This window comes from Balaenoptera musculus, chromosome 4, assembly GCF_009873245.2.
Source record: "Balaenoptera musculus isolate JJ_BM4_2016_0621 chromosome 4, mBalMus1.pri.v3, whole genome shotgun sequence".
Taxonomy (NCBI): domain Eukaryota; kingdom Metazoa; phylum Chordata; class Mammalia; order Artiodactyla; family Balaenopteridae; genus Balaenoptera; species Balaenoptera musculus.
The window spans coordinates 61,457,510-61,601,688 of NC_045788.1; the positions used below are offsets into that span (position 1 = coordinate 61,457,510).

At 43.1% G+C, this 144,179-nt stretch overlaps 3 protein-coding genes and 1 pseudogene across 11 annotated transcripts; 3 read left to right on the top strand and 1 right to left on the bottom strand.

The window, feature by feature from the left end:
* Positions 1-1,732: 1,732 nt before the first annotated feature.
* On the bottom strand, positions 1,733-93,710 carry ABCC5 (ATP binding cassette subfamily C member 5). 9 transcript variants are annotated; one of them, XM_036849958.1, is made up of 30 exons: positions 93,604-93,696; positions 90,161-90,341; positions 62,997-63,154; positions 62,656-62,811; positions 61,853-62,000; positions 56,792-57,025; positions 56,468-56,641; positions 55,709-55,856; positions 52,990-53,138; positions 52,472-52,579; positions 48,042-48,398; positions 43,421-43,492; positions 41,116-41,240; positions 40,924-40,996; positions 38,748-38,951; positions 37,726-37,869; positions 34,873-34,975; positions 31,860-32,044; positions 31,315-31,461; positions 30,885-31,014; positions 29,209-29,362; positions 28,989-29,117; positions 26,137-26,323; positions 24,341-24,430; positions 21,572-21,761; positions 18,889-19,048; positions 7,631-7,709; positions 6,130-6,243; positions 5,306-5,470; positions 1,733-3,195 (listed from the first exon to the last, which is right to left on the bottom strand). In XM_036849958.1, the coding sequence occupies exons 2-30, from the start codon at positions 90,284-90,286 to the stop codon at positions 3,094-3,096; spliced, it is 4,311 nt and encodes a 1,436-aa protein (XP_036705853.1). In that variant the 5' UTR covers positions 90,287-90,341; positions 93,604-93,696; the 3' UTR covers positions 1,733-3,093. The 9 variants fall into 9 exon arrangements, with proteins under 9 accessions (XP_036705853.1, XP_036705855.1, XP_036705854.1 ...); XM_036849960.1 differs by lacking the exon at positions 93,604-93,696 and adding an exon at positions 91,694-91,806; XM_036849959.1 differs by lacking the exon at positions 93,604-93,696 and adding an exon at positions 91,446-91,553.
* LOC118894460 lies at positions 34,393-34,747 on the top strand (annotated as a pseudogene).
* An 11,660-nt stretch (positions 93,711-105,370) lies between the features above and the next one.
* Positions 105,371-109,357, top strand: LOC118893983 (5-hydroxytryptamine receptor 3C-like). The gene is given in 11 exon segments (XM_036849661.1): positions 105,371-105,387; positions 105,630-105,852; positions 106,227-106,271; positions 106,737-106,846; positions 107,100-107,245; positions 107,429-107,470; positions 107,473-107,588; positions 108,385-108,414; positions 108,417-108,601; positions 108,771-108,994; positions 109,125-109,357. Coding segments are annotated over 11 exon segments (1,371 nt in total).
* Positions 109,358-130,998: 21,641 nt separating this feature from the next.
* Positions 130,999-136,726, top strand: HTR3C (5-hydroxytryptamine receptor 3C). Its single transcript, XM_036849662.1, is given in 11 exon segments — positions 130,999-131,065; positions 132,331-132,497; positions 132,917-132,961; positions 133,425-133,534; positions 133,807-133,976; positions 134,809-134,925; positions 134,928-134,965; positions 135,762-135,959; positions 135,961-135,970; positions 136,151-136,384; positions 136,497-136,726. Coding segments are annotated over 11 exon segments (1,386 nt in total).
* The last annotated feature ends 7,453 nt before the right edge of the window (positions 136,727-144,179 follow it).

Below are 144,179 nucleotides of genomic sequence, written 5' to 3' on the forward strand. Positions count from 1 at the left end.
AAAGAGAGAGGTCAAGCCCACAGTTGAAGGTTTGTGTTGGTGGGAGTGAAAGAATCCAAGCAAGGAGAGCAAAGGGAGAGGGCAAAAGGCAGGGAAATGCCTCCTTTTAAGGGGACAAAGCAGGTTACAGGGGTGGGAGGAGACCCAAGAGATGAAAGAACAAAACTGAAGGAGGGGAAGTTAGTGTCACGTGCAGCAGTGAGCTTGACTAGGACAACCACGTAGGGCTCCTTCTGCTGACCTTGTTACTTTTTTTTTTTTTTAATTTTTATTGGAGTATAATTGCTTTAGACTGTTGTGTTAATTTCTTGCTGTACAGCAAAGTGAATCAGTCATATGTGTGCTTATATTCACTCTTTTTTAGATTTTCTTCCCATTTAGGTTACCACAGAACATTGCGTAGAGTTCCCTGTGCTATACAGTAGGTTCTCATTAGTTATCTATTTTATACATAGTAGTGTATATATGTCAGTTCCAATCCCCCAATTCATCCCACCCACTTCTTCCCCCCTTGGTAACCGTAAGTTTGTTCTCTACATCTGTGACTCTATTTCTGCTTTGCAAGTAAGTTCATCTCTACCATCTTTCTAGATTCCACATATAAGCAGTATTATACGATATTTTTGTTACCCTTCTTGGAGGGTAAATCCAGTGCATCCAAAAAAGTGGTTGCTTACGTTGGTGCCGTCCAACAGAACTTTCCACAATGATGGGAATGTTCTATGTCTGCGCTGTCCAGTACAGTAGCCACAGGCCACATGTGGCTACAAGAGCACTTGAAATGTGACAACTGAGGAACTGAATTTTTTTTTAAAATTTATTTATTTATTTTTGGCTGCAGTGGGTCTTCATTGCTGCACCCAGTCTAGTTGCGGCTAGTGGGGGCTACTTTTCGTTGCGGTGCGCGGGCTTCTCATTGCGGTGGCTTCTCTTGTTGAGGAGCATGGGCTCTAGGCGCATGGGTTTCAGTAGTTGTGGCATGCAGGCTCAGTAGTTGTGGCTCACGGGCTCTAGAGCGCAGGCTCAGTAGTTGTGGCGCACGGGCTTAGTTGCTCCGCAGCATGTGGGATCTTCCGGGACCAGGGCTTGAACCCGTGTCCCCTGCACTGGCAAGCGGATTCTTAACCACTGCGCCACCAGGGAAGCCCTGAATTTTTAACTTAACAGCCAAACCCCTGAATTTTCAAGACACCGGTTTACAAAAAGGGCTGGGTTTACGATATGATTTCTGATGACTCAGCAGAACCAATACCAAATAGTTTAATGCCGCTTTCTTGGCTGCATTCAACATGAGATATTGAGAAACTCTAGAATGAGTACCCTTTCGAATGGGCACTTAATTCTCAATGAGTTAATCTGAATGAATTGGCTGAAAGGGCCATTATATTGTTTGAATTGCTGAGAACCCTCAACGAACTTCATTTAAAATGTATTTCACCACAACCATCCATCTTACCACATCCCTTCCCACTCCCCCCGCTCTTATTAGCAGCACAGGCGCTTGATTTGATGACCATGCCCAGGAACACAGGCTGGAGGGACTAAGGCCCGCCGCAGCAATTCCAGGCAAGTGGGGCTCCACGCCCCTTGCAACCAACCAGCTCTGCTACTGGTCCCTCCCATCTGTCACTCCACAGCTGGATATTCAGATCCCAGGCTCCGGGACTCCGAAGCCGTTCAAAGACAGCTTGTTCCCCTCCCAGAAAATTATTTTATACACCAAGAGTTTTAGAAAATCCAAAATAATTTTATTCACTTTTTCAGATTTTTGCCTCCACAAGGTGTTCAGCAAACATGCTAAGGCGACAGAATGTCTAGTTGGTCACGACATGCAACGCTGACCATTGGACGGATGACAGCAGCGACCACGCCCACCTGAGCTACTGGCCCCAGAGCACAAACGGGGTTTGCGGGGAACACACCGAACCACACGGCACTCAGAACCTGAGGTAGGTCTCTTTACAGTACAAAAAACTTCTACACCAGTGTGAGACACTGATGAGCAAGAGCTGCTTTAAGTCGCAGACTCTGGAGAGAGGAAGAGACTCTGCGGAGACCACAGGGAGAAAGGGGAACAGACCCACAAAATCCTGAACGCTGTCACTGAACTGTGGGCTCGTGGGGCAAATGAAGGCAAAGGAAGAAGTACCACCAGGAAAAGCAGCAGTGGGCTCCAGGGTTCGGAACCGACGGGTTGAGGGGCCAGAGAGCTCTGTGCAGTGGCCAGCGTTAGGAACCTGAGGCAGTGGGACACTGGGAACAGACTCGATGCTTGTTGTGAAACAGCAGCGAAAAAGAGGAAAGCAGGAAGGACACTCCCCCCTCACCGAGGAACGTCTCGGCGATTCTCATTTCCGACGGAGGGAGCGAAGAGGGGTCTGGGACTTCGCCCCACTGCTCTCCCGACAGAAACAGTGAAGTGACAACAGGACAGAAAGCAGGAGCCCTGAGAATTCACGGTGCTCTGCGTGGCCTCCAGTGGCCCCCGCTCCACCCCGCCCTGGAGTGGCTGCTGGGGAGGCGACAGGGGGGCCACTGGAGGGCCCGCTATTGCCACACGCCTTCCTTTTGGACACCCAGAAAACCCGGCACCATGAAACAACCAGCTGGGGAAGAACATATGCTACCCTTCCTATAGTCTAATAGTGAAACCAGATTCTAGTGCAGCAAACTGTACAAAAATGATAGAAAGGAATCTGCACTGTTCTTAGCACAGTGCTTATTTTAATATAAAATAAACGGCTTACATTTTCACTGGAAATATAGGCTATGTACAGAATTATATATAGATATAGCTACACGTATAAAGCTTCATTATAGGCCTCTGATACATATATAATAACGGTTCCCTGAACCTTTTAGAGTGCAATTAAGAACAAAAACTAAATTTTGTTTACATGAATATGGAATAAATACAATAATCAAAATATGACTCTCCCTAAAAGTGAAACACACAAGCCAATCCTGAATTGCTGTGCTAAAGATAAAATCGGGAAAGGCAAGGTTTCGGCAGGAGGACACGATGAGGGGCCCGCCCCAGGCAGGGAATGGCAATGCTCCAAAGAAAAGAGACTTGGGCGGCGGCGGGAGGAGTTAGCCCTTGACGGCGATCTTGTTCTCTGCAGCAGCGAACATGGCATAGAACCGGGAGCTGTCATTGGAAAGAAGGACCGATGGGGTGTCGAACTCCACCACCTGTAAAGGAAGGAGACGGTATCAGAATGTGACTCGGGGACACATGGGGTGATTTAGAGGATCCACTGCTCAGGAAGGGGGGCAAAGCCCAAAGACCCCTGAGGATGGAATCAAGGTGGCAATTCAACTAGCCCTGTCATGCCCAAATGGGTTCTTTTTTTTTTTTCAACTAACCAGGGTTTAGTTAAGAGAAAGGTTAGAGAGAAAAACCTCCAGACCTCCTTCACATACGTCTCAATTCTTTCAGCCTTGGGTATGAAGGAATCAATCAACAAGGTCCTATAAGCTGCAGGGGGAAAAAATTGCAGCTCAAGTCAAAGGCATACCAGGCAAATGTCATCTTGTTGTGCAAGCTGATCTGAACCTATGGATAGAAAAGGAACAGCTCAGGATGCCTAGTTGGCAGGGGAAAAAAAGGGAAGTGAGTATAAAGCCAGTATAATCAACTCAGACAATTATCCATTCCTGTGATGGACTTCTAGGCGGCCACTGGAAATCATATTTCAGTAGAAAATGAATGGTATGCTGGCAGAACCTGCCTCCCATGAGAGAGGACACATACTCTCCCAGCCTCCCCTGCTGCAGGGCAAAGGCATGGAATACAACTTTAGCCAAGGAGAGGAAGGGGACATCTCCTAGGGTGCTTCTAGGAAAGGTTGTCCTGCCCAAGAGACAGGCATAAGGACAAAGTGTTCTTCCTTAGGACTGGCTGTGTGAGGGTATGACGTTGGGTGCTAGAGCAGACATCCTGCACCATAAGGGGAAAGGTAGACACTGGCTCTATTGAGGGATAGGCAGATTATAAGCAGATCCATATGGGAGAGGGAACAAGAGGAAAGGGCATTTTAGGTAGATGGAACTGTATGAGTACGACACAGAGGCGAAAAAGCTTAGGGGATTCAAGATTGTTTATAGCCAACAGCACTGCAAGGAAATAGCAGGAAACGAAGAAGGCTGGGGGGCCAGATTGTGGGAAAGCTGGGACCAGCAAGAAGTTGGGCACCACTACATGACTGTAAAAAGCAGACATATAGGGACTTCCCTGGTGGTGCAGAGGTTAAGAATCCGCCTGCCAATGCAGGGGACACGGGTTCAAGCCCTGGTCCACGAAGATCCCATATGCCGCAGAGCAACGAAGCCCGTGCGCCACAACTGCTGAGCCTGTGCTCTAGAGCCGCGAGCCACAACTACTGAAGCCCATGTGCCACAACTACTGAAGCCCACGTGCCTAGAGCCTGTGCTCCGCAACAAGAGAAGCCACCGCAATCAGAAGCCCGCGTACTGCAGCAAAGAGTAGCCCCCACTCGACGCAACTAAAGAAAGCCCGCACGCAGCAACGAAGACCCAACGCAGCCAAAAATAAATAAATAAATTAATTAATTAAAAAACAAAAAAACATGGGGGCTTCCCTGGTGGCGCAGTGGTTGAGAATCTGCCTGCCAATGCAGGGGACACGGGTTCGAGCCCTGGTCTGGGAGGATCCCACATGCCACGGAGCAACTAGGCCCGTGAGCCACAACTACTGAGCCTGCACGTCTGGAGCCTGTGCTCCGCAACAAGAGAGGCCGTGATAGTGAGAGGCCCGCACACTGCGATGAAGAGTGGCCCCCGCTTGCCGCAACTAGAGAAAGCCCTCGCACAGAAACAAAGACCCAACACAGCCATAAATAAATAAATAAATAAATAAATAAAATAAAAATAAAGGAATTCCTTTAAAAAAAAAAACAAAAAAAAACAAAAAAAACAAAAAAACAACCAAAAAAAGCAGACATATAGTGGCTGGTCTCAATAGCTTTGGGAAATTCTTGTGCGTGTGAGTGAATTACTAAGTACACGTGCTCTCTGACCTAAGTCAAAATGTTACTGTTTACAAGCAACAAAAGAACAGGTAGTAAAGCAAAATGAGAACCCTATAAGAGTGCTCTCAGCTCAATCTCTTCACTGGGAGGGCTGCATCCCGCCCAAAAGGAGCCAGACTACAGTCATTATGGCTGCTTATCTGCATGCTCAGAACTACTCTAAGAGGGCCATCTGCCCAATCCTGCCAGGGGCCAGTTTTCCTCCCAGACAAGGCCACGTGCCAAGCCAAGGTCCCCTGGGGGCTCAGTACCTGTCCCTGGGCCAGCACCATAATCCTATCAGAGCCCAGGACTGTATGTAGGCGATGGGCAATCGTCAGCATGGTGCAGTCGGCAAATGCTTCTCGGATGGTCTCTTGGATCAGCAAGTCTGTCTCCGTGTCCATGGCAGCTGTGGCTTCATCTAGAATCAAAATCTGCCGGGGAAGAGAAGAAAAAGAGGGATCCGACCAATTCCTTAAGCATTCTGGTTAATCTGGGTTTCACTAAAATGTATTTTATGATTTGAATTTTACACCATATGTTGTTTTTTCTAAATAGGTACACGCATATGTAAAAATACTGTTTTGTTTAGAACTGATATAACTTCAAACCCCTATGTTTGCTGTGATTTCCATGAATGAAAGGATATATGTGAAATACTGATCTAACAAAAAACTAGCCCCACTTGCTCTGTAACTCTAAACACGTACAGTAATCTTTCTGGACCTCCCTTTTCCAGTTTTAAAATGAGGGGACTGGATTTGATGACCTGGATATGTCTTGCAGTTTAAAAATGTTTTAAATCCATGGTTTCCAGTACTACAACTACTCAGTGGCTAGAAACAAGTTGCCCTTGGAAACTGAAGGCTCAGGGAAGTTAAAAATAAAAACAAACAAGCAAACAAAATACCCATATACCCAAATCGTGTCAAGGTTAATTTAGAAACATCTCTGGGCATACTCTTTAAGAAGTGCCACTGGGCTCGGAGCCAGGAATGCCTTTGGACCTCGTGCCACAGGCAAAAGCTGTTCTCCCATCTTCCTGCGCTTCTCTGCTGATCCCCCTTCCCTGCCACCCACCAAACTGCCTTACCTTACAGTGACGGAGCAAGGCTCTAGCTATGCACAGGAGCTGCCGTTCCCCCACTGAGAAGTTATCCCCATTCTCCATCACTTCAGATTCAAGTTTCAGAGGTAGCTGAGCAATCTAGGGAGAAAGGAAGTAGAGATTAGAAGGGTAAAAAAAAAAAAAAGTAAAATTTGAAAGTGAAAAAAAAAAAAGAAACTAAATTTGGTCAAAAATCCAGTGGCGGGCTTCCCTGGTGGCGCAGTGGTTGAGAATCTGCCTGCTAATGCAGGGGACACAGGTTCGAGCCCTGGTCTGGGAAGATCCCACATGCCGCGGAGCAGCTGGGCCCGTGAGCCACAATTACTGAGCCTGCGCGTCTGGAGCCTGTGCTCCGCAATAAGAGAGGCCGCGATAGTGAGAGGCCCGCGCACCGCGATGAAGAGTGGCCCCCGCTTGCCACAACTAGAGAAAGCCCGCGCACCGCGATGAAGAGTGGCCCCCGCTTGCCACAACTAGAGAAAGCCCTCGCACAGAAACAAAGACCCAACACAGCCATAAAATAAATAAATAAACAAATACTTTAAAAAAAAAAAAATCCAGTGGCAAAAATAAATTATTCTGAAACAGATGAAAGAATTATTAGCCCAGAACCTAGCTCACCTAGAAAGAAGGTACAGGTGTGATGATCACGTAGTAGGACCACATTTTCTAGGCCATTCCATATTTCAGCTAAACTATTCTATTAGTCTCATATCATCAAAACGTCCCAGAAATTCCAATATTTTCTTCCCCAAAGCCTGTCATTTTTGCTTCTGAAAATATGGTCACGCAATGAGAAATGGGGTAAACGAAATTACTCTCTTTCTGAAGTCCAAAGCTGTAGGCCCATGGCTGTCAAACCTTTCTTTCCATAAACTATAGAACCTATTCTTCGAGTGAACTTGTTTGAGGAAGCCCAATATAAAGGTGATGAAGGCAGAGCGGATCTAGTTGAATTAGCGGAAGAGATCCTGGGCTTGTGTGCAGGAGCACAAGAGACCCTTCTCCAGGCCAGGGGTATCTGCAGATTGTGGCCCCTGGAGGGGTGCTGCTGAGTTACCCTAAGAGGTCTGTGAATCCATACACACACTTTCTCAATAAGTGATATATCTCTTACACATATATAGACGCTTCAAAAAGATGTTGTACTGTTACAGTTAGTAAGAATAGAACTTGATTTTAAAGCATTACTGAATCCTGAGTGGTTGTCATTAATATCTTCTCAATTAATGGATAGTAAAAAGGGCAATATGACCATGGGAGGGGGCTAAGGGGGGAGGTGAGAGTTGGGAGATAACAACCTTTATGCCCTTTCTGAAATGCCTGGGAAGCCCTGCTCTAAAGTGCTCCTCCACAGACGTCCTGGAGGTGGAGGGAAAGGCTGGGCTGGACAGCGGCAGACAGAGCAGGCTGGAGAGTGACCACAGCACCACTGTGTTTCCAGCCCTGAAGTGCCAGCAAAGCTCTCTGTCAGTTCTTTACTTACACATTCTTTCATGTGTGTCCTTTCTAGGGCATCCCAGATCTGGTCTTCAGTGTACTGGTTGAAGGGATCCAAATTTGACCTAGTGAGAAACATAACAGGAATTCTCAGGGATCCAACCTGTACGTGACCATGCTGCAAAGGCTAACTGTGGTAAAGGTCTAGACTTTGGGGCTCAAACCCCATCCAGCCACAGGGGGAGGCTGAGATGGGAGCGCTGCTGCCTGCCTGTCGCAGGAATGAGCCTCCCTTTCTTCTTTACAAAACTTTATTATTTTTATTATGTAAATGATACAAGTTAGTTATAGAAAAATTAGGAGATATAGACATACAAAGACAAAACAAAAACTAAGGTATGTTTAATGACTTCTTATCAGACTCTCAGAAACAAACACTGTTAGCACTTTGGCATAGATCCTTCTAGATTTTTTCTATGCATATACATGTTAAAATCTCTCTCTCAGAATGGACTTGAGGATATGGGGAGGGGGTGGGGTGAGATGTGACAGGGTAAGAGAGTGTCATGGACATATATACACTACCAAATGTAAAACAGATAACTAGTGGGAAGCAGCCGCATAGCACAGGGAGATCAGCTCGGTGCTTTGTGACCACCTAGAAGGGTGGGATGGGGAGGGTGGGAGGGAGGGAGATGCAAGAGGGAGGAGAAATGGGAACATATTGTATATGTATAACTGATTCACTTTGTTATGAAGCAGAAGCTAACACAGCATTGTAAGGCAATTATACTTCAATAAAGATGTTTAAAAAAAAATAAAAAATAAAAAATAAAAATAAAGAACAATTTGGAGAAACAGAAAAAAAAAAAAATCTCTCTCATATGTATAAACTGAGAAAAACTCCCTCTTTCTTCTTGCTGCGCCAGGGTGAGAGCCCGGCCACTGAGCAGGGGTCTCAACAGCTAGCTGACCAGGAAAGGAGCCAATCCAGCAGGAAGGCAGAGGAGAAAGCTGAGCATAATGGGGTCAAGAGGAAGGATTTTACTGGCACCGAAAACTAGTTTGGGGACTATTCTTGCTTACTGTACTAACAGTATCCACCTCAAGGACATCAAGATTGATACCAAAAGAACAGGTCTAGGTATTTCTGGAAGAGTTAAAGACAGGAGAAAAAGCTCTTTGTCATGGAGGATGAGGGTGAACAGGTGGTGATGAAACAGATATTGGGTGGAAAGTGGGCTGTTGCATTAATTTGGGGTGTCTTGTCTCGACCTAAACGTCACATTTGTGGGTCTAGTAATCTGAAAGGTATTAAGTATAATTTGCTTTGCTCATAAATTATGGTTGGCATATGGGAAATAGAAAAATCTTTGGGAGAACCTTATCCCTGATCCACACTCGCCTCTGTGTCTGGGGAGACTAATCCCAGGCGTGCAAACGCAAGCAGGTCATTATCGCAGAATTCTGCCCCAGAGGAGAGCGCAGGCAGGCACACGCCATCTCTGGACTCCTGGGCAACTCTCTAACCGGCCCTGCTCTCTTGTGCCCCTTTGCACATGTGCTTCCCCTGACTTAGAACATGCGACCTCTCCCCACCTTTTTACTTGAGAGGCACTGGTAAAACAAGGGCTCTGGAGCCAGACTGCCTGACTCCTTCACAGCTTCTATCAATGACAGCTGTGTGAACTTGGCCAAGTTAGCCTAACTACTCTATGCTTCAGTTCCCTCAACTGTAAGACAGGGGTAAAAGAGCACCTCCTCAAAAAGGTTTGTTTCGGGGACTACATTTCACATGTATAAAGCACTTACAGCAGTACCTGCGGCAGGACTGGCAGTGTGTACGTGAGAGCTACGATTACCGTGTTATTATCATCATTGTTCTTATTCCTTGGCTGTGATTCCTGCTTGTCCTTCAGCTCTCAGCTTAGATGGGGTCTTCAGGAAGTGTCTCCTGACCCTGCAAGCCTGGACTGGGGGTCCCCCTGCTCACCCCTATAATGGGCACTCGTCACTTTGTTCACTTGTCTCTCTCCTCCATTGGATTAGAATCCTTGTCTGGATCTTATTCACTGTTGTAGCCCATGTATACTGTCTAATATTTTTTGTAAGAAAGAAGAACTTATTCCTCCCATCCTCATTTGAATTCCTGATAACAGACATTAGTATGTCACAACTTAAGTATTTTCAGTAATAACAGAGGCAGAAAGCAGCATGGTGGAGGGCGGGTGTGTGCACACATGGGATCCGGGCAGACTGGCTTCGATCCCTGCTCTGCCTCTTACCATCTGCGTGACCTTGGACAAGTTAGTCCTCAGTCTCCTCATCTATAAAATGGGGAGATAGTGACACGACCTGGTAGGTTGCTGTGAACATTAGAGCTGTGTAGATACAGTGCCTGGAACACGGCAGACACTCGATAGCTGGTAGCTGTTAAACTGACAAGGGACGTGGTCACTTTAGATGCCTGGTTGCACTGCTTGGTGGCTTTGACTCTTATATTTGATGCATTTTTCAAGTGGACACAATAATCCCAGGATCCTGAATACCAGGATCTGAAATAGTTCTGATAAAGTCCTAGCCGTGAAAGGTCTAGATGGGGAAGACATTCTCTGCAGGCATGCCATCTAGGAAGAGCCCTCTCACTTAAAGAATGATGGTCTAAAACTGAAATGGCAAAGCATGGGCCTAAGTCTAAGGAGAAGCTCGCCTGCTTCTAATCAGAAAGAGATGCTGAAAGCCCCTGATCTTCCTTGTCCCTCTAACCCTCTGGAGTCTGCCTGAGCTTGCCTCAGGGTTGATGAGATCTGTGTCTACGGCTCTCTCTCCAGCTGCCTTGTACACTGATACACCAACAGATCAGGGTGAAACCTGTGTTCTCCATCCCAAGTCTGAGGGATAAAAGGTTAATCACGTTTTTTTTGGTTCAACACAGACTGGTGGGAATTCCCATGGGGCAAGATTAGCACAAACCCCCCCCCCCCCCAAAACAACAACAACAACAAAAAGATTAGCACAAGCCTCTGAGTGACATTTATCTAGACGGCAATGCAAGTTTTCACAATAAAATATTCTCTCTCCTTTTGTGTCTCATATCGACTTTCTCATATTTTACAGCAGGATTCCTGACCTTAGGGCTCACAACAGGTGTCTCACTTTTGAACCATAATGCTCAGAGCTCTTTTTTTTTCTTTCTTTCTTTTTTTTTTAAAAACAAGTTCCACGGAGCTCTTTACAAGAGTCTTTGGAAGTCCTCATCAAACCTAGACAGAAGGGGCACCCACCCAGTGGGAAATCACAACTGGTTCCATACAGGGGTCACGTCCTGCTTTGCCTGGTCTCTTGCTCCTCACCCTCCACCTTGGTCTCTGTACAGCTGCCCCACAGGACTGCACGCTGGAGAAGGGCCTCTGCCCATTACAGGGAGTCAACTCTGACCTCGGGCAGTAGGACCTGAAGTCGGTCCACATGTGGTTTAGTGCCGGGCTGCTCTGGATCTGCATCCTGCTCTGTGATTCCCACTTAGCGTCACGGGACCCTATTGAGCTAGAATCTCCCCCTGTCAGACAGTTCTGCTAGGTCAGTTCCTGTTGTGTCTCCATGTGCCCAGGTTCCTATCTTGACAGCCTGCTCAGGCTCCCAAGTTTCGGGGCCCCACCTTGCTCTGGTTTTATCCGTGAGCTCCCTGATTATAAATATCTGCCTTTTGGGGTCTCTGAACACTGCCCAGTTGCCACTGCTGTGGTCTATTTGCCAGAGGAAAATCCATATTACCTAAGGCTGGAATTCCCAGCACCAATAACTTGATAAATTGCCACCTATGGTTTGATACCTCACTTTCTGGATTTCTGGTTTAGCCCATCTCCTACCTCTTAAATCTTCCCTTTCTCTACCTCTTCCTGGAAGGAATGTGTAAGTCTAGGTTTTAGATTTTACCACTTGTTCAGATTCCTCCCACGTCTGCTGAGTTGAGTCCTTTGTACAGAGTTAAAGACCTCAACAAATATATGTTCAAGATTGAAGGGTCCATAATGTTGGTTTCCAGGAAAGGAATGTGTAGAGTTCCCCTAGACTTAGTCTAGGAAGTGTTCTTTAATACTGTACAGTGATGCCTAGTGTCATGGGTTGAAGAGTATCCCCCAAAAAGATAATGTTGAAATCTAACCCTCAGTACCTAAGAATGTGACCTTATCTGGAAATAGGGTCAGTGTAGATGGTATTGGTTAGGATGAGGTCATCCTGGAGTAATGAGGTAGGGTGGACCTTTAACCTAGTAGGACTGATGTCCTTATAAGAGAGCCACATAAAGACAGAGACACAGAATGAGAGGGCCCATGTGACAACAGAGGCAGAGACTGGGATGATGAATCTACAAGCCAAGGACACCAAAGACTGTTGGCAAACCACTAGAATGTACTAGAGGCAAGGAAGGATCCTACCGGTTTCAGAGGGAGCATAGCCCTGTTGACAACTTGATTTCATACTTCTAGCCTCCAGAACCGTGAGAGAATAAACTTCTGTGGTTTTGGGCCACCCAGTGTGTGGTACTTTGTTGCAGCATGCCAAGAATACAAATACATCTAGTAATTCATCAGATACCTCTTACCAGACAAAGAGTGAGTACACAAGAGTGCAGTCCCCTGCTCACTGAGCAGCTGCCCCATCAGACTCAGCAGACACACAGACGGGCTTGGCATTCAACCCCGCCCAGGCCCATCACACCAGCTGAAGGAGACTCCCAAGGCTAAGCAATGGGTTCCGGATATGTAAGGAATATACACGTACACCAGCAGGTGGTAAACATACACATTAAGGCAGACCAGATTGATCTCAACAGGGAACTCAATCAGGAATGAAAAAAAATATATATATATACCCTCATTAGAGGGACCAGATGGTCCTAGTCTGACCCACAGATACAAATGAAAGCAAAGTTATGCATCCACTGCATCAAGTACTCAGCTGGGTAGATGGAGAGTAAGAAAAGCATCTGAGCATGAAGGCACTTATTTTTAACAGTCAGAACTCCTGGAGTCCTATGTTGCTCAAAGTGCATTTTCATCTTTGGTTCTTTATATGTTATTTTTAGCAATATTCTAAGTTTACCTATTGACTACTACTGAATAAGGTCAAGAGTATCTCCCGGGGTGTTTGAGGATACAGCAATCCCCTCCGGGCACACAGAAGACACCATGCTGAACCACGTCGTCCTCTGTCGGTGGTGGGTGCCTCCCTGCAGCCTCAGCCTCAGGACAGGAGACTACGGGACCCTCAGACCTTTGTCTCTCAGGAAGTTAAAGGAAAACTCAAAATAGTTATTCAGAACCAAGGTCTGGCTTTTAGTTAAGAGTAGAGTACATGAAAAAGACTAAAGAGAACAGCAGAGGCTGTGTGAAAATTTTTTTCAAGAAGGGGTACAGAGGCTGTGCAAATCTGAAAGCAGATGAGATTTTGAAGATGTCGGAAAAAGAAAGGTAACTAATGGTCAAGACCCCTGCGGAAGCAGGCCCAACCCTAGTTTTTGGAGAAAGAGATTACCTCTCGAGGTAGTGATTAAGGGGGCTGTGGTGATAACTCAGAGACAATACAGTGAGTGAGTGAGTGAGGGAGAGCCCAGGCTCTCAGCCAGACAGCCCAGGTTCTTATCTTTGGGCAATTATTTAACCACTCTGGGTTTTAGCTTCTTCATCTATAAAATAGGCTTAATAATAGTGCCTACCTCATTGAGTTTGAGTATTGATGAATTAATACAATTTAAATGCTTAGGACAATTCACCGCATAATAAGTCCTCAATATGCTTAGCTACTACTATTGTTGTTGTTGTTCTTTAAAGCAGCAATATCTGGCACCAAAGGACCTTTTTCTTTCTTTTTTTTTAAAGACAATTTTTTAAGAGCAGTTTTAGGTTCACAGCAAAATTGAGAAGAAGGTACAGAGATTTCCCATATACCCCCAGCCAGAAGGACTTCCACAAAAGTTAGATAACATCTAGTGTTCTTCATATAGTGATCCTAGACTTAGCATTACTTTCTGACATTGAGATTAGAAGCTTTGGGGGATTCTCCGGTTCCACTAAGGGACTAAGACGTCAAAAAAAGTAAAAGGGGGTCCCTTAAACAACAGAATAATTCAAAGACAAAGGAAAGACCTTGAGATTCTAAGATTCTGCTTCAAATCTGGAGCAACTTCCATTCCCTCTAGAGCGCTAGGTGCTTCTGCTTGAAGGTGTCTGGGCCCAGAATGTACCAAAGCAGAGTGGGTCAGTTGTGGGCTCAGTTGTTTTTGTTGTGATTTTGAATTGAGAGCTTGAAATATTCCTCAAAAGCAGAAAAAAAAAAAAAAAGTTAATGGGCAGTTGGAAAAGGAAAGAGAGCATCTGAACAGGAAGAACTGAGAACACTGCCTCTCGCTAACGAAGGGATGCCAGGCAGAGATGCTCCAGGTGATGAGAAGTGCTCACCCCCCACAAGGAGACTGAGACTCAGAGACACACTAGAGCGACAGCTGAGGACAACTAGTCTCACTAAGGGGCAGATTAACCACCAGCCAAGGCAGGCTGCAGACAGTCCACAAGGATGGAAAGCATTTGAGCAGGAGCTGGTTAGGGCAGAGGCAAAGAGATAGGCTTTCTGAGACCAGGAAGCACGGGTCCTCTGGGGAAAGAAAAGTACTGCCAGGACCACGAAAGAAGGAAGGTCAACAAAAGTGTTAGGGCTGGATGAGAAGGGACCTCTCTTCCTGGAGCCAACCATCAGGGCAAAAGGCAGGGGAAAGGCACTGGCCACAGAAACACAGGCCCTACAATTCAAACCCAGACAGTTGGATGAGGGAGGGCTGGATGAGCTATTGGAATGGACTGAGGTTCTGGCTAACCTAGGGAGGACTGTGCCCCTAAATGATCCGGTCTATGATTTATTTATATTTGTATGCAGAACAATTCAGAAATGTTTAACTTGCAAAATTCTCTGAGTTCTGTTTGTTTGATTTTGGTTTTACCTTGACTTCCCTCTAAGAGCTCCTGATATGTTTTAACTGCATGTCGGTATCTCCAGGAGAGGTATGCACCCCCAATGCTGGTTAAAGGCAGTGGAGAGACAGTTTCCAAATTCAGAGTCTCCTGGAGGTAGCTGAGGAAGCAGCTGATCTACCCTGCCTTTGCCTTGGGAAACTCATTATAGGCCTTCTAATTTTCTAACAAAAGCAAAAGAACACCAAAAGCTGGATATTCTTTTAAACCTATGAGAAACCTGAGAGGATAAAGGGAAGACAGAAGGTCTGGGATTTAATTTGTCCTCACTACTGACTTAAAAAGTCAAAATTACAGCAGGCAGAAAGTGAAACTTATATGATTTCCTAGGTTTGCACAGCCGACTAACCAAACAGCACTCCGAGCTCAATTACTAAAAACTCAGTCAACAGCACACCAGCCACTGAGCTTGTCCATCAAGTGGCAACATATCTCTGGAGTTGATAACAAATGGCCCCATCTCCCACGAAGGCTGTGCTTCCACAGTGTTCTACAAACAGCAGCCAGCAGGTCAATTCTTAACCATTAACTCCAGAAGCCCGAGTTACAGACCCAAATGAAGTGCTGTAAAAATTTGAAATGAACGCTGATACTTCTTGGTGGCAGCATATTCAAGGGAAGTCTAACGTTTAACATGCCTTATTTCCTAGTTCTCTTCTTTTTTTAAAATTTGATTTTTTACATCTTTATTGGAGTATAATTGCTTTACAATGGTGTGTTAGTTTCTGCTGTATAACAAAGTGAATCAGCTATACGTATACATATATCCCCATATCCCCTCCTTCTTGCGTCTCCCTCCCACCCTCCCTATCCCACCCCTCTAGGTGGTCACAAAGCACTGAGCTGATCTCCCTGTGCTATGTAGCTTCTTCCCACTAGTTATCTATTTTACATTTGGTACTGTATATATGTCAATGCCACTCTCTCACTTTGTCCCAGCTTACCCTTCCCTGTCCCCGTGCCCTCAAGTCCATTCTCTACGTCTGTGTCTTTATTCCTGTACTGTCCCTTGGTTCATCAGAACCATTTTTTTTTTTAGGTTCCATATATATGTGTTAGCATACGGTATTTGTTTTTCTCTTTCTGACTTACTTCACTCTGTATGACAGACTAGGTCCATCTACCTCACTACAAATAACTCAATTTCGTTTCTTTTTATGGCTGAATAATATTCCACTGTATATATGTGCCACATCTTCTTTATCCATTCATCTGTCAATGGACACTTAGGTTGCTTCCATGTCCTGGCTATTGTAAATAGAGCTGCAGTGAACATTGTGGTACATGTCTCTTTTTGAATTATGGTTTTCTCAGGGTATATGCCCAGTAGTGGGATTGCTGGGTCATATGGTAATTCTATTTTTAGTTTTTAAAGGAACCTCCATACTGCTCTCCCTAGTGGCTGCATCAATTTACATTCCCACCAACAGTGCAAGAGGGTTCCCTTTTCTCCACACCCTCTCCAGCATTTATTGTTTGTAGATTTTTTGATGATGGCCATTCTGGCCGGTGTGAGGTGATACCTCACTGTAGTTTTGATTTGCATTTCTCTAATGATTAGTGATGAGCATCCTTTCATGTGTTTGTTGGCAATCTGTATATCTTCTTCGGAGAAATGTCTATTTAGGTCTTCTGCCCATTTTGGGTTGGGTTGTTGTTTTTTTGATATTAAGCTGCATGAGCTGCTTGTATATTTGGAGATTAATCCTTTGTCAGTGCTTCCTTTGCAAATATTTTCTCCCATTCTGAGGGTTCTCTTTTCGTCTTGTTATGGTTTCCTTGTTGTGCAAAAGCTTTTGAAGTTTCATTAGGTCCCATTTGTTTATTTTTGTTTTTATTTCCATTTCTCTAGGAGGTGGGTCAAAAAGGATCTTGTGGTGATTTATGTCAAAGAGTGTTTTTCCTATGTTTTCCTCTAAGAGTTTTATAGTGTCTGGCCTTACATTTAGGTCTTTAATCCATTTTGAGCTTATTTTTGTGTATGGTGTTAGGAAGTGTTCTAATTTCATTCTTTTACATGTAGCTGTCCAGTTTTCCCAGCACCAGTTATTGAAGAGGCTGTCTTTTCTCCATTGTATATTCTTGCCTCCTTTACCAAAGATAAGGTGACCATAGGTGCATGGGTTTATCTCTGGGCTTTCTATCCTGTTCCATTGATCTATATTTCTGTTTTTGTGCCAGTACCATATTGTCTTGATTACTGTAGCTTTGTAGTATAGTCTGAAGTCAGTGAGCCTGATTCCTCCAGCTCCGTTTTTCTTTCTCAAGATTGCTTTGGCTATTTGGGGTCTTTTGTGTTTCCATACAAAGTGTGAAATTTTTTGTTCTAGTTCTGTGAAAAATGCCATTGGTAGTTTGATAGGGATTGCATTGAATCTGTAGATTGCTTTGTATAGTATAGTCATTTTCACAATATTGATTCTTCCAATCCAAGAACATGGTATATCTCTCCATCTGTTTTTATCATCTTTAATTTCTTTCATCAGTGTCTTGTAGTTTTCTGCATACAGGTCTTTTGTCTCTTTAGGTAGGTTTATTCCTAGGTATTTTATTCTTTTTGTTGCAGTGGTAAATGGGAGTGTTTCCTTAATTTCTCTTTCAGATTTTCCATCATTGGTGTATAGGAATGCAAGAGATTTCTGTGCATTAATTTTGTATCCTGCTACTTTACCAAATTCATTGATTAGCTCTAGTAGTTTTCTGGTAGCATCTTTAGGATTCTCTATATATAGTATCATGTCATCTGCAAACAGTGACAGTTTTTCTTCTTCTCTTCCAGTTTGGATTCCTTTTATTTTTTTATTTTCTGAATGCTGTGGCTAAAACTTCCAAAACTATGCTGAATAACAGTGGTGAGAGTGGGCAACCTTGTCTTGTTCCTGATCTTAGAGGAAACAGTTTCAGTTTTTCACCACTGAGAATGATGCTGGCTGTGGGTTTGTCATATATCCTAGTTCTCTTCTAAATGATGATTTAAAAAATTAAGAAAAATGGTTATTTTTCCTGAGTCAAAATTATAAGTTTAATTTTATTCTCAAAGGTATTCCTGTGGCCTCTAAAAATAGAGAGATTTATGGGAAGGAAGAGCAGATTTGGCAACACCTCTCAATTTCTTAATTTTAGACCTGAGTCTTCAATAAGTTTTAATTCTCTTTAATGTTGCTTGTTTGACCTTGTTATCTCAGTACCCAAAGGGAATGACATCTTCATCAACAGATCCAGTCTATGCTGTCCAAATTCATTAGTGTTTTAGAGAAATGCCAAAGTAAACACACCCAAGAGCATTCACCCCACATGAATGCAGGTGAGAAGTCAGTTTATCCACCAAACCTCCTTGAATCAGTGGGTTCAAATGCCACTTCTGAAGAAAGGGGGGGCGGTGTGGAGGCCTAGTTTTAAAGACAAGACTGAACATTGCCTGTGGTTATTTGAAATTAAGTTGGTACCATTTTTTTTTTTTTTTTTTTTGGAAACTGCTAAAAATTAAAGAGGGAATGGCAATATCACTTTTAGAGTGATTTAAAAAAAGGAGTCCTATCTAGGTCAACTGTATAGTTAAAGGTGTTTTTATTTAGAAGGAGTCAACTTAAATAGAAGTGGACTCAAATTATGGAAACACATTGTTTTTAGAAGGCAGAAGCTTCAGGCTAGAGGTAGAATAAAGCATAGGAAAAGATAACGGGGTTAAACATATTTCCTTCTTAGTTATTTTATCTTTGGCAATCTGGCAGATTTCAGAGACAGGCATCATTCTAGAGTAAGAACCAAAGGCGGGGGAAGATACTGGAAGATGAAAAAACGTGAGGAGTAATAATGCCTGAAGACCATCGTGAGAACCGTGACTTGGAGTGTACCTAGAAGAGAGTACAGCATGGGGAGGACGATGATGGCTGCTACCACATATAGGATGCTCGCCCTCTGCCAGCCTCTGTGCTTGTATAAAATTTGTACAAATTTATTCAATCTTCACAACAACAGGGCTTAGTAGTACCCCCATTTCATGGAGGAGAAAACAAGCTTAGGAGTGGTTAACTTGTCTAAGACACAGAGCCCAGATCTCTCTGACTTCTTACCACCACGCTGCAGGGCCTCTGGGCCCCATTTAGCTAATGAGATGGCTCGCACACTGGAGCTGCCCCTTCTGCGATGGGGAGCACGTGGTGTCGTGGGAAAGCGCTAGATCAGAGGCCACTAGATCTCAGTCCCCGCTGGGGGCCCTAACGTGCCCACCTGGCCTGAAATGTGGCACGAAACACGTGGGTGCTGAGCTCCTCACCTGACAGTGCCGCTGAAGAGCACCGGCTCTTGGGGAATGATGGCGAGTTTGCTCCGGAGGTCAGCAAGGCCGATATCACTGATTCTCACTCCGTCGATCTCGATGCAGCCTCCACATAACTCCACCAGACGGAAGAGGGCCGTGCCCAGAGAAGACTTCCCTGATGAGTAAGAAGACGGGCAGAAAGAAAAAAAAAAAAGAAGAAGACGGGCAGAAAAGTCATTCAATTAGCAAATTCTGTGAAGACAAAACTGGTTTATTCTCAGGGCAACATCATCTATTTTTCTATTTCTGTTCAATCATCATTTCAACCGATTAACTCAGATAATGTATAAAATGACAGCCAGAAACAAAAAACAAAAACAAAAACCAATGGACTTTCCTGGGACTTCCCTGGCGGTCCAGTGGTTAAGAATCCACGCTTCCACTGCAGGGGGCACGGGTTTGATCCGTGGTTGGGGAACTAAGATCCCACATGCCACGTGGTGCAGCCAAAAAAAAACCCCCAAAAGACAATTAACTTTCCTGGGCTACCAAGCATATACCTTTACATCACACAGCTCCAGCCTGAGAAGGAGTGGGAGGGACCGTTATACTCTCGTGAGAGTAAAATGGAAAAACGCCTCCTGTCTATCTACCATTCTGCAAGTCAGACCCATAGTTTAGATGTAGAACCACAGGTTTTGATCTGTTAGAGCAGTTTTCCTAGTTCTTGACCCTCCTCCCCTCCTCTGGCTCCATGTTCTGAAAGACCTCTCATGGCAGCCTTGTGACTGTCTATTCAGAGGTCAGTGAGGGCACAAATACCTGCCTCACCCCAATGTTTGCAGCCACAGTCCTGCTGTTGAGATTTGACCCCCGTCAAACAACCTGTGGGAACCCAGAACGTCCATCTCCCTAAGGTAGGCGTCCTCAGGCCCATCTACCAGAAACGAGTTGGGAAACCTGAGTCCGTGTAGCAGGACAGTTCTTGATGAGGCCTCTCTTCCTGGAACTGGCTTTTTCAGGACTGGAGGATCTGGTTAGTGGCCCCTCACCCAGGCAGAAGGGAGGAGGTGGAGGCCCTCCCCAGCGCCGTGGCAGTAGTTCAAGATTTAAGCTGAGGAAGGAATGGCGCTCAGATAAATAGGTTAAGTTGTTCCATTTCAACAAAAGATCTGAGACTAGACTACCTTTGTACTGATGGAACGTGCTGGTAAAAAAGGCAATGAGGTCCTCACGATGGTTACAACCACGGCAGAGAGCCAGGGCCTATGACATAGTCTCAGAAGAAGCTTATTAGGATTACAGTTTAGACTTCGTAAGTCGGGTTATTTATAATTATTTTATTTTTGTTTATATCTCATCTGTCACTACTCATGGTTTAATAAAGTCTTGGTGAAAATTTCGGTCTGTCTTACCTGTGTTAAAGGGAAATCACAGGAAGGGAGGTCAGTCAGAGCTTTCAGGGGAGCAGTGCACCCCTGGGGGCCAATGTAGCAGAGGGAATTCGAGGGAGAAAGCAAGGTAAGAGCCATGGGGACATTCCCCCTCCTTGGCTGGGCATTCTCTTTCCAATGCACAAGCCTAGAGGCAGTATCTTGTTTTGACATGAAATAATTCCTTCAAAGAGGAAGCAGCTTTTTCTTTTCTGCTTAGCAGGCTCTTTAAAGTAAATTGGCTAGAAAAGACTTTTTTTTAATGGCAAGAAAAAAAAAGCTAAAAGAGTTTTGATGCCAAGGAAGCATGGAACTCAGAAAGCTAATGAGAAGTGACTCAGAGAGACCTCTTACACAAGGGTGAACAGGTTAGTGAAAGAAGACAAGACTCAATCTTGAAATGTTATTCAGGAAGGAAAGAGGGAAAGAAACACATTATTCAAGTCTTGACTCTAGAAATCTAAGGGGCATATAGTAACACATTTCTAAGAATAAGAGTGAAATTAAATGCCTAAAATGAAGGCCTAGTCTCTATTTGCAACTGATGTCAGATCAAGAAAATAATTTCTGTCTTCAAAGGAACATAGGTTCCTTACTTAGAATGGTGTTGGCTTCTGATAAATATGAGGCTATACAGGCAACACATCACAAAGACCTTAAATTTTTTGTATATTTTGACTTCATAGAAATAAGGATGTTCACTGCAGTGCTATTCATAATAGTGAAAAACTGACAACAACCTCAATGCCCTTCAATTGGAGCAGGGTTAATATAAATGATGGTACCTCCATAAAATAGAATTTTATATCATGCTGCATAGAAATCATGTCATAGAATATTAATTGACATGGAAAATATTTGGTAATTTTAAAAGCAGGCCATGAAACAGTATGTATAAAAGGACCTCATTTTTGTAAACACACTTGTTGATAGAAAACACCTAACAAGATATCCACCAAAATGTCAGCAGTAATTATCTCTGGGTAATGGAGTTATGGGCGCCTTTCCCCTTTTGTACTTTGCTATATGTTCCAAGTGTTCTGCACTGAGAATGTATACTTTTATGATTAGAAAAAGCATTAAATATTATGAAAGCAGGGTTGAAAATAAGCCTAGAAAAGTGGTTTCAGAGACCGAGACACTACTGCTCATCTAACAGGAATCTGATATGAAGGGATGAGACTGGTATTCAATAAACAGGAAATCATGGGCCCCAGACTCGATTCTGGTAGGTTCAAATGTTTCTCCAGAGAGGACATCCTTACCCGATCCCGTCCGTCCCACGATGCCAATCTTCTCCTTAGGTTTGATGGTGAAGGACACTTTCTTCAAGACCAGGGGGAGATTTTCTTGGTACCTCATCTCTGCATTCTCAAAGGTGACCTCTCCTTCCTGTGGCCAGTCAGGGGAGGGAGACTTGTTCTTAATTCTGGCAGGTGCTTCCAAGGAAAGAGTCTGGGGAGACAGAAGTGGCTGGTTCAGACTGACTATAGATTCTGGGGGAGCTGCAAGGCCTTGTCACAGAGAAGTAAAACCAGGACACCCGTAGCAACCACACAGAGAAAGCTGCCGCTCTGTTCCCTTGCTGTGAAAGAGTCCCCTGGCAGTGAATGCTCATCACCAGTAAACTAGACAGAGACAGAGTACAGTGGTCTCTACACTTAGCAGTTTACAATGGCTACTTATCAGCAGCTCGGGAAGGGCAGTGGCTTTCAAACTGCCTTCTGTCATAAGGAATTCTTCCACAAAACCTCCTTGGAGGGACTTCCCTGGTGGTGCAGTGGTTAAGAATCCGCCTGCCAATGCAGGGGACACGGGTTCGAGCCCTGGTCCGGGAAGATCCCACATGCTGCGGAGCAACTAAGCCCGTGCGCCACAACTACTGAGCCTGAGCTCTAGAGCCTGTGAGCCACAACTACTGAAGCCCGCGTGCCTAGAGCCCGTGCTCCGCAATAAGAGAAGCCACCGCAATGAGAAGCCCGTGCACGGCAACGAAGAGTAGACCCCACTCGCCTCAACTAGAGAAAGCCACACAGCAACAAAGAACCAATGCAGCCAAAAAACCCAAAAAAACTAAAAAACACTTCCTTGGAGGCCAACGTGAGGCATGAGGCCTTCCATCCCTCTTCAAGCACAGGAGTTTTTATTGGAATTTTTTGAAAATATTCCCCTTGAAACAGGGTTCCATCATTTGAAAACCACTGGCCTGAACCCAAAGGAGGGAAAATACATTTATTGAACATTAATCAGACCCTGGCATCCTGCCTTCTCAGTCAGTCCAGGAGAGACAGACTCTACTCCAAACTCCACCACTAATAGCTGCGTGACTCAGATATATCACTTCTTCACTCTTTGTCTTAGTTTCTCATCTGCAAATTGTGGGGAATAGATTAGATGATTTTGGAAATCCATTCCAGCTTTAAAATGCTGTGTTTATTAATACAACCATTGGGTAATTTTTGTCATCAACAGTCACACTTCACGATGCTTTAAAACTCTCTGGTGACTAGTCATGGAGCTTATAGCCTCACAGGGAAGTAATGGCCAAAGACTGCAGTGCTCTGGCAGGTGGGGGTGGAGACTGAAGTCTAAAACTCCGTGTTGGGACAGGCATCCAGGGTGGGGACTGGCAGTGGGGAGCCAGTCCTCAGGAATATGACTGGTTTGTGCAGAGTATACTCTGTACCACGGCTGACCATCACCCTGACCTTTCCAGCAAGAGACTCACACCAACAGTGATATTAAATCAAACACTACACACCCACATGTACACCCACAAATTGTCCACAGACCAGAGCACTGGGCCAAGAGACTCATGTATAAACATGAAGAATAGCTTTTAGCAGATTTATCAGATAGACATCCGCCATTCTTTCTGATAACAATTATTTATAAGTATAAGGAATATCCTACGACTGATGAATTTCATTGCCAAAATAAATCAGCAGGGCATGTCTCTACTAGAAAATGCAGTTTACATAATATACTCGTTCTCAGTGAAAGGCTAGTTTTTTAAAACTATGTTTGTAAGTCAACGTTCTAGTTGGACTTTGAATGTATTCATTATCTATAAATAACGATATAAATGCTAATAAAGTCTCCGGGCAGTTCACAAAATAGGTAACTCCTGAGAAATAGATTAAATGTGAGAACCCTAACTACTCAGGACTCTGCTTCTCTCTATAGAAAATTGCTTTCGAGTTCCAACTATGACACCAGCAAGACACTGCCCCATGGCAGGACTGCAAAGGTTACTGGGGAAAGATGGGAAGAGCTAGATCATCTCAGTACCAACTCAATTAACTTGTTTCTGAACTGTGAATGCAGTTTAGAATTAGCTACGGAGCTTTTAAAACTTCAGAAGTCTGGGTCCTATCCCAGACCTATTGCATCAGAATCTTCAGAGATGAGGCCCGTGTTAGTCTTTGCCTCAAGCTCCATATGGGATTCTGATGGCCTCCCTGGTTAAGAACAAGTAAACTGGACTAAGACTTGAAATAATACATGGTTTTAAATAGTGTAAGGAAAATGTTACATTAGTCAGCTTAACTGAATTAATGAGATTAGTAATACTTCCGGGACTGCCCTGGTGGTCCAGTGGGTAAGACTCCATGCTCCCAATGCAGGGGGCCCGGGTTTGATCCCTGGTCAGGGAACTAGATCCCACACGCACACCGCAACTAAGAAGTCCGCGTGCCACAACTAAGAAGCTCGCACACCGCAACTAAGACCCTGTGCAGCCTAAATAAATAAATAAATAAATAAATAAATAAATAAATAAATAAAAGGAATGCTTTGGAAATTAGCTGATGAACATAGGTTCTCAATCAGGCACAATTCACAAATATATTTAGAAAATCTTAAGATATTCTCTTCTCCACTCCACACATGCTGGAGAGACCGCTGCCTCTCCTGTGGGACAAGATAAGGCAGAGAAAACAAGCGTCCTCCTGGGACATTTACTCGAGGCTGTAAAAGGGTAAAACTGTTCCATGAAAAGTCAGATTGTAGCAAAAGGCCTGTAGTAGTCTGACCTTGATGTAGTGGTTGATCCTCTCAACTGAGGTGAAGCGAGCTTCTGTCTCAGACGCCAGTCTGACAGTAAACTGGAACAGTCCTGTTAACTGAAGATGGAAAACAAGAAACCGAGAGAGAATTTACTATTAATACACACCAGGCCAACGTTAGAAAACCTCCTTCATCTAAGGGATCACAACTCAAGTTATAAGAACTAACTGGGCACATGCAGCAGCTGGTTTTAGGGACCGAGTCATTCTCTAAATGTTTAAGACAATGCCTAATAGCACCCAATCAACTGCAATTCTCAGTGAATGCAGGTGGCGTTGTGGTACTGCTGGCATTAACTTTCCTGTATCTGAGGGCTTTCCGCCCGTCTTTACATTTCCAGTAATTCAACTGTAGCTGAATAACTGCTGTGCTTCATACTTGTACCTACACCTGACGTAGCAGTCACAACAAATGGAGATTATATCAACCTGTGTGCAGCAGTGAGAATGCTTCCAGCAAGGTCAAATGAGAGAAATGAGGCTGGGCCAAAACTGAACACAGAGCCCCTGTGTGCCTCAGACTGAGGACTCTGAAACACAGTATATATAACACAGATTCTCCCCCCACCTCTAATAATCAAGGAAGTCTGCATAACATGGACAAATATCTTTGGGTATCTGTGAAGATACGTATCTCTTCTTAGGTTTCTTCTGGCTACTTATTTTTATCTTTCCAATATAGAAAAATGTCAAACGTATACAAGAATAGAGAGGAGAGTATAATGAACTCCCATGTATCAAACATCCATCTTAAAAAATTATCAACTTACAGCCAATATTGTTTCATCTATACCACCCCACCCTTCCATATTATCTGGAATCAAATCCCATATAGGCTATCATTTCACCCATAAATATTTCAGCTATATCTTTCTAAAATATAAAGACTCTTTAAAAACAACCATTGTCACATCTTAAAAAGTTAGTAACAATTCTTTAACATCTTCAAATATCTAGTCAGTGCTCAAGTTCCTAATTGTTCTTTGAGCTATTTGAAGACCTTCAACCATCCCTAGGGGCCAGAAGGGTTTACATATATAACAGTATTGGGAAAATCAGGGGCCTGAAAATAAAACACACAGAAGAAATGTATTGATATATATTTCTTAGAAGACTAGGAAGAGGCCAGAGGTGAAAGGGTAGTGAAGACAGAAACCTACACTTAAGAAACCATTTTCAGAATCATTTATTTAAGAAAAAAATAGCACCTGTTTCACAGACACATGCAACAGAGTTAAATCCTTTTATTCCTATACAGTCAACCTTCAGTATCCATGAGGGATTGGTTCCAGGACTCCCGCCAATAAAAAAAATCCACGGACGCTCAAGTCCCTTATATAAAATGGCATAGTATTTGCATATAACCTATACACATCCTCCTGTATCCTTTAAGTCATCTCTAGATTACTTATTATACTTAATACAATGTAAATACTATGTAAATAGTTATAAATACAATGTAGAAAATAGTTGGGCAAAAATAAATAGTTGCCCACCTACAGTAAATTCAGTTTTGCTTTTTGGAACTTTCTGGAAATTTTTCCCCCCAAATACTTTTTGATCTGCAGTTGGTTGAATCTATGGATGTGGAACATGTGGATGTGGAGGGCTGACTGTATACCAGTCCAGAGTGTTACTGCCAAAGCAGACGGGGAAAAGCTCTAGGAGTCGGAAGTAAAACAACGGCTTAGGGTAGAGCCCCCTACCAGCTCTCTCCTAGGCCAACATACGAGCAAGAGGACGCCCCCATCCCAGAGACTAACCTGGACAGCATAGGAGATGGCAAGCCCCGCGTAGGCCGGGGGAATCTGCCCGTGCATGAGAACAATCATCAGCCCGGTGGTGGTGATCAGGGCAATGCTGATCAGGTCCAGCCGCACTGCCAGCCACCGCATCGCACACGTGAACAAGAAGAAGGGACTCTGGTTGTTATCCAGTAGCTCCTGGTACCTGTGAGGAAGACAGAACACCTAATAGGCAAATAAAGTACCACACAACCCTGGTCATGGAGGATGCCAAAGCTCTGGTGAGTTATGGGTGGAGGGCTACTACTGAAGTACTACTGTTTGTAACCAGGAGTGTGAGATGGAAACTTAAGGAGTACAGAGTACTCCAGGCTCCACAGACAGGAGGACACGAGAGTTTTCTAGTTTTACTCTTTCAAAGAAACGTGTTAAAGATGCTAGGGAAAGATATCTACTTCAAACAGCATAGGGAAAGCAGGAGGGAAGGAGACCAAATAAGAGGCTGCTTATAAGCTTTAGAAAAATGTTTTAGGTCAGGGGTCATTTTCTCAAAGAAAGAGAGGTTACACAGGTAAACTGCAGAAATGGCACAAGACCAGAAAAAAGAAAACCTTGGACCGAAAGTGGAAATTGTCTGCTGACACACTTGTTTCCCAAGGCCATGGAGCAAAGAACTAGGAGCAGTGATTTAAACCAGAGCAAAAAGACCTAGACAAACTTTGTCACTGCAGGAGCAAGACACCACTGTCACCAGGGGGCCTAGAGAGCAGATCATGCCCCACCTGAAGGTCTGGCACCTACCCACAACTAGAACTCCAGAGTGGGAGATCTGGGTGGGCAAATGTGCTTTGCTTTAAAAAAAATCACTACCCTCCTTACAATAAGATATGTGCACTTTAGAGAAAATTAAGAAAATGCAATAAAAGAGGAAAATGTAAAATTCCAGTACTCTCACCACTCAGCTAAACCAGAGTTAATATTCTGCTGCATTTACTCCCAGAATTTTTTTCAATGCACTCACATTTCTGTGGGTATGTACATACACACGTACACGGTCAGCATATTTTACTTTTTTTCACTAAAAGTTAGGATGCATTTTTCTGAATTGTTTAACTGAACCTTTCTATTTTAGAGTTCCTTTTTAACATTAATTACTTAATTTTTGGAATGAATAATATACCCTACAGGACAGAATATTCACAAGGTACAAAAGGTTTTATCATGAAAAGTTGGTCTTTCTCCTGCCCTCCTCCAGCTACTCAGTTCCCCTTTCCAGTGGCAACTATTAGTTTCTTATGTGTCCTTTCAGAGATATTCTAAATGTTACAGATACAGACACATAATTAAAAGGAGCACACAATACCCGCCCATCTGTACCTTGCTCTTTCACTAATATACCTTGGAGATCATTCATTATCAGCACCTAGAGAGCAGTCTCGTTTTTTTTAGAGGCCATATAATATTCTACCACATGGGGACAACACAGCTTATTTAACCAGTCCTCTACTGAATGACCTTTAGTCTAATTCAATCTCTTGTTAACACAAATCTCCACAATGACTATATATGTACATAAATTTCTCATACAAACAATACTCAACAGCTAAATAAAATGTCAGTCTAATGTCAACGAATGTCTTTTACTGTTCAAAAGATAAAAAAGTAAAAAATAAATAAATAATAATAATAATAATAAAAAAGCAAAACTCTGGGACTTCCCTGGTGCAGTCGTTAACAATCCACCTGCCAATGCAGGGGGCACGGATTCGATCCCTGGTCTGGGAAGATCCCACATGCTGCAGAGCAACTAAGCCCGTGCGCCACAACTACTGAGCCTGCGCCCTAGAGCCCGCGAGCTACAACTACTGAGCCTGAGCCCTACAGCCCGCAAGCCACAACTACTGAGCCTGCACCCTAGAGCCCGCGAGCCACAACTACTGAGCCTGAATGCCACAACTACTGAAGCCCATGATCCTAGAGCCTGTGCTCTGCAACAAGAGAATCCACCACAACAAGAGAAGCCACCACGGACCTCCTTGGTGGCGCAGTGGTTAAGAATCCGCCTGCTAATGCAGGGGACATGGGTTCGAGCCCTGGTCTAGGAAGATCCCACATGCCGCGGAGCAACTAAGCCCATGCGCCACAACTACTGAGCCTGCGCTCTAGAGCCCATGAGCCACAACTACTGAAGCCTGCGAGCCACAACTACTGAAGCCTGCGAGCCACAACTACTGAAGCCCGCGTGCCTAGAGCCCGTGCTCCGCAACAAGAGAAGCCACCACAATGAGAAGCCTGTGCACTGCAACGAAGAGTAGCCCCCGCTCACAGCAACTAGAGAAAGCCTGCGCACAGCAACAAAGACCCAGCACAGCCAAAAATAAAATAAATAAATTTATAAAATAAAAATTAAAAAAATAAAAGTAACCATTCCAAAAACAGTAAAAAAAACAAAACAAAACAAACAAACAAGAGAAGCCACTGCGATGAGAAGCACGTGCACCACAACAAAGAGTAACCCCCGCTCTCCACAACTAGAGAAAGCCCACGCGCAGCAGAGAAGACTCAACGCAGCAGCCAAAAATAAATAAATAAAATAAATTAATTTTAAAAAAAAAAAAGCAAAACTCCATCAAATATAGCCATTCAGAACTGAAAGCTAACAGACTCCAAATCTGTGTTTTTGTCTTCCCATTTGCTCAGAAGGGAGTTCCACCAAGCAAGTGAATCTTAACCAGAGATCATTAAATTACTAATACTCTTAGTAATGAGTTTTATAATCCGGAGTTCTGACCTTCAAAGGCTTCTTAAACTCTCATTAAATGCTGAGATGCTGGCTCCCCATTGAGCCCTTGGGCCCCCATTGAACTAACCTGTGCAGAAATTCCTGCCCTTTGTTGTAGGCGTGGATGGTGGCAAGGCCCTGTATGCTGGATGTGATGTGGGAGAGGAAAGGTGACTGCGTGATATTGTCCAGACGCTTCAGCTCTCGGATCAGAACCCTGGAGAGAGAATGTGTTCTGTGTCAGAGGGGTAGACTAGCAACTCTGGCTTCATCCTTTGCCCTGGAAGACATGAAGACTTCCTGTTTACCTGGAGACAATGTGCAGAACTGAAAAGAGGATGATGAGGGGCCCCACTGCCACAAGGAACCACGGGAAAACTCCCGCGATCATTCCAACACAGAAGAACACAAGGATGACGTTCTGGATGAACATCTCAGCCTGGAACGGCAGGCGCACATCGACTGGGGAAACCGTAAAGGAACATGTGTCAGATGCTGGGATCCACAAACAGGGAAAATGGAATTTTAAATTTCCCCAAATTTTTAAAAAACAAAAAGAGGCTCCCTAAAATCCCTATCTGAAAGTTGTGATTTTTGCCTTTTAAACAGTCTGATCAAAGAAAAATCTGGAAACCCGGTTGCTCTAATTTTTCTTATCCCCAGAGCATTTAAGTGATCTTTCTCCCCTGTGCCCTCTTTTTGGTTCACTATGCTGCCCAACCCCTTTAAACATTTCTTCCACTTTGCAAAGTAATATATGCTTGTTGTAAAATATTTGGAAAATAAATATGCAAAAAAGTTAAATAAACATAGTCTTTATTCTTACCAATATCAATGAACTGCTGCTAACATTTAAGAAATTTTTCATCACGGAAAATTTTAAACATACACAAAAGTTGAAAGAGTATAGAACCTCCAATAGTTCAATCAACATTTTCTTCACCGTTTTTTGAACATCTCCTCCCCCCACCTATTTTCATGCAAATCTGAGACATGTTGATACCGCTGATTTTTTTTTTCAATCTTTTTTCCACTTGTCTGTGTGCATGTGAGTTTAACAGAAATGGGATCATGTCATGCATATGTGTATCACTGTTCTGTGTATCAGTGATGGTTTTGATCCCTTGTTACCTCTGGCCATGGCTTTACACTGGCCTATCAACATCTGAAACAAACTCCTTCTATGGAGGCAACACAGTACAGTAGTTAAAAACATTAGCTCTGGGATCAAAAAGATCTGGGCTCAATTCCCAGCTTGTTATTTAATAGCTGTGTGATCTTGAGCAAGTTCTTTAACCTTTCTAGGCATCAGCTTTTCCATGTATTCAGTGGATGAAACGATATCCACACCTCATAGGGCTGCTGTGAGGATTAGGATAACGCATGCAGAACATTCAGTACACTGCTTGTTACACAGTAAGCCCTCAATAAATGTCAGGCAGCATCACTATCATTATGGGCTATGGGAGTATAGTTGACCCTTGAACAATGTAGGGGTTAGGGACGCAGACCATCTGTGCAGTCAAAAATCCACATATAACTTACAGTCAGCCCTCCATATATGTGGTTCCTCATCCATATTTCCGTATCTGCGGATTCAGCCAACCTGTCGTTCAAGGGTCAACTGTATTTAAGTTCTGGTGCTGGCACAGTCCATGAAGCATCCAGCATCCAGCAAACCTGTCAGAGGTTGTAGGTGTCCAAGAACCTATGCACTACCCACAAGTAAATATGTGTTTTGGACTCTGAGATGCCCCTGTCCAAAGCCTCTACGCTAACTCAGTGCTCTGAACTGGTTTTCAGTTTAAATAAGATCAAATAAGAACTCAGACAAAAGGTGAAAAAGCAGATAGGTCCTCAGCCTAAAGAGAGGCTGCAATGTAGAGAAAATGCCAAAACTAAAATGTTCCTGACGCAAACATCGACAGACACTGTGCTCTGGCTTGTGTTCCAGAGCACAACAGAGAGAAGCAGTAAGAAATACCTTCATCCATGTCTTTGGAAAACCTGTTGAGAATCCTCCCAGTGGGGGTAGTGTCAAAAAACTTCATAGGGCTTCGGAGGATCCTTCGGAAAAGCTCGTCGTGGAGCCGGGAGGAGGCTCGCAATGTGCCCTGAGGGGCAGAGCACAGCGTGATCAGAGATCCGGGACTCAGGCAGGCTCAGCTCCCACTCCACGGGTCGCAACTCCACAGGACTTCGACGCCCAAAGCCAGAGAAGGGCAAACGGCCATGGAGGAGGGAGATGGCTAATAGGAGAAAGCTGAGGCTAATGGGATGCAGGTCACTTCGGCGAGGGCCATCCTGCTTTAAAGGAGCTCCCCGACTCAGAGTAAACCCGAGAGATGCCAGGCGGGGTCCTGACCACACAGCCACTGGGGAGAGGAAGAGTAGAGGCCCCCACCGGTGCATACCTTGACAAAGACCACTCCGCGAATGGCTTTCAGGATCAGCATGACCGCCATGGAGAGGGCGTAGATGCTGGCATAGTACTGCATGAGAGGATTGTCCTTCATGCTGCTGCTCACAGACGTCCTGTTTGCCTGAGTCACTGTGGTGTTCTGTTTGGAGGCAAGGGTCTGTGAGGCAAGACTCCCAGGGACTGCCAAGAACCCCACATCGGGGCCATTCTTGGCTCAAGGGAGGGTACAGGATAAAAACTCTGGGACCTGGTTGAGGCAGACACAAGGCAGACTTTGCCCCGCTCCCTCTCTCTTTTCTAAGGACGACAGCAGACAGCCTACAGTTTGCTACTGATAAGCTCTACTGCTCCGTGAGTTGGTCAGGGAGCAATTATCTGCTGAGGTTACATTAGGGACTCATCTCTTATCCTGGGTAATCCTTGTTCATTGCTTCTTTTAACTGAAAACTAGAGCAGTTTCCCTAAGGAGAGACAGGGACTATGGAGAGACGGCCACTTTATTAGACATATAATTTTCCCATTAATGAGGAACCTTACCCCACTTCCTTGCTTGATCCAGTAACCCAACCACCAGTTGCTGAAGGCGGTACTGCCCACGTTCAGCATGAAAAGGGACAGAATGACCAGGAATGCCAAGGGGCCCCCAGCAGCCTGGATGTAGACACCATATACTGACCAGGGCACGGAACCATGCCCCTTCTCTTCCATTTGCACAAGCTGCCCTAGGTAAGGAAAAGAGAAACACGAACTCAGAAAGGAAAGGCTGCTTTTCAACACTAAGTCACCTGTAGAAGAGCAGAATCAAAGGGAGCCTACAGTTTCACAGAGCTCTAGATGAGAATTATTTCCCCTTCATCAGGAGCATTCATTTATCCATGTTACATTTACTAAGCACCAACTATGAACCAGGACCAGAATGAGGCCCTGGAGTGGTAACGGAGATTAAGACCAGGTCCCTGCCCTGGAGATCTGGCTCAGATCATCCTTCCACAGTCTAGTAGGACAAACAGGTAAATAAATACACAATTATAATAAAATGTGCGCACTCCAAAGCTAGAGCTATTCGCAGGGCAGCATAGGAACATCCAGGAAATGCATATAACCTACTTGCGGGAGCTGTGACGGGCTTAGCAGGGAGTTTTCCGGGAAGACTTTCTATGCAGTCCATTTTGCGTATTTTTTTTTTTTTTGTCTGCACCATGTGGCTTGTGGGATCTTAGTTCCCTGACCAAGAATTGAACCCAGGGCCTCAGCAGTGGAGGCACCAGGGAATTCCCCACACCGTGTCTTGAAAGGTAAGCCAGAGTTGGCCAGATGGGGAAATGATGGGCACAGGTGTGCGGAAACAGCAAATCGGTATACACAGATATCCAATTCAGCGTGGCTGGAACATTCTGTGGGCCTAAGGAGTGGCAGGAGATAAGGCTGATGAAGTAGGCTGTGGTCAGGGGATAAAGGCATTTGAACTTTATCCTTCAGACAAGAAGTTCTCAAGAGAATGGGCTACAGGGGTGTAGAGATTTGACTCCCCGGCCCTACTGTGCACTAGATGGGCCTGGGATGACCAGACCAGCCACCTCAGGCAGACTCTACCATGCATCCCAGGGGCTCAAAGAAATAGTGGCATTTTTCTGTGTGTGCCAAATCAGGAAAAAGATTAGAAAATGCTGCTTTGACATTGGGAGGCCACTGAAAGGCCTCAGGCAGTAAAGTGAGTTGGCTGGTTTTTAACTAGATCTCTCTGCTGTTCGTGTGGAGGACAGATCTAAAAGGAGGCAGCTGTAACAGTCTGGGTAGGAGATGATAAAGGCCAGAACCAGGGTCATGGCAATGGGGACGGAGTTTCAGGAGGTAAATTCAGTAGGACGGAGTAACTGGCTGTGTGAGGAGAGAAGAGATTCCAGGATATTTCCTAGGGGCTCCCTGGGCTGGTCAGGTGATTGACGCTGACAGGAGAATACAGAGAAACGGCCCCACAGGAAGCAGCCTCCCCTTTATCATATATGATGTGTAATTACCTTGGAACAAGCCACACATGCCTTGAGCACTTTGCGATGTGAGTCTCCAGGTTAGTGCTATGTAAATAAGGACAAATGTCCCCTAAAGACATTCTATTTCTTTATGCTGTCTATGGCAGGAATTGACAGATGTCTCAGGCTTCTGTGCTGTGTTTGCTTTGTGTGTGTGACAGTAAGGCATCTCAAATCACACCGGAATTCAAAAGCTCATATGTGGCTAATTGAAAGAAAGACAAGAGGCAGGGAGTGGTAAATCAGGATGGTCACCTCCTAACGCCAAATGCTTTAAGAACAAGGAAATGAAAAAATCAGTGGCAAACCCAGGAAACGTCCTGGATTCAACACGTCAGGTGAGGAGGTGACACAACAGAAAGAACTTTAAAACAGGACTGCATTTTTATTTATTATTATTCTTATTCTTTGCAAACTGATATGCAGCTTAAAGTTCACAAAAGTGAAAATGCCTAAGGTATTGCATATAGCTTTTCTAACTCCCAAGATTTCTTTCAGTTGATAAGATAAAGGGTTTAAAAAACAGGACCAAGGACTCTGGATAGGAAAATCAAGTAGGAGAAACCTTGGCTGTTAACTCTTCACCACAGCCCTGCTGCAGTCTGCTTGGGACAAGCAGAGGAGTGTATCATTGTAACAGGGGAGGTTCTGAGGATGTAGGCATTCTTAAAGCTGGCATGCCTCTGCATTGGTTGGCATGACTTTTAAAGAGCAGAGATGAACCCACGATTCAATTTTTGCTTAGTCAAGATGACTCAGCTATGACTACCTACACCTCACCCCACCCTGCATAGGAAAAGAAGGCATAGGATTAAAGGACATTCTTGTTGCCTTGGTCGGCTTAAGCAAACACAAGGTGCCTCATGCTCTCCCAACAATCACACAAAAATCTGGTATTCTAGAAATATAAGGCCAGGCGCTCTACAACACACAATGCTATCAAACAGCATGAATTACCACATGGTGTAATTTCTGATAAACTTTAATGACACACTTTCCACCATCTTTCTGTGCTGCCAAAATGCTGCTCATGAACGTCCTGGCTGGCTAATGCTCTCAAGAGCATCATCAATGGGAAAAAGAGAGGCAAACGTCAGGCTCTTATCAGGCCATGCTCCAAAGTCATCACCTGGTTTCTAACTGTGATGGTGAAGCATGGTTATACTGGCAAATTTAACTGATGATCACAGGGCTGGGAAAATTGCTGTAAACTTAAACAAGTGTGGAGAGATGAGCCCCAGATTTGATGGGCAACACAAAGATGTAGAAAAATGGCAGGTCCCATCCCGTCAGTTTGGTTTCATTGCACTGACAACCTCATCTAGCATCATGGACCATGAAAAAGCAAGTGTGTGAAAACACACTGGAGGGAAAACCATGGGATCCTTTTTCTAGGGATGTAATACATATGTGCAAATAAAATGCTTCAATGCTTCAATACATATGTGCAAATAAAATGCTTCAGTGGAAAATAAAAACCAAAAAAATCTTTAATGACAAATCTCAAAAAAGTTCATTACCTTCCTCTGGCTTCACTGCTTTCTCCTTCTTTACTGATCCTGTTTTAGGACACTTGTCTTGTGTTTTCTTCTGTGAACCACTGGTTTCCTTTTTAGAATTAATCTTAAAAAAAAAAAAAAAAAAAAGAAGTGTCTCTGTCATCATGATATGGCCATTCAGACAAATGGCCAAAGGACATGTTAGCGAATCATCCATCGAGCTGCTGCTCTTATTGAAAAGAGACACATCCAGCTTCTTAAAAGTTAACTTCTGTAACTTCCCCAACTCCTTAAATCTTTGAGCTGGGTTCCTACCATTCCACTGACACTGCTCTCCCCAAAGTCACTAAAGACCTAAACTCCAAACACAGTAGCCTTTATGCTGTTCTCATCCATTCCAACTTGTCCAGAGTATTTGATCTGGGGTCACTTCCATTCTTTCCATCTCTGATACCCACATCACTAAATCAAATCACAGATCTACCATGGGACAAACTCCCACTTCTCAGCCTGCTTTTGCAGCACCTCCACATTCTGGCCCTAGCCTAGCCATGCCTCACATCACACTGCCATTTCCCACTTCTAGACTTCTATCCACGCTGGTTCTTCACTTGGGATGCTCCTCTCCTCTCTCAACTCACAGTTGTCCCCATTCAGATGGATTCAAATCTTAATTCTCCCTGAGGCAACTTAACACTCCTCTAGAATAAAGTTCACCCTCCCCTGCTCTCCCAGGCACTTGTTAGTACTTTCACAGCATGTTGCTTACATACGTGACCTGGTGTTGTTACATATGTCCCCTGTACGAGCATAAGAGTACTGGTCTTCCCTAGAAGACTGCGAGTCCCTCAAGGACAGAGATGACATCTCACTCATGGTTATAACCTACACAGGGCCCAGCATCCAGAACTGCCCATAATAGGGCACGCTGGGACTTAACGAAACATTCATCAAATTGAACCTGAGATAATAGAAACTACTTAATGTCCTCCTTTCCAAGTTCCTCTTATATCTTTATACAGGAAATTCTCTATACATAGTTTATTACATTTAATTCTATGTCATTGTCAGCCTCATGACCCCAGTTTGCTCTCCAACTAGATTTTTTAAATTGACAGTGAAAATAAATCAGAAAATAATATAAAATTTAGAGCCACGTCTGGAACATAAGATAGGACTCTAAATTTTATATTTACCACAGTGCATGAATAAATGCACTCTCTAAAGAGAAAATTACTACTTGTTGACCACTGACTGGGATAAGAACATTACATATTATTTCAAATGCACCAACTCAAAGAGGCAGGTGCCACCCCCATTTTTAAGATGAGGAAACTGAGGCTCAGGAAAGTGAAGTGATATACTGAAAGCACGCTCCTCCACTCAACATGCTCCCTCTCGATATTCCTTTGCTCCTTGGACAGTTCATGTTTTAGCTTCTCTCCCTCTCATTTTCCCCTCCATGTGTACACTGAGGAGTACATAATCTGAAGAGCCCAAAGTACCGTGAGAGTCACAGGGAGAGATCATAAAATCCAAATCTGGATCAGGTGTCTCTATAGCAGTTACTGATGACACTCGCAATGTCGGAGTTATATCAAAAGGCCTATGGGGCTTCCCTGGTGGCGCAGTGGCTGAGAATCTGCCTGCCAATGCAGGGGACACAGGTTCGAGCCCTGGTCCGGGAAGATCCCACATGCCGCGGAGCAACTGGGCCCGTGAGCCACAACTACTGAGCCTGCGCGCCTGGAGCCTGTGCTCCGCAACAAGAGAGGCTGCGATAGTGAGAGGCCCACGCACCGCGATGAAGAGTGGCCCCCGCTTGCCACAACTAGAGAAAGCCCTCGCACAGAAACGAAGACCCACCACAGCCATAAATAAATAAATTACTTAATTAAAAAATAAAAATAAAAATAAATTTTTAAAAAAAGGCCTAAAACACATCATGAACAATGAGTTGTACTGAACCTGAAATCAAACAGGATGATACCCAAACACTGAAATAAGATTCCCAGAAAAGGTCCCAATAACATTTTGCTTTCATCCTACTCAACACCAAAATGACCTAGTAGCTAAGAAGCGGCTTTTAGCCCAGCCTGAGTGAACTCCTAGGACCCAAGGCGACCAGAGGATAAAAAGGTCAATATGAGAGCCAGCTCTACACACGCCCTTGTCTTTGCCTAACTCAGAGCCCAGAGGGGGCGGCCAGCTTTCCGTGTTGCTGCAGGAGGCCCGGCAGCACAGCAGAAGGAGCACTTTGGAGTTGAACTGACCTTTCCAGCAGGCTGTTTAACCCTTCTGAGCCCCTGTTTCCTCGGCTGTACAACTGGGGGATAATCATATCTGGCCGCAGAGCTCTGTTAAAATGGCTGAACAGGATGACAGCTATAAAGTGCCTCATCCAGGAATTGGGACACAGCTGGTACTAGTTAATGAGTGCCAAGTCGGCAGCCAAGACACCATGGATAATTTTCAAATGTATGCAGTATTTAATGTCTCTTCTCTGCCACCTTATTCATCTGATTATTAAGAAAGGAGCTTCCTAATGTTTCAGTCAGGATTTGATGGAGTTTAGGAAACTAAGTTATGACTGAACAGCAGCACACACTGAGCCCACGTCCTTCTCCTTGTCATTGCCTTGCTGATAAACTCTCGGTGACAGAAGACCTCGGTTCTCTAACCCCACAACCCTGCCCTCGTAGGATAGAACCAGTATGCGGACTAAAACACAGCAGTCTGGTCACCAGAGAACAGGGCCCCTGCCAACAAGACACGGACAATGAGTTCAGCTGAGATTTCTCCATCAGTCAATACGGTCCTATCTCTCTTGCTGGAAAGACACACACACACACACACGCACACCACAAATCTTACCTCAACTGGGGGTGTCTCTCCCAGCAACAGGTTATTAAAAATGGTAGCATAATCACCATTTAGATTCATCAGTTCCTCGTGGGTGCCTCTTTCTGTAATACAGCCCTCTTTCATGAAGATCACTTCATCACAGTCAGCCAGGTACTGGAGACAAAGACAGGGACAACATAGTGTGGCTGATATTTGTGCAAATACATCCAAACGCCTATACCTTAGTTCAGCGGTTCTTATCTGGAGGTGACCAAGCCCCCCAGAGGATACTTCGTAATATCTGGAGACATTTTTGGTTGTTACAGTTCGGGGGGAGGGGGTACTACGGCCATCTGGTGGATAGAGGCCAGGGATGCACAGGACAAGCCCCCCACAAAAGGGAGCTCTCTGGCCCCCAAACCCCACTGTGCTGAGACTGAGAACCCCTGCTTTAGTTTGTCCTGCCTCGTTATGTACTTCAAAAACCAGTTCCTCTAATTTTTGACATAAATCTGCCGATGAAGCCACACAAAGGCCTGCATTAAACTTCACATCCCTTCCCTGCACTCAGAAGTACATATAATTACAGTCTTTCTGTGGCAGAATGGGGGGTTAGCCCCCCAAACTTGACAACATATGCAAAGCAGATTGTAACATCCTTAAGCTGCTCTCTGAAGTGGCTGCTGGTCATGGAATGACAGAGGGAGAAGAGCTTGTTTTCCCTAAACAGTTCCCACTCGCATATAGATGTTAACACAACCCTTTCCAACTGTCTCATACCCAAACTCCATTTTCAGTCTACTCCTCTCAGCCCTTTTACTTACTGATTTACACGCAGAAGCTAACATGCTCCAAGGATCTCTGATTCAGATGGCCATCTGATATAACAAGCTTTATTAGTACAGTGGGACAGGGGGCTGTTTGCTGAGGAAGTGAACACTCATGATTCCAGGGACCTCTAGGAGCCCCACAAAGGTACCTGGATCAAGCCCACCTCCCCGTTTCTGATTTCCCAAGCCAACGTGGGGAGCCTGGGGAAGGAAGCACCATACCTGTAACTGGTGGGTAATGAACAGAACCGTCTTGGACTTGAGGTGCTTCTGGATAGCACTGTTGAAGATGTGGTTGCCCACGTGGGCATCTAAGGCACTGAGGGGGTCATCCAGGATGTAGATGTCTCGGTCACTATACAAGGCCCGGGCAAGGCTGATCCTTTGGCGCTGCCCACCACTCAGGTTGGCTCCTCGCTCGCCAATCTACAGGAGCCCAGAAAGCACAGGAAGCCTCCAGCTCAAGCCCAGAACAATGCTCAGTGATCACCCCAGTCACCTCACCGCTCCTCCACCCAAACCAGCTTCTTCTCTTCCCTTCCCCACCTGGATGAAGTGCCGCCATGCCCTCCAGGGCCCACACAGAACTGGGGGGAGGGCATCAGCACCGATGCCTCCTCCTCTCCCACAACCATCTGGTTACTAACCAATCCTGTATCTGAGCCTCGCCACGCCCTCTTGATGCCCCGCTACAATCCATTCTCCATGGGCAGAAAGACCTTTCCAAAACACAAAGCTGACCATGTCCCACCCTTGCTTAGTCCTAAAGGACATAATCTAAGCCCCCAAATATGGCAGACAAAGCAGGCCCTTTACCACCTGTCTTCCCAGCAACTCTCAGCCTCCACTGTCAATCCCCCTTCCATACCCTGAGATCTGAGCATTTTCAGTTGTGTGTCTATTATGAACACACACCACCACTGTCATGCCTTCTCCCGTACTGTGTCTGCTCAGTTCTGGCGTCCCCTCCTCTGTGAAGCCTACCCCCACCCCTCTCCACTAATACCCAAAAGAAAGGGGACTCTTTCATCAGCCTATTTTGTGCCTATTTGTCGGGATGTCTCTCTCGATTGTAAGCTTTCTGAGGACACAGACTATTGTCCTTTTCTTTTATATTCCCAGTGCCCCCAGCAGCTTCTGCACATGTAGCCGGCATATAACAAGCACTTAATAAATGTTACTAAATAAACAAATGAAAAAAAAATCAATTGTCAAACGGTAACTGGCTCTGTATCTTTTAAAAATCTTATCCTTGGGCTTCCCTGGTGGCGCAGTGGTTGAGAATCTGCCTGCTAATGCAGGGGACACGGGTTCGAGCCCTGGTCTGGGAAGATCCCACATGCCGCGGAGCAGCTGGGCCCGTGAGCCACAACTACTGAGCCTGCGCGTCTGGAGCCTGTGCCCCGCAACGGGAGGGGCCGCGATAGTGAAAGGCCCGCGCACCGCGATGAAGAGCGGTCCCCGCACCGCGATGAAGAGTGGCCCCCACTTGCCGTTAACTAGAGAAAGCCCTCGCACGAACCGAAGACCCAACACAGCCAAAAATAAATAAATAAATAAATAAAGTAGCTAAAAAAAAAAAAAAAAAAAAAATCTTATCCTTAAAAAAAATTCAATTAATTCAGAGGTTTTCAAATAAGAACATGTATGAGAATTACCTGCAGGGCTTGTTAACACATATTGTGGAGCCCCACCCTTAGAGTCTTGGATTCAGTAGGTCTCGGGTGTGGCTGAGAATCTGCAGTGATGCTGCTGGTCTGCTGCTAATCAGGCGACCGGGATCTGAGAACCAGTAAACTAACCAAGCCATTCAAATCTGGTTTGAGGGCTTAAACTGAAGTCAGCTGAGTAAAAGAGTCAGCCCCAGAGACCTCCAGGGCAGGTCATGAGAGGTGAGTGTCAACACTGAAGGCACTAGCCAGTTCCAAAGACAAGCCTCTGGGAACTGTTCCACAGCAGAGAAGCAAAGAAAGGCGCGGGTTTGTGCTAAGGACTCTTTCTTTCTAGAGGGAGAGGCCTCTCTAGAGACCATATGTGAGTAAGGAAGTTGGCAGGATGAAGTTCAGGGGAAGAAGCGCAACAGGCACATGCTTGACTTTGGGTTTAAAAATGAATAGGGTAGAAAACATGAATTCTGAACCAACAATGGGATTTTGTTTAAAATCCACATGACATGAAATATTTATATGCTTAAAACAGGTAGCGTTGATATTCCTGCCCTAAGGACCAAATGCTTTCCTAACATAAAGTCCCAGAGAAAGTAAAACTCCCGTGTAGGTTCTTCTCCCATGCATTTAAGATGCACTCCTAGGAGGTGGTTCTGGCATAGCCCTGCCACCTATCTTCCAGAATCCTCTCTGCTAAACACCCTGGCCCACCAGGGACAGAAGACTTGTACCTCCGTCAGGTCACTGTTGGGAAGGATGGCCAGGTCAGGCCTCAGGCAGCAGCTGTTCAGCACAGAGTTGTATCTGAAGGACACAAAGAGACCCAGCATCAGGGACACGGTTGGGGTAGAGCCTGCTGACTCGGGCTGCCTGTGTCTCACACAGCCAAGATGAAAGCATGACAGAAACCAAACATTCCTTGCCTTTCTTCATCAAATTCCTTCCCAAAGAGGATGTTGTCTCTCAGAGTGGCATTGAGGATCCAGGCCTGCTGCGCCACATAAGCGAAGGTTCCATTGACTGCAATGCTGCCCTCTAGAAGTGACATCTAGGGAAAGAGACACCATCTAATGGCATCACAACACAAAACCATCACCCTAAGCCAGCAGAACCCCCGACATTCCACAATGGAGTTGAAAATCTTGGCAATTTCCTTGGATGCTTTTTGAACCCAAATCTGGACCTCACCTTTGTTCCACAGAGAGCAAAGCTACAGCAGTCAAGAAAATCAAAGTTCTCCTTGCTTATGTGTGATGGGAGCCCAGCATAACCCATGACTTGAATGAACAAATACTTCATTCAGCAACCCATAAGCTACTTTATTATCCTTTTTTCCTAACTGCAAACTGTTCTAATTGAAGGAAGCACAAGCAGAATTCCCCTGGGGAGTATGCTGTAAAGATTTAGAGCTAGTCCCTGCCTCAAGATGAGCACAGGTCCACTCATCCACAGAATTAATACAGGCTGTTGGCTACGTCAGCTGCTTCTGTAAAATGAGGACCAGAGGGGAAAAAAATTCCAGTTAGACATCAACTAGTATTATTGAGTATCTACACAATGATGACAGACCCTCCCCTCCAACATGAAGAGACTACATGATGAGTCATGTGCTTTGAATTGTGTTTTCAGTTGCAGTGGTCGACATGAATCTATTTACCCATTTTATGCTCTTTCAGTGTTCCTTTTGGAACTAACAGTAGAGGTTTGTCTTGGGTTAGGAATGCTATAGCTTGAAACAGTTTCATTAACCAATCTGCACATACAAGTTTGTCCTCTCAAACATGGTAATGCACAGTGTACACACACAGGCCATAACACAGTACCACAACTGCCCCCAAACAGGTAAGTACACTGATAATGCACTCAAGTGTTCAGAAACCCCCTGAGGGTCTAACTGTGGAAATCCAGCTCTCTCGGCTGCTACAGTACAAACACCCCCACACTGCAGACCGCCAACAAAGAGTTACACTCTAAAAAAGCAGGGCTGACCAGTATTCCCAGACTCTCTGTCGGAGAGAAGGCTGTCAGGATTTGATCCAGAAGCAAAGACCCACTCATTTTTCAATTTAACTGCTGCCCACTAACCCTCCTTCCCCTTCACGCCACCTGTGTCTCTCATCACTGGCCCTGAAATCTGGCTGACGATCAGAAATTACATAGGAGGTCTTCGGCTTTTTACGAAGACCAGTGGCTGAGCCCAACCGCTGTACAGCCTCATAAAGCAGAAGCGGGTGGGGGTGGGAAGCTGCCCCTCCCGATGATTTGAATACAGGCCTCCTCAGACCACCCCGGGCACCACTGCTCTAGAGAGCCACAACTCCACCAACTGTGACAGTGACGCCGAACAGGACCAAATATTCCACAGACTGGATGCTACAAAATAATCTTCCCCAGCCCCTTCTCCCATTTGTTTAATTTCCTCAATATGGACAAATGACTCAGAGGACTTCATCCATCAGGAGGAATAACCTTAAGTTTATCCTCATCTCAACCAACAAGTCAAGCTAGTTTAATCCAAATGCTGACAGCCCTCTTCCGGGCCCTCTGAGCACTATTCACTCACTGCCTTGTGCTGTGCTTGTGTGTCTACAAGGCCTAGCACCCCAATCAGACCATGGACACTCTTTTTTTTTTTTTTTTGGGCAGCGCCACGTGACACGCGGGATCTTAATTCTGCGACCAGGGATCAAACCCACGCCCCCTGCAGTGGGAGCACGGAGTCTTAACCACTGGACCTCCAGGGAAGTCCCAGACCATGGACTCCTTGAGGGCATAATTCTTTCAATGGTTAGGCTGAAAACGGAGTGGGTCTTTACTTCTAGATCAAATCCTGAAGGCTCTCTCCCTGACAGGGAGGCTGGTGAGGCTGGTCCATTTGTTGGCAGTCTGCAGTTTGTCCATCTCTTACCTCTGACATTTCCCAACACACTGTCCGGCATACCTATGGCACTCAGTAAATACATGCTGAATAAAAGAAAGCAAGAGAAAGAAATGACTCCAGCTGGGTATCAATCAGTCATTCAGCCCCCTTCCAGATACAGTGCTGTTGTTAAGGGGTAGGAAAGTGGGGGGAACAGCAGGGGGCGGGGTATGATACAGACCTAGGGTCATTTTGTTTCCACCTTTCCTGACTCTCTTCAGGAAATAAGTTCATTTTTCCTGAAACTCTGGCTAAGCAGAATCCAGAGAAAGAAACAGAAAATGCCAAGGACAATAACAAAATCTTACCTGGCCTAAAATGGATGAAATGAGAGAGGTTTTTCCACTTCCCACACTGCCACAGATTCCAACCAGTTTACCCTGGACAAAGCACACGAGAGAGGAAGGTCGTTAAAGCACTACTGACCATTCATCTCTAGGACTTCGGATTTCTTCGAAGAAAAAAATGTTAACGACAGTCCATCACTATGGGAATGTCATCCTGAGGACCCAGCAAGTCACTTACCTCTTTTCTCCCTCATCAGCCACCCACGTCATAGGGTTTCTGTGGGGATGCACTGAGGTAACAGATGTGTAAGCCTTTTGGAAAAATTACATATGCCACAGACATTAAGGTATCCCACATCACTTTTAGAAAGGTCTACCCCCTTTCCTACTTTGTTGGTAACCCATGCTTTTTGATAACTTGTTTATTTTTATTGTTGTTTTTGGAAGAGAGGACAGGACTCTTGAAAATTACTTTGTTCTCATTTTATTTGATATGATTTTTTTCTCCAGGGCCTATAAATCATTTTCATAAAAATTATGTGCACTGTTGTTTCCATTTTTCTACAAAACACCTCCAAGAATCTGAGGGCATATTTTTACCATCAATCCCACGTGAAAGTGGAAAACCAAGCCTGTGATTAACTGAATATCCTCAGGCAAAATGATGAGTTCTCCATGGGCAGTGTTAAACGTTTTCAAGAACACACAGATGATTTTAACAGGGCCACTTGTTCAGCAACACTCTGTTGCCTCAAGACTGGCAGCGAGGAGAGGGATGGAGAGTGGTGGTGTGGAAAGAGCATGGATTCTGGAGGCAGACAGGTCTTGAATCCCAGCTCCACGAGCACTTGCCAACTGTGTGGACTTGGTCTTATTACTTAAACGAATACTGTCTCTCTAACTGAGCTTTGAGCAACTTGGAAGGAGCCATCCTTGCAGGACCAAACACAGTGTCTGGTACTTAATAAAAGTATACTGGACAAAGTTTTTGACATGGTTCAGGAGGTTGAGAGATTACAGCCCGGTCATGATGAGGAGACCAAGTCACAGGCTCAGACTCTGCTCAGGTCGGTCAGGTTAACACAGAGAAAATGCTGTTCCGATGACTAAATGGTGACTAAAGATGTCAACAATGAAGTAAGTGCCTGGGGCACAGAAGACATCAGGCAAATATTAACTTCCCACCTCTTCCCTAAAGAGGGGGGCTGGGGGAATTGTGGTATCTCTTCAAATAGCTAAAGGTCTGTCATGTGAACGTGGGCTGGAAAGGGCAGAAGCAGGATCAACAGATAGAAAGGAGAAGAGTAAATTTCAGCTGATTACAAGGAATAATCCGCTAATAGAGCTGATCAGCAATGTGATATAGTTGCCTCAATCAAGATAATTGTTATTAAATAAGGAGCCTGCTGTTAAAAGTTAATTGAAGTCTGGACTTCCCTGGTGGCGCAGTGGTTAAGAATCCGCCTGCCAATGCAGGGGACAGGGGTTCGAGCCCTGGTCCGGGAAGATCCCACATGCTGCGGAGCAACTAGGCCTGTGCGCCACAACTACTGAGCCTGCACTCTAGAGCCCGTGAGCCACAACTACTGAGTCTGTGTGCCACAACTACTGAAGCCCGTGTGCCTAGAGCCCATGCTCCACAACAAGAGAAGCCACCATAATGAGAAGCCCGTGCACCGCAACGAAGAGTAGCCCCCGCTCGCCGCAACCAGAGAAAGCCCTTGTGCAGCAACGAAGACCCAACACAGCCAAAAATAAAATAATTAATTAATTTTTAAAAAGGTAATTGGAGTTAAAAAAACTGACTTGACAGATTGCCAACAGACACATGAAAGAATGCTCAACATCATTAATCATTAGAGAAATGCAAGTCAAAACTACAATGAGATATCATCTCACACTGGTCAGAATGGCCATCATCAAAAAATCTAGAAACAATAAATGCTGGAGAGGGTGTGGAGGAAAGGGAACACTCTTGCACTGTTGGTGGGAATGTAAATTGATACAGCCACTATGGAGAACAGTATGGAGGTTCCTTAAAAAACTACAAATAGAACTACCATACGACCCAGCAATCCCACTACTGGGCATATACCCTGAGAAAACCATAGTTCAAAAAGAGTCATGTACCAAAATGTTCATTGCAGCTCTATTTACAATAGCCAGGACATGGAAGCAACCTAAGTGTCCATCATCGGATGAATGGATAAAGAAGATGTGGCACATATATACAATGGAATATTACTCAGCCATAGAAAGAAATGAAATGGAGGTATTTGTAATGAGGTGGATGGAGTTAGAATCTGTCATACAGAGTGAAGTAAGTCAGAAAGAGAAAAACAAATACAGTATGCTAACACATATACATGGAATCTAAGGGAAAAAAAAAAAGGCCATGAAGAACCTAGTGGCAAGACAGGAATAAAGACACAGACCTACTAGAGAATGGACTTGAGGATACGGGGAGGGGGAGGGGTGAGATGCGACAGGGTGAGAGAGTGGCATGGACATATATACATTACTAAATGTAAAATAGATAGCTAGTGGGAAGCAGCCGCATAGCACAGGGAGATCAGCTCGGTGCTTTGTGACCACCTAGAGGGGTGGGATGGGGAGGGTGGGAGGGAGGGAGATGCAAGAGGGAAGAGATATGGGAACATATGTATATGTATAACTGATTCACTTTGTTATAAAGCAGAAACTAACACACCATTGTAAAGCAATTATACTTCAATAAAGATGTTTAAAAAAAAAAAAACTGACTTGTGTGCCCTCCAATGATGAACCATGCTAGTTGTTTCAGGTGGTCTCATAGAGGACCATCTCCCCCAGCTCTTGTCTATAGCTTCCAAGAGCTGGGAGCTTTTTGTTTTCCCTTTAGTCCAGCTCTGGATCTGTGTAACAGGCCTCACACCGCATTAGAACCCCCTAAGCCCACTTCCAATTAAGTAGATGAACATTCCTTACCACCTCCATTACCACCACCCTTGGTCCAGAAAACTCTTATGTTTTTCCTTGGTTCTCCTCACTTCCCTCCTGTTTCCCTACACACTCTTCTGAATCCAGAAGCTAGAATGATTCTATTCATACGTAAGTCAGATCACATCACTCTTCTCCAAACCCTCTAACGGCTTCTCTATCCATTCAGAGTAAAGCGGAAATCATTCCAGGAGGCTCTGGAGCCCCAAGACTCTCTGCCCTCAGCACCCTCCCCTCTCTCCCATGCTCACTCTGCTCTTGTGACAGGCACACTGCATGCTCGGGGCCTTCGTGCTTCTGTTCCCTCTGCCTGAATGCTCTTCTTCCTCCATGTATCCATGTGGCTCGCTCCTTCAAGCCTTTGCTCAAATACAGGCATACCTTGGACATATTGTGGGTCTGCTTCCAGACCACCGCAATAAAGCAAATATCGCAATGAAGCGAGTCACACGAATGTTTTGGTTTCCCAGTGCATGTATAAGTTATGTTTACACTATAGTTTAGTCTACTAAATGTGCAATTACATTATGTCTAAGAAAAACAATGTAAATACCAATTTAAAAACACTTTATTACTGAAAAATGCTAACCATCATCTGAGTCTTCAATGAGTCGTAATCTTTTTGCTGGTGGAGGGTGTGAAATATTTCGAGAATTACCAACACGAGACAGAGACATGAAGTAAGCAAATGCTGACGGAAAAATGCCTACAGGCTTGCTTGATGCAGGGTTTCCAGAAGCCTTCAATTTGTAAAAAATGCATTATGCCTGTTATTCCTTTTTTTTTTCTTTTTTTGGCTGGGCCACATGGCACGTGGGATCTTAGTTTAAGTGAGGCCTTCCCTTAAGAGGCCTATTTAAATTGACCACACCTGCTCCCCGCCCAGCAAGCACTCTATCCCCTTTCTTCGTAGCCCTTTTACTTGTTTACCATCTGTCTTTGCTCAGAAGAAGGTAAACTCCAGGAGGGCAGGGATCTTGGCCTATTTGGTTTTTCGCTGCTCTATCCACAACTCTATAACAGTGCCTGGCAGGGAGCTGGCGCTCAAAAACGGAACGAGTAGATATAAATACACCTGGGACCCTCTGGATGCTGCAGCCGTCAACATGGTGCTGGCTCCCAGTCACATTCTGTATGTTAAAAGCCTTGAACCTGAAGTGTCTATGGCAGCCACTCTCTATAGGAGGACCTGTGGGAGACTCTAGTCCTGTGTTACCTGGGCCGTGACATCATATACCATAATGATCCTTTACTTACATCAAAAAATAAAGTTACAATAGAATTGCTGAGGACAGCATCACTGAGAGTACCTATGATATGTCAGGTTCTGTGCTATGCACAGCCCAGTGCTAATAAGAAGCTCACACAGAGTTACAATAACCAGAAATAATTATTACAGCTCACATACAACTAAATCAAACCTATTCAGGGCAACATTGTGGAAAACCCGCTCGAATGCTTCATCTCCTCGCTTATGAAATGAGTCATCTCATGAGAGCAGTTGTTATTCGTTTCTATTGTTAAATGCCTAAATATCCCTTCTAGAGGGGGAACTGGCCAGATTTGCTCTTTAGTTCAAAACCACTCCCAGAGAGAAAGCCCTCTGCTAAAAGGACCGGCAGCTGCCTACCCCGGCCAGAACAGACACCTGGTAGATGGTTACCTCTTCAATTTCCAAGTCGATGTTGTACAGCGTCCTCTGCAGGCGGAGGTTCCCCAGGTGGGTGTGCTTGCCCTCTTCCTCCTCAGGACTGGGCCGCTCGTCACTATCCAGGAGGAGGTGGCCCTTCTGCTCTGCCAGCACCGCCTGATGCTCAGTGCGCTGCAGCTGCCTCACCTTCTCTTTCTTGCCCCTGGCAGCCCTCTTGTCTTTTTTCGTTTTGGGGGTCAGCTTGGGTGAGTTCTGGAGACTGGAGTGGGAGGGGTCCCATGCCAAGGTGGCATTTTTCATCTCTATCGTGATGTGAGGGCTGGCTGGTTTTTTCTTTATCATGTGAACCTCTTCCATTAGAAACAAACTCTGATAGGAGTTGTGAGAGAGGTGCAAAGATGAGACACTGGATCAAGACCAGGGAGACAAGCCTAGGGCGTACACTCACGAAGCAAAACACATCAGGCTATACAGTGGAAGGAAGCTGAAGGGCAAAAGGTAGCTCATTAGTGTAGCTCAGCCTCAGGCCCACGGAGAGGTCACGGGAGTGTGGGGACACCCTCGGGATGGACAGGGGCCTACTTAACTGGCCCAACACTCTACGCTACCAGTTACACGCTAAACTACTCTTTCCTTTTCCACCAGTCTAATGTGGACCAAGGGCTATTTAACTGACTGGTCTGCAGCCCCTGTTCTCACTCATGAGTTGCTGAGTAGCAGGTAGTAAAATGCAAGCAGGAAAACCAAAGGGCGGGCACGCTGCTCTCCTGCCCAGACCCTCGTCACTCTGTTTCCCTTCCAGACCACTCCTGCAGAACCCCCAAGCCTAGGCACTTCCCTCATGCACATGTCAGGGGGAGAGGCAGAGCTGAGATTGTGACCAGGCCTAGCTCGCTCTGGTTAGAAAGGAGTACCTAAGGTTTTATTGACGGTGAAGTACATCTTCTCGCCAACAAGTTCTCATGTCTTCCAAGTCCTGCCTCGGAACTTGTGAGAATTCAAACATAGGGCTTGCGTGGAAGGGAAGGGTATCTCCCTCGGAAACATCCTTGGGAAGAAAGAAAGACTCTTCCCTCCCACTCATTCCCCAAGTCCCACTGAGTTATATCAGGGGAAGAAAAATGGAATGCTTGAAAAGCTAAGTGTCTCTGAAATTAGATCTGAAACACTGACCATAATAAACCTCTGCCCAGGACCAACATGTGCCCATGACTTTGAACCCACTTTGACACCTCCCTTAACCCAGTGATCTTCCTTATAGGGTGCTATCCCGGTTGGATTCCCAGTATGATTAAAATTTTTTTTAAACATTAGAAAGTCTTTAGAGAAAAGATGACTCTTAATGGCAGGACTCTTTGCTTAGTTACCGAGAACCCCTAACTATTTTGAAGTTTGCAGGTGCTATTAAATGTACCATATAATCCCCTTGCCTCAGAGCAAGCCCTTTCTCCTAAATCCTGAACTCCTAAGCTTGATCTTTGCATCCCTAAATTGCCACGTCTCCTATCCATTCCCAATCCCTGATCTTCCCAGAAATGTCATGTTTCTAAATCTCCTAGATAATCTTCACTCTTGGTCAACCTTTAAAAAAAGTAGTTTTTTTTTTTAAAGTTCAGTTTTCTGAAAAGAGCCATTGGTGTCATTTGTTCAGAGCCTTCCTGAGAGACTGGGCTGAGAATAACATGCCAAATATTCTGCCCACCCTCACAGAGTGAAACCATATGCTGACAGAATTCCTATCATTTCTCTCTCCTAAAGAGTTACTTCAGGTCGCTCTGCCTGGACATGCTGAGGCACACAAGCCCCCCACACACCTAAATTTATATCTACTTGGATTTGCACCTGCCAGGACAACAGAATCTTAGAGATACATACACCATAAAACTCAACTTTACATCAAAACACTACTCTCACTCACTGAAGCAATCAAATCAGAATGTATCTTTTGAGCAGAAGAGGGGACTACTCATAGGGTTGCCGGATAAAATACAGGATGCCTAGTTAAATTTTGATTCCAGATAAACAATGAATAGTCTCTTTTAGTATAAGTATGTCTCATGCAGTTATTAACTGGGGGGGGCCTGTGTTTTTATTTGCTGAACCTGGCAACACTATACTGGTGACTGTCTTATCAGAAAAGTTATAAGGTGGCTTCTCACTGCCTTTCTAAAGTTATCATTCTCCCAGAAGTGGAGGCGGGGGGAAGGAGGAGACTGCCAAGCGGAATTAGCTAGAATGCGACTCATTCTCATGAGGCATACAACAGAGCTGGGGGTGATTTTGCTTCTATTATTAACTCTGAAGCTTCCTGGATAGAGGAAGGATCTATAGCGTGAAAAACCACCTGCTAAAACAGGTTCTCACTAGTAAGTGAAAAGAAGAGAGCTCTCGAGAAATAAGGGGGGTGGGGGGTGGGTGTGTGTGAACAAATGTATACTATAAATTCCTATTCCTTCGTCCAAAATACCACCAAAGCCATTCACTAAAAAGGACAGAGAAACAAATAGGGGGACAAATTTATGCTCAAAACATCTGCCTTAGGGGTGGACATTCTACTTATCACAGATAATTTCAACTGATCTATCTTCAAGTTCACAGACTTTCCTTTGTCACCTGTATTCTGCTACTAAGTACATCCAATATATTTTCAATTTTTGATTAATATATTTTCTTAGCTTAAAATTTTTTTATTTGGTTATTTTCTATATCTTCTATTTCTCTGCTGAGACTTTCTATCTTTTCATTTCTAAGGTCTTTTTCTGATAACTCCAACATTTGGGTCATCTCAGTATCTAGAATTTCTCTGTATGCAGAGTAATTTTGGATTGTATCTTGGGCATTTTGAATATTATATTATGAGACTCTAGGTCTTGGTTAAATCCTATATAAAATGTTGCGTTTTTGTTTTAGGAGGAAATTGATCCATTTAGGATGAGTTCTGGTCTGCTTCCTGTGGGCTGTTAAAAACAAGACAACAGGCCCCAAATGAGTCACTTATGCTAAGCCCCACGTCACCAAACTGAGACCTAACTATAGTTTCTGCTCTCCCAGAAATGGAATATTAAACAAGTCAATCAGGAATCACCTGATCAGCACTAGTTAGGTAACCTGCCTGATAGACCCCTGCCATCCCCTAAAGGAAAGTAACCTTGTAATAACCAATGCGATTTTCTGCCTAGAATAACTTCCTTGTTCCTGCTCCCTTCTACCTATAAAAGACTTTCATTTTGTACAGCTCCTCGGAGCTCCTTCTAGTTGCTAGATTGGATGTTGCCCAATTTATGAATCGCTGAATAAAGCCAATAAGATTTTTTTAATTTACAAAAAAAATCTGCCTTCTTCAAAACTAGATATTGTGGGTTCTGCAAAATAAGGCTCTGATTACAATTAGACCATTTCTTTTCACGTGGCTCTGGATCTTGGCCTTCTAGCAGCCAGGCTGGGGAGAGGGAGGGCTTGGGGCTAGCGTCGGGGGGCACATTCTTGAGGACTAGCTTTCTTGACCAAACAAAATTCACCTGGTTAACTGTAAACAAGTAAAATATAAATAAATCTTGGGAAGCTATTCTCCATTCTTCTTAAGGGGAAAACCCAATTTTTCTCCTGAACGCCTAAGGTGATGGTATCAATCCCTCAAACACCTGAGCTTCAAGACTTCCAGGTACTGACCTTGCTTTTGTATTGCTCTCAGCAGCCAAGAAGTATTAGCAGGAGCTACCCTCTGCAGTGGCTTTGTCAAGAGAGTCCAGCCACACAGGTGCTGGACTTTTTTTTTTTTTAAGTATTAACCACTTTCAAATATCTATCTCCCTCCACCGTCCCAAATATATCTACCTCTTGTATCATGTATTTGTATTATTCTGAAGGCACAAAAAACACAGTCAAGGCACAATCAACTAACCACGTGCAAGGAAAAAAAACCCCTGATACGTCCTTAACTGCAGTTCTCAGTATGATCTAGTCTTATGACTATTCCCATGTCACTGCATTACCTGTATCATGAGTGGCAACCACAGGGCAGGGAAAAGCATCAAAAAGAGCTTATTCCCGACAGTATTTTGGTAGAGGTAGATGTAGATATAGATCAAGGTGAGAAAAAGCTGACAGCCTCCTGATAATTCTAATTGCCTAGGTTTGAATCACTTAAAGACCCAGTAAATTATAACATATATCCATGTTAGGTCCAGGCAGAAGGGACTAGCTCTGAAGGGGAACACTGAAATTTTGGGAGCCCAGAACTAGGCTGTCTACAAAAGGTAAAAATTCATATTTCTTTGAAAAGGTCCCCTGAGTCTCCTCCACTGCCCCCTTTCTTACCAACTTGCCGAAAGGCTGAAGGTGAAAAAAGCCAAGTGCAGTCAGCCCATGTGGCCCATTGGAATAAAGGCAGCAATTAGTTTTGCCACGGCTCCTGACACGGAGGAGGGAAGGGAACCACTTACCTTAAATCTGTCGACAGCAACGGATGCTTCTGAGAGGGACTTTACTGAGAACGGTGTAACTTTCAAAGCAAAAGTCATGGAATTGAAGACAGTCACCACTGTGAAAGCCTGAAAATAGGAAAAGAGAAGAAACTGAGCCTGATGAGGTTATGCGACTAAAGTAACACGACGTCATCAATTTCCTTTCAGGTTTAAGGAGGGCTGTAACTTGACTGTCAAATGGTGGCACGAGTCAGATATATTTCAGATATATATTTTTTAAGGTAGAGTTTTTATGAGACCTCTAATTAAAATTCTCAGTGAATCTGAATCAAACAATGACCTGTATTTTGAGAATAAAAACCCAAAGTTGTAAAACAACCCGTACACTTATTTGTGCACTGGGGCTAAATCCCCACTCTTCCACTTCTCAGATTAACCACATGAATGAAAAAAATCCAAATCTAGTAACAAGAGGACCAGAGCATCTCTATATGTGGTATTTCTAAAACGTCCCCAAGCCCTGAGGGCTCACTGACCTGTGCTGCCGTCAGATCAAAGCCAAGGGTCATGTGAACAGAGAAGGTCACAACACTGGCGATCACCATCACAATGGGAGCCACACCGACGGTGATGCTCTGAAAGTACCCGGCTTTTTCCAACATCCGACGTTCCTCCTCTCGGATTTCTAAGAATAAAAAGCAAGCCAGTTTCTAAAAAGCAAGTCGAAGGAAACCATGGGATATTGCTCCCCTGTCACCAAACAAGACTTGGTAGGTCTTCAGCCACCACTGGTTTTAAAACGACCCTGTAACATCTATGATGCAAAAAACTAGGTCAATATGGCCATCAATTACAATCACAAAAGCTTGAGGTTTGAAATGGATGAAGTCACAGGAATGAATCTAACAGAAAACAGTCACTACTTTTCAGTACAATGATCATCTTCTGCCTTAGTCTAACTCTTTTTGCAAATTTCTTATGTTTAGAAGGAATGAACATATTAATCATATCTGCTAGTGGGAGTTTTGTTTGCTTACCTGGTTGTTTATTTCTAGGTTAGGTACTTATAAGAAAGACTATACAACGATAATGGAGAATTAAAAAGGAACTAAGATTTACTAGGGTGTCTACTGTATGTTGGTGCTAGAATAGAGGCTTCCACACAAAAAGCAGTAAGGGTGATTGGAAGAAGATGAGTGAAATACAATTTTTGTAAGCAGAATGATTTTTCTTAAATATTTATAAAACTGACAACCTTATTAACAGAGCAACCATGGAGTATAAAAGACCAGGGAGTAAGAAGTATGACAATAAAGCGGTGAGGTATTTTCAAAAAATTTTCAAACATAAAAGCAATTTTTCTGGGAGACTATGAACTGACCTTTAAAGGTATTACCACTGCCCCAAACACTGGGAAATATATTGAGAGCCAGGTCTCAAGTCATACTTTTAAAAAATTCAACTCATTGCTTTAACATGTATCACATAACTTGCCCAAGTCTATGAGCAAGAATGCTCTTTTCAAGCTAAAACACACAGGTAAAGATACCAAAGTCAGGGGCTGAAGGATGACTGGAGTCTCAGAAAGAAGATTATAAAACTGAGAAAATTAGAATCTGAGAGCCGGAAGGGACCATCATTGGTGACCCTGCCAACAGGCTTGGCAGACGTCCTGTTAGCACCCAATTGTTCCATTCTATTGGCAACAAACTCACTACTTGAAGAAGGAGCCTAATCCACTGCTGGACGTTTCTGACCACTCATAATTAAAGTTTATGAAGTGGACACCATATTCCTAAAGGTCTGTTTAGTCAACAAACCAAGCAGTGAAAATAAAACAGCTTCCTTGATCTGAACACTATATTTCTGTTCAACCCAAAACTGCACCAACTTTTAAACTTTTTTTTACTTTTTTATTTTTTGGCCACGCCACGCAGCATGTGGGATCTTAGCTCCCCGACCAGGAACGGAACCCACGCCCCCTGCGGTGGAAGCGCGACGTCTTAACCACTAGACCGCAGGGAAGTCCCCTGCACCAACTTTTTAACTGGATCATATTCAGGTTAGCTCACTGTGAGATTATGGTCAATGAACAGTCATATCTTTTATATTTAAATTAAATTTAAATGTAACTATGTCTTCTCATTTGAACTCTAAAGTGCCTTTAAATATTTATTTATTTATTTATTTATTTATGGCTGTGCTGGGTCTTCGTTGCTGCGCGGCTTTCTCTAGTTGCAGTGAGCGGGGGCTGCTCTTCGTTGTGGTGTGTGGGCTTCTCATTGCATTGGCTTCTCTTGTTCCAGAGCACGGGTTCTAGCTGCGTGGGCTTCAGTAGTTGTGGCACACAGGCTCAGTAGTTGTGGCTCGTGGGCTCTAGAACGCAGGCTCAGTAGTTGTGGCGCACGGGCTTAGTTGCTCCACAGCATGTGGGATCTCCCTGGACCAGGGCTCGAACCTGTGTACCCTGCATTGGCAGGCGGATTCTTAACCACTGTGCCACCAGGGAAGTCCCCTAAAGTGCCTTTAAATATATTTTTCTTAAATTCACCTTTTTTAGGGCCCAAGATTTCAACTTTTGTTGAGATCTTTTGGAATGCCCAGCTAATGTGCTAATTATTCCTCCAAACTTTGTGGCATTTACATACGACATGTTTATGTCTGCACTGAATTTACGGATCAGGATCAGGGCAGGCACTGAGAACCTTGTGACTCAACATAAATCAATTATTTGAAAAGAAACCAAATTAAAACACCCCTGTGAGTTAGTGGCAGAGCGAGGCCCAGAGTCCAGCTGTCCTGACCTCCAGCCTAGCCCTTCTCCCAGCACTACGCCCAGGGTCTCACACCCACCTACCCGTAGTGCGCATGCACCCACAGAGTGGTGGGGGCAGAAGTGGAGCTCTCAGTGGCCACTTGATACTGTTTTCCGTGATGTCTTCACGGTCAGACCAGAAAATTATGGGCTGGATGAGAGTATAGATAGGGGGCTTTGAAACTGAATAAATTACTCATAACCAGCTGAGTTATCTTGGAAAAAATCGCAATTTTCTCAGGTCTCAATTTCCTCATTTGTGAGATGAGGTTATGGGTGCCAGTCTCTAAGATCCCTATCAACGTAAAGCTCATAGGCTATTATAAGAACATAAGGTATTATGATCCTATGACATTAGGATTCCCAGTAGCTAATGTGCTCAGGAAGCACAGAAGCCAACATCCTTCTACCATATACACATATGAAGTCTTTCAACTCACTTTGTACACTCTGAGAGAATGCTTTGACCCAGGCATACATTTTAATAAATTTAATGTAGGTGAGGACTTCATTCATCTTCTGGACACGGTCATCTGTGATGGTCACACATTTTCTCCTGAAATATGCAGTGATCCGTGATACAAACATCTGAAAGGAAAAGCGATGTCACGCCAAATCACAGCTTATTCAGAGTTAGAACTGTCTAGTCTTTCTGGGAAATAAATCCACTTAAGATTATTATAAATAAAGTGAGCATCCCGTAGTTGTACTGCTTTTTAATAAAAGTGGTCTATTAAATGATAATCAAATAGTATTTGACTCTTATCGTTTGGAAGAAAGTTAAGACAAGTAAACATCTGTCCTCAGAGTAATCACAGATACCTATGCTACCAGAGGGAAGCGGGAGAGCCATATCAGTTAGTATCACCTTGAGGTGCCGTGACTCAACCTCTCCTGTGTTACCTGGGGGAACCAGGGTTCACCTCCTGACCTCCTTCACTCACACTCCCTCTTTTTAAATCTCACTTAGGAGCTACTGCCTTTATTCAAGTGACATCTGACGTCCTCTGAAGTCAAAATGCTGCCTGTATGGATTGAACACTGTCTAGCTCTTTTTAGACATTTCCAAACCAGGTACCTGCTTTAAGGAAATTTCCAATCAAAGATGTGATACCTCGGTGGTGCCTACTATATATAGCCCAATGGAAGTAACTCATCTGAGGAGAAGCTGCCAAAATACGGTAAGGAGGCTTACTCACCATTGCAGGATAAAAGAGGATAAAAACAGCTGATCCCAGGAAGCCTGTTGGTCCCAGAATAATTACATTATAAATCATGCCCAAGATGGCAATAACAGGTCCTCCAGCCAACAAGCTGCCAACGGCAGCTGCCTCGAACATCCTCTGTCCATCGTTGGAGCACAGGTTGATGAGCTACGAGACACAAAGAGCAGTGAGTGGACACTGCGAGGACACAGGCGCTGCCTCAGGAGGAAGAGGAAGGACAGAACGGGGACCCAAGGGAAGGAAAGAGCTCAGGTTGGGAGCTTTCTCTCTGCCCTGAAGCAGACACCCCTCGCTCACCTCACCCACGGACTTCTCCTTAATGTTCTTCAGCTTAAGGATCTTCTTAAACGCCATGGTCAGGATGGCCCCCCGCAAGCGGACCCCAGTTCGGTAATTCAATGCCCACGTCAGTGCAAGTGACCAAGAGCGCACGATTTCTGTCAGGAGGAGGCCCAGGACTAACAGCAAGCTGTACTGGAGGTCAGACTCTGTGTCCTGGGTGTACTCCAGGAGGTGTTTCACCATGAAGGCCTACAGGGAGAAACACACACCGCAGTCAGCTTCTCCACGGCACTCACACGCCACGCCACAGCTTTATGTTAGGTTAGAAAGAGGAGGCAGCTCCACTGTACAGTGACAGGTGCCTAAGCAGAGAAAGACCTTCTCGGAGGACCAGCTATTGCTGACGGTCCACCTGCAGCTATTTACGCAGAGCAATTTGCAGGAGGTAGGTCTAATTTGAAACTTTCTTCCTTCAGGACACCACCAAAACCCATACTCTTTCTAATGTAACATAAACCTGTCCATGAGCTGAAATTCATTCTCAACACACGGTCATTAAAAAGTATATATATTTGACCTTATTCCAGTTATCTCCACACAATGATACATTTCTTTACATGAAATTAAGACCCTTTTTTTTTTTGGATCGTTTCAAACGTGCTTATTTGATTAAAAAGGAACAGTGTACCTACAGTTGGACTGGGGAAGAGTGAGAAGTGCATTTGCAAAACATTCCTGAAAATAAACATCAGCAGTTTAATAGTACAGAAGAGAGCAAACAAAGCCAAGACTATGCCAAATCCAGAGACCCTCCCAAGGGCCCTCCCACACTCCCCGCTCCCTCCCAAAAACAAAAACGGGTTACCTCAGGTAGCACATGTGTAACACCACCTGCAGGGAGGGAAGGCAGCAGCCCCCCAAGAACCACCGAGTGCCGCCTCCAGCTCTGAGGTCCTGCAACGCCGGAGCACACACTCACACGAGGCACACTCAGCAACAGGATTAAATACCAGGAAGTGGGGGGTAACGTACTTTTATTGAAAATGAAAAAAAATAAAAAGTACCATCTTCAAAGAGCATCTCACAGACACTGTACAACAGGAGGAGCATTGCGGTAACATACATGGGAACATACAGAGTCGAGTTATACAGGGCTAGCCAGCCAACAGGTCTGGCCCCGACTGTTGTTTTAACTGCACACAGTGGAAATTACAGCATAGAACCAGTATCTGTTTCCAGAGTCCGGAGTAGCGCATCAAGCTGACGGCACTTAATCGGTTAGGGCTCCTGAAGTTGCAGTTAGTCTGCAATAGAGGAGATTCTCCAGGAATAATGACCTTGCTGCTAAGGAAAGAGAATTAAAAAAACAAAAAAAAAAACAAAACTGGAAACTCCCCAAAGAGTTGACTCTCTGCTTAAAATCACTGGTGTTATTGGTTCACTAGGCTGTGAGGAGTGACCTCTGCTCCGGAGGGAATACAAAAATCTAGGCCTCAAGGGAAAACGGGTGGCATCCTTCAGAGTCTTTTCGAGTCCTTGCAGCTAAAGTTGATCTTGCCAAAAATGAAACAAAACAAACCACAACAAAAGAAAGCCAAATCAATCCCCCTCCCCGAAGGAAGAAAATAAAATTAAGGAGAAACCCATTCACCCATCTACACCGATCCTTATAGCAAAGGGTACTTGTAGCTGGAAACCAGCGCTTGAATGACAGACAAAAATGGAGGCCAGAAGCAACTGTCCTGAAGCAGCTAACGCTGAATTCCAGAACCCAGACTCTCTCTGGGTAAATCGGTATTTCTTGTTTTTCCTGAGAGGAAATTAATATCAGATGTCAACTAGATCCTAAGAGATTCCCACCAATCAGATTTATGTCAAGTCTCAGTAAATAACCTGATCAAATAAATAGCAGATTTCAGATTCCAAGAACTATTGCATCCCATCTCTCCCCTCCCTCGGATTTTTAGGTTTTATATCCATTGCTTGGGTCACCACTGCATACAGCTGGGTTGTTGGTTTACTAGCAAGAAGATTGGCTTCTTTTCCAGTATGCAATCCAAAATGTGGAACTGAGTCACTGAGTGGCAGGGTCAAAACCCCATTTTCCTCACGTGAAGCAACTCAGTAAGATGGCGGTGCAGTAAAGCATTTTCTCACACACCTCGGCACTGACGGAGCAGTCTCCAAAGGAAGGCGTGAAAGGACAGCAGGTTGTAGTTTGGGGTTCCTTCCTTCCCATACCTTTATTGTGCCATTTTTCAGCACCAGGTAATAGCATTAGTACCTCCCAGAGAGGAGGAGCAGGGGGAAGGTAAAAGACAAAATGAATGCTTACACTATGCAAAACTTTCAAAGGGGAGGGAAAAGAGGAAACAGCAGATTAAAGAATTTCCAACACATAGGGGGTTTTTAAAAAACAATTACATTTCAAACCATTTTGTATGGAACAAAGAAAAAAAAAAGGTTTTCATGAAAAATCTAACCAAAATTTCGTTTTAAAAGGTTACAAATTAATCATTTAAATTTAAACAAACTGGGAGATAACTCGAGATTGTCAGCATAGTTGTCTGGCTGTGGAAAGCATTCCCAGTGAATAAACATTACCTTACCTGAACTCTTGGCGAGAGATTCTGCCCAGCTTGACTCTCTCATTCTGACCGCAGAATACAGCCATCCTGAAAATTCTAAAGAACAGCTTCTGTCACTGGTTCCACTACAGAGACACTCCCCCCAAATCCAGATCCTGACAGCATCAAGCAAGCTGCAGCTGGAGAGAGGTTGGAAGGGTGGGAAACTTACCTCTCTAGAGGCTTTTCACTGTCCTTTCCCCAAAAGGCCCGTGAGCAGAGTTAGCATTCACCAAGAGATAGCACTGCAGGAGGGAGCCGTCTCTTGCAGATCTACAGGGCGGATGCTAATTCTTTACACACAGATCATAGGTCAGGCCTGGTCTTTTAAAACTGTTTTAATCCAAGAAGGCCACAAATCATCTCTGCAAGTTTAGCAATTTGGTCACTCATCGTAGGTCAGGACCACACCCTTAGAGATTCTGGCTCTCCATTAACAATATGGTGACCCTTGGACACCGTGCGCACAGGGCACTGGTCCACTGGCATCACTGAAACCTTAGATCACCTTGATCATTAATGTCCAGCCCCAGCTGGCCAGCAGTTAAAAAACAAAACAGAACACAGTCACTTGATTGTGTTTTATTTGCTCTGCATATGGCTACCAAGGTTCAGTGAGACCTGAGGGGAGATTAAAAAAATATATGGTATCTGGGGAGTCAGATCTTACGTAGATTTCTGTAAGAACAGACTAAGCCAGTTTGAAAGCCTTGCCATATTAGAAAACGTGCAAAAATCTAAAATGGATGTTCTTCCAGAGGATTCAAATCCACAGGTGGAAGGTATGCTCATTGCTAATACTAATCTCAAACCCGATCCTTCAAATTTCCAATTAAAAAGAAATTTGTCAGAATTAGAGCTCCAAAAAAAGAAGTTTTCATTGCTTACAATTTGAAATCTTTTTTTTGTTAATTAGAGACACTGTGGATGGAACCATTGCTTTCTTGATTGTTCTAGGGGAAAATCTCCCGAAATAACACAGGCCTTAAGGTGCTCTTCCTCAAGAGGGTGGAGAAAAGGAAAAGCGTGCTGCTGTTTTCCTATTAAAGGAAGGCTCTCAGCTTTCCCTGGCATCTAGAAGAGTTTACTAGAGATTAGTATTCCAGTGCGCTGTGCCTTAAAAGAGAGATAAAGGAATATGCAGATGCTCAAGTGAGTGACTGTAAGGCCCCCAAGCTGAACAAGCATAAGAAACTTTTTTTCCCAAGTGAAAAATTAAAATCCCAACAATCTGTGGAATTTTGGGGGGGGGAGGTGGGAGGAGCCAATTAAATTCTTGCATTGGCCAAATGGAATCAAGGAAGCCTGTATACCGTGCTACCCAGCTGAAAGAATTCTTCCAAAGATCAGAGCAGCCACCAGCCCTGTAGTGAAACAATGACAGAAGCTCTTCTTGGGGGAAGCTGGTCCTATGAAAACGTTTGCCATTTTGGTCAGTGACATGATATTCAGTTACATGGTCCCTCTTACTTAAAACTTATACAAAAATATGTTAGTTGGTCAATTAATAAGAAACCCAATACCAGAAAAGTAGTGTTCTCTGCTTCAGAAAAGAGATCAAAACTTTTAAAAGGCATCAGACATTAAAAACAAAAACAAACGAACAAACAAACAAAAAAACATAACAGAAAAACTGCAAATTACTTTTACCTAATCACCATGCACCTTAGGCCCATACTTACCAAAACCATGAACCTCCAGCTTACCCACACACGGAAAACGCACAGAATAAGGAGTACTACGGCTCCGATGCCTCAAGGCAAATATGTAGAGAATAGATTTAATCAAAGTCTCAAGTGTAAGGCAGCACAGCAGGTGTAAGAAACAGGCGTCCAGAAAACAGCGTGACCGTCACTCTTCTCCCCTACTCTGCTTCAGCAACGCTAGGAAAACCAGGGCTGCCACCCCAACACCTGCCACACGGTTTACACTGTAAACCAGAATTTGAAATGGACTTCAGGTTAGCCTCTAAGAACCTCAACAGTCGTCCAGCTTCTTGAGGGCTCATGTGCCACAGAACCGTCAAACATGTGACAACTCTGCCCCCAGACCTTCAGTGTGTCACCAGCACCAACGCAACAGCCTACGCCACACAACACTGCTCACGGCACTGTGAGACACCTTTCCCGAACCAGGACTGTCGTTTCGTGTCGATACGCGGCAAAGCAGCGCGGCCCTGGGCAGACCTGGAGTCATTCAGCTTCACCCCCACCCCAGGGAAGCAAGCCAGGTCCGCTTCTCCTCCGGCAACGCGGCCCCCTCCTCCTTCCAGTTCTCACAAACCACCATTCACCCCAACATCAACTGCGCCCTTGCAAAAGACCTGGAGGCATCTCTAAGGCTGCTAACTAGCCCAAAGGTGAGGGTGACCCCTGCAACAGAACAAGAAGGTTACAGCTGGCCGTGGCTGGGGCCCTGGAGACTGTCAGGAAGGATGGTTAGGACTTACTGGTCCACTGAAGCCAGCCAGCTGCGTGATCATCAGGCACACGATGGAGAGGATGAGCCTGGTGCGGCAGAAGGTCCACACAACCCTCCGGAGGGAAGCAGCGTCTGGCCCAACTTCATGCAGCTCTTCTTGCCACAGTCTCTCTAGTCTTAACAAGGGCACATGTCCTCCGTCACACATCTCCCCAGGGAATACGCACACCGCCCCACCCAGCCTCCCTCCTGCCACCATTCACACCAGTCTCTCCTTTCAAGTGATGTACAGTGTTCACCTTCTGGGGAAGAAAGACCTTTCCTGGGTAACTACATATTTACCCTGTATAGGGAGCCTCTCAGGATTCAGAAAATGATGAGAACGAAAGTCTTTCCTTCCACCCAGAAAAATTATCCCTGAATAGAATCTGCCTGTGGATAAGAACTTCCTTCCTCAAGGGTCCCCAACCCTTTCTGAAGGATCCTGTGGTAAAATGTAGAGTCGTAACTAGATTTTAATCATGACAATCGGCTACCACAAAAATGTATTCTGTCACAAGGCAGCAACATAATCTCCCTGCAGACTCAGGAAGAGAAGCGGGGCTGAGAGAGAGAGAGAAAGCCCGTGGTTAAAACAGGATTAAAGATGATAATAGGAGATAAAGCAGAAGAGCAAAGGGAAAGTCACCCCCAGGCTACCCTCCCTCCATAGGATAGCTCAGATCCTAAAAGGACACAGAGCTCTGGACTTGACACTGCCGGACCCACACTCCTAGCTCAGGCCCTACACAACCAGTATGTGGGAGATGAGGGTGGATCAGAGACGCCTACCTTCTACAGTTCACCTCGGAAGACTCGTACTTGGACAAAGACCACACGTCCTCCGTTGAGAGCTCCCCCTTCTTGTGGGCTATGCGAGCCAGAGGAGAAAGCCAAGAAAAAGTCATACAGGAGAAGAGCCCAGCATTGTCCACTGGGTGCTGGTGTCTGAGGAGAGAAAACCCAAAGCACAAAATTGTCAACGCACGTGGAGAGGCTAGCCAACACTTACAATACAATGTTTAGTATACAGAACTCCTGGCTAAACCCAGGTTTTCTCCAAATAGTCTAATCTTAGCCCGAATTTTTTTTGGTGCTTCACAGCCAAGCCACTAACCAGCAGAACCTCTTACTTGGAAGTGGTCCGGATGGGCTTCAGAGCACTTAAGCTATGATGGTACTTTCCCTTGGGATGTTCCTCATCCAGGATTCTGAGCTGAGAATGCATGGAGGCATCCAGGGAAAGGCCCTCAGCTCGGGCTGCTGCTTCCAAGGCATCTTGGCAATCCAACTGTTTCAACAGATAGGGAGGGAAGGCAAAAGCACAATTAATGAACATTAGACAAACAGAGAGTACCAAATCTACCTGACATAACAGCTCAAACTGCAAACCAGATTCATCTTACCCAAGAAATCCCAAGGGTCAGGAGGTTAAACACTAACTTGTATGATATGAACTTGCTAAGGAACATTAAACCAGATACTTAAAATGTCTAAACTAATAGACTTCATTTTTTTGAGCACTTTCAGAAAAATTGAGCAGAAAGTACAGAGAGTTCCCATATACCTCCTCACCTCCCCCCGTTTCCTCCATAATTAACATCTTGCATGAGTGTGCTACATTTGTCACAACTGACAGCCCAATACTGATATATTATCACTAACTAAAGTCCACAGTTTACATCAGGATTCACTCATTGTGTTGTACATCTTAAAATTTATATTTTTATCACCAAAATGTTTTATCTTTCATTTCCCAATATAGACTGAGAGTCAATTACTACACTACTAACTGCAAATTCTATTGCCCATTTTCTATGGTAAAAACGTCACAATCCACCCCCCACCCCCCATTATCAGCCCTGTCATGCAGAAAAAGCCAGGATGCACACATGCCTCCTCTCTCTCTCTTATCAGCAACAGGGAGAGCAGAAGCGGGGCTCTCACCCTGGCTGCCCCGCTAAAGAGCTCCTACCCAGACTTCTGCAGCATGAAGCAGAGAGTCTCATGGATGGAAATACAAAGTTATACATATTTACTATGAAGTTTATAAGTACCAATTAATCATATTAACAAAAATGCGTATAATTCAAAGTCTGACTGTGGCAGAAGAGGGTGGACCAAAAATCTGGACACCTCTATGCCCGTTTACTCTAAAAGTAACCCAAAGTCACTTAATTTTTTTAGAAAGTTTATTGAAGTATAGTTGATTTACAATGTTGTGTTAATTTTTGCTGTACAGCAAAGTGATTCGGTTATACATATATATATATATATATATTCTTTTTCGTATTCTTTTCCATTATGGTTTATCCCAGGATGTTGAATATAGTTCCCTGTGCTATACAGTAGGATCTTGTTGTTTATCAACCAAAGTTACTTTTGCAGTTACTGTTGCAGAAACATAAGCATTCTTTTCCTCAAGTAAGGATTATAAGGACCTTATGCTTTTCTCACATTCTCACAAATATTTCCAGTAATTATTGTGAACTAGCAAGAAAGAATAGATCCCCAGATCAAGAAAAAGTTAAGTGGTGCAGCACCTAACACACTGTGCCTCACACAAAGTGGAGTCTCTATTTTGACACACCACCTCTTTAACACACAAAACAGAGGCAACTCAAATATTAAGGATTTGTGCCTGGTGGTCACCTGCATGCCTATGTGGCTCTCTCCTCAAATACAATAGCTTTAGTTCACAGCATACTTATGAATCTTCAGATAAGTCACTGCTTAGTATCAGGAAAGTACACAGAAACTGGGAAGCATTTTTTCCCTTTTGTCAAAGGCAAGGCAAACTTCAAAACAAAGTCTACCTTCAAGGGAATAACAACAAAACGTGACAAAGGAGTCAACACCAAGAGAAGAATGAAGTCATATAAAGTCCTCAGGTATAAGGTGAACACTTATTTATGGCACCTAAAAATGAACTTAAGTCTACTGAGATTCAAGTACACAACAAAGGTTTTTTTGTTTTGTTTTGTTTTGTTTACATAATATTTATTTAACCTTTAAGCTGCCCATAACCACAAGGGGAAGAAAAGAAAACAATTAGATTGAGAAAGCAGAAAGACACACTAAAAATACAAACATACTCTCTGTAAGGGAGGAGAAACTGAGAATACGTACAGAGTAGGTACAGAAGGTGACAAGGACCAGCCTTATTTGGATGTTCTAAGCTTCAAAAGAAGACAAAAATTAAATAATACCACTTCAAGTACACACTGGATAGCTGCCCTAAATGAACTATATGCTGGGTCACAAGGCAAACCATAACACATTTCAAAAGACTGATATCACAGTGTATGTACTCTGACCACGAGGGAATTCAATTAGAAGTCAGTAACAGAGATAACATGAAAATCTCCAAATATCTAAAAATTGCAACACACTTCTAAATAATACGAGTTAAAGAAGACATCAAGTCAAAATTAGTATATATATTCTGAGCTAAATGATAAGAAATTATAACACATCAAAATCTGTGGGATGCAGCTAAAGTGGAGCACAGAGAGAAATTGTGAAGGCTTTCAAAGCATGTATTAGAGAAGAACAAAGAGTGAAACATCAATGCTCTAAGGTAGGGGTTGGCAACATTTTCTGTAAAGGTCCAGATAGTAAATATTTTAGGCTTTGTGGGCCAAAAGACAAAACAGAGGATATTATGTAGGTACTTATGTTACAAAAGAAAACAAATTTCTATAAAATATTTATTGCCAAAATTCAAAATATAGTAATACTAATTGAGTACAATTTTTTTGGTGGTACAGGTCTACTAATGAGAAGAATGAAATTCTTTTATGAGGGAATAACATTTCACTTAACTGGGGTTTAAAATCGTTTTCCCTTGGTTACATTTCTTTATACTAATGATGAAATATCAGAAAGGGAATGCAAACAAATAGTCCCTTTTAAAATCACATCAAAAAAATAAAATACTTAGGAATAAACCTCACCAAGGAGGTGAAAGACTTATATACTGAGAACTACAAAACATTAATAAAGGAAATTGAAGATGATTCAAAGAAATGGAAAGATATCCCATGCTCTTGGATTGGAAGAATTAATATTGTTAAAATGGCCAGACTACCCAGAGCAATCTACAGATTTAATGTGATCCCTATCAAATTATCCATGACATTTTTCACACAATTAGAACAAATAACCCTAAAATTTGTATGTAACCATAAAAGACCTAGAATTGCCAAAGCAATCCTGAGGAAAAAGAACAAAGGAGGAGGCATAACCCTTCCAGACTTCAGACAATACTACAAAGCTACAGTAATCAAAACAGTGTGGTATTGGCACAAAGACAGACATACACATCAATGGAACAGAACAGAGAGCCCAGAAATAAACCCATACACCTATGGTCAATTAATCTTCGACAAAGGAGACAAGAATATACAATGGGGAAAAGACAGTCCCTTCAGCAAGTAGTGTTGGGAAAGTTGGACAGCCACATGTAAATCAATGAAATTAGAACACACCCTCACACCATACACAAAAATAAACTCAAAATGGCTTAAAGACTTAAATGTAAGACAAGACACCATAAAACTCCTAGAAGGGAACATAGGCAAAACATTTTCTGACATAAATCGTACAAATGTTTTCTTAAGTCAGTCACCCAAGGCAATAGAAATGATAGCAAAAATAAACAAATGGCACCTAATCAAACTTATAAGCTTTTGCACAACAAAGGAAACCATAAACAAAATGAAAAGACAACCTATGGACTGGGAGAAAATATTTGCAAATGATGCGACCGACAAGGGCTCAATTTCCAAAATATACAAACAGCTCATACAATTCAATAACAAAAAAACAAACAACCCAACTGAAAAATGGGCAGAAGATCTAAATAGACAATTCTCCAAAGAAGACATACAGGTGGCCAATAGGCACATGAAAAGATGCTCATCATCACTAATTATTAGAGAAATGCAAATCAAAACTATTGTACAATGAACTATCATCTCACACCTGTAAAAATGGCCATGATTAAAAAGTCTACAAATAATAAATACTGGAGAGAGTGTGGAGAAAAGGGAACCCTCTTATACTGTTGGTGGGAATGTAAATTGGTGCAGCCACAATGGAAAACAGTATGGAGGTTCCTCAAAACACTAAAAATAGAGTTGCCATATGATCCAGCAATCCCACTCCTGGGCATACACCCACACAAAACTATAATTCAAAAAGATACATGCATCCCAGTGTTCACAGCAGCACTATTTACAATAGCCAAGACATGAAAGCAACCTAAATGTCAATCGACAGATGAATGGATAAAGAAGATGTGGTATATATACACAATGGAATATTATTCAGTCATTAAAAAGAATGAAATAATGCCATGTGCAGCAACATGGATGGACCTGGAGATTATCATACTAAGTGAAGTAAGTCAGAAAGAAAAAGACAAATACCATATGATATCACTTATATGTAGAAACTAAAATATGACAAATTAACTTATTTATGAAACAGAAACAGCCTCACAGACATAGAGAACAGACTTGTGGTTGCCAAGGTGGGAGAGGGGAGGAATGCATTGGGAGTTTGGGGTTAGCAGATGCACACTATTATATACAGGATGGCTAAACAACAAGGTCTTATTGTATAGCACAGGGAACTACATTCACTATCCTGTGATAAACCATAATGAAAAGAATATGAAAAAGAATATATATGTAAAACTGAGTCACTTTGTTGTACAGCAGAAATTAACACAACATTGTAAATCGACTATACTTCAATAAAATTTTTAAAAATTGTTTTCCCTTTTCATCAAAATTGATTGTAAATTTTCATCTGTTAATGCTGATTTGTAAAGAGATTTTATAATTTCATCTTTGAAAACCTCTTTTCACACAGATAGGTACAGCCAAGTACTGAATCAATCCATGAGTATATGATTTTAGTTGAGCATACTTATCTCCTGGTAGGCATCATAGGATTCTATTAGATTTTCCTCTTGACATTTGCCTTTATCATATCATTACATTGCAGATTTGTCACTTCCAATTCAAACTTAGGTGGAAGTCACTGAATGGCAAAATTAAATGGACTTTTTTTGTGTGTGTGGCAAAATACATACAATATAAAAATTGCCATTTTTACCATTTTTAAGTGTACCATTCATGGGCATTACTTATATTCACAATGTTACGCAACAATCGTCACTATCTCTTTTTTTTCAATAAATTTATTTATTTATTTATGGCTGCGTTGGGTCTTCGTTGCTGCACGTGGGCTTTCTCTAGTTGCGGCGAGAGAGGGCTACTCTTCGTTGCGGTGCTCGGGGATATACTTCGTTGCAGTGCCCGGGCTTCTCATTGCGGTGGCTTCTCTTGTTGTGGAGCACAGGCTCTAGGCACGCAGGCTTCAGTAGTTGTGGTATGCGGGTGCAGTAGTTGTGGCTCGCGGGTTCAGTAGTTGTGGTTCGCGGGCTCTAGAGCGCAGCCTCAGTAGTTGTGGCACATGGGCTTAGTTGCTCCGTGGCATGTGGGATCTTCCCAGACCAGGGATGGAACCCGTGTCCCCTGCATTGGCAGGCAGATTCTTAACCACTGTGCCACCAAGGAAATCCCTCATCACTACCTATTTCTAAAATGAATGGATCTTTTCAATTAATCTACCACAAAGGAGGCAAGAATATACAATGGAGAAAAGACAGTCTCTTCAATAAATGGTGCTGGGAAAACTGGGCAGCTACATGTAAACGAATAAAATTAGAACATTTTCTCACACCATATACAAAAATAAACTAAAAAATGGATTAAAGAACTAAATGTAAGACCAGAAACCATAAAACTCCTAAAAGAAAACATAGGCAGAACACTCTTTGACATAAATCGTAGCAATATTTTCTTGGATCTGTCTCCTAAGGCAAAGGAAACAAAAGCACAAATAAACAAATGGGACCTCATTAAACCTAAAAGCTTTCTCACAGCAAAGGAAACCATCAACAAACTGAAAAGACAATCTACTGAATGGGAGAAAATATTTGCAAATGATATGACCAATAGGAGGTTAATATCCAAAATATATAAACCGCTCATACAACTCAGTATCAAAAAAACAAACAACCCAATTAAAAAATAGGCAGAAGACCTGAATAGACATTTTTCCAAAGAAGACATACAGATGGACAATAGGCATGTGAAAAGATGCTCAACATTGCTAATCATCAGAGAAGTGTAAATGAAAACCACAATCAGTTATCACCTCACACCTGTAAGAATGGCTATCATCAAAAAGACCACAAATAACATTAGTTGGCAAGGATGTGGAGAAAAGGGAACCCTGTACACTGCTGGTGATAACGTAAATTGGTGCAGCCACTATGGAAAACAGTAAGAAGGTTCCTCAAAAAACTAAAAATAGAATTACCATATGATCCAGCAATCCCACTCCTGGGTATATATTTGAAGAAAACAAAAACACTAATTCAAAAAGATACATGTACCCCAATGTTCACAGCACCATCATTTACAATTGCCAAGATCTGAAAGCAACTTAAGTGTTCATCAACAGATGAATGGATAAAGACATGGTGTGTATATACATATATATATATACACACACACATACATATACATACAATGGAATACTAGTCAGCCATAAAAAAGAATGAAATTTTGCCATTTATAACAACATGGATGGACCTGGAGGGTATTATGCTTAGTGAAATTTGTCAGAGAAAGACAAATAGTATGTTATCATTTACATGTAGAATCTAAAAAGTAAAACAAACTAGTGAATATAACAAAAAGAAAGAGACTCATAGAGAACAAACTAGTGGTTATCAGTGGGGAGAGGGAAAGGGAGAAAGGCAAGATACAGGTAGGGGATTAAGAGGTACAAACTACTATGTAAAAAATAAATAAGCTACAAGGATAGATTGCACAGCACAGGGAATATAGTCAATATTTTATAATAACTACAAATGGAGTGTAATCTATAAAAATTTTGAATCCCTATGTTGTATGCCTGAAACTACCATAACATTGTAGGGACTTCCCTGGTGGTGCAGTGGATAAGACTCTGTGCTTCCAATGCAGGAGGCCTGGGTTTGATCCCTGGTCAGGGAACTAGATGCCACATGCATGCCACAACTAAGAGTTTGCATGCCACAACTAAGGAGCCTGCGTGCCCCAGCTAAGGAGCTGGAGAGCTGCAACTAAGGAGCCTGTGAGCCACAACTAAGGAGCCTGTGAGCCACAACTAAGGAGCCCACCTGTCACAACTAAGAGCTGGTACAACCAAATAAATAAATAAATAGATTTTTAAAAAAAAGAAGAAACTAATATAACATTGTAAATCAACTACACCTCAATTTTTAAAAATTTAAAAATTAAATAAAATGAAATGAATGGATCTTGAAATATGGAAATTTCCTCTGTACTTCACTGAGGTTCTGAAACACACTGCTGGAACTGTAATTTAAGCTCAGAAAATATATAAACTACAAATCTGTAAGGGAATGGGGACCCCACTTCTTATTTCAAGTTTTGATAGCATGAGAACTATATAAAGTGACTTGACATTACTTATGATTCAAACATTAGTTGTCACCGAAATTACTTTGTCACAGTCTCATTTCAGATTCCCACCAGCAATCTATGAGAGATCCAGTTTCTCCACATACTCGTCACTGCCTGGTATTGTCATTATTTTTTATATCAGCCACCTGAACAGGTGTGGTTTAGTGTTTAATCATGACTTTAATTTGCACTACCCTAATGGTTAATGATGTTTAACATCTTTTCCTATTCTTATTTGCCACTCACATATCCTTTTGGGTGAAGTGTCTGTTTAAGTCTTTTTTTTTTTTTTTTTTTAATTTATTTATTTATGGTTGTGTTGGGTCTTCGTTTCTGCGCGAGGGCTTTCTCTAGTTGCGGCAAGTGGGGACCACTCTTCATCACGGTGCGTGGGCCTCTCATTATCGCGGCCTCTCTTGTTGCGAAGCACAGGCTCCAGACGCGCAGGCTCAGTAATTGTGGCTCACGGGCCCAGTTGCTCCGTGGCATGTGGGATCCTCCCAGACCAGGGCTCGAACCCGCGTCCCCTGCATTGGCAGGCAGACTCTCAACCACTGCGCCACCAGGGAAGCCCTGTTTAAGTCTTTTGCCCATTTTCTAAATGGATTGTTATTCTTAGTGTTGCATTTAGAGAGTTCTTTATCTATTATGGATTCAAGTCCTTTGTCAGATGATTTGAAAGTATTTTCTATAGGGTCATTCACAGAGCAAAAGTTTTATATTTTGATCAAGTTTAATTTGTTGATTTTTTTCTTTTAAGGATTGGGCATTTAGCGTCATGTCTAAGAACTCTTAGCTCTAACCCCAGGTCATGAATATTTTCTATGTTTTTTTCTAAAAGTTTTATAGTTTTAAATTTTGATCTGTGATCCATCCTGATTAATTTTTTGATTAATTTTTATATAAGGTATAAAATTTAGGCAAAGGCTCATTTTTTTGACTATAGCTGTCCAATGTTCCAACACCATTTGTTGAAGATTCATCTCTCCATTAAGTTGCTTTTGCACCTATGTAAAAATGAGTTGGCCATACTTGTATGGGTCGATTTCAGGACTCTATTCCATTGACCTATTTGTCTATCCCTTCACTGATACCATTAACTTGATTACTGTAGCTATTTAGTAAGTCTTAAAATAGCATAGTGTGATATCTCCAACTTTATTCGTCCTTTACAAAACTGGTTTAGCCATTCTAGTTCTTTTGCCTTTCCAGGAGAACCAAGTTCAAGATTGAGGAGAGTTTTATAAACATCTTTTGACATTACGGCATCAGAGAAGGAAAACTTGGTATGCCATCCATTAGTATTCTCACATAAGAATGACATAGTACCATTAAGAGAAAACTAAAATCCTCACATCTTACTTCATTCATTCATTCTTTCAACAAATAACTTACAGACTGTACAAGACTGTCCCAGATGCTGGGAATAAAAAATATTCTAATTTCTGTCTTTGTAGTACACTAATTTCATTTTATTCATCTCTAAAATACCTAGTTACAATTTTCATCAAAACCTATGAATAGAAAAGTGAATGGATGACAACAAACAAAATCCTCTTATTGCATGAGTTTTGTTCCTTTGACTATATACATGATGTCATGTTCCACCACCTCCTGGTAGTAAGTTACTTCCCATAATGGAGAATGCCAAATTCAAAGGCTCTCTAAAAAGACTCAGATGAGAGCAGGCAGGCAAGGTTTCATTCCCAAAGGCATATCATGAGTACTATACAAGCATTATCAAATGCCTGTAACATATCAGAGACTGAGGACTCTTGCAATGTTTTTGATTTTAGAACAAGGCACTCAGTATAATTTTATTCTGACAAAGAAAAACTCCCATAAAAGTGGTTGAAAAAGTGGTTGAACTAATTCTCAAATTTTCATAGAATAATAAAACATGGAGTAGGAAGGACCACAGTAAAGGTATGGAGAAGTCTACATTGTTGATATAAGCCAATCAAAAGTTGCCATTCTAAGCAACCCACTTTCCAAGTCTCATATTTTTGCTATTCTTTCCTAAACTGCTTCCCAAACTGTCAATCTTGTTGTCATATCTTACTCACTGCCCAGATGAGGACAGTGAAATATCTGATGGAGATAAGAAGATTCATGCAGGATGCTCTGTTTTGAAACAGTCTTGCTCCATATTTGCACCTAGCTCCTTCAGAGACAGGACTCTCAAAACAGTAAGCAACAGGTGTTTAGCTCTTGAATGATAAAATAACACAATCAAGAAAATCAAGAGAAAATCCCCTTACTCCAATAAAACTATGTTCTCTACGGTCTTAAAGTATTCATACTCCTTAGGCAGAATTTTCCCATAGCTGGAGGCCATTGTGAAGTATAATGGTTTTGCACATGGGTTTCAGAAAACAGACATGGGCTCACAGGCTGATTCTGCCACCAACTTTCCGCATGTTACCTAGCCACTTTAAGCTTCAGTTTCCTCATTTTTACAATGGTACATGAACCTACCACAAAATGTTGAGAGGAATTAATGGGATAATGAAAAGTGCTTAGCAAAGTATTGGGTATATAACAAACATTTAATATGTATTAACTATATACCAATTTATCCATCTGATAAATCATACAGCCTATCTCAACTATTCCTCTTTCCTTTAGCTTCCCCTGACTCTTTCAAGATTAGGGAATTTATTTCCCCCCTCCTATGTCTTCCCTGCACTGTGCCACTGCAATAGGATGCTTCTACTAAGAACTCCTGGACTAACTCAGTTAGGCTGACTAACTCTTGTTTGCACCCCTTGCCCCTGGCACAGTACAGAGCCTGGCACCTATTATTCAAATGGCAACCAGAATATCTCCATGTTGCCCCACAATCTGCATTATTATCATGTAAAACTGCATGACATACCACTAAAAAATCTTCTTAACCAATCCACTCTGTTTAATTTCTCTGCTCTTTTGCTTATTATTAATTGTATAATAAACAATTACAGTTTACTTTTCTCTTTCTGGATTATTTAGGATAAATTCCATCAGTGGGATTACAGGATTAAAGAGTGTAGCTCCAAGCAACTAGATATCCATCCAGTTTGTTTAATTAACCTTATTATAGGATATGTACTCCAGTATTATTGCAAAAGAGAACTGCTCTTAGTTTTAGTATTTTCAGTTCTATTTTGTTGACCTGAGCCTGCCTCTATCCCACCTACTCTGGGACATTAGCAAGAAACAGAGGAAGTTAGGGCAATCTTCTTTGTTTATAGCCCAATCTCATGACTAGCATGTATCTGTAAAGGCAAACTGCTTACTTGAAGGTGATGGGAAAATTTGGGCAAATGAACTAGTAACAAACCAACATAGCATTTACTATGTGCCAGGCATTGTTTTAAATGTTTTACAGATACTAACTCTTATAATTCTCATAACTACCCTATGAGGTAGATACTCTTATTTCCCCTGTTTTACAGCTGAGGAAACTGTGAAGTAGCAGCAAAGATTTGAAGAGATCTCTAAAAGCAGAGATTGAATCCAGGCTCCAGAGTTGAGGCTCTTAATCACTATGTTATGTGCCATTCAAAGAAAAAACAAGCAAATAACTCATCACTGTACAAGATGACCTCAGATGTGTCTTTATAGACAGCCAGCTCTCCTCTCTTCCCCAGGGTGAGTATCAGATTAAAATAAACTATGACTCTCCTAACTAACCTCATTATAAACAAATGGTAATTTCCAAAGTCAAAGGCACAAGTACATGATTAGAACACTAGAATGTAAATAAACTATTTTACTTAATTGCAAAAATCCACTTCCTGGTTGTTTTTCAACTAAAGACGAGTAGATGCTAAAAGATGAATACATTATGGACTGATATTTAAAAATAAAATAAAAGCATTTTTATACTACCCTGCCAGTAACTGCACAGATGTCTTATACTTGTAACTGTTTGGTTGGACGCCTAACTTCTCTTTCTTTCTAGGCTTCCCAAAAAAGCTTACCTGGCCAAGCAAGCCAGGGGGAAAAATGTCTATCTAAAGTAAAAACGAATTTAACCTACCATATTAACATTCTGTAAAGTGAGTTATCAACGTTCTAAGATTGAGTGGATTAAAAATAGAAATGAACCAAGAAAAATGACTTAATATATTTAAGCTATATGGGCTTACTATATGAATGCGTAAATAATGTAACACGGTAGGGAAATATGATTCAGCAAATATCATTGGGACAAATACAAACAGATTGGAGATGAACTGAGATCCAGGTTTCACACCATACATTAATCCATCTGGAATTAACCCCAAAAGTTACATTAAAATGATGAAATAAATAGAAGAGAATTAAACAGCATACTTAGCACACCTAGGGAAGGGAAATAGTCTCCATTTCCCCCCAAAGCCTGAAACTTATCAAAGGCAAGATGGATGGCTTAAAATATAAAAAGGAAAACTTTTTGCATAATGAAATTAGCATTAAGGGGAAGGGGAATACAGCTAAAGGAGTGACCAGGTAACTAATATAATAATATATTTTGAACAGCCAGCTTTTACTGAAAAACATGTTTTATCCATTCATTCAGCAAGTATTTATTGAGGGGACTACATGCCAGACACAGCTCTGGGTGCTGGGGACACAGGAGTGAAAAAACAGACTTGCACCTCGAAATCACTGCCTTAATGCAGGTTACATTCTAGTATTTATAAAAGGTCAAAATCCAGAATAATCTACTAAATTGGTTCAGAAGCTTCTCTCAGCTTCTGAATTCAATGTTACCAGCCAAGAAATTAAAATTAAATTTTAAGATACAACTATATATACCTTAATAGAAATAGAGATAAAATCCAACCCGAGGAGGGAAATGTAAGACAACCACATATCATCTGAACCTTGACCTGATTTTTAATGTCACTGGCAGGTACTCAGGGGAGCAAACTGGTCATATGTAACACTTTACATATGCTTTGTCTCCATAGTATTATTATAGGAAGGAAAATTTTCCAAACAAAAAATATCATTTAAACCCAATGGTTTACTGGGAACTAAATGCCTAATAGAAGATTAATGGCTAAACTACAGTAGAGCAACACTCCAGTGCAGTGCTGCTTAACAGAAATAAAATACAAGCCACAAATGTAATTTAAATGTTTCTAGTAGCCACATTTAAAAAGTGAAAAGAAACAGGAGAAATTAATTATAATAATATACTTTATTTAACCCAATATATACAAAATATTATTTTTTAAACATGTAATCAATAAAAATTATTAATGAGATATTTTATATTCTTTTTTTGGTTCTATGTCTTTGAAGTCTGGTGTGTGTTTTTCATAAGGTTTTTTTTTAATTAATTTATTTTATTTATCTATTTTTGGCTGTGTTGGGTCTTTGTTGCTGTGCACGGGCTTTCTCTAGTTGCGGCGAGAGGGGGCTACGCTTCATTGCGGTGCGCGGGCTTCTCATTGCGGTAGCTTCTCATGATGTGGAGCATGGGCTCTAGGCGCGTGGGCTTCAGTAGTTGTCATATGCGGGTTCAATAGTTGTGGCTCACCGGCTCTAGAGTGCAGGCTCATGAGTTGTGGCGCATGGGCTTAGTTGCTCCACAACATGTGGGATCTTCCCAGACCAGGGCTCGAACCTGTGTCCCCTTCATTGGCAGGCGGATTCTTAACCACTGCGCCACGAGGGAAGCCCTGGTCTGTGTCTTATATATACAGAACATCTCAATTCGGACATGCCACGTTTCAAATGTCCAATAGCTACATGTGGCTGGTGGCTACAGTATTAGATAGCGTAGTCCAGTAGTTTTCAATTGAGGGTGATTTTGCTTGCCCAGGGGACATTTGGCAATGTTTGCAGACATTTTTGGTTGTCACAACTGTGCATTCAGTGGGTAGAGGCCAGGGATGCTGCTGAACATCCTACCATGCATAGAACAGGCCCCCACGACAAAGAATTATCTGGCCCCCAAATGTCAGTAGTGCTAAGGTAGCCCTAGATAGCTAAACAGCTAACACGGCTAGTACGCAATGTATGATGATCTAGGGGAATCTGTTTTACGAGGCCTATTTGTTTTTCACGTTACAATGCTTTAAGTCAATTTTAGAAATAACTTTTTAAGGCTTCTCCTGAGACGGGATGAAGGCACTCATTTCTCTTTACTTCTCTTAAGGGGCACTGCAGACTGAAGGTCTCTCCATGGCCAGATGTTGCGGCCACAGAAGGTGTCAGCAGCAGTTGATTCGTTCCAAAGGGAAAAATACTGCTTGATCCAGGAGTTGAGAAAACATTAAACAAGGAAATACTGTTGCCATTTGTATCTTCCTGAGGACTGTGGCTAAGGAGACATGAGCATTTTTTTTTCCTACCAAGGTGATGGGGACGGAGCAGGGCAGGGACACTGGGGAACTAAAAGGGGACAATGAAACTTAGATTCTGCCATGGTTCAAACAAAGGTCAGGGAAACACAGAGTCATTTACCTGCCCATCCCGTGAGGGAAACAAGGAACTTTGATCCATAAGCAAACAGAGAGGCTTGCACAAGAGCCCTCCATCCTCTGTGCGCTAAGACCATCCCCAGGGCTGGGATAATTAGCTCTCACTATCACACCGCATGGCTTCCTCTTATCTAGTTTGTCCCATCTCATTTTAACAGGCTGCCAGAGCGGAATGTCTGCTGACAGGGCAACCACGGGCTCCCCCCTGAGTGGAGGCCCCTGGGACAAGATACCAGGGGGCCAGCAATCATTCCCCAGGCTGAACAATCCTTTCCCGACAGCAGGACAACAGCAGGGTAGCCTTGCTAAGCCTGGAGGCTGAGGAATCAACCAGAGGCACCTCTCAGCTTCCAAGGGGATTAAAGGCTGCAATATTCCCAGCTGGCCCGCCCCACAAGGAAAGCCGCACTTAGGGCACAATCAGAACGGACAGGCCTCAGACTGTACAGCATATTCTTCCTCCCCTCTCCTTAATTCACAAGGTCTTAACACAAATACAGACTGGGTAGTCTCTTCTCATAAACCCTTCTGGCCCAAGTAAAAGCTTTTCTGCAGGTGTCCCAGCCCCACAGCTGCCTTTACAACAAACCTTTAGAAAGACAAACTTTTAAGAAGAACTGTTACACTGTCAGATACAGTTTTCAAGAGACTCAAAATGTTAACAATTAAATTAAAGTTAAATTTTCTTTTAAATTAAAAAAGAAATGGGGACTTCCCTGGTGGTCCAGTGGTTAAGAATCCACCTTCCAGTGCAGTGGACACGGGTTCGATCCCTGGTCAGGGAACTGGGATCCCACGTGCCACAAGGCAACTAAGCCCGTGGGCTCTGGAGCCAGCACCACAACTAGAGAGAAGCCCATACACTGTAACTAAGACCTGATGCAGCCAAATAAATAAATAAATATTAAAAAAAAAAAGAAAGAAATGAAAAAGCTGATACCCTCCCAGGAACAGCTGACTCCAGGCATCCCCATCCTCCCTCTCCCCGACAAGTTAACACTACGAAGGACACTTCCTCTCCCAATTCTCAGCACTTCCTTATTCCAACGGGTTATTAACATGATTCTGACCGTCTCTAGCACTTCCCTTAAGAAATTCCAAAGAGCGGTCACTTCAGTCAAGAGGGACAGCGAAATTCTAGAACGTAATCTTCACAGGAAGGAAGCAGAATATAATAGAAAGGGCTCACTATTCAAAGTCAGGGAACCTGGTAAGTTCAGCCCTATTGCTCAGCGGCTATGAATTAATTTGTACTCCAGCTCACTAATCTGTAACTAGGCTGTATTACCCTCATGCTGAGGATAAGCTATTACAATTCACAAGTGTAAATATGTAAAACCAATGGATATAACTTGGACCACCATCACGTTGAAACAGGTATTTTTCCGCAGCTCATAATCTAGCATTGCCCCAGAATCCGGAGGAATTTGAGGGCTTTCAATGGTTTCATAAGCTAAATTCCAAGGCACTTTTCTAAAGTTCCTATTACATTGGGGTGTGAGATTAACTTTGTTATTATAATGATAAGGTTTCAAAGGACTAAACTGAAAATAAATCACAGAAGGGAAAAAAAGACATGGGAAACACTTGGAGCCCCATTGGTTGAGCGGACAGCAGAGACTTTATTCCATGAGATCTAAGGTAGAGGTTCTCAGTGCTGCTGGCACATTAGGATCACCAGGGCAGCTTTTAAACAACATGGATGCCTGAGTCTGACCCCAGAGACTGGTTTAATTGGTCTGGAACACTGGTATTTTTTTTTAACGCTCCTCAAGTGATTTTAATACGCAGCCTGAACTGAGAACCACTGATGTAGATAGTAGGATGCTGGTCGTTTGCATTTGACAAAATCCCTTCAAGATTTTCAGGCTTTAGCTTAAAAAAAAAAAAAAAAAAAAAAAAAGCCAAAATATAATTTGTAAATGAAACTCCCTTCAGTGATCAGTAAGTACCATGTGAGCCCATGTTAAATGCCTAGAATAAGACATTAGTGGGTCCAACATGTGACTCCTGTACTGCAGAGCAGGGTGGAACCACTGACAATGGTGGGAAGCAAAGGCAAAGGTGAAGATTTGGGCAGTCTGGCTGTTTTTCCACTGTGAGAATACAACATTTAAGGAAACTGACTGCTCAACACCGTATCTGCTCTAGTGAACAGACGTTTTCATCTGATATCTAATAACAGTTAAGTTGATTCTTTGAACAGCCAATTCAGAAAATAATCTTAAATAATTAAAACATATGTAACATCTAATTAATTATCTAAATAGGTTAACTCCCTAAAAGGGGGGTAAGGAGGGAAGGAATAGACTTAATAAGCTTAATTCTACTGACAGGTTCAACCATTGCAAAGACTTCCGGAGGCTTTGTTTCCTGTTCCCGGCACTGACCTTTTTATTTTTGATTAAGAGACAGGGAGGGACAGAATGGTGAGACATTCAAAAAAGCATTAGCGAAAGGCTACCTCAAAGCAAAACCAAAGTTTCACTGAAAAAGTTTTCATTAACCATTTGTAACTTCCAAGTTACAGATCTTAACAAAATAAAGGTTTGGGTATTTAAAACTGCTTAAAAAACAAAAAGCTAGTTCCAATACTTTTCTTCCCTTTTGACAGAAGGCTCCTTTAACTCATGCCAACAAGCTATATTTATTTCCCTTAAGCAGCAGTTCCTAGGAAAGAAGCAGCAGTCCTGCTGCAGATGGCATAAAAGAGCTCATGATCAAGGCAGCAGGCCCATCTTAGGAGACCCACGGCACTGTAGACTCAGTCACCGCGCAGGAGAGCCGCCTGGGCTCTGCACCAATGGCAGCGCTGTTGTCATCTCTACCAGAGAGCTCTGGGCTGCTATTGGAGACCAACATCTGGCACCAGGCCAGACACCGTATCATACCGTACTAAGCTTTATAAAGCTTTATAGATGCCTTCAGGGAAAAGAAAAAAAAAAAAAAAAAAAGGCAGGTGTTCTTACGCATCCTATTACTAACTGTCCAGAAAATGTGCTGAGTCACTGAGTAGCATTCAAGAGAAAAATAATGCAGAGACTGCAAATACTAATCTCCCTCACCCTGCTCTCCTTCCTAACAGCAAGGAGACTCACAGGTAATACTTTTGACACTGAAAACACAAGAGCATGGAAAAATTCACATACCCTTAGTCCATAAAGAAAAGCTTTCAGAGTTAAATTTTCTAAAAGTGTAATGTACTAGACAAAACTATTTTATGGTAACAATAGTTGTCTCTAGGTAGAGGGGTTAAGGGTGATTTATTTTTTCTATAATCTTCTACAATTTGCACATTTTCTACAATGAGACCATGATTCTTTCATAGTAATATATCTTAGAATCATATTTCTTGGTAAGAGATTACACCCACATCTTTGTCTCTAGCATGTAACTTCAATTCACCCAAAAATTTCCACTCACTAATTATGAACACTCCAACCAGGGCTACAGTGTCAGCCGAACAAGGAACTAAAGGACACACTAAGTGAAGGTCACTGGACTTTGCGAATACTTGCTTTGTTCCTTTGCCTAGAAGCAGAATATTCTAACTTGGTAGAAAGCAAATTCCACCAATGGTACACTTCTTTTTTTTTTTTTTAATTTATTTATTTTTGGCTGCATTGGTTCTTCGTTGCTGCGCGCGGGCTTTCTCTAGTTGTGGCGAGCGGGGGCTACTCCTTGTTGCGTGTGCAGGCTTCTCATTGCAGTGGCTTCTGTTGTTGCGGCACATGGGCTCTAGGCGCGCGGGCTTCAGTAGTTGTGGCATGCGGGCTCAGTAGTTGTGGCTCGCGGGCTCTAGAGCGCAGGCTCAGCGATTGTGGTGCACGGGCTTAGTTGCTCCACGGCATGTGGGATGTTCCCTGACCAGGGCTCAAACCCGTGTCCCCTGCATTGGCAGGCGGATTCTTAACCACCGCGCCACCAGGGAAGCCCTGCTTATTTTCCATGTTTCCTCCTTTCCTAGATTACACATCCTAGGAAAAAACAAGTCACCTTTGGCTTTAGCCTGAGCACAGTGAGAAAACAAACAACCACCACAATAAAAAAGCTTATAAAAGTGTCAAATAGCTTTGTCTTGTTTTTGATTAAGTTTTAATTTAAAGCAACTGAAATCCAAATTCCTTGGCCTATTATTCAAGAACACATCATCTGAAACTCAGTGACCTATCTCTCTACATATATGACTTCACACTTCATGCTGAAAGCCAACAGCACCTAGTTGGTCCTACCCACAGCTCTTTCTTCTACCAGGCATGTTCTTCATTTCTCTGAATTCTACCTATTCCTCTAAGTCTCCAACCAAATGCTACCTCCTGCTGAAGTCTTCCCTGATCTCAAAGACTGAAGCACTCTCTCCTTCTTGTTAATCTCCATAGCATCTAAATTACAGTAATCTATGTACATGCCTATGAGTTTAAGCTTCTACGGAGGGCAGGCAGGCCCAGCATTAATTTATCTTCATGTGCACCAGAACACTTCATTCAGGGCTGTGCGTACATCTTGGAGAGTGCTCAAATGTTTGCTGAATTAAAAAAATGAATAAACATCACATCTTAAAACAAACCAAGCCAGGGGCGGGGGGATGAATTGGGAGATTGGGATTGACATATATACACTAATATGTATAAAATAGGTAACTAATAAGAACCTGCTGTATAGCACATGGAACTCCACTTCACTGTACAGTAGAAACTAATACAACATTGTAAAACAGCTATACCTCAATAAAAAAAAAAAAAAACAGGGCTTCCCTGGTGGCGCAGTGGTTGAGGGTCTGCCTGCGAATGCGGGGGACACGGGTTCGAGCCCTGGTCTGGGAGGATCCCACGTTCCGCGGAGCGACTGGGCCCGTGAGCCACGGCTGCTGGGCCTGCGCGTCTGGAGCCTGTGCTCCGCAACGAGGGAGGCCGCGATAGTGAGAGGCCCGCGCACCGCGGTGAAGAGTGGCCCCCGCATGCCACAACTAGAGAAAGCCCTCGCACAGAAACGAAGACCCAACATAGCAACCAATCAATCAATTAAATAAATAAATCTTTAAAACAAAACAAAACAAAACAAAACAAAAAAAACACACAAACCAACCAGACTTGGTGGAGTTATGTGATCGACATGTGCATATATATCTGAATGCAGTTATAAGAAAAGGAGCTGTGCTTGGAGAGCCATGCCTCAGACACAGGAACAGTGTTAAGCGGCGGTCTGGACAAAAATCTTTGTTAGTTGAAATAATGCCAGCCTAACGCCAGCCAAGATTAATACTTAGGCTCAAAGAACTAACAGCAACAGAAGGCACCCCTATTAGCACTTCAGGATTAAAGGATGTCTGCAAATCATCAAGTTGTGTGTGGCCACAAGCTTTAACTCAACAGTCCTGAACAAAGGGGAGGTGTGAAAATGCATTATTTTTAACTTAATTAGCTCTAAGCAGATGTGATACAAATATCTGAAACGTGAATGATTAGAGCAATTTTCCCAAAGAGTATTCCAAAAGATTTGGTCACAATATTAAGAAACAGGCAAACTGTGTACTCTGCAACTTTGCTTACAGCTTGAGAGAAAAAAAAATCACCGGCCTGTTTAAAATGAGAATTTAATCCCTGATGCTTTGCTTCTGACTTCCGTTTGACAGTTTCATGTGTCCATGTTAACTGGACCTATTGAAGGCTAATGGTGGTGAATAAAACCTTGTTTTCCAATTAAGAGCCACAGATGATGTATCCTTATCTTTTGTTACTTTGGGAGGTACTGTTTTTTTAGTTCTGATGGATAATAGACATGCCTGGCGTCTGGGAGGTCCCATCCCAGATTTCATCTCTAACAACTAATATAGAAACAATGGTTATGATCAAGAGACACGAAACTGTAACCTCTACTCAATTATCTACCTACATTCTTAAAAATGGTATGCTTATACAGCCATTCTACTTCCCAAATACTTAAATTACCCATTTGTAAACTATCGCTGAACCAGAAATTTGTCATCTTGCTGATTTCCTCTATTAGCAAACTGTTAACATATGAGACAAGTTCAAGATATATTTATATCTAAGATTTTGGATTTTGACAAGTAATATGCAAGAAGATTCTAGGTGGTATGTGAACTTTTAAAAACACTTGATATTTACACATTCCTTTTAACGTGTGTAAAAAATAGGTTGCATAAACCTATGATTCTATTGCTTAGGTCAAGGTTGAGAAAAAAAAAAAAAAAAGCCAGTATATTAAAAGAATTAAGGACTTTCCTGGCAGTCCAGTGGTTAGGACTTCGCCTTCCAATGTGGCGCGTGCAGGTTCGATCCCTGGTTGGGGAGCTAAGATCCCACATGTCTCGTGGCCAAAGAACCGAAACATAAAACAGAAGCAATATTACAACAAATTCAATAAAGACTTTAAAATGGCCCACATCAAAAAAAAAAAATCTAGAAGAAACAGTTTAAGAAAAAAAAAAAAAAGTTCAGAGGGTACAGGATATGGCAAAAAAACAGGAAAACAGTACTCAAATGTAAAAGTTTAGGAAACATCAAAGGATAACGAAAATGAAATTCATGTGGACTGCTCAGATTTTATAAAAGTGGTTGGGGGCTTCCCTGGTGGCGCAGTGATTGAGAGTCCGCCTGCCAATGCAGGGGACACGGGTTCGAGCCCTGGCCTGGGAAGATCCCACATGCCGCGGAGCAACTAGGCCCGTGAGCCACAACTACTGAGCTTGCGCGTCTGGAGCCTGTGCTCCGCAACAAAAGAGGCCACGACAGTGAGAGGCCCGCGCACCGCGATGAAGAGTGGCCCCTGCTCGCCGCAACTAGAGAAAGCCCTAGCACAGAAACGAAGACCCAACACAGCAAAAAATAAATAAATAAATAAATAAAATAATTTAAAAAAAAAAAAAAAGTGGTTGGTATCAGCCTCCTATTTCTTCAAGATGAGGCTCAGTCACACAGAGGAAACTTGCTGTCTGGTGCCCGACTTAATAATTTAGGGGACAAAAGGCACAACAGTGACTCCATTTCCAGTTCTTCTCCACCCACGGAGGAAAAGTTTGCTGCTCCCACTGCACACCCTAATGTCTGTTCTGCTCTAACCAACTGCACAGGGCCTCTGTCGCCAGAAATTTCACAGGGCCACACACTACCTTCCCAGGTTCCATCTCTTCCTGCTCTACAAGCTACCCATGGGCAAGCTTGCTCACTCCTAAGGCTTCATCTACATGGATGCACTAATGACTCCAAAACTTGTCCCTGCTCGACTCCTTGCCTACGCTCTAATTATCTACTAACCATCTCATGTGCATGCACTTCAAATTCCACATGTTCAAAAGCAAACGCATTCTTACCTCCTCTCCTTCCTTCTCTTCCCATATGTCCATCAATAGTTTTAAATCCTTACCACGAATCCCAGGCACCCCAACGTTCCCCTCCCCTTCCAGAGATGCCCCCAAATCTCTCCCCTCTCCTCCATCCTCACTATTATGCTTGGACACAGACCCTTGGCCTCTTTCACATGGGCTGGCACAGGAGCCTCCAGACTGCTCCCTGTCTTTTGTCTCTCTCTTTCTCTCATACAGGTTTTTCCTACACTGCCTCAAAACTAATCTTCCTAAGATAAAAATCAAGTCTTAAAAATCTCAGCTCAACTGCATTAGCCATTAGGTAATGCAAATTAAAACTACAATGAGATATCAGACATACCTATCAGAATAGCTAAAATAAAATTAATAGCACGAAATATTGGCAAGGATGCAGAGAAACTGGATCACTCATACATTGCTGGTGGGAATATAAAATTATACAGCCACTCTGGAAAAGAGTATTGAAGTTTCTGATAAAACTAAACATGCACTTACCATATGACCCAGCAATTACATTCCTGGGAATTTACCCAGAGAAATGGAAATTTTATTCACACAAAATCCTATACACAAATGGTTCAGAGCAGCTTTTTTTGTAATAGCTACAAACTAGAAATAACCCAAATGTCCTTCAACGGATGAATGGTTAAACAAACTGTGGTCTATCTATAACATGGAAAATTACAATTAAAAGGAAAGAACTATTGATACACACAACAAATTAGATGGATCTCAAGGGAATTAGGCTGAGTGAAAAAATCCAGTGTCGAAAGGTTACCTACTATATGATTCCATTTGTACAGCATTCTTAAAATGGCAAAATTACAGAGATGGAGAACAGATAAGTGGTTGCCAAAGACTGGGGGAGAGACCGGGACTTCCCTGGTGGTGCAGTGGTTAAGAATCCACCTGCCAATGCAGGGAACATGGGTTCGAGCCCTGGTCCGGGAAGATCCCACATGCCATGGAGCAACTAAGCCTGTGCACCACAACTACTGAGCCTGCGCTCTAGAGCCTGTGAGCCACAACTACTGAGCCCACGTGCCTAGAGCCTGTGCTCTGCAACAAGAGAAGCCACCGCAATGAGAAGCCTGCACACTGCAACAAAGAGTGGCCCCCGCTCACTGCAACTGGAGAAAGCCCGCGCGCAGCAACAAAGACCCAACGCAGCCAAAAATAAATAAATAAATAAATTTATTAAAAAAAAGATTGGGGGAGAGGGCAAGGGAGGTGGCTGTGGCTCTAAAAAGGGAGCATGAGAGCTTCTTTTGGTGGAGCTGATTTGTATCTCTACTGGGGTGCTGGTCATACAGACTTACACATGTGGAAAAATTGCATAGACTACAGACACTCACAAATGAGTGCATGTGAAACTGGTGAAGTCTTTTTTTTTTTTTTTTTTTTTTTTTTTTTTAGATATTTATAGCAGCTTTATTCATAATTGTCACAACCTGGGAACAGCCAAAATGAACTTCAGTAAGTGAATGGATAAATAAACTATGGTAAATCTGTAAAATGGAATATTATTCAGCACTAAAAAGAAATAAGCAATCAAGCCATGAAAAGACACTAAGGGACCTTAAATACATACTACTAAGTGAAAGAAGCCAATCAGAAAAGGCTACATACTGTGTGATTTCAACTGTATGACATTCTGTAAAGACAAACCAATGGAGACAGTAAAAAGATCAGTGATAGCCAGGGATTAGGGAAGAGAGATTAAAGAATAGGCAGAGCACAGAGGATTTTTAGGTAATGAAATTACTCTGTATGATACTATAATGGTAGATACGTCTCACTGTACATTTGTAAAACCCGTAGAATGCATGACACCAAGAATGAACTCTCAGGTAAACTGTGGACTTTGGTTGATAATAATATATCAGTGTAGGTTCATTGATTGTAACAAACGTACCTCTCTGGTGAGGGTTGTTGATAGCTAGGGAGGCCATGCTGTGCATTTGTGCGGTCAGGGCGTATATGGGAACTGTACTTTCTGCTCAATTTTGCTGTGAAACTAAACTGATCTAAAAAATAGAGCCTATGGAAAAAAACAAAAACAAAAACATCTAGTATTAGAGGAATAAGGTATGTGAGAAAATGACAGAAAATTAAACATGGAAGTTATGCAGTGTCCTTAAATATTGTGATAACAGGTTCAGATTTTACTAATAAAGTCATTTGGGGGCTGATTATATATGTGTGTATGTATGTATGTATTTTATCTTTGAGACTCTATGATTTTACTGAAAGTCTCACCTAACACAGAGTGACTGAGATATTTTCAGTCTGATACTTCCATCACCCACCACCATTACAACCACCACAACTACTGTGGTGGGAATGGGCTTAGTTTTACATATTGTTTTCTTATGTCTATTTGTGCTGATTCCTAATAATCACAGTGTTTTTTTCTAAATGTCTACCAACTTCATTTTATATATTTATTTTTTTAAATTTATTTTGATTGGGATATTATTGACATACTGTGTAAGTTTATAATGTGTTGATTTGATACATTTGTTTATTGCAATATGATTACCACCGTAGCTCTATCAGGTAACATAATTATCAGTTCTTTTTTTTGTGGTGGGAACAATGAAGATCTAGTCTGTTAGCAACTTCGAAGTTTATAATACAGTATTGTTGTCTGTAATCACTATGCTGTACATTAGATCTCTAGGGCTTCTTTATCTACTAGTTGCAAGTATGCACTCTTAAACAACATCTCCCTAATTCTGGCACCCCCCCAACCTCTGGTAACCACCATTCTGCTCTCTGTTTTTACAAGTTTGGCTTTTTTAGATTCCATGTATAAGTGACATCATACAATATTTGTGTTTCTTTGCCTGACTTATCTCACTTAGCATAACGCCCTCAAGGTGTTTAAGTATTTAAAGCAAAGTAGTGATATCGCTTATTTGATACGTAGAAAAGCTACTTCTGGTATTGTGAAAAATAGATTTGATAAGAGTGAGAACAGAGATGAGACCAGTTAGAGGACTGTTGTTATTACCCAAGTTAAATCCATGAGGATGTGGACAAAGGGAGGGGAAAGATTCAAGAAGCGGTTAGGGGTTGGTCTAGCAGGACTTGGTGAGGGGTTGGTGTTAGAGGTGAGAGAACAGGAGGGGGCTAGAAGGAGCGGGCTGGCCCCTCACATTTCAGGTCCCAGTGCATAACTCAATGCAGACCAACATATCACAAATTTTTAAAAGTTTAAGTTAACAATCCAGTAATTAAAACATGTTCTGTCCTTCCATCTTGAAAAATATAATTCTGTAATGACAGATTCACTATAGTGTTAATCTGTGATTTTTATATAACAATGTGGCAAAATATCAACAATAGCTAAATTTAATTATTATAGTACATATATGAGTGTTCTGGTCAAGAATTTTTCATGAAAACAATGGCTTAAGGGATTAAAAGCTAAAATGTACTTGTACTCAAAGTATATGTAATTTAATATTTTTTCAATAAAATGGCAAATTGAAGTAAATTTTAAAAAATTACTTTTCATACTTTTGGGAAAGATTTTTCATCTAAAGCAACCCAATTATCTATTAAAATTAAGATGTGAAATGCAAATTATAATGAATATTATATTTAAAGGACAATTCTAGTATTTATTTATTTTTTTATTTTTTTTTATTCAGCAAATATTTATTGAGCACTTAATGTGTGCCAGCCATTGTTGTGGGCATTGAGGATTAAACAGTACATGAAACCATCAAATTCCTGCCCTCAGGAGGCTTGTTGGGGACACAGAGAGTAAATAAGAAAAAAAAGGTTAAATATATAGTATGTCAGTCTGTAATAACTGTGAGGAAAAAAAAAGAGGGAAAGAGGATTGAAGTGTGGGGAGGCTAGAGAGGCTACAGTTTATTTTTATTTATTTATTTATTTTTATATCTTTATTGGAGGAGGCTACAGTTAAATAGGATGGCTTGATGGAGGAATTCCGCGGTCGTCCAGTGGTTAGGACTCCACGCTTCCACTGCAGGGAGCACAGGTTTGATCCCTGGTTGGGGAACTAAGATCACATGCCACGTGGCAAGGCCAAAAAAAAAAAAAAAAAAAAGGATGACTTGAGAAAGTGAGTTTTGACTAAAAGACCTGAAGGAGGGAGGGGAGTGAGCCACGCATTCTTCTGGGAGACAAGTATTCGAGATAGAGGGCACAGCAACAGCAACTGTCTTGAGGCTGGAATATTTCTAGTGTGTTCATGGAGCTAGGGTGGGTAAAAGAGAGTAAGCAAGGGGGGGAAAAGAGTGAAGTCAAAGAGTTAATGATAGGTCCAGATTCTAAAGGGCTACTCTTAAGGGCCCTGGCTTTTTTTTTTTTTTTTTTTTTTCCACACACACACACTGTATTTTATTTTTACAAGAGATAAATAGACTAAAGAGACTACACACACTCACAAATGAGTGCATGTGAAACTGGTGAAGTCTTAATAAGGTGGCTGGATGGTATCCATGTCAATCAATAACCTGTTGTGATATTATACTATAGCATGCAAGAAGTTACCTCTGGGGGAAGCTAGATAAAGTATGTATGGGATCTCTCTGTATTATTTTTTACAACTGCATGTGGATCTACAATTATCTCAAAATAAAAAAGTTAGAAGAAAAAAATCCTCTCAATAGCTTCCAATAGTTCCCCAACACCCAGAGTAAATGATTCCTTAGCATGGCGTGCAGAGCTTTCTCACATACATCCTATGCTCTAGACAACTAGCTCTAAGACCTAACACTTTTTGAGCACAGGCTATGTGGCAGGCACCATTCTAAGCATTTTATATGTATTAGCTCATTTAATCCTCAAGGTAGTTCATGAGTTAGGTTCTACTGTTGATACCATTTTATTCATAAACCACTAAGGCACAGATGACTTAAGCAGCTTGAAAGCATCCCCACTTCATCAGTCTTCAAAGCCCTGCTCCAGTGTTACCTTTGTGATTTTTTCCAGTTTAAGTGCTATACTAACAGTGTCTAGCATTCAAAAGATACCCGATACGTGTTTAATTAACATAAGGTTTGGACAAAGGGACAAAGAAAAAGTACAAAACTGGCGCCTTAAGGATTTGATACTGATTACATTGACTCTATGTTTCCCCAAAGTTAAGCTCGAATGGGAAAGCACTGTATAATATACAGCAGAAACAGAAAACACCCATCAGTTAGAAAATGTTGATTAATAAGGCAACAGCTTTCAGGTAGCAAAGAGGGACAGGTAACATCAGGCTAAAGAAACTCCAGTGTCAGCTGCAGAGCCATATCTTTCTCCAATTTTCACAGAACAAATAGATGAACACAAACCTCAACTTCCTACCCAGCAACCCCCGTTCTTCCTTATTAGTTACTTCTGCAATTCAAGAAAAGGTATAATTTTTTTCCCCAGAATAAAGATATTTCTTCCAGTTTAAAATGTATATTCATTATTTCCCTTGGAGGAAATTAGGTTATTAACTAAAGGCTCCTTTACACTCATGGGTTTACTTGAAAATTTTACTGATTATCCTCCAACGATCTAGAATTCTTCCAAGTACATGCTGAAATCTGAATGAAAATCTCCAAAGGAGTCACCTTTTAAAGGCAGACAACAGAGGCAGAGGGAGAAAACAATTTTAAGTACATGAATGAAGTTTAATGGTTCATATTCCCTCTGCTCCCTGCCCAGGCCTTCCCCTGCCCCACCCGGCATAAACTGTCTTCTCTCAAGCAAAGCCTTTTTAGAGGAGAACCCAAGGGGAAAAATAGGTGAGAAGCTGAGAGCCAACCTCTCCTCTTTCATAAACAACCATAAATTCTTAACAGTGACCTAAAGCCAATAAAGAAAAAGAAACTTATTTTAAATTAGGCATCTTGTGAAGAGAGAAGGTGTGGTCTAGCACCGCAAGCAGGTAAGAGGGACTCAAGCAAGGCAGTACTGACCGGTTGAGTCTTGTACTTGGAGTCCTCGCGGTCTCGGTGCTGCCCTGAATTGCTGGTTCTCTCCCGCACATTTCTATAACCAGGGCTGGGGATGATATACTCCTTTCTTATGTCAATGTCCTTCATCTTCTCTGAGTGGAGGTGCCAGGGCTCACAGACTCTTGGTTCCACTTGAGAATTTCTGAAATTAAAAATTCATCAAGGACAGATATTTCCTAAATTGTGCTTCATTATAAGCGAAAGTGCTTTAAAATAGGGGAAAAAAGGACAAAAGCATTAAAGTTTTCTGTCATTATATCTATAAAAATAAATTTTCAAAAATCTTTCAATTACTATTTTATTTTTTCAAGAAAAAAATTCAGAGTGATAGAATCAAGAAGAATTCTCTCCTCTCACCTCTAAGGGGGAAAAAAAAAAGATTAAAAAAATAAACACAGTGATAGAGACACCCGCCTTCTTCACCTTCAACTATGTTCAATCACGATGTACAGAGCATTTAGATAGGTCTTAAAAAAAAAAAAAAAAAGGCTTTCTGGAAACAATATAAATTTGTTCCAAGCATTACAAATTCCACAATTTTAAAACGGATAAATTTTACTAAATGAAAACTTATAAAACACTTATTCTACCAATGATATATCCCATCTCTGTATTTTTATAATTAGGTAATGGGTTAACTGATGCTTTTAAAGCTCTGTGAAGTTACATAGCTAAAACACAAAATAATACTACACCTTACCTTTAAAAACAAATTCCCCTTGGGTTACTGAAAGTGTTCTAAAATTAGATAGTAGTGATGATTGCACAATTCTGTTAATATACTAACCAAACACCAAGTGGTGTATACTTTAAGGGGTGAATTTCATGATACAAAAATATCTCAACAAAGCTGTTATTAAAAAACAATAACAAAAACAAATTCCCTACCCTGTCCTACTAAGTCTTACCTCGTATCTACCTGAAACTCTGTTCTAAACCCTGCTAGCCTGGTTATCTCTAATCAATATCTGGTATCAACTCTGGTTACTTCTGAAAAAACAAAACACAAGCATACGTCTCTAAAACATTTCCCCCACTCTAAGATGGTTCAAAGCTTCCCAGATACAAGTTGGGAAAACAATTTTCATACCAGCCTTACTAGAAATTAAAGAAGTGTAGCTGTGTTGCCTTTTGAATTCCATAAATTCCTAGCTATCACTGAGACTTAAAAGTACAACAGTATGGACATAATTCTGATAGCTACAATTCATTTTTTAAGGTATCAGAAAAAAAGGAGAACACTTACAAATCCTCTAAATAAAAAGGACTAAATCTCCTCCACAAAGACGTGTTTCCAGCACAAAGAAAGCTTTACTTCTTGCCTTTCAGGGGTCTGGCTCAAGTACCCTGAGTTGATACTGCTAAGTTACTTAGCTCCAAAGAAAAAAGTCACCTTGTCCAATGACAAACTGCACCATAAAGAGCACCGGCTTACAACCAAGAACACAGCAATCACGTCACTGAGACCTCAGAAAGCGTAAACTATAAACAGACCTGGCATCTGCCAGTGTCCCCAATGTCAGGATGCAGCTGCAGATCAGAATAATCCTTCTTACAGGGATCACTGAAGTCCAACCTTCCCCTCCAAAGGTTCCCCAGCCTAGCTGATTATCTGGAAAGCAGAAAAGATTAGTCCTACTTTGAAGAAAGGCAAGTGGAGGGGAGGCAGTTTGAAAGGGAAGAGGCCAAAGTATTGTAACTCACTCACAATACCAAATGCCATGTCAGGAAGAACACAAAGATCATCTCAATTGTCTAAGAATTCATGTAACCTCAGTTTCTTTCAATCACTTTATTCCAAGTTATTCTATGTTGGAAGGGTGTGGGGAGCAATTTCCCATTCCCTCTAACACTCCTGCTTCTTTAATTTCCTGGGGAAAGAGGCACAGCTCTGAAAGCAGGCAAGCCTTGTGCAGGGACAAAGCTACTATCTCCTGGCCTTGAACAGAAGGAGGATTCCAGCTTCTATGGATCAGGGATATAAGACAGGGCAGCCCACATGGAGGCCAGCCAAGAGCTAGGAAGTCCAATGGGTCTGGGGAACAAGGCCCAAATCTGAAGAAAACAGTTAAGGAAAGATCACTAGCTAGACTTCTTCGGGATACTTTTTGTATTTCTCTCTTTTCTTCTTTCTGTTCTCCCTTAAAGTTGTTTAAAAGTCTTTTTAAAAATGCTAACTTGCTCCAACTATTAAGAGAGGGAAAAGGGAAGGTATTTTTATTTATTTTTGAGTCAGAGCTGAACGATGGCACTAGCAGAATATTCAAAGTGGGAGAACCCAAAGAGGTGCTCAGCGCAGAGGCCACTTGGTCAGCTGCCTTTTTTTTTTTTTTAACCAAAACTCTCTTTCCAGTCATAAAAGTGTAGACGTTCTCCTGCACGATGATGCAGTCGAAACTGCATGGGGGGAGGGGGCTGCACAGGATTACAAGGACTGTAAGTAGCCAGACTGGTGTTTCCAAATTGCCTTCATTACAACATTCCTTAGGTTTCCAACACCTCAGGAATCTGGTTCTAAGCCCTGCAGCTACACAAAAAGACCTGAGGCTACAAGGATATGTATTTACCACCCCCCTGACATCCACTTGTGCCCCAGCCTTCTGCACCTTTCACTTACTCACGCTGGAGACCCCAGAATGACCTATTCATCTTCTCCTTCAAAACCTTCTGAAACTTTGCCAGTCTTTCCTGTGCCCATCTGCCTCCTGCCTCCCCACGTCCGTGCAGAAACCAAACGACCCCTATGTGATAAATACAAAGCACCATGCAGCTTTGTGTGGCGGAAGGGGAAAGGGCACTAATGACAGTCAAGAGATCTAGATTCCATTCCGGACTCTGCCAAGTGTTTGCTGTGCGTGCTTCTGTCACGAACCTCCATCTACTCATTCGCCAAAACGAGAGGTTGGCTTCTGAGGTCGCTGGCAGCTCAGTCTCCTCTGTGGGGATTGAGCGGGGGTGTCCCAAGCCGCCTCCCTACAACCTTGAGGATGGGGGCTTCTCTCAGGCCAGCTTCGCCTGGGATGCCGGGGCCCTAGGGCGTTCCCGCGGCCAGTTCGGGCCCGCAGAGGCGATAGCTACCCACACCCACGGGCCGCGGGCGCAGCACCCCCTGGTGGCGTTAGCCGGGAATGTGGCCGGCAACCCCAACCACTCATCCCACCCTACCTGCCTTCCGACGCCAGGACCTCACCACCTCACCACCAGCCCTCAGGGGTCAAGTCCCGAGGAGGAGGCGGCGGCGGGAGACTAGAGGGAAGCCTGGCCCCGTTTCTCAGGTCTCCGGCTTCCCCTGACCTGCTCGCATCCTCGATCGCAGTCCCCCACCTCCGGACGAAACACACGGGAGATAGTCCCCGCAACAACCCGAGGGAGAAGGAAGGGGTACGGCGATCGCCGCTACCTACCAGTGCCCCAGCTCCAGGACGACCGCGTCGGCCACTCGACCACGCTCCCGAGCATCAGCCCCGGAGCAAAACAAGCCTTTATAGCGGCATTGGCCGCCAGACTGCGCAGGCGTGCTGCACAAAGAATTCCCAAGACTGAAGGGAATTGTAGTCCCCCTTCCAGGAGCCCGAGGCTCGATTCGCGGCAAAGAACTATATTTCCCAGAAGCACCGTAGAAGCCCTGGAGGAGGTGCAGGTCGCTCCTCCCTTCCACCGCGCTCCAGGCTCTGCACCATTCTTCCCAGAGTTTCTGCGATCCTGTCTGGAATTTTCTCTGAGGCCCTGTGTTCCAGTGGGTGGCCGGGAGGGTTGACAGTAGCCCTCTGTGGGCGGGCAGCACAGTCAGTGTTTGTAGGCAGGGCGGTCACGGCGGTGCTTGGCCGTTTATGCACCGGAAAGCACTGTGAAGGTCATCGTAGCCTCTATGTCCTCGCGACCAGCCAGCCCCAAATCTTATGAGTGGCCCTTCACGTTTTACTACTGCTTGCTCACGACTCTGCGCTATCACCTTTCTCCTTTTAATCCCACTGCCCATCACATAATGTTATGCTGCCTGGTTTCTAGCAAATAAAGGCCAGGATCACAGTTTTTAGAGTGGCAAGAACCTTAGAAATGGAATGCCAATTCATCCCTTTCTTTTTATAAATGAAACTGAGGTTTCCAAAGAGACTGATCACTTTCTCGGTGTTTCATCAGTATCTTCAACATGATCATAACATAAATAGCTACTGTGTTGAGTGCCTACCTGTTCTGTATCTGGTGCTTTACACGCTTATTTTTTAAAGTCTCCATATCAACCCTATGTATAGGTATTATGATTACCCATTTCAAAGATTAAAAAAAAAAAAAAAGTAAGGAAAGTGACTTCTACCTTTATACAACTAGCTAGTATGAAACACCAATGGAGGGAATTCCCTGGCGGTCCAGTAGTTAGGTCTCTGCGCATTCACAGCCAAGAGCGCAGGTTTAATACCTGGTCAGGGAACTGAGAACTGAGATTCCACAAGCCCCATGGCACAGCCAAAAAAAAAAAAAAAAAAAAAGCACACCAATGTACCATAAAGCTGAAGTAATTAATACAGTGTTCTTACACAAGGATGGATTAATATACCAATGCAATAAAGAGCCTAGAAACAGACTCATTCATACATGTAAACTTGATCTGTAACAGAGAAAACATTAGAAATCAGTAGAGGAAGAAAGAAGATTCTATGAATAGCACTGGAACCATTGGTTATCCATATTTTTTAAAACTCAGGGATCACTACTTCATACCACATGGAAAAATCAATTTCACGTAGCTTGAAGGCCTAACTGTGAAAGGGAAAACTTTCAAACATTTAGAAGAAAATGTGAAATATCTATGTGAACTTAGGAGTAGAAAAGAACTTCTTAAACAAGATACAGAAACAAATTAATAAAGGAAAGTTTGATAAATTTGTACTGTATTAAAATTTAAACTTCTATATAAGATGCCATAGAGTACAAAGATAAACCACAAATTATAACTGACGAAGTTTTTTTTTTTTTTTTTTTTTTTTTTTTAAATTTTATTTATTTATTTATTTATTTATTTATGGCTGTGTTGGGTCTTCGTTTCTGTGCGAGGGCTCTCTCTAGTTGTGGCAAGTGGGGGCCACTCTTCATCGCGGTGCGCGGGCCTCTCACTATCGCGGCCTCTCTTGTTGCGGAGCACAGGCTCCAGACGCGCAGGCTCAGCAGTTGTGGCTCACGGGCCCAGTTGCTCCGCGGCATGCGGGATCTTCCCAGACCAGGGCACGAACCCGTGTCCCCTGCATTGGCAGGCAGATTCCCAACCACTGCGCCACCAGGGAAGCCCCTGACGAAGTTTTTAATACAGAATATACAAATAATTTCTACAACTCAATAAGAAATGGTAAATAACTTAATAGGAAAATTGGCAAATGACGTGAACAGACAGTTCACAAAAAAGAAAACTCAAGCAGCCACTCAGAAAAGACACCCAGGGAGATTAGCTCAAGATGGTGAAGTAGCAGGACGTGGGCTCACCCTTTCTTACGTAAACACCAGAATCACAACCAGCTGCTGAGCAGCCATAGACAAAAAGCTGGAACCTACCAAAAAAGATATTCTACATCCAAAGGTAAAAGAAGCCACAACAAGGTGGTAGGAGGCGCGAAATCGCAGTAAAATCAAATCTCATACCCGTCAGGTAGGTGACCCACAAACTGGAAAACAATTATACCACAGAAGTTCTCCCACTGGAGTGAAAGTTCTGAGCCCCACGTCAGGCTTCTCAGCCTGGGGGTCTGGCGACGGGAGGAGGAGCCCCCAGAGAATTTAGCTTGGAAGGCCAGTGGGGTTGGTTTTTTTAAAAATAAATTATATATTTTATTTTATTTATTTTGGGCTGCATGGGTCTTCCTTGCTGCGCGCAGGTTTTCTCTAGGTGCAGCGAGCAGGGGCTACTCTTTGCTGTGTTGCGCAGGCTTCTCACTGCGGTGGCTTCTCTTGTTGCGGAATGTGGGCTCTAGGCGCACGGGCTTCAGTAGTTGTGGCACACGGGCTTCAGTAGTTGCGGCACGCGGGCTCTAGAGCACAGGCTCAGTAGTCGTGGCGCACGGGCTTAGTTGCTTCCTGGCATGTGGGATCTTCCCGGACCAGGGCTCGAACCCGTGTCCCCTGCATTGGCAGGCAGATTCTTAACCACTGCACTACCAGGGAAGCCCCACATGTGTGTTTAAAAATGTAAAGCCAGGCTTGGGCACAATCAACAACAAGTTTGAGGTGTAATTACTTCTGGTTTGGAAGGAGGAGGATAAGATCAGAGAAGGATACACAAAGGGCTTCATCTGTTTCTGTAATATTTTATTTCTTTAAGAAACGACTTTGGGCTTCCCTGGTGTGCAGTGGTTAAGAATCCGCCCGCCAATGCAGGGGACACGGGTTTGAGCCCTGGTCCAGGAAGATCCCATGTGCAGCAGAGCAACTAAGCCCGTGTGCCACAACTGCTGAGCATGCCCTCTCGAGTCTGTGAGCCACAACTACTGAGCCCGCCTGCCACAACTAGTGAAGCCCGTGCGCCTAGAGCCCATGCTTCGCAACAAGAGAAGTAACTGCAGTGAGAAGCCCACGCACCCCAACGAAGAGTGGCCCCCACTCACTGCAGCTAGAGAAAGCCCGTGCGCAGCAACGAAGACCCAATGCGGCCAAAAATAAATAAATTTTTTAAAAAAGAAATGACTTGAATGGACCTAGAAATTATCATACTAAGTGAAGTAAGTAAGAGAAAGACAAATATCATATGATATCACTGATACATGGAATCTTAAAAAATGATACAAATGAACTTATTTACTAAACAGAAACAGCCTCACAGACATAGAAAACAAACTTATGGTTACCAAAGGGGAAAGGCAGGGGGAGAGATAAATTAGGAGTTTGGGATTAACAGATACACACTACAGGGGCTTCCCTGGTGGCACAGTGGTTAAGAATCCTCCTGCCAAAGCAGGGGACACGGGTTCGAGCCCTGGTCCGGGAAGATCCCACATGCCGCGGAGCAAGCCCGTGCGCTACAACTACTGAGCCTGCGCTCTAGAGCCCACGATCCACAACTACTGAGCCCGCATGCCTAGAGCCCGTGCTCCGCAACAAGAGAAACCACTGCAATGAGAAGCCTGCGCACCATAACAAAGAGTAGCCCCCACTCGCCGCAACTAGAGAAAGCCCGCGTGCAGCAACGAAGACCCAACGCAGCCAAAAATAAATAAATTAAAAAAAAAAAACAAACAGATACACACTACAATATATAAAATAGATAAACAACAAGGACCTACTATATAGCACAGGCAACTATATTCAATATCTTGTAATAACCTATAATGGAAAAGAATCTGAAAAAGAACAAATATATATATATATATAGCTGAATCACTTTGCTGTACACCAGAAACTAACACAACATTGTATATCAACTATACATCAATTTGTAAAAATGACTTATAAATGTTAAAATTTAACAAAGCTTGGCAGTGGGTACAGAGGTGCTTCTAAAATCATTTGCTGTACTTTTGGGTAGCCTTTAAGTATTTCATAATAAAAAAGTTTTAGTATCATAGGAACAAACCATTTCTCCTCTCAGTGGGGATATGTTCAATTTAACAGAAAAATCTTGAGGATTTATGTAGATATAAATATATAAATATAGATATAGGTATAGACATATAGATATATATCTACTGAGAATTCCTTAAGCACCTCTGGCCACCTGGTGGGATAAGAAAAACCTTTTTCAGCACACCTCTAGCCACCTTTCCAAGGCATACTGGTACTTCCAACCATGCTTCAAACATTGTAGTACCCAAAAGCTGCATATCTGATACCTTCATATAAAATAAAAATCTTCAAAAATCTCCCTGAATACTTCAAAAATAGGTTTTAAAAAAATGAATGAGCACTATACAACCCTGGTTCAACATCTCAATACACCATGGTACTACCTCGGCCTGTCAAAGGATAGCCTGGGCCAAAGACTTAACTTATTTACATGGTATTAATTGCAAAGCATCCCCTCCTCGAAGTGTATTTACGTTGTGAAGTGTTTTGGGGCAGAGGCTGATATTCTCCAACCTTCAGGCAAGGGGCTAGAGAATCTATGTTGCAATGCAGAATTGTTAAATATATTTATGTTGTGTAAGGTACTCAATATACTCATTTATTCAATATTTGATAGAGATACAATGGAGTTAAAACAGACAAGTTTCCTGCCCTCATGGGGTTTAGAGTCCTGGATAAACATTAATCCAAATTTAAACTATAACTATGGTATGTACCAGAAAAGAAAGGTTTGTGTTACATCTGAAGAATAGTAGGAGTTAGCGAGGTGAAGATGGTGGAAGTGAGCAGAGGAGAGAGTTCTCCAAGCAGAGGGAACAACAAAGGCCGGGCAGTGGGAGAAGGAAGGGAAGGTCTCCAAAGGTAGACCATGTTATAGGTCTTTAGAGTAAGAGCAAAAACCGACCATTGCAAGGTTTTAAAAGGTGAATGGGTTAAGGGTTGAGAAATCATATTTACATTTTGAAAACTTCCCTGAGGCCGGCAGACTGGAGAAAGAATTAGAGACAGCTAGAATGGAAGAGAAGAGTCAAGCTAGGAGTGACTATCATCATCCAGGATGGTAGCTTGGACTAGAACTGTGGTGGAAAAGATGGAGAGAAGTGAGCGGACTCGAGAAATTTAAGAGGTCAAATGGACAAACGATGGATTAGATACTGTGGGGTGAGAAAGAGAGGTGTCATGGGTAACAGCTTGGTTTCTGGTTGCAGAACTGGATGGATGGTGGTCCCATTCATTGATATAAGAAATGCTCTAGGGGCTTCCCTGGTGGCGCAGTGGTTGAGAATCTGCCTGCCAATGCAGGGGACACGGGTTCGAGCCCTGGTCTGGGAAGATCCCACATGCCGCGGAGCGGCTAGGCCCGTGAGCCGCAATTACTGAGCCTGCCCATCTGGAGCCTGTGCTCCGCAACAAGAGAGGCCGCGACAGTGAGAGGCCCGCGCACCGCGATGAAGAGTGGCCCCCACTTGCCGCAACTAGGGAAAGCCCTCGCACAGAAACGAAGACCCAACAAAAGCCATAAATAAATAAATAAAATAAAAATTTTTTTTAAATTAAAAAAAAAAAAAGAAATGCTCTACTCCAGCAGCCCCCCGACACCCTCCTCTACCCAGCTTGTCAGGAGCTAATGTCAAGTGTGATCACCCCACATCTGCTGTGGCACTCCTGAATTCTTCTGCCGGTTATAAAAACAAAACTTCTCTTTTGCAGATCAATTTCACAATGAAAGTCATTTTCATGGAATAAAACTTTTTAAAAAAATTAGTTAATAAATGGAATCTTTTATTTAACATCATGGTAACAATATAGTGCAACAGAATAATGCACCTCTTTAATGGTCTCAGGCAAATTAGGAAAGAAGAGAAGAGGATTTAAGATGTAAACAATGCTGAATGAAAGCCAAATAACATCATAGCATGTTATAGAGACAAAGGTTTCACAGAATTTTTAAGAGAGAACTGCGTGGGAGAAGCTGAGTGCTCACAGAGTACACAGTGGTATAGGCATGTTATGATAAGTCATATCACATATTCACCTTATGAAGGTGAATAAGTTCATTAGCAGTAGGGGTAGTAGTTAGAATGAAATGAAGAATTGCTTTTTAAAAAATGTTTACGGGGCTTCCCTGGTGGCGCAGTGGTTGAGAATCTGCCTGCTAATGCAGGGGACACGGGTTCGAGCCCTGGTCTGGGAAGATCCCATATGCCGCGGAGCAACTGGGCCCGTGAGCCACAGCTACTGAGCCTGTGCGTCTGGAGCCTGTGCTCCGCAACAAGAGAGGCCACAATGGTGAGAGGCCCGCACACCGTGATGAAGAGTGGCCCCCGCTTGCCACAACTAGAGAAAGCCCTAGCACAGAAACGAAGACCCAATATAGCAATCAGTCAATCAATCTTTAAAAAAAAAAAAAAAAAAAGCTTACTAACTCTTATATTGAGATGCACTATCAAGTTGGCTCAACAAAATAACAGATAGGTGTTCCAAAAGCTAGCTCTGTATTATAAAGAGGGGAATAATGACATCAATTATCTAATTTTAGTAAAACAATATTATGCGCTACATTAAATTAGTGTTGTGTTGATTCTGTAGTCTTGTATGTAATAATTTGTAAATTTAATTTTATAGTGCTATGAGAACTATAAAGGATATAAGGACTTTATACATGGTTTTATGAATATACATATTTAAGTAATATTATAATATAAATAATTTAGGTCAACATCAGGGGTTTAGGAGAATTGTTTCCCTTAAAAGAGGTCTGAGACTTATTCAAGTTTGGGAAACACTGGGCTATGAAATTAAACCAAACTTGAGCTTGGTATACAAGACCTGTGATCTGTACCCACGTTATACTACAGTTTCATTTCCTGTCACTCGCCTACTCAAATATGAGGTCCTGAAGCACTGTAATTTCCATGTTTTTACTCTAGCTGTTCCCTCCACCCAGAACAATCATCTAAATCTACTCAGCTCAAATAACAAGCATCACAATTAATTGACAGGCCTTGGGATTTTACTCCTCCCAGAATGACAATTAAGGATTACTTACTCAAGCGAACAAAAGAATGCAGTATGTCTAACATCTCTAATGGTAAAATGTGCATGAGGGATTTTCCCACGTTGTGAAGTATTGACTGGGTACCTGTCAGGTCACAGACAAGAGGCAACAGGATCCCACTAAGCCGGAGAAGACAGAACCAATAGTCCAGCCAAGATGGAGGCTTCTAGAACAGGCCTAGACAAATTGGAAGAGTGGTCGCTCCCAGTCATCCCCCAGAGCTTTTCAGGTGTGTTGCTTTATAAATATGGGCTTTTGATCAGAAGAAGAGATAAACAACTTTGGTCTACATTGGTGATAACCTTTCTGGCATGAATGTCAGTCCAGAAAAATTTAAAACTGATGCAGGCTGTGTGTATTTTTCACTCAAAATAATTCACTTATTGAATTCCATGAGGAAAAACTATACACTGTTGAAACACAAATTATATACGTTATTGATTGCAAGACCACCAATGAGAAAAATCAACATTGCCCTTCTACTAAAATGTTACAGTCTGAGCATATTTGAGAGGTAACAATACCAAAGAATGTTTTTAAACTCTCATCTTAAAATTAGATCTAGGTGGATAACATATGGCCGGCAGCTGGTAAGCCATTGATCTAAAGGAAAAGAAAGAAAAAAAAGATTCCTCCTTGAGGCAGTCTAAGTTTATATTGCTCAGGGATTCAGAAACAGCTTGAAATTGGTATCTATTTACCTTTTATTTGTTTGTGGGTTCTTATAGTTCTAATCAAAATTCAGGTTTAAAATACTTATCTAAAGAAAAAGCACTTATCTCGTTTATTTTTTAAATTTCTTTTCTTTTTAAATTTATTTATTATTTATTTATTTATTATTTTTGGCTGCGTTTGGTCTTCGTTGCTGCGCGCGAGTTTTCTCTAGTTGCAGCAAGCGGGGGCTACTCTTTGTTGCCGTGCGCGGGCTTCTCATTGCAGTGGCTTCTCGTTGCGGAGCACCGGCTCTAGACGCGCGGGCTTCAGTAGCTGTGGCTCGCGGACTTCAGTAGTTGTGGCTCGCGGGCTCTAGAGCGCAGGCTCAGTAGTTGTGGCGCACAGGCTTAGTTGCTCTGTGGCATGTGGGATCTTCCCAGACAAGGGCTCGAACCCCTGTCCCCTACATTGGCAGGCAGATTCTTAACCACTGAGCCTCCAGGGAAGCCATATTTTTAAAATTTCTTGATTTATTTATGCATATGCTGCAGCATTCTATATTCTATCTGTAGCAAGTCTAAGACAAAATTTTCAGGTTTTCTTTCTTCTGGATTTACACTATTTACCTAAAGCAGTGTTTCACAAAAATATCCGTGGAGTACTAGTCCTGCAAGATATTCTGAGAAAAAGAAATTTCCAAAAGTCAACTACATTTGGGAAATTATATACATGATATTCAAATCACATTAACATTTTAGTTAAATACTCTGAGAAATCCCACAGTAATAAAACCTGTTTCTCCTTGATTTTTTTTTAATAAATTTATTTATTTTATTTATTTATTTTTGGCTGTGTTGGGTCTTCGTTGCTGCGCGCGGGCTTTCCCCAGTTGCGGCGAGCAGGGGCTACTCTCCATTGCAGTGCACGGGCTTCTCATTGCAGTGGCTTCTCTTGCTGCAGAGCACAGGCTCTAGGTGCGTGGGCTTCAGTAGTTGTGGCACGCAGGCTTCAGTAGTTGTGGCTCGCGGGCTGTAGAGCACAGGCTCAGTAGTTGTGGCGCACAGGCTTAGTTGCTCCGCGGCATGTGGGATCTTCCCGGACCAGGGCTCAAACCCATGTCCCCTGCATTGGCAGGCAGATTCTTAACCACTGCGCCACCAAGGAAGCCCTGTTTCTCCTTGTTTAATTCAGCATTTCTCAGACTTATTTGAACTTGAACAATGAAAAAAAGTTTTTCAGAAAAGCATTGAACATCCTGTAGAACTAGGGTTCTGCAGAAAATGCTTTGAGAAATGCTGATCCAAAGGAATCTTTTAAAAAAGAAAAAATAAATAAATAAACTTCCTGAAGGGGAAAGAATTCTCAAAAGATGAAGAGTGGTGCTAAGGAGAGTGGAGGGAGGGTCCTTGTCAGTATGCAGCTGAGTGAAGCTGAGAGAAAACACTTTTCTGCTCATGGGAACTGGGGTTAATTCAGTCTACTCAGACATTCTAAGTCCAGAAGATTCCATTCAGGCTGAAGCAACCTGCACGACCTTGAGAGAGTGAGGATAACAATAACAACTACTCTTACTGCCATTTTTAATATTATTGCTGCTCCAATTCATTAGCTGCTTAGGATGGGACAGGCAACGTACAAATATTACCTCCAACCACATAAAACTCCTGCATGACAGGTCTTATCGTCTCAATCTTAGAGAGGAGGAAACTGAGGCAGAGAGAGGGTGACATGATTCTAATAGAAACAGGATTTGGCCTTAGACCTTTCTTACTGTCTCATACCAACTAGTCTGAAAAGCTTCTTCACTGAAGCAACCTCTCCCTTGGCTTTCCTAGCCACTGATGACACTTCCTGGGGCCTTCCCTAACAGAAATCATTCTAGAATAAAACAGGTTAAACAACTGATGACTCTGGCCCACTTTCCCATATGTCTGGTTTCCACCAGGAACCAAATATTTGCACGTTCTAAATCTGATAAGACCCGTGATCACCTAGGCATGCCACGGTATTTTGAAATTACTTCTTAAGGTCCTTTAAGAATCGAACAAGAAAATTAATCTTAACACTCAAAGGCAAACTTAAACACCAACCAGGGCCAAGCAGGTAACATAAATGAGGGGAGCTGGTCAGGAATAAGACAATAGTTGGTGACAGAAACTGTGATGATCTAGAGACAAATATTCTGCATCCAAAGGGCTTAACCACTTCTTAGCTTTGGCAGAAAGCATTATTGTCAAGCAGAAATGTGAGCCCAGTACTGCTTGATCTTATTTTTCAAACAAAGCCAGAAACAGTTTTTACATGAAATCTCCCAATTTTTAAAATGTTGACAACTAACTAATTTCCTAAAAACACTAGCAGGGCCAAAAACAACATGAATTTGCAGGCTGATTGGTCATGACCTCATAAAGCAACTTCTACTGAAAACTCTGTGATCTCCCCTCCACCCCACCCCCTCCTCCAGTATACCTGGGTCCAAATTGCTTTTGACACACGCAAAAAATAAAAAGTTAAGACTTGCCAGTACAGAAGTCATATTTAAAACCTCAGAGTCTGAAGTTGATTATATAAAAGGAGACCCCCCCCCCCCGCTCTGCAATTTTTTTGAAAGATGGCAGCAGGGTTAAAATAAGTACGTGTGCCACTTGAAGGCAAGAGAGTCATTTTGTGCCTTTCCTATGGTGCATTATATGCCAGAGTGACTCTAAAGTATGAGGAAGCCATTAGCACTGCTCCAGTGACCAAATATTTTTTCTTCCTTCTCTCCAAACTGATTTGTCAGATTACTTTTGGAGACCAGGTTCAGATCTAGTTAGGGCATGGGGTGGGGTAGTCCTCCATGATATTCTGTTGTCACTGGGGGTGCTCGTTAGAGAGACGGCTAACGCTACCTGACACCTGAATTATTCAAAGCTAAGGCTTGAGGTGTGGCCTATGGTCTTTTAAGGTCAACATCATCACTAAGTCCCCAGAGAAGAGCCAAGGAGAGGAAGATGGAAAGAGGTTGGCTCCATGGGGAAGGATTCTTCCTCTGCCTCATTCTCCACCTGCTGCTTCAAGTTCAGATGGGACAAGAGCAAGAGCACAGCATCCATATAACTTCTGGGAAACAGAGAAACCAGGCTAATTTTTATTTCTAGACAGTCAATGACTGGGTGTTCATTTTGGTAAAAATGGAAACTCATGACACTGACAGCTTTGTAGCTCTTTCTAGGGTCCTAAACAGTTAGTTGATGCCTCTGTTAATCTATTTCTCCACTCCCCATACATCCTTGGGCCTCTTCCCTTTCCCCATGTCATTCTCTTTCCAGGCATATAATCTACCCCACGGTTTCTGGGTATCGACTGACATTGAGAAGAAGAAAATTCTTTCACAGTTCCCTTAAGCAAATGAAAAGAAAGATGCCAAGGGGAAGGAGGTAGAAGAGAAGATCTGTTGTGAAAGAGGAAAACTTTTACAATTTTCCCAGTCTAGAGTAATTTCTTGTTCATTATTGAGAATAAGCAATGAGGGATAGGACAACATCAGAGACAGATAAAAACAGACTCGACCAGAAGATGTTACCACATCTTCTCTGTGGGCACATACATTCTCTGTTTCTGCCCCACAAAGTATGACAAGAAAAGGTTTGGGTATAAGATGGGTATCAAGGAACTCTTTTTAAGATAGTCTCAGTGGTGATGAGTCCTGAGTTTTAGAAGAGAACAATTACAGCACAAAGCAAGGACACAATATATACCATTAAACTGAAAACTGAGTTCCTTCTTTAAGGAGTTCCTTCCTTAAGGTCCCACAGATTGCTCACTACCTACCTGATTATTTCTCTCATCATTAATTCATGACCATCTATGCCCTGTTCATATAGTGAGGAGGAGAACTGTGATTGCAAAATCTGTCACTGACATTCACCCAGATGGCTCAAGGACAAAGGTTTGTGGTGAGATTGTTAAGAACACAACAGGACACTAAATAGTGGTGGTCAGGACTGAGTTTGCATACACATTTAGAAAAGTTTTGCATAGAGAGAGAGACAGTGGAATTGAGGATGGAGCCCTGACTCAGCTCACCTCATCAACTTCCACCATTTGCATACCAGCCCAGCCCAAGCTCCCTGGTCCAGGAAGGAGGAGTCCAGACATTTCTCCCATGACCCCTGTTGTCTCTCTGTGCAGAAACACTTCCCAGACCCCAGTGCTGGCACTCCTTTCACAGTCTCTGCTCTCTACAGGAAGAGGAGACAATTTCACCATCAACTACTCAGGATTCGATCAGCATGGGGTGGACCCTGCTGCCTTCCAAGCAGTGTTTGACAGGAAGGCCTTCCGTCCAGTCACCAACTTCAGCATCCCCACTCATGTCCACATCTCCTTCACCCTGTCTGCCAACCTGGAAGTAGTAAGTCCTGACCCAACTCTGTAATGGTCTAGTGGTGAGCAGTGGGTTCCCTGACTGGATTTTGTAAAATTAAAAGCTCAGTCTATGGGGTAGGGAGGAATGACAGGGAATGCTACAGTGACATCACTGCAGGTAAAAGCTCTCCCTTTTTTGGGAATACGCCACAAGAAACATGATCCCAGTGGACTCTCACACTGGTGCTTTCACTTACGTTTCTCATGTACCTTGGATTATATGACCTACCATTTTTAGTGGCTTATGAAAAATATCATAATTGCCACACAGAACAGCCTTGGAAATGAGTAAGAGGTGGGTGGCGGCACTGGACCTGACTTCATAAAATTAATGATCCTGGATGAAAATTGTTTTTCCAGGATGCACATCTTCAACTGATGACATCATTCCTGTGGCTAAATGTGGTAAGATAGACTCAGTTTACCCTTTGTTATGGTACCTCTCTTTTTCCACTCCAGTGTCCAACTTCACAGATTAAAATGGATAAAGCTGAGAATACCCACAAATTAGACAAATTCATACAGAACCAGCCAATAATGAAAACATAAAACTTCCTGATTATTCTGCCGGTTTAAGGAGGGCAGAGATGGGGCTCAGGGAGCAAGTGGCATAAACCAAGGTCATGGAAGCTAATACTTAAGTGGCTCCAACCCAGGGAATCCAAAGCCAAGCTCAAGGTCTCCCTTGAGACCACTGAGGGAGAAGTGGAAGCAAGTAAAACTTTGTCAGTGACATTGTGACAGCTGTCACCAGAGAGAGGGTGGGAGAGTAAAGAAATGAGTAAAAAAAGGGATGTAAAGTGCAAGAGACAGAGGAAGACTAAGACCAGTTCCCACCCCCTGTTTGTCCCACACCACGGTTTCCTCTAGATGTGGTACAATCCATTCCTTAGGTGGAACCCAGTGGAATGTGGGGGCATCAGGAAGCTGAGCATGGCAGCTGAGAACCTGTGGCTTCCAGATATCTTCATCGAGGAGTTGCGAGTATCGGGGGCTGAAAAAACAAGAAGGAGACCATATCTCCAGGGAAGAGCATGAGTAACCAATAGGGACCACGCAAAGACTCACCTTAGAAAGGAGCAGCGTCTGAAACCCCCAAAACATGGCAATAGGTGGAAGGGGGAGGTCAGATGAGTGGGGCTGGAGCACAGGAATGGGTGACCTGAGAGAGGAAGAAGGCCAAGTCTGATGGGGAACCCACAGCACTCACCTCCCTGTCCTTCTCACACACAGCATGGATATGGCTTATGTCAGCAGTGATGATCACATCGAATACAGTAAACCAATGCAGGTGACCAGCATCTGCAACCTGGACATCTTCTACTTCCCCTTTGATGAACAGAACTGCACCCTCACCTCCAGCTCTTTCCTCTACACAGGTGAGTGAGGCTCACATGTTGAGAGCTAGAGAAAGGGTTTGGGAAGAAGAGGACAGAAAGCTGGGAACAGTGAGGGAATCTCACCGAAAGGGGTGTGAAAGCTAAGTGGTAAGGAATCCAACAGTGTGGGCAAAGGTGTTGGGAGCGCTGGGGGAAGCTGAGTTGCCTGGATCTCCTTTGCAGTGCAGAACATGGTGTTGGGCATGGAGCAGGACGTGCAGGAATTTTGAAAACATCACAGAATGTTGTTTGGAGCAAGGGGGAATGGGTACTTCAGGGTATCCATCAAAGAATGATGAAGATGACTGTGGGCACCAATGAGTATGACCAAATCATCTTCTATGTGAGCTCAGGGGCCCTGGATGAGATCTTCTCCTTAGATGCATAGCTTATGTCCTCCACCAGAATGTAAGCTCTCCCACAAGAAAATAAGCTCCACAGGGACAGAAATTGTTATCACTTTTCTCACTGATAAATCTCCAGTACCTAAAACAGTACCTGGCCCTCAGTAAATACTGATTGAATGGATCCTCCCCGAGGAAGAAACAAAGCTCCCATGGCAGTGATTTATAGTGAGCATGAACCTCCGCCCCCTGCCAGGGCTATCAGAACTTTTTGGAGGGCAGGAATTTTTATATTTATTTTTTAAAAGAGGTGGTGGAAAAGTTATGAAACACTGTCTTAGGGATATTATGATTCCAAATCCTGGTGACCCCAAAATGTCTGCTCTGTCTTGTTTTCCCTCCCCCTGGTTTTAAATGTCCACCAGCAAAGTCACTAGAGGTTAGACCTTGATGAGGAAAGCAAGCAGAAATACAATGCACACAATACCTAAGAATCTGGTCCCTCGATTCTGCTAAGAGCACATTGGTAGTAATAAAAATTTAGGCGGAGAAAGTTGAACTTTGGGCCAAGAAGGAATGAGATACATTTCAATGGTAAGCAGCATGGTAGAATCAAACCATGGAAAGGCAGTGTGGTGATTAAGATGGCTTTGCTGGAGAGGCAAGACAGAGAAAGGGACTTGAGGTAATGTTTCCTTACTAGAAAGTAAGGAGCAAATCTCAACTCTTGCTTTTAACTGGCTTGGCAGCCTCCCAGGTTTCTCCTCAGTTGCCTCCCTCTCTCCTCCCCACCAGGTGACCATCAGGCGCAGGCGCAGCCTCTGGTGCCCAGAGTCATAAGCCTCCTGGTGCCCAGTAGCTTTCTGATAGCCATCGACGTCCTCAGCTTCTACCTGCTGGCAGAAAGCGAGAGCTATGCCCCATTCAAGATGACACTCCTGCTGGGCTACAACGTCTTCCTGCTCATGACGTTGAATGACTTACTCCCTGCCAGTGGCACCCCCTCTCATCAGTATGGCCCCTCCCTCCATCAGGAGAAGAAAAGCAAGGTGGGGGGTGGAGTGGAGAGAGGTACCAATGAAACCAGGTCAGAGTAAAAAGAGATCCTGCAAATGGGCCCTCCGGGAACAGAGGAAACAAGAAGTCCCTGGCTGGTGCCTCTGGCCCTCAGGCAGGCCCAGCTTCCCTCCAGGTGTCTACTTTGCCCTGTGTCTGTCACTGATGGTGCTCCGCCTGCTGGAGACCATCTTCATCACCGACCTGCTGCACCTGGCCACCACCCAGCCTCCACCCAGGCCTCGCTGGCTCCGTTCCCTGCTTCTACCCTGCACCAGCCCAAGGAAACGCTGCCCCGCTGCGCCCCAGAAGGGAAACACGGGCCTGGGCCTCAGCCCTGCCCACCTGCCTGGGGAGGGAAATCAGCACTGCCCACGCGTCCTCTCCCATCACCTCCCCTTCTCTGCTCCCGCCTCCTTCCTGCCCCCACAACCCCCCAGCTGACCTTGGCAGCCCACAGCCGAGTCTCTGTCTCTCCGCAGGTGTGAAGGAGCCCGTGGAGTTGGTGGGGAAGGTGCCAGGTCCCAGAGAGGCAGAGCTAAATGGGTGCCCTGGGTCAGCGAGGGCCCAGCAGGAAGACGAGGCTCAGAAGCAGCACTTGGTCAGCCTGTGGCTACAGCTCAGCCACATGACGGACACCCTGCTCTTCCGCCTCTGCCTGCTCTTCCCGGCCCCTTCCGTCGTCACGGTCATCATCCTCTGGGACACCTAGGCAGATGCCCACCTGCAAGCTCCAGGCAAGGGCTTCTCTTGCCTCCAGGAACCAGCCAGGCTCTCATCCCTGTCCAAATCCCACCTTACAGCCCTGGCAACCACCTTGTTTTCAACCCAGCCCTTCTGTTCAGTTTCAGACCAGACCTGAATGGTCTCCTAAGCTCTCCTGAGTCAGGTCCTTGCTCCTGCACGCCATCAGCTCCCCTCAGCCCTCCCACGAGTCCTGCCTGCCTGGCTCCTCAGGATTCAGGTTCTTGGAATACTTCCTTGATCGAATCTCCTCCAATAAACCCCTTTGCAGAAAGCGCTGGCTCTTCTCTGCAGTATATTATAGTTTCAAAACCCTTGAGGTTGAGGGTCTTCTTGCAGAAACTTCTTATTACCAAAGTAAGAAGGATTTTCTTGTTTGTGTGTTTGTTTTTTAAGTCTATTAGACAACATGTGAAAGTGGGGAGAGGGGAGAGAAGAGGCCAAAATCTATTACAAGAAATTATAATGAAATAAGGATTAACCTCCTAGATCCAGTTATCCCAGATTCAAGCTTCAGAAATTAATAATGTGCCAGAACGAGGCATCTCTTGTTTAAAGAGTGAAGCCTTTTGTCACAGCCTGACATATGACTCATTCATCATTAAACACTTAGAGTGTTAACATAATCCCAAATTCTGCTGTCTGTGTTGCAATTAGAGTTGATCCGTCCCTAATCATGCTAAGAAAAGAACACTGGGCCAAGGAGAGCACGTTTGAAAATGGCATCTGCTTTACTTGGGAGTAACACAAATGCCCCCATATGAACTGGAAAATTCCCCTTCCTGGCACTTGCCTTATCATTTTGAAAGTCTTTTGTCTCTTGGCCCATTATTTCCAATAGCTTATTGGGGGAAGTGGAGACCCCTCTGTATCACCGTACACCAGAGCTGTGGCATGATTTGCTGGACACCAGGTTCAGAAAAGCACAGATTCGAGAGCACCTTAATTACAACTTGAACACAATCTTTCATTTTTAGCAACCATTTCTTTTCCTTTCTTTAGTTTATTCTACTACTGTCTATCTGAAGCCTAAATTTCCCAGGTTATAACAGGCTAGGAGTAAAAAGAAAGTCACAATATTGTTCACTAAAGTATATTTCCTTGGTTCCTCCTCTCCACTGCTCTTCCTCAAACTCCTTTGGCTTCCTCTGGTCACTGGTGGCAAGGTCACCGAAGGGTGGCAAGGCTGCCAACGTCCACTAGAAGTGCTGCTGCTGGTGGTGTGGGCCTGAGGTCCCATCCCAATGTTCGCTGCAGGAGCTTCTGCCCTCTCAGAGCCCAGGCCACTAGAAGGCTGAACCCACAGTGCAGATGTTCCCACTGGATGCTGAGTCACCAGGACCAGCTGTAACTTGCTCTTTCCTTGCAGTCCCCTTCTGCTGGGACTCAGGCAGAAGTCCATGGGAATCTGGGCATACTGAGGCAGAAATACACTGCTATACTCTGAATGGCTCCTTTCACTCAGGCTCCTGGTCTTCCAATTAAACTTGTGCCCCTTAATTCTCCTTTTTCTCCGCTTTTTTTTTTTTTTTTTTTTTTTTTTTTTTTAATTTCAGGAAGGTCTTTGGCTCTTCGGTTTCTAGAACCTTGTCAAACACTCCCTTCACCATCACCAGCCCTCCAGGCATGTCGAAGATCTAGCTAAGCTTAAATCAGGAGCCCTGACATTCACCTAAATAAATGAGCATGTCTGTTATAATTTTGGATATCTGTTATTATTTTGGCAGTTCTTCAACTCACAGCTTTCTACAAAGTGGGCCTTTAGAAAGGACAGAGTATAGGTATAATAATAACCAACATTTATTAAGTTATTAATATGTGACAGGCACTTTTCTAAGTGCTTTATATGAATAAGCACATTTAATCTTTATGGTAACCCTATGAAGCAGGAACTATAGATCCACACATACCTTGGAGCCAAATGTGGAATTTTTCAGATTTTAAAAAGGTAACAATCATGCATGTACTATATGTTACTAACACCCCAAGTCAGCTATGGAGTAGCACCCTGTAGTCAAACACAATTAATATTTCTGCAGTGAAATCTATGAATATTCACACTTGGTAGCAAAAATGAAACTACGGACAGACTCACAACTGTTCAGGTCAGGCTTTGCCACCAAATAATTTATGAAAAATAATTTGGTTTTCAAAGCCCTTTAGGTTTTAAAACTGTGGTTTTGTATTATTATCCCCATTTTATATATTCAAATACATGAAATGAAATAAATGAGAAAATGAAGCACAGAGAAGAGCAGTGATGGCCACTGAGCTGTCTCCCAAGTTTCCACAGCTAGTCCGGTGACAGAGCTGCAATTTGAACCGAGGAAGCTGGCTCAAGACACGGGACTCAGCCTCTGCCACACGACCCTCCAGACTGAGGATGAAACCAGACAGGTTCTCCAGGAGTCCCGTATTGAGATGATATCAATCCACTTCAAGTCCTTTTTTTTTTTTTATATTTATTTATTTATTTGGCTGCACCGGGTTTTCATTGCGGCATGCGGGATCTTCATTGCGGCATGCAGGATTTTAGTTGAGGCATGCAGATCTTTAGTTGAGGCATGTGGACTCTTCAGTTGCGGCATGTGGGATCTAGTTCCCTGACCAGGGATTGAACCCGGGCCCCCTGCATTGGGAGCATGGAGTCGGCCACTGAACCACCAGGGAAGCCCCCACTTCAAGTCTTCATCGGCTAACACTATAGGAGAATTAAAACAGGGAAGAGCAAGTCTCTGATCAGGGTCCCTAAGACAAACTTTCTTTTCAATTTCCTTTTACTCCCTCCCTCAGTCTTTTCTACTCCTCACCCCTCCCTCCCACCTTCGTCATAAGTCATAACACCCAAATCCACTACCTGTACTTCCTCCACTGCTTTCTGGAGTATATATTTCCCCAAATCTGATCTGGGCAATCCCTCTTTCCTTTGTATTCTCTACGGATTTAACTTTTTGCTGCTGATATCTATTGCCAGATACTTTTGGATGTTCCACTCCTATGCCCTATCCTGAGACAGTCACCTCACCTGCAGACTCATCCTTGACTTTGCTGAGTAGCTCACTTACCCAGATTTCAAGAGGTTCTAAAATTATGTGAGGTCCATTTGCATCATTTTGTTCTTTCCACCGATCTTCATGGTACATATTTCTCTACTTATTTTCTTCACATTTTTTCCATTACATAGCTTTATGTTTTATTTGAATAGTAAATATGCACTTTATCTTTTTTGACATATGGATTAAGACACTAAATCTCCTTTCAGTAAAAGAAGGCATGACATAATTATAGTGATTTTATTTTTTCCAAAATCAAAATCTGAACACGTGATCTTAACACACACTGGATAATCATACAGAACCTTTGAAATCAGAGAGCTCCCAGAAAAGTAACAAATGTGGTAGCTGTCTTTCTATTCCATCTATAACAGAATCATATGATAAGCACACTTTGTGCTAATGACTTTCCTCTTGTTAGGGGGCAAAGCTTTGAAAGGGCTTTGCAAGGTAATTTATGACCTCTTTAGGAAAATCTGCGGACAGGCAGCTGGTCCAGCCTGGGCCATCTTGCATTTGATGGATTGCTTTGCAAGGTAATTTATGACCTCTTTAGGAAAATCTGCGGACAGGCAGCTGGTCCAGCCTGGGCCATCTTGCATTTGATGGCCTGTCTCTGCCAAGAGCTCCTCGCCGCCCACTCATCTGCACTGCTACCCTTTGGTCCTTGCACACATTTTTGTTCACTTTCTTTTTCTCTAAACCATTATACGCAGTACTTCTCCACATTCTCTACATATGTTTTTGGTTCCATATTAACCCAGGATTAAAGTGTATTATCTCATTATTGTCTTTGCCTCTCTCTCCTCTTCCTGAAGACCCATTCTAGGATATGAAGTCACGGAATTCATTTCAAGCGTATCCTTTTCCTCCTCTCCAATTTATGATTCTCCCTTTGATAAACTCTCTTATTTAATCATCGATTGGCACTGGTTCTTCTATATAGCAGGGTAAAAAATAGCATAGTATAGAGACTTTGGGATCTGGCAGCCCTAATCTGATTCCATTACTTGTACAAGTGGCTTAACCTTACAAGTTTAAATGTCTTCATTTGTGAAATGGAGCCAATAACACAGATTAAATTGTTTTTTTAAATTAATTAACTTATTTATTTATTTTTGGCTGCGTTGGGTCTTCGTTGCTGCACGCAGGCTTTCTCTAGTTGCGGCGAGTGGGGGCTACTCTTTGTTGCGGTGCGCAGGCTTCTCATTGCAGTGGCTTCTCTTGTTTTGGAGCACGGACTCTGGGCGTGCGGGCTTCAGTAGTTGTGGCACACGGGCTCAGTAGTTGTGGCTCGCGGGCTCTAGAGCGCAGGCTCAGTAGTTGTGGCGCACAGGCTTAGTTGCTCCACAGCATGTGAAATCTTTCCGGACCAGGGCTCGAACCTGTGTCCCCTGCATTGGCAGGTGGGTTCTTAACCACTGTGCCACCAGGGAAGTCCCAGATTAAATTATTTTTAAAACATGGATTTAAAAAACTATTTATAGCCTTATAGAAACTAGAAAGCCCAATGTGATACTCTAGAGAGCATCTTTTCATCATGCAGACTGACACCTAGAATGCAAAATCGACATCTAGGTGGGAGGCACTAGACATAAAGAATTATAGACTTTCTAACACAACCCCCTCATTTTTTTAGATGAGAAAAATGAAGTGGAGAAAAGTGAAGTGATAAGTATGGGGTTGTCACACTTCAAGAGAATTCAAGCCTGTTAAAGTGGCAGCCACAGCTGAGTGGTTGTCTTGGTCTCTTTTCCCAGGTGCCTCTGAGGAGTCCCAGGACCCTCCCTCTTTCTGTTCCAGGCACCATAGCCAACCTGACTCAGCTAGTGACTCACCCTGCAGTTTGGATGTTTTGGCTGCCTCCATGCTCCTGGATCCTTAGCCCTGGCCAATGGCCTCTGTATGTGATTGCCATCCATCAGGGCTGCAAAAGAACGGCCCTCACTTACCCTCCTCCCTCTACCGGCTAATTCTGCCCTTGCCAGGTTACAGCTATATTCCCAAATCTGATCCCTCAGGATCCCAGACGAATGGGGCCACCAGAGGGCCATGTAGTGTGATCCCCTTTGGAATAAGCTAAGGTGAAAGGTGCTGGTATCTGACTTGCAAAACTACAGCTCCTGTCCGTACTGTTTACCTTTGGAGCCAAACGTTGTCTAGGCCCAGGGATTTCATTTGTGGAAACCTAGGGGCCTAATAATCTAGTCCACAAGACTCCCCAGCTATAGAGTAATGAAAAGAGCAAGGAAAGAACAATGGAACTAGACTGACCTGGGTTTGAATCTAGATTCTACCAATATCCACCTGGATGGGCACTGAGCAAGATTTAGATTTTTTTTACCACTCTATACCTCAGTTTTCTAATCTGTAAAATTGGGAGTAATAGTGCTGACCTCTCAAAGCAGTTGTGAGGATATGAACACTGTACATAAAGTACATAACACAGTATAGAGCACATGGCAAACACTCAATAAATGATAGCAAAGCAATCTACAGGTTCAATGCAATCCTCATCAAATTACCAATGACATTTTTCACAGAACTAGAACAAGAATTTTACAATTTGTATGGAAACACAAAAGACCCCAAATAGCCAAAGCAATCTTGAGGAAGAAAAATGGAGCTGGAGGAATCAGGCTCCCTGACTTCAGACTATACTACAAAGCTACAGTAATCAAAACAGTATGGTACTGGCACAAAAACAAATGTAGATCAATGGAACAGGATAGAAAGGCCAGAGATAAACCCATGCACATAAGGTCACCTTATCTTTGACAAAGGAGGCAAGAATATACAATGGAGAAAAGACAGCCTCTTCAATAAGTGGTGCTGGGAAAACTGGACAGCTACATGTAAAACAATGAAGTTAGAACACTCCCTAACACCATACACAAAAATAAACTCAAAATGGATTAAAGACCTAAATGTAAGGCCAGACTCTATAAAACTCTTAGAGGAAAACACAGGAAGAACACTCTTTGACATAAATCACAACAAGATCCTTTTTGACCCACCTCCTAGAGAAATGGAAATAAAAACAAAAATAAACAAATGGGACCTAATGACACTTCAAAGCTTTTGCAAAGCAAAGGAAACTACAAACAAGACGAAAAGACAACCCTTAGAATGGGAGAAAATATTTGCAAATGAATCAACTGACAAAGGATTAATCTCCAAAATATATAAACAGCTCATGCAGCTCAATATTAAAAAAACAAACAACCCAATCCAAAAATGGGCAGAAGACGTAAACAGACATTTCTCCAAAGAAGACATACACATGGCCAAGAGGCACATGAAAAGCTGCTCAACATCACTAATTATTAGAGAAATGAAAATCAAAACTACAATGAGGTATCACCTCACACCAGTTGGAATGGGTATCATCAGAAAATCTACAAACAACAAATGCTGGAGAGGGTGTGAAGAAAAGGGAACCCTCTTGCACTGTTGGTGGGAATGTAAATTGATACAGCCACTATGGAGAACAGTACAGTGGTTCCTTAAAAAACTAAAAATAGAACTACCATATGACCCAGCAATCCCACTGCTGGCCATATGCCCTGAGAAAACCATAATTCACAAAGAGACATGTACCACAATGTTCATTGCAGCACTCTTTACAATAGCCAGGACATGGAAGCAACCTAAATGTCCATCAACAGATGAATGGATAAAGAAGGTGTGGCACATATAGACAATGGAATATTAGTCATAAAAAGGAACGAGGGCTTCCCTGGTGGCGCAGTGGTTGAGAGTCTGCCTGCCAATGCAGGGGACACAGGTTCGAGCCCTGGTCTGGGAGGATCCCACATGCTGCGGAGCAGCTGGGCCCGTGGGCCACAACTACTGAGCCTGCGCGTCTGGAGCCTGTGCTCCGCAACAAGAGAGGCCGCGATAGTGAGAGGCCCGCGCACCGCAATGAAGAGTGGCCCCTGCTCACCGCAACTGGAGAGGGCCCTTGCACAGAAGCGAAGACCCAACACCGCTAAAAATAAATAAATAAATTTATTTTTTTAAAAAAAAGGAACGAAATTGAGTTTTTTGTAGTGAGGTGGATGGACCTAGAGTCTGTCATACAGAGTGAAGAAGTAAGTCAGAAAGAGAAAAACAAATACCGTATGCTAATGCATATATATGGAATCTAAAAAAGCAGTACTGATGAACCCAGTGGCAGGGCAGGAATAAAGACGCAGACGTAGAGAACGGATTTGAGGTCATGGTGGGGGTGAGGGGAAGCTGGGATGAAGTGAGAGAGTAGCATTGACATATATACGCTACCAAATGTAAAATGGATAGCTAGTGGGAAGCAGCTGCACAGCACAGGGAGATCAGCTCGGTGCTTTGTGACCACCTACAGGGGTGGGATAGGGAGGATGGGAGGGAGGCTCAAGAGGGAGGGGATATGGGGATATATGTATACATATAGCTGATTCACTTTGTTATACAGCAGAAACTAACAGAACATTGTAAAGCGATTATACTCCAATAAAGATGTTAAAAAAAATAATAAATAAAAGCAATAAACAAAAATAAACAAATAAATGGTAGCTCCAGTTAGGCCATTCTGAGCATGGTCTTCACTGGAAACTTAGAGGGGACAGTCAGAAATAAAAGTCCGGGCCCTGGCTCCAGCCCTCTGGAGGCTGCTGTGCCTCTGCCAAACCCCAGCTCCACCAAACTGCACCCAATGTGGAGGCCCACACCTCAGCCACACCATGGGAACAGCAGGTAACTTCTCTGACATGGCCTCAGGACTCCCACGAGGATACCAATCACCTTTCTTACATCTGCCAAAGGTGCCTGCGTCTCTCTCCCCATCCAAGGTAAACTGACAGGCCAGATATTTAACTAAAATTTATTGAGCATCTTTTCATGCCTGTTGGGCATCTGTATATCTTCTCTGGAACAATGTCTATTCAGGTCTTCCGTCCATTTTTTAATCCGGTTGTCTGGGTTTTCTTGATATTGAGTTGTATGTGTTGCTTATATATTTTGGATATTAAACCCTTATCGCTAATCATCAGAGAAATGCAGATCAAAACCACAATGAAATATCATCTCCCACTGTCACAGTGGCTATCATCAAAATGTCTACAAATAACAGATGTTGGTGAGGATGTAGAGAAAAGGGAATCCTAGTACACTGTTGGTGGGAATGTAAATTGGTGCAGCCACTATGGAAAACAGTATGGAGATTCCTCAAAATTAAGAATAGAACTACCATATGATCCAGAAATTCCACTCCTGGGTATATATCAGAAGAAAATGAAAACATTAATTTGAAATGATTCATGAACCCAATGTTCACTGCAGCATCACTTACAATAGCCAAGACATGGAAGCAACCTAAGTGTCTATCAGCAGAGGAATGGATAAAGAAGATGGGAGATAGATATAAAGATACAGATATAGAGATATGATGGAATACGACTATAATACTATATACTATATAATACTATATATAAGATATATGTAATGGAATACTACTCAGCCACAAAAAAGAATGAAATTCTGCCATTTGCAACAACATGGATGGACCTAGAGGGTATTATATTTAGTGAAATAAGTCAGACAAAGACAAATATTGTATGTTATCATTTACATGTGAAATCTAAAAAAACAAACAAATGAATGTAACAAGACAGAAACAGACTCACAGATATAGAGAACAAACTAGTGGTTACCAGTGGGGAGAGGGAAGTGGGGAGGGGTAAGATAGGGATAGGGGATTAATAGGTATAAACTCTTATGTATAAAATAAGCAACAAGGATGTATTGTACAGCACAGGAAATATAGCCAATATTTTATAGTGTTTTAAATGGAGTATAATCTATCAAAATATTTAATTACTATGTTGTACACCTGAAACTAATATTGTAATATTGTAAATCAACTACATTTCTATTGAAAAGCACTTATTGCCTACTTACTGCTATATGCCACACACTGGGGGACCAAAAAAAAAAAATGTTTCCATCTCTCCCTGAAATTACAGAGCAGGAGGAGAGACACACATGTAAAGAGATGTTTCCAGTTTAAGGGTCACAACAGCATTCAGGAGCACATATGCAAGTGTGTGTTTGTGTGTGTGTGTGTGTGTGTGTTTGTATAAGAGACAGAAAGAGAGAAGGAGAGAAAGAGAGATTGAGGAAGGCTTCACAGAGGACTAGATGCTTGAGTTGAGCTGAATCTTTAAGAATTTATTAGTGGGACAAGAGATCAATGGTAGAATGTGTATTTTAGGTCGAGGGAATGTGGAGAAATAAAATCACATATTGAATGTTGAGGTGCTACTTAGCATGTAGTGTTTCTCCCTGTGTAGTCCAAGATCCACGTGCATTAGAATCAGCTGTGGATCTAGTTTAAAATGTAAATTCCTGAGCACTGTTGCCTGCAATTCTGATTTGGGACTAAGATTCAGATTTAGGGCCAGAGTGGTGAGGGTAAGGCACATTAGGTAATTCTGATACATATTAAAGATAAGAACAACTCTTTTATAACGTAAAATCAAAAGTGGGACTTCCCTGGTGGTCCAGTGCTTAAGACTCCGTGCTCCCAATGCAGGGGGCCCAGATTGGATCCCTGGTCAGGGAACTAGATCCCGCATGCTGTAACTAAAAAAGATCCCGCATGTCGCAACTAAAGATCCCAAACGCTGCAACTAAGACCCGGCGCAACCAAATAAATAAATAAATATTAAAAAATAAAATAAAATCCAAAGCAAAATGATGGAGAGATAGGTGGGACTTAAGTCAGAGAGTACTTTACATCATGCTAAGGAGTTAGATTTCATCCTATAAGCCAGTGGTTCTCTAAGTGTGGTCCCAGGATGAGTAGCTGCAGCAGCACCTGCAAAACTTGTTGAAAATACAAATTCTCAGATTCAGCAATCTTAACATAACTGCTATAGACAATGGGAGCCAGGGAAAGGTTTCAAGTGTAAGAAGGACATGGTCAGCTCTGCATTTCAAATTACACAGCCTACATACTGGAGGATAAGTTAGAAAAAGCCAGACTAGGAGTGAGACCATTAAGGAGGTGACCAGATGTGAAGCCCGGGGGCTTTGATGGTACTATACAGTCTCCAGAGAGATCCTTTACCATTTAGTGTTTGCATAGGGCTTAAGAATCAGGATGAAGGTGACACCTGCCCTCATCCTGGAGGAGAGCAGGCTCTCAAGGCTACTCACACAGACCCTGCTGACTGGCCTGGGTGCTGGAGCCTCTGAGCCTTGGACACTGTTTCTCACCTGGGCTCCTAAATCCAGTGTCTGTGCCTCTGGCCTTGATATCCAAAGCCATAGGGAATCTGGTGCCCAACCTGCCTATTCCTGATTCCCCGGAGTACAGCCACGGAGACACCAGACACCAATACTAAGAAGCCTAAAAAGGATGTGCAAGTGTCGGCTCACTGTACATGCTGGGAGTTCCATGAAGATAGGCCAGAAATTGCCCAGCCAGTCAGGACAAGGAATGAGAGGAGAGGACACAGTGACCATCCTATAATCATTTGGGATTTTTTTTTTTTTAAAGTGTTGGGAATTCCCTTGCAGTCCAGTGTTTAGGACTCGGTGCTTTCACTGCCAGAGCCCAGGTTTGATCCCTGGTCAGGGAACTAAAAAAAAAGAAAAAGAAAAGTTAAATCTCTAGGAACCCAAGTTTCCAGTGCTCAGGCTGTGGGATATTTTACCCCCAAATGGATCTTTGGCAATGTCTGCAGACGTTATTAAGGTAACGACTGGGGTGGGGAATGGAACTGGCATCCAGTGGGCCAGAGATGCTGCTAAGTATCTTACAGGGCACAGGACAGTCCTCCAAACAAATGATTATCCAGCGCCAAATGCCAACAGTACTGAGGTTGAGAAACTCTGCTCTAGGCAATCCCAGGTTCACAGGAGTCCTAACTGGACTCCACATTTGTCTAAGGACTCCACATTTGTCTAAGGAGGCAGCTAAAGCCCAAATTCAGAGCTGCTGTTTTTTAGGTGCCATGACTGAGTGCCCAAGAATCCTCAAGATATATGAACCCAAGATGGAGGTTCCAAAGATGCCCAGAGAAAGCTGAGAGTGGAGGAAGTCCCTGGCCCTCCCACAACGACCCCTGAATCAGCTAAGAGTTTCTGAACCATCTCCTAGTTCTGAGTCACCATGAAAGCCCACAGCTTGGCTTAGGAGAGACATGCATCTGGAGCTAAAATGGGAGTCTTAGAGACTCCCCAGGATATTCCAGAGAATGTTGGGGACAACTATTCCTAATGGGCTCAGAAAATGATAATCCAGCTACTGGAGCTCTGTCTAAATATAGTTAACTTCCCCTATCTGAGAGCCTAGTGGAGAAGAGAAGGAGGAGGCAGGCATACCCAGGAGGGATGTCCAAACCACATTTGTAACAAGGAACTCTGTCCTGGCATTAACTCTAAGCGAGAGCTAGCCTAAGCTAGTATGCCTCCTAAACAAGCATTCCAGGTGCTTACTAATTTGTCTGAGATGGAGGACTGGCCAATGTGAAAAGTACCCTGTACATGTAAAGAATTCTGAAGGTAGAAAGAGACCCAATGTCCATGCTGAAAAACTATGTGATTCTTATATGGCTTGTTAAGAAGCCATAAGCATTGGAAAACCTGCAACCCTGGTTATTTTAAGTACTATCATTTTTATTGTTTTACTTGAAAATGGTTCCTAATTCATCATTTTAGGTATTTTTATATAAGATGATCAATAGGGGGGACCTTCAAGATGGCGGAGGAGTAAGACGTGGAAATCGCCTTCCTCCCCACAGATACACCAGAAACACATCTACATGTGGAACAACTCCTACAGAACACCTACTGAACGCTGGCAGAAGACCTCAGACTTCCTAGAAGGCAAGAAACTCCCCAAGTACCTGGGTAAGGTAAAAGAAAAAAGAAAAAACAGAGACAAAAGAATAGGGACGGCACCTCACCTCTGGGAGGGAGCTGTGAAGGAGGAAAAGTTTCCACTCACTAGGAAGCCCCTTCACTGGCAGACGGGGGGTGGGTGGGGGGGAAGCTTCAGAGCCATGGAGGAGAGCGCGGCAACAGGGGTGCAGAGGGCAAAGCGGAGAGATTCCCACACAGAGGATCGGTGCCGACCAGCACTCACTAGCCTGAGAGGCTTGTCTGCTCACCCGCTGGGGTGGGTGGGGGCTGGGAGCTGAGGCTTGGGCTTCGGAGGTCAGATCCCAGGGAGAGGACTGGGGTTGGCTGCGTGAAGACACCCTGAAGGGGGCTAGTGCGCCACAGCTAGCCGGGAGGGAGTCAGGGAAAAAGTCTGGACCTGCCTAAGAGGCAAGAGACCATTGTTTCAGGGTATGTGAGGAGAGGGGATTCCTTTCCTGTGTGCCCACAGAAGGCAGAGCACCACCTAAGCAAGCTCCAGAGACAGGCATGAGCCATGGCCACCAGCTTGCACCCCAGAGACAGGCAAGAAACGCTAAGGCTGCTGCCGCTGCCACCAAGAAGCCTGTGTGCGAGCACAGGTCACTACCCACACCCCACCCCCAAGAGCCTGTGCAGCCCGCCACTGCCAGGGTCCCAAGATCCAGGGACAACTTCCCTGGGAGAACACATGGTGCACCGCAGGCTATTGCAACTTCATGCCGGCCTCTGCTGCTGCAGGCTCACCCCGCATTCCAATTATGACTACTGTACCCCTCCCTCTCCCTGGCCTGAGAGAGCAAGAGAGACCTAATAATCCACTGCTTTAACCCCCTCCTTTCTGGGCAGGAAACAGATGCCTGAGGGCGACCTACACAAAGAGGCAGGGCCAAAACCAAAGCTGAACCCCACGAGCTGTTCGAACAAAGAAGAGAAAGGGAAATTTCTCCCAGGAGCCTCAGGAGCAATGGATTAAATCCCAACAATCAACCTGATGAACCCTGCATCTGTGGAACACCTGAATAGACAACGAATGTTCCCCAAATTGAGGCAGTAGAGGAGCAACTGTAGACTTGCGGTTTGCTGTCTGTGACTGATTTGTTTCTGATTTGTATGTTTATCTTAGTTTAGTTTTTAGTGCTTGTTATCATTGGTGGATTTGTTTATTGGTCTGGTTGCTCTCTTTTTTAAAAATTTTATTATTATTATTATTTTTTTTAATATAAATTTATTTTTGGCTGCTCTGGGTCTTTGTTGCTGTGTGTGGGCTTTCTCTAGTTGTGGTGAGCGGGGGCTACTCTTCGTTGCAGTGCGTGGGCTTCTCATTGCGGTGGCTTCTCTTGCTGTGGAGCACAGGCTCTAGGCGTGCGGGCTTCAGTAGTTGTGGCTTGTGGGCTCCAGAGTGCAGGCTCAGGAGTTGTGGCGCCCAGGCTTAGTTGCTCCATGGCATGTGGGATCTTCCTGGAGCAGGGCTCGAACCCATGTCCCCTGCATTGGCAGGTGGATTCTTAACCACTGCGCCACCAGGGAAGCCCTATTATTATTTTTTTAATTTGATTTGATTTGATTTTTTTCTCCCTTTTTTTTTCTTCCTTTTCTTCTGAGCTGTGTGGCTGACAGGGTCTTGGTGCTCCAGCCTGGTGTCAAGCCTGAGCCTCCAAGGTGGGAGAGCCGAGTCCAGGACATTGTACCACCAGAGACCTCCCGGCCCCACATAATATCAATCAGCGAGAGCTCTCCCAGAGATCTCCGTCTCAACACTAAGACCCAGCTCCACCCAACAGCCAGCAAGCTCCAGTGCTGGACACCCCATGCCAAACAACTAGCAAGACAGGAACACAACCCCACCCATTAGCAGAGAGGCTGCCTAAAATCATATTAAGTTCACAGACAACCCAAAACACACCACCAGACGTGGACCTGCCCACTAGAAAGACAAGATCCAGTCCCAACCACCAGAACACAGGCACCAGTCCCCTCCACCAGCAAGCCTACACAAGCCACTGAACCAACCTCACCCACTGGGGGCAGACAACAAGAACAATGGGAACTACAAACCTGCAGCCTGCAAAAAGGAGACCCCAAACACTGTAGTTAAACAAAATGAGAAGACAGAGAAATATGCAGCAGATGAAGGAGCAAGGTAAAAACCCACCAGACCAAACAAATGAAGAGGAAATAGGCCATTTACCTGAAAAAGCATTCAGAATAATGATAGTAAAGATTACCCAAAATATTGGAAATAGAATGGAGAAAGTACAAGAAATGTTTAACAAGGACCTAGAAGAACTAAAGAGCAAACAAACAACGATGAGCAACACAATAAATGAAATTAAAAATTCTCTAGAAGGAATCAATAGCAGAATAACTGAGGCAGAAGAACGGATAAGTGACCTGGAGGATAAAATACTGGAAATAACTGTCACAGAGCAGAATAAAGAAAAAAAAAATGAAAAGAATTGAGGACAGTCTCAGAGACCTCTGGGACAACATTAAAGGCACCAACATTCAAATTATAGAGGTCCCAGAAGAAGAAGAGAAAAAGAAAGGGACTGAGAAAATATTTGAAGAGATTATAGTTGAAAACTTCCCTAATATGGGAAAGGAAATAGTCAATCAAGTCCAGGAAACACAGAGAATCCCATACAGGATAAATCCAAGGAGAAACACGCCAAGACACATATTAATCAAACTATCAAAAATTAAATACAAAGAAAAGATATTAAAAGCAGCAAGGGAAAAACAACAAATAACATACAAGGGAATCCCCATAAGGTTAACAGCTGATCTTTCAGCAGAAACTCTGCAAGCCAGAAGGGAATGGCAGGACATATTTAAAGTGATGAAAGGGAAAAATCTACAACCAAGATTACTCTACCCAGCAAGAATATCATTCAGATTTGACAGAGAAATTAAAACCTTTACAGACAAGCAAAAGTTATAAAGAATTCAGCACCACCAAACCAGCTTTACAACAAATGCTAAAGGAACTTCTCTAGGCAGGAAACACAAGAGAAGGAAAGACCTACAAAAACAAACCCAAAATAATTTTTAAAATGGTAATAGGAACATACATATCAATAATTACCTTAAATGTAAATGGATTAAATGCTCCAACCAAAAGACACAGATTGGCTGAATGGATACAAAAACAAGACCCGTATATATGCTGTCTACAAGAGACCCACTTCAGATCTAGGGACACATACAGACTGAAAGTGAGGGGATGGAAAAAGATATTCCATGCAAATGGAAATCAAAAGGAAGTTGGAGTAGCAATTCTCATATCAGACAAAATATGGAATCTAAAAAAAAAATGGCCATGAAGAACCTAGGGGCAGGACGGGAATAAAGACGCAGACCCACTAGGGAATGGATTTGAGGACATGGGGAGGGGGAAGGGTAAGCTGGGACAAAGTGAGAGAGTGGCATGTACATATATACAGTACCAAATGTAAAACCGATAGCTAGTGGGAAGCAGCTGCATAGCACAGAGAGATCAGCTCGGTGATTTGTGACCACTTAGAGGGGTGGGATAGGGAGGGTGGGAAGGAAGGAGATGCAAGAGGGAAGAGATATGGGGATATATGTATATGTATAGTTGATTCACTTTGTTATAAAGCAGAAACTAACACACACACACAAATAAATAAATAAAATTAAAAAGTGAAGTATAATAGTAAGAACATTCTTATTATTAAAAAGAAAACATTTTTCCTAAAAAAAAAAAGACGTTAAAATAAAGACTATTACAAGAGACAAAGAAGGACACTACATAATGATCAAGGGATCAATCCAAGAAGAAGGTATAACAATTGTAAATATTTATGCACCCAACATAGGAGCACCTCCAAATATAAGGCAAACACTAACAGCCATAAAAGGGGAAATCGATGGTAACACAATCATAGTAGAGGACTTTAACACCCCACTTTCACCAATGGACAGATCATCCAAAATGAAAATCAATAAGGAAACACAAGTGTTAAATGACACATTAAACAAGATGGACTTAACTGATATTCATAGGACAGTCCATCCCAAAACAACAGAATACACTTTCTTCTCAAATGCTCATGGAACATTCTCCAGGATAGATCATATCTTGGGTCACAAATCAAGACTCGGAAAATTTAAGAAAATTAAAGTCGTATCAAGTATCTTTTCCAACCACAACGCTATGAGACTAGATATCAATTACAGGGAAAAAACGGTAAAAAATGCAAACACATGGAGGCTAAACAATACACTACTAAATAACCAAGAGATCACTGAAGAAATCAAAGAGGAAGTCAAAAAATACCTAGAAACAAATGACAATGAAATCATGACGACCCAAAATGTATGGGATGCAGCAAAAGCAGTTCTAAGAGGGAACTTTATAGCAATACAATCCTACCACAAGAAACAAGAAAAATCTCAAATAAACAACGTAACCTTACACCTAAAGCAATTAGAGAAAGAAGAAGAACAACAACAAAAAAAACCAAACCCAAAGTTAGCAGAAGGAAAAAAATCATAAAGATCAGATCAGAAATAAATGAAAAAGAAATGAAGGAAACAATAGCAAAGATCAATAAAACTAAAAGCTGGTTCCTTGAGAAGATAAACAAAATTGATAAACCATTAGCCAGACCCATCAAGAAAAAAAGGGAGAAGACCCAAATTAACAGAATTAGAAATGAAAGAGGAGAAGTAACAACTGACACTGCAGAAATACAGAGGATCATGAGAGACTACTACAAGCAACTATATGCCAATAAAATGGACAACCTGGAAGAAATGCACAAATTCTTAGAATAGCACACCCTTCCAAGACTGAACAAGGAAGAAATAGAAAATATGAACAGACCAATCACAAGCACTGAAACTGAAACTGTGATTAAAAATCTTCCAACAGGGACTTCCCTGGTGGTTCAGTGGTTAGGTCTCTGCCCTCCCAATGCAGGGGGCCCGGGTTCATTCCCTGGTCAGGGAGCTGGATCCCACATGCATGCCACAACTAGGAGTTCGCATGCCACAACTAAGAAGCCTGGAAGCCGCAACTAAGGAGACTACCTGACTCAACTAAGACCCAGCACAACCAAATAAATATTTAAAAAATAAATAAATATTTTTTTAAAAAGATTAAAAAAAATCTTCCAGCAAACAAAAACCCAACACCAGATGGCTTCACAGGTGAATTCCATCAAACATTTAGAGAAGAGCTAACACTATCCTTCTCAAACTCTTCCAAAATATAGCAGAGGGAGGAACACTCCCAAACTCATTCTACGAGGCCACCATCACCCTGATACCAAAACCAGACAAAGATGTCGCAAAAAAAGAAAACTACAGGCCAATATCACTGATGAACATAGATGCAAAAATCCTCAACAAAATACTAGCAAACAGAATGCAACAGCACATTAAAAGGATCATACACCATGAACAAGTGGGGTTTATCCCAGGAATGCAAGGATTCTTCAATATACACAAATCAGTCAATGTGATACACCATATTAACAAACTGAAGGATAAAAACCATATGATAATCTCAATAGATGCAGAAAAAGCATTTGACAAAATTCAACACCCATTTATGATAAAAAAAACTCTCCAGAAAGTAGGCATAGAGGGAACCTACCTCAACATAATAAAGCCCATATATAACAAACCCACAGCCAACATTGTTCTCAATGGTGAAAAACTGAAACCATTTCCTCTAAGATCAGGAACAAGACAAGATTGCCCACTCTCACCACTATTATTCAACATACTTTTGGAAGTTTTAGCCACAGCAGTCAGAGAAGAAAAAGAAATAAAAGGAATCCAAATCGGAAAAGAAGTAAAACTGTCACTGTTTGCAGATGACATGATACTATATATAGAGAATCCTAAAGATGCTACCAGAAAACTACTAGAGCTAATCAATGAATGGTAAAATAGCAGGATACAAAATTAATGCACAGAAATCTTTTGCATTCCTATACACTAACGACGAAAAATCTAAAAGAGAAATTAAGGAAACAATCCCATTTACCACTACAACAAAAAGAATAAAATACCTAGGAATAAACCCACCTAAGGAGACAAAAGACCTGTATGCAGAAAACTATAAGACACTGATGAAAGAAATTAAAGACGATACAAACAGATGGAGAGATATACCATCTTCTCGGATTGGAAGAATCAACGGTGTGAAAATGACTATACTACCCAAAGCAATCTACAGATGCAATGCAATCCCTATCAAACTACCAATGGCATTTTTCACAGCACTAGAACAAAAAATTTCACAATTTGTGTGGAAACACAAAAGACCCTGAATAGCCAAAGCAATCTTGAGGAAGAAAAACAGAGCTGGAGGAATCAGACTCCCTGACTTCAGACTATACTACAAAGCTACAGTAATCAAAACAGTATGGTACTGGCACAAAAACAGAAATATAGATCAATGGAACAGGATAGAAAGCCCAGAGATAAACCCATGCACATATGGTCACCTTATCTTTGATAAAGGAGGTAAGAATGTACAATGGAGAAAAGACAAACTCTCCAGTAAGTGGTGCTGGTAAAACTGGACAGCTATATGTAAAAGGATGAAATTAGAACACTTCCTAATGCTATACACAAAAATAAACTCAAGATGGATTAAAGACCTAAATGTAATGCCAGACACTATCAAACTCTTAGAGGAAAACATAGGCAGAACACTCTATGACATAAATCACAGAAACATCCTTTCTGACCCACCTCTAGAGAAATGGAAATAAAAACAAAAATAAACAAATGGGGTCTAATGAAACTTAAAAGCTTTTTCACAGCAAAGGAAACCATAAACAAGACGAAAAGAAAACCCTCAGAATGGGAGAAAATATTTGCAAATGAAGCAACTTACAAAGGATTAATCTAAAAATTTACAAGCAGCTCATGCAGCTCAACATCAAAAAAACAAACAACCCAATCCAAGAATGGGCAGAAGACCTAAACAGACATTTCTCCAAAGAAGATACACAGGTTGCCAACAAAAACACAAAAGGATGCTCAACATCACTAATCATTAGAGAAATGCAAATCAAAACCACAATGAGGTATCATCTCACACCGGCCAGAATGGCCATCATCAAGAAATCTACAAACAATAAATGCTGGAGAGGGTGTGGAGAAAAGGGAAACCTCTTGCACTGTTGGTGGGAATGTAAATTAATACAGCCACTATGGAGAACAGTACGGTGGTTCCTTAAAAATCTAAAAAGAGAACTACCATATGACCCAGCAATCCTACTACTGGGTATATACCCTGAGAAAACCATAATTCAAAAAGAGACATGTACCCCAATGTTCACTGCAGCAGTATTTACAATAGCCAGGACATGGAAACAACCTAAGTGTTCATCGAAAGATGAATGGATAAAGAAGGTGTGGCACATATATACAATGGAATATTACTCAGCCATTAAAAGAAACGAAACTGAGTTATTTGTAGTGAGGTGAATGGACCTAGAGTCTGTCATACAGAGTGAAGTAAGTCAGAAAGAGAAAAACAAATACCGTATGCTAACACATATATATGGGATCTAAAAAAAAAAAAAAAAGGTTCGATGAACCTAGGGGCAGGACAGGAATAAGACACACACGTAGAGAATGGACTTGAGGACACAGGGAGGGGGAAGGGTAAGCTGGGACGAAGTGAGAGATTAGCACTGACATATATACGCTACCAGATGTAAAATAGACAGCTAGTGGGAAGCAGCTGTATAGCACAGGGAGATCAGCTTGGTGCTTTTTGATCACCTAGAGGGGTGGGATAGGGTGGGTGGGAGGGAGGTGCAAGAGGGAGGGGATATGGGGATATATGTATACATATAGCTGATTCACTTCGTTATACAGCAGAAACTAATACAACATTGTAAAGCAATTATACTCCAATAAAGATGTTTTTAAAAAAAAGATGATCAATAGATTGTGGGTGTTTGATTCTTGCGGTTAATGACAAAATTTATTTTGCCTTAAATTTATTATGTTTTAAATTATGATCAGAAAATACAAGGTCCAATTGCCATCTCTCTATTTACTTGGCTCCATTTCTTTTTTCTACATACTCCTAACCAATATCTGCATTGTAGGATTGTTGGGGAACTACACAAAATGAGGTATACATCGCCTGTCATACAGTAAAGTACTCAGTATGTTAGTTACCACCTGCAGCAGCAGCAGCAGGAGAAATAGCTCCTGAGATTTCCAGATCCCAGAGTTGAAACTCTGACTCCCCTGGTCGGAAGCAAACCTGTGCCTTACTGCTTTATTTCTCCTGCCTCTATCACCTCCACTTCCTGGCAGCTATATCTACTTCTAAGTCCAATTGGGACTTAGGTCCCATTTTTCAGCCAACTTTGATAAAAACAAGATATATGTCAACTATCTTCAGCCAATTTCAGCAGGGCTTGAAGTTAACCCTCTTTTCCTAGATCCAAGGTCTGGGAGCCTAGCCCACCTGTGGAACTCAAGTGTCCCTTGAAAGCCCTTCACTCTTGGCCAGTCTAAGAGTCCGGTGCCCCATGGGTGTGTCCATGTGGACACAGTAGTACTTTGGTCCTACATGACATCATGGCCCAATCCTTTGGCCAAGTTGCCAAAGAAGGGAAGAAATGACTTACAGAGCTGGTGGGGCTGAAGGACTGCAGACATTTCAAACTTTAAACAAAAGATATTTCAGCCTTCTGTCCTGTACTTTCCCACTTTGGGCCCCTAAGTCATTCCTGCCTGCCTTAGCAGTTTCTATTTTGGGCTGTCATGATCTTCCATTCTAAACAAAGTTTCTTTTGTACTCTAGGTCTTACTCTTCACCCTTTCTGCAAGGAGAAATTTCCAACTTTCTGGAAATGTAGCTAAGATACTTAATATAACAACGCCCCAATTCACTGATTTGGTCCGATTGTGTTTTTCTACAGAGATGTGACATAAGACATAACATTGACACAGGCCATTAATATTTATGCTAGCTGAGATGATTAGTTTATGATAACGTATAACACTATTGACAATATAAAGATGTTAAAAACAGATCTGCTACCTGTTTTGTGATGTCTAATTATCATTTAATCAATGCATAGAGTAAAAAATTATATGTAGAACATTAGTCTGGGGGAGAATGAATTAGGGAGGCAGAAAGACTGGAGAGAGGAAATCTAGCTGGGGAATGTTGGAAAAATATAAACAGCAGATAATTAAGCTATGAATCAAGATTTATAATTTGGCATTTGCAATTATTCTGAATGAATACATAACCAAATCACTAAATATTGTTACCTTTCCAAATCTGCAGATTCCTTGGCCTTAGAAAAATAATAATTCATATTTCCCCAGCCCACGCTCTCTCATTAAAGTGAGTTATTTTGTTATTGATCTCAGCACAGAGCTTCCAAACAGGATGCTTCTCCCTTAATCTTGGCCCAACTTTCTCCCTTCCTGGAGCCCGGAAAGCATACCTGGACAGGGCTAAAGCAGGACACTCTGCTGTGACCTCTCTGGCCACAGCCTCTCACCAGGGTGTGGTCACCTGTCATGAGCAGTATTCAAAACCAGGAACCAAGGTGTGGTCTGAGCTCCTTTAAGCCCCAGGGTTTAGGGGCTCCTGGTGAGTCCCCAGAGAAGAGTCCAGAAGAGGAGGATGGAAGGGGGGTGGCCTGCTAGGAGGGGAATCCTCTTGTGCTTCACTATCAGCCTCCTGCTTCAAGGTAAGATGGGGCAAGAACAGGGAAGACCAGAGTGTGGTTCTGAAGGATATCTAGGAACTTCCTTCTGGCACTTGAAGGACATTAGAATTAACATGTTAAATAGTTCTTCCATAATGTCAGTGTTTTGATTTCCTTTTGGTGACAAATAGAAAGACATTCCACTGCTCAGGACACACAGCCCTCCTCTCTCCCTGACTGCATAGTGATCTACCAGACTGTCCCATTTCACCACCTCTCCAATTCTACGTTTTCATTGTCCTCCAGTGCCTCTTCCACCACACCCTCATCCTACCCTCCTTGTCTCTTTTTCCTTTGATATGGCGTCTATGAAAAGAGTAGCCCTGAAGGAGCAAGTAAAATACCAAGAGAGGGTGGGAATCAATCTGAGGTAGAAGAAAGTGGATACTTTGCCTCCATGAGGGAATATTTGTTCCCAGTCTGGGTACATACCTTAAATGTTATGGAAAGAAATGGAGATAGACAGGAGCAGGCAGAGAAAAAGATCACACAAAAATGGGAATGGGGCAAAGATTCTGCTCAGGTACTGAGATGGCTCCCTGGCCATGGCCAGGAGAGGACACCCACATAGGGCTCACTATAGGACTGGCATATGGTTTATGCTCAGCGATATCGCCTCATGATCCCAGTGCTGGAAATAAATCCTAAGATATCTGAGGTCACTGAATCTGAGAAGGGCAAAATAAGCATAAAGCACCAAGGTAAGCTTTCAGAATACCTACTATATGTCTCCCATATCTACCTAGTAAGTGCAGTTGTTTATCTCTCTTATCTTCTTGATAAATCAGCTCTTGTCTTAGATAAACAGAAGTCTCTGAAAATGAAGATGAGAAATCATTAGAGCAGATTTCTAAGTGATCTTGACTACAAGTTCTAGGGCAGTGCTGAGTGGTACTACTAGGTGGACCCAAGAGTATTATGATGGGTACACCATAGGCTTTATTGAAGCGGCTGCCAATACATCAAGGATGAGTTTGTAAACAGATTTGGGCAGGTTTTGCATGAAGATGAACAACGAGAATGAGAATAGGTACTGACTCAGCTCTCCACATCAATTTCCACCATTTGCCTACCAGACCAGCCCATCCGCTCCAGCCCTGGCAGGAAGGGCTATGGCCTTGGGAAGTCTTGGCCCAGGAAGGAGGGCTCACCTGCTTCTCCCAGTGCGTCCCGTGTTTTCTCTCTCTGCAGAGAGGCTCCAGCCTGGCAACAGAAGCCTTCTCTCACAGGGTCTCTGCTCTCTACAGGAAGAGGTGACACTTTCACCATCAATTGCTCAGGACTCAGCCAGCATGGGGTGGATCCTGCTGCCTTTCAAGCAGTGTTTGACAGAAAGGCCTTCCGTCCAGTCACCAATTTCAGCATCCCCACTCATGTCAACATCTCCTTCATCCTGTCTGCCATCCTTGAAGTGGTGAGACCTGGTCCCCACTTTCTATCGCTTCTAGTGGGGAATAAGGATCCCCTGCCCTGTCAATCCAACATTGTACTGGTCTAGTGGTGAACAATAGGGACTCTGAATGGATTTTGTACCAATTAGAGGGTTTTCCTATGGGATGGGGAGACACAGAGAAGAATGCTGCAGTGACATTTTTTCAGGAAGGATTTATCCTTGAGTCCTGACCTTTCTGGAAGGCTCCAGAAAGAAGTGGTCTATATGGCAATTAAAACCTGAATTGTTCCTAGATACAAGGGGAGACAATAAGGAAAAGACACTTCAGCATCTAGAACTATGCTTGGTCCAATAAATTAGAAAATATTTATAAGAATAAGTGGTGGGCGTGGGCCAAATCTTTTTGCACTAATAATCCTGGATGGGAATTTCTTTACCAGGATGCATAGCTCCAGCTTCTGACATCATTCCTGTGGATTACTATGGTAAGGCAGATCAACTCTCCCCTTCCCACTTCCAATTATAAGTTTAAATTTGAGGAGTGACTTAAGGTTTTCCAGACCTCTACCCAATGTATAAATCTTCCTGGGACCAAATAACTCCATCTAGAACTGGACTGGTCCTGGGGACACAAATCTCCCTGGGCAGCTTAGGAAGATAGAAGTGGTGACCCAAGAAAATGGCCAAGTGGTTGTAGACCAATGTAGTGGTATGTCTCTGGGTCCAAATGGTTTTAGGCTATATTTAAGGTCTGCCTTAAAAACAGGTCATTAAGAGGTACTTTGCCAATAACACTTGGCTAATAAAGTAAGGGAGATAGGCTGCGGTCATTAGGGACCCCAGTGGGAGTAAGAGGATCAGAGTTTAAAGAAGAAAGGAAAGGGCAGGAGGGGCTGACTGGACAAGCTCCACCATCACTCACCTCTGCTTCCACCACCCTGGCTGCAGATGTGGGACAATCCTTTCATCAGCTGGAACCCAGAAGAGTACGTCAGCAACAATAAACTCACTGCATCAGCTGAGAACCTGTGGCTCCCAGACATCATCATCATGCAATTGTGCATATCTGGGTGGGGGAAAGCCAGCATGAAGCCCATCCACAAAGAACAGCTGAGGGTCAGTGCAGGGCACGGGGACACCAACAGATTCAGACTGGGGCACAGCCTCACTTAGGTGACTCCCACAAAACACTATGAGCAGAAGAGACGAGAGAGTGACCTTAGAGAAAGAGCCCAAAAGGAGCACAGTAGGGGAAGACCTGGGACGGAAGGGAGCCAAAAGCTGATGAAGGCACCCACAGCACCCACCTCTCCCTGACTCTCACAAGCAGCGTGGATGTGGATCGGGGACCTCCAGGTCTCACCGCCTGTGTCAGCAGCGAAGGTCGAATACAGTACGACAGGCCAATGAAGGTGACCAGCACCTGCAATCTGGACATCTTCTACTTTCCTTTTGACCAACTGAACTGCACGTTCACCTTCAGTTCCCTCCTCTACACGGGTGAGCGAGACACATTTTAGTAACCATTTAAGGTTCAAGGGGAAGATATTTAAATGATGTAGGTATTACTTAGGAAGGTTTTAGATTAGTGTTTCTCGACTCTGGCTACCCACTGAAGCTTTTTAAAAATACCCATAACTATGCATTCCCTCAGAAATTCCAACTTAATTGTTCCAGGTGGGGCTCAGTTACTGTGATTTTTTTATATCTCCCCAGGTGATGCTAATGTGCAGAGAGGGTTAAGAACTACTGCTTTAATTCCTCAATAAAGTAAATAAATAAAATAAATAAATACCACTCCTTTAGATCTTAGATGGCCCTTGCACCAAAGAGGCCCACCTGACCCTGAGCTGCTGCACATCTATAAATTTTAGCTCAAACCTTTTAACATTAATAGCTAACACACTTAAACCGGTAATTAACGTAACTGAATGCCACCAGGTATCCTGTGGCAGAACTGGATAAATTAATCATTATAATAGGCATGCGTGTAATCATAAAAATATTGAGCTGCTCAAGACTGAGTCCACTAAAACAACATCATAGAACTGGGGAACTGAGAAGAAAAACAGGAAAGTTCTTGACTCATGTTTGAGTCATATCTAATCTTCCCATAACTTTGACTTCAACAACAACAAAGAAACTCCCAATGCTGCAGCCCACACATATATGAATTGCTGGTCCTGTGACCCACCTGAGACAACCTGGATGCCCTGCTTTAAAGGACAGAGAAGAGAATTTGTTGAAGAAGCTCAGTGAAGGAGGAATTGAATCTTGTGTACAGGAGACTTGAGGACACTTCCGGACTGAGCGGCCCCGGCCTCCCTTGCACTGGACAGCATGCTCCTGGGCATGGATAAGGAATTGTGGGTGATAACAGACACGTCTCGTAACGTCATTCTGACCCAGGAGGAGTGGCAGCTCCTGAACATCGACAAGGCCACCCCACATTGGTGGACAGCAACCTACATGACCAGATCGTGTTCTCTGTAAGTCCAGGGGCCCCTGTTTGACTTCCGAGCCCAGTTGCTCTGTGATTTTCCTCTTGATCTAAGGCCCTTTGGGATGTAAAAATAGTTCCAGGGGCTTAAACACCTGCTCCTCACTCTGCCCTCTACCCTAACTGCCCTCAAGAAGGATCCCCAAGGCCTCTGCCCTGCAGAGAGGAAGAGCAGCTGGGCTGTTGTAAGAATGGGTGGTCCTGTCCGATGATCCAAAGTGCCCCACTTGCCCCTAAAAGTCTACAATTGTTGTGTTCCCAGCAGGTGGAACATAAGGGAAAATTAGACAACAAAATTGGGGGCACTTCGGAAGACATCACAATTAAATGCATCTGTTACCCAAAGAGGTCATCCCATGGCCAGCCTAACTGGACATCAGCAAGGATTGGATAATCAAATATAGAGTTGAGGGACTTCCTTGGTGGCCCAGGGGTTAAGAATCCGCCTGCCAATGCAGGGGGCATGGGTTCGAGCCCTAGTCCGGGAAGATCCCACATGCCGCGGAGCAACTAAGCCCGTGTGCCACAACTACTGAGCCTGTGCTCTAGAGCCCGCAAGCCACAACTACTGAGCCTGCGTGCCACAACTACTGAAGCCTAGAGCCCGTGCTCCGCAACAAGAGAAGCCACTGTAATGAGAAGCCCGTGCACCACAAAGAAGACCCAACACAGCCAAAAATAAATAAATAAAATAAATTTTAAAAAAAATATATATATAGAGAGAGAGAGAGTTGAGCCCTCTGGCATCGGTTATTTGCCACGTTCTCCACACTCCTCCCCACCAGGTGACCATCAGGTGCAGGCCCAGCCGCTACGTCATAAACCTCCTGGTGCCCAGTAGCTTTCTGATAGCCATCGACGCCCTCAGCTTCTACCTGCTGGCAGAAAGCGAGAACTGCGCCCCATTCAAGATGACACTCCTGCTGGGCTACAACGTCTTCCTGCTCATGACGTTGAATGACTTACTCCCTGCCAGTGGCACCCCCTCTCATCAGTATGGCCCCTCCCTCCATCAGGAGAAGAAAAGCAAGGTGGGGGGTGGAGTGGGGAGAGGGACGAATGAAACCAGGTCAGAGTAAAAAGAGATCCTGCAAATGGGCCCTCCGGGAACAGAGGAAACAAGAAGTCCCTGGCTGGTGCCTCTGGCCCTCAGGCAGGCCCAGCTTCCCTCCAGGTGTCTACTTTGCCCTGTGTCTGTCACTGATGGTGCTCCGCCTGCTGGAGACCATCTTCATCACCGACCTGCTGCACCTGGCCACCACCCAGCCTCCACCCAGGCCTCGCTGGCTCCGTTCCCTGCTTCTACCCTGCACCAGCCCAAGGAAACGCTGCCCCGCTGCGCCCCAGAAGGGAAACACGGGCCTGGGCCTCAGCCCTGCCCACCTGCCTGGGGAGGGAAATCAGCACTGCCCACGCGTCCTCTCCCATCACCTCCCCTTCTCTGCTCCCGCCTCCTTCCTGCCCCCACAACCCCCCAGCTGACCTTGGCAGCCCACAGTGGAGTCTCTGTCTCTCCGCAGGTGTGAAGGGTACCGTGGAGTTGGTGGGGAAGGTGCCAGGTCCCGGAGACGCAGAGCTAAATGGGTGCCCTGGGTCAGCGAGGGCCCAGCAGGAAGACGAGGCTCAGAAGCAGCACTCGGTCAGCCTGTGGCTGCAGCTCAGCCACATGACGGACACCCTGCTCTTCCGCCTCTGCCTGCTCTTCCCGGCCCCCTCCGTCGTCACGGTCATCATCCTCTGGGACACCTAGGCAGACATCCACACCCACCTCTCCCTGCAAACCACAGCTTAAAGTTTCTCGTGGTCTTAGGGCCAGCCAGTCACAGGCCCTTTCCTAATCTAAACACCCCCAGTGACTACCATGTCCCCTCTATATTCCCAAAACTCCAACAGAGCCCTACCGAGCAGGTTTAGAACAGCCCTAGACAATCTCCTGACTTCTCATATGCACAGTCCTCAATCCTGCACACTTTCAGTGTTCCTTAGCCACACCTAACCTCTGACTCCCTTACCACTGAAGATCGGGGTCAGTGGAGTCTCTCCCTGACTGATTGTCCCAATAAACAACTTTCCAGGGCTTCCCTCGTGGCACAGTGGTTAAGAATCCGCCTGCCAACGCAGGGGACACGGGTTCAAGCCCTGGTCCGGGAAGATCCCACATGCCGTGGAGCAAATAAGCCCATGAGCCACAACTATGAGCCTGCGCTCTAGAGCCCACAAGCCACAACTACTGAGCCTGCGTTCCACAACTACTGAAGCCCACACGCCTATAGCCTGTGCTCCACAGCAAGAGAAGCCACCACGATGAGAAGCCCGCACACAGCAACAAAGAGTAGCCCCCGCTTGCCCCAAGTAGAGAAAGTCCACGCACAGGAACGAAGACCAAACACAGCCAAAAATTAATTAATTAATTAATTAAATTTTTAAAAACAAAAACAAAAATGACTTTCCAGGAGGCTCTGGCTCCTCAGTACATTTATTGTAGCTACACAAACACTGGGGTAAAGAGTTCTCTTGCAGAAGCTTTGATACTTCACCCTAAACAGGTGTAATCTGATTTGATTTTAAGTCTCTCGGACACTTTCAGAGATTCAAAGGAATAAAAAGGTCAATCTCATTTGCAAGAAATTAGTATAAAATATTTACAATTGCAAAATGTCGCTTTCATCAACCATTTCCATTTCATTTGTGTCCTTTTTTTACTCTGACAGGTTCTTCTGATTTCACAAAATCAAACAGAGAGGGCCTTCTGATACACATGCCTGGAGGAGGGCCAGGAAGACTAGTTAAGGGCCTCAATTAAACGGTTCAGGTTACATAGTTGTACAGCCACACAGTGGAATGCTTTGTAGCCATTTAAAGTGAGAATACAGATCTCTGTTAAAACCATGGAAACAGGTCCATGATATATAAAGTGGAGAAAACAAGTTACAAAACACTATGTATACATAATTTCTCTTTTAAAAAATAGAGTGCTAGGGCTTCCCTGGTGGCGCAGTGGTTGAGAATCTGCCTGCTAATGCAGGGGACACGGGTTCGAGCCCTGGTCTGGGAAGATCCCACATGCCACGGAGCAGCTGGGCCCGTGAGCCACAACTACTGAGCCTGCGCGTCTGGAGCCTGTGCCCTGCAACGGGAGGGGCCGCGATAGTGAAAGGCCCGCGCACCGCGATGAAGAGCGGTCCCCACACCGCGACGAAGAGTGGCCCCCACTTGCCGCAACTAGAGAAAGCCCTCGCACGAACCAAAGACCCAGCACAGCCAAAATAAATAAATAAATAAATAAATAAATAAAAAAAAAAAATAGAGTGCTAGATAGAAATGCAGAGGAAAAGGTATGGATGGCTAGACACCAAAAAAAAAAAACAAGAGCAAATTTTGTCCTGCATAATGGGATTATGAGTGATTGCTATCTTCTTTTATATCCTTGTCTGTGTTTTCAATGAGCATGTATTATTTTTACAAAAAAAAAAAAAAACCAACAACAACCTATTTTTTAAAAAAGAGTTCCGTATTAACAGTACTTCACACCACCACCAGCAGATATCATCCTGTGGAGGACTCTTAACAGCTAGCTGGGAGCAAGGACCTGAGGAGAGAGAGAAATTGAAAGCGGAAGTGAAAGAATATGAAGGATGAATATCTGGATTATGTTTTAATTATATTCAACTAGATGAATAGATTTCAGGGATTTATTTATATTTCTGCCTCCACTCCGAGAGTGTGCCTTCCTAAAGGTCAGGCACAATGTCTCATCCATTTTTACAGCTCAGTATATGGTACCATGATCATGATGCCTGACACATCATAGGTGCTTAATAGACTTGTTGAACTATTAAATGCATGAATAAACGCCAGCCAACCAAGAATCAGTGTCTGTTAGCTCTAGATGTAATCCCTTTATCCCATCTTGGCATATTTTATTTTATTTTTCCATAACTTATGTAGAAAATTAGCAGCCCATTTTTACATGTCAACTATCTTTGCGTTCTTAGAGACGTTCCTTATACAATGGCAAAGGCATTTCTGCTTGCAGATTCTCTTATGTTTCCCTCTTTCCATTAGTTGGAACATGTTTCTCACTCAGAAACTCGTTCTTGACTTTTGCCAATAACTTAAAATGAAGAGCGTTTATGACATCATTGAGGAATTTCAAATTCCTTAAGATCACCTTTGCATCATTTCTTTTTCCTTTCCCATCCCCATATTTGTACTTCTCTAGACATCATCTTGTAATTTTTTTTCCACCTCATACATATGTGACTTTAGGTTTTCTGTGCCAGGATCATTACAATTGACAATATCCTTTGCAAAACAACATCCTGTTCATATGTTAAGGTTGAGGTGAGCCTTGCAATTTAAAACATGACCTGACAATGAAGCAAAATATTTTAAGCTAGTTCTAGCCTAGATATGTCAGCAGGAATGTTAGGGGTATTTCACAATTTCAGAGGTGGTGCATCTGATTCCCAATGGCCCTCTCCCATTCTCTCTCTCTCTCTCTCTCTCTATATATATATATATCTCCCTTATGATAACTTTATTTCCCTTTCCTCCATTTTCTATTGTAAAGCTCTGTTAAGAGTACACCCTGGAGAAAGGAGAACCAAGATGGCGGAGTAGAAGGACGTGCTCTCACTCCCTCTTGCGAGAACACCAGAATCACAACTGGCTGCTGGACAATCATTGACAGGAAGACCCTGGACTTCACCAAGGAGGATACCCCATGTCCAAGGACAGAGGGGAAGCCACAGTGAGACGGTAGGAGGGGCGCAATCAGAGTAAAATCAAATCCCATAACTGCTGGGTGGGTGGCTCACAGACTGGCGAACACTTATACCACAGAAGTCCACCCACTGGAGTGAAGGTTCTGAGCCCCACGTCAGGCTTCCCAACCTGGGGGTCCGGCTATGGGAGGAGGAATTCCTAGAGAATCAGACTTTGAAGCCTAGTGGGAATTGATTGCAGGACTTTGACAGGACTGGGGGAAACAGAGACCCCACTCTTGGAGGGCACACACAAAGTAATGTGTGCATCGGGACCCAGGGGAAGGAGCAGTGACCCTGGGGGAGACTGAACCAGACCTACCTGCTGGTGTTGGGGGGTCCCCTGCAGAGGCGAGTGGTGGCTCTGTTTCACCGTGGGGATAAGGACACTGGCAGCAGAGGTTCTGGGAAGTTCTCCTTGGCGTGAGCCCTCCCAGAGTCTGCCATTAACCCCACCAAAGAGCACGGGTAGGCTCCAGTGTTGGGTTGCCTCAGGCAAAACAACCAACAGGGAGGGAACCCAGCCCCACCCATCAACAGTCAAGTGGATTAAGGTTTTACTGAGCTCTGACCGCCACAGCAACAGTCAGCTCTACCCACCACCAGAGCCTCCCATCAAGCCTCTTAGATAGCCTCAACCACCAGAGGGCAGACAACAGAAGCAAGAAAAACTACAATCCTGCAGCCTGTGGACCAAAAACCACAGTTACAGAAAGATAGAGAAGATGAAAAGGCAGAGGGCTATGTAACAGATGAAGGAACAAGAAAAAACCCCAGAAAAACAACTAAATGAAGTGGAGATAGGCAACCTTCCAGAAAAAGAATTCAGAATAATGATAGTGAAGATGATCCAGGACCTCGGAATAAGAATGGAGGCAAAGATTGAGAAGATGCAAGAAATGATTAACAAAGACCTAGAAGAATTAAAGAACAAACAAACAGAGATGACCAATACAATAACTGAAATGAAAACTACACTAGAAGGAATCAATAGCAGAATAACTGAGGCAGAAGAACGGATAAGTGACCTGGAAGACAGAATGGTGGAATTCACTGCTGCGGAACAGACTAAAGAAAAAAGAATGAAAAGAAATGAAGACAGCCTAAGAGACCTCTGGGACAACATTAAACGCAACAACATTCGCATTATAGGGGTCCCAGAAGGAGAAGAGAGAGAGAAAGGACCAGAGAAAATATTTGAAGAGATTATAGTCGAAAACTTCCCTAACATGGGAAAGGAAATAGCCACCCAAGTCCAGGAAGCGCAGAGAGTCCCATACAGAATAAACCCAAGGAGAAACACGCCGAGACACATAGTAATCAAAGTGGCAAAAATTAAAGACAAAGAAAAATTATTGAAAGCAGCAAGGGAAAAACGACAAATAACATACAAGGGAACTCCCATAAGGTTAACAGCTGATTTCTCAGCAGAAACTCTGCAAGCCAGAAGGGAGTGGCATGATATACTTAAAGTGATGAAAGGGAAGAACCTACAACCAAGATTACTCTACCCGGCAAGGATCTCATTTAGATTTGATGGAGAAATCAAAAGCTTTACAGACAAGCAAAAGCTAAGAGAATTCAGCACCACCAAACCAGCTCTACAACAAATGCTAAAGGAACTTCTCTAAGTGGGAAACACAAGAGAAGAAAAGGACCGACAAAAACAAACCCAAAACAATTAAGAAAATGGTCATAGGAACATACATATCGATAATTACCTTAAACGTGAATGGATTAAATGCCCCAACCAAAAGACATAGACTGGCTGAATGGATACAAAAACAAGACCCATATATATGCTGTCTACAAGAGACCCACTTTAGACCTAGGGACACATACAGACTGAAAGTGAGGGGATGGAAAAAGATATTCCATGCAAATGGAAATCAAAAGAAAGCTGGAGTAGCTATACTCATATCAGATAAAATAGACTTTAAAATAAAGAATGTTACAAGAGACAAGGAAGGACACTACATAATGATCCAGGGATCAATCCAAGAAGAAGATATAACAATTATAAATATATATGCACCCAACATAGGAGCACCTCAATACATAAGGCAACTGCTAACAGCTATAAAAGAGGAAATCGACAGTAACACAATAATAGTGGGGGACTTTAACACTTCACTTACACCAATGGACAGATCATCCAAAATGAAAATAAATAAGGAAACAGAAGCTTTAAATGACACAATAGACCAGATAGATTTAATTGATATATATAGGACATTCCATCCAAAAACAGCAGATTACACGTTCTTCTCAAGTGCGCACGGAACATTCTCCAGGATAGATCACATCTTGGGTCACAAATCAAGCCTCAGTAAATTTAAGAAAATTGAAATCATATCAAGCATCTTTTCTGACCACAACGCTATGAGATTAGAAATGAATTACAGGGAAAAAACGGTAAAAAAGACAAACACATGGAGGCTAAACAATACGTTACTAAATAACCAAGAGATCACTGAAGAAATCAAAGAGGAAATCAAAAAATACCTAGAGACAAATGACAATGAAAACACGACGACCCAAAACCTATGGGATGCAGCAAAAGCGGTTCTAAGAGGGAAGTTTATAGCTATACAAGCCTACCTAAAGAAACAAGAAAAATCTCAAGTAAACAATCTAACCTTACACCTAAAGAAACTAGAGAAAGAAGAACAAACAAAACCCAAAGTTAGCAGAAGGAAAGAAATCATAAAGATCAGAGCAGAAATAAATGAAATAGAAACAAAGAAAACAATAGCAAAGATCAATAAAACTAAAAGTTGGTTCTTTGAGAAGATAAACAAAATTGATAAGCCATTAGCCAGACTCATCAAGAAAAAGAGGGAGAGGACTCAAATCAATGAAATCAGAAATGAAAAAGGAGAAGTTACAACAGACACCGCAGAAATACAAAGCATCCTAAGAGACTACTACAAGCAACTTTATGCCAATAAAATGGACAACCTGGAAGAAATGGATGAATTCTTAGAAAGGTATAACCTTCCAAGACTGAATCAGGAAGAAACAGAAAATATGAACAGACCAATCACAAGTAATAAAATTGAAACTGTGATTAAAAATCTTCCAACAAACAAAAGTCCAGGACCAGATGGCTTCACAGGTGAATTCTATCAAACATTTAGAGAAGAGCTAACACCCATCCTTCTCAAACTCTTCCAAAAAATTGCAGAGGAAGGAACACTCCCAAACTCATTCTATGAGGCCACCATCACCCTGATACCAAAACCAGACAAAGACACTACAAAAAAAGAAAATTACAGACCAATATCACTGATGAATATAGATGCAAAAATCCTCAACAAAATACTAGCAAACAGAATCCAACAATACATTAAAAGGATCATACACCACGATCAAGTGGGATTTATCCCAGGGATGCAAGGATTTTTCAGTATACGCAAATCAATCAATGTGATACACCATATTAACAAATTGAAGAAGAAAAACCATATGATCATCTCAATAGATGCAGAAAAAACTTTTGACAAAATTCAACACCCATTTCTGATAAAAACTCTCCAGAAAGTGGGCATAGATGGAACCTACCTCAACATAATAAAGGCCATATATGACAAACCCACAGCAAACATCATTCTCAATGGTGAAAAACTGAAAGCATTTCCTCTAAGATCAGGAACGAGACAAGGATGTCCACTCTCACCACTATTATTCAACATAGTTCTGGAAGTCCTAGCCACGGCAATCAGAGAAGAAAAAGAAATAAAAGGAATACAAATTGGAAAAGAAGAAGTAAAACTGTCACTGTTTGCGGATGACATGATACTATACATAGAGAATCCTAAAACTGCCACCAGAAAACTGCTAGAGCTAATTAATGAATATGGTAAAGTTGCAGGATACAAAATTAATGCACAGAAATCTCTTGCATTCCTATACACTAATGATGAAAAATCTGAAATTATGGAAACACTCCCATTTACCATTGCAACAAAAAGAATAAAATACCTAGGAATAAACCTACCTAGGGAGACAAAAGACCTGTATGCAGAAAACTATAAGACACTGATGAAAGAAATTAAAGATGATACCAACAGATGGAGAGATATACCATGTTCTTGGATTGGAAGAATCAACATTGTGAAAATGAGTATACTACCCAAAGCAATCTACAGATTCAATGCAATCCCTATCAAATTACCAATGGCATTTTTTACGGAGCTAGAACAAATCAATCTTAAAATTTGTACGGAGACACAAAAGACCCACGAATAGCCAAAGCAGTCTTGAGGCAAAAAAATGGAGCTGGAGGAATCAGACTCCCTGACTTCAGACTATACTACAAAGCTACAGTAATCAAGACAATATGGTACTGGCACAAAAACAGAAACATAGGTCAATGGAACAAGATAGAAAGCCCAGAGATTAACCCACGCACCTATGGTCAACTAATCTATGACA

Coding starts and splice junctions, on each gene's coding strand:
- ABCC5 (XM_036849958.1), bottom strand. CDS start 90,286: ATGAAGGACATTGACATAAGAAAGGAGTATATCATCCCCAGCCCTGGT. Junction 38,952..40,923: donor CCAACAGTGACCTGACGGAG/GTACAAGTCTTC, acceptor GGGCTCCTGTAG/ATTGGCGAGCGAGGAGCCAA. Junction 29,118..29,208: donor GTTCTGCACATTGTCTCCAG/GTAAACAGGAAG, acceptor TTCTCTCTCCAG/GGTTCTGATCCGAGAGCTGA.